Genomic DNA, 138,562 nt, shown 5'->3' on the forward strand with positions numbered 1-138,562 from the left:
AAATGCTTAACGAAATCTAAAGTGTTTGTAGTAAGGCCTAAAAGCAAAGATTTAAACATGTGACTGTATAGATGCTGAAGATACTGAATTTCTGTTCTTTAAATGGAGTAATATTATCTTATAATCAAAACACAGCCAGAACAGAATGATGAATTTATGCAACTCAGTTCATCCAAGGGTTTCAAAACACTGTGAAGACTCATGAAGCTCCACAAAACCCTGGGAGGTAAAATTAACCCCATTTCATAGATGGGAAAACTGAAGCACAGAGAGGTTAAGTGACATGCCTAGGTTCACACTAGGTTTGTGGAAGAACCAAGAGAACCTAGACTTCCTGACTGCAAGACCAATGCCCTAACCACCACATTACTAGGGGATTAGTAAAATTAGTACAGAATTCGGAATAAATCAGTAAAGGTCATCTGATGTACTTTAATTTTTACAAGCCCCATTTAGAATGACTTTAATTATTCATTCTTACATCACGACAGAAAAATGCTGGTTGTTCTTAAGGCCACATGTAGCTCTTCCGATTAAATTGGGTAGTAAACGTTGCATTTTTAATCCAGCGTCAACTTGCAAACAGTGATCTATCTATTTATTTATTTATCTTGGATGAAAGGTTGAGAAAATGTGTGATTTTGCAGAAGCCTGCATCTGAAACTGGAGCTTATATCTGCCAAAGCTGTATAAAACTTGTAAAATCTCCCCTTAAAACAAGAAAGATGATTCACAGGAACAGAATAAACTCTTGCCCCCTCCTTTTCCCAGCCACAAAGAAAGGTATCCTTTCATCTCCTGTGCCTGCTCTTTCTTACTCACCTACAGCTTGCTCCTGCCCCCAATTAAGTCAGTCACAAAACTCCCATTTAGCTAAGTCTGGGCCTGATCCTACTCACCCCAAATTCCATTGACTCCACTTGATAACTAACTGATCCTAGCCTCAGAAGGAATTTTGGTTGTGCGAAGAGTGCAGAGGCCTAAATGACAAAGTCTATATCCTGAAATTGAGTAATTATTTATCAAACATGATGCAGAATGTCACTTATTCTTGTACAGGAACATGGATGCATATTAGAAGACAGAACACAGAGGGTTGAATGGTTAATTGCAAGATTAGTCCGAGTAGGTCAATGGTTTCCCATGAAATGTGAGTAAGGTTGTATTGTTAACATTGACTTATTTATGACTATGCTACACACTGTAAGTGTGAAGCCATATGTTAGTTGCAAGTAGTATGACCTAGCCTCACCTCACATGCTTACAGAGCTTTTGGGCAAGCAAGCAGGGTCCATTGAAATAGGGTCTTTGCTATTCAGCTTGCATCAAAAGCATTTCTGGAAGAAAAGACCCAGTTATCCAAGCCCCATTTAAGTCATTTAAGGCTACGGAGGCAAAACAGAGCATTCCTCTTTAAGGTTTCAATTCAGCAAAGCACTTAAGCACGTGCTTAACTTTAAGCACATGCTTAATACTCTGCTGAATAGAGTTGGACTGCTGAATCAAGACCCAAGTTAGTTTAGTTGAGCTTCAGGTTAAACTGGCTTTTCTTAGATACCAAAACCAACATTTAAATTCTCTATTTGCATTTCCATGTCAGTAACAAAACCAATTTTTGTGTTTTCATAGCACTTAAAGAGGATCTTGGCACACTTTGCAGCTATTAATGAATTGAGCCCATAAGGGAGATAAGGATTACAGAAGGGAAACTGAGGCATACCTCAAAGAGCTGGAAGAAGACAGTGGTTTGGCTAAAGCACAGAGCTGGAAACCAGAGAATTACTGTTTTTTTTCCCCAGTACTACCACAGACTTCTCATGTAACCCTGAGCAAGTGATTTAGGCTAAAACTTTCAAATTGGGGTACTCACATTTAAACACTTAAATCCATATTTAGACACCTAAAATTGTTATGATTTTCAGAGTTGTTGAACCCTCCCAGCTCCCACTGACGTCAGGGTTCTCTATGTGTCTGAAAAAGCAGACCACAATTTTAGGTACCTACAAACATGCCTAATTTAGGGAGCCACCCAGGTTTGAAAAGCATAGCTTGACTACAGGAAATCTGCACCACAGCCAAAAAAATAACTCTTGCCCTACTGCCTCCCAGTTCTGTGCCTTAACCACAGACAGTACCCTCTCCTTCTAGTTCCTTAACTCAAAGTTGTATTCCATGCACTCATATATGCCTTTTACTAGGGAAAGAAAAATCTGTTGAATTGGCAAAGTGACCTAATAGGTTTTCTTTGCCATCTGTAGTTCTACAAAAATTCATATCCTTTTAGCACTACACTGTTAGGAACCACAATCTAGCTTCTTAAGGCTCATTTGCTATCTGTGATGCAAGACTTCTTCCCCCTGTTCATATTGGACTAGTTATTGTTGGAGATACCTACTGTCAGACGGCAAAGTGTAAAGCCTACCCAATCTTTCAATAACATGTCCTTTTCCATCAGGCATTTTCCTGAGGGGTAGATGGAACCATAGCCGTCTCCGAGGAGTATAAAGGATTATTTAAAATCACATTGTAAATAATCGTGAAAAAAATCCTATTTTCTGTGTGTGAAAATAAAAGTTCAAACTTGCCAGTAAGTAAATCATGCTTGACTCCAAGACATTCTCCCTCCATCCTCCATGATTTCTACGGCTTTGCAAGAGATTTTGGTTTTTAATGTGGTATTCATAGTTTGTATGCTTTTTCTTTAGCACAATATTCATGATAGCATGTTTAGGGAGCATAGGCTCAAATGAAGACCCTTTAACTACTTCCAAGCAGTAAATCATAGTTATCAAGAATTATGGGAAAATATGCCTTCTTGGAAGATAATTGAAGCTGACTTTCTCTCTCAGTAACAGGATTTACCCTCCCCCAAAAGGAGTACTTGTGGCACCTTAGAGACTAACAAATTTATTTGAGTATTATGGGACCTTGTTCGCACCACTATAGTAAAGCATGTATCAGCATTTTCATTATAAACCCCAATTTTCCCAGGTCTATTTCTCAACTGAAAAAAATCACTCCTGATTAAAACTTGGCACACAAACTCTCATTGTGGGGATGATTCCTCCCTCTCTGCTTATATCTGTCTAAAAATTAAACTGGGCTGGACATTTTTAAATTAAATGACAACAGAAATGTATCTCTTTGGACTATTTGTTGAGGTTTGCACCTATAAGGCAAATGCTGGTTCAGCTGACAAGTGATCCAAACGATCAAGCCATACAATGTCTAATTGCTTTTGGTGCCTTTACCAAAAAAAAAAAAAAAAAAGTGACATGGAATTTCTGAAGTCATTAAAACTCCTGTTCATAAGGATTACCAGCGGCACCATCATGCTTTGGCAAGCCCCAAAGTGACCTTACATTAAGCCCAATCTTGTAACTACTCCACATACACACAAAGTTTGTACTGAAATTTTCCTGCAGAAAGACCACAGATTTATATTTCAGGATTTATAACTTCAGAGCCTGAATCAATGGCTAAACTCCCACTGACTTCAATGACAGCAGAATCAGGTACTCTCTGTTTTCCTCAAAGCTTTTATTTTCCACACCTCCACATTCCCTTCCCTGGAAAGCTCCCCCAACTTTTCACTTAGGATCTGTCTACATAACCAAATTTGCAAGGCCACAGGGATGTTGCTATACTATAATGCCCTATTTTGTTTCTGAGTAACAGCCGTGTTAGTCTGTTTCTGCTGAAGGGACCTAGCCATATTACAGAACCATGATAAAGCCCTGTATATCCTGTATAGTCCAAGGCCAAAATTTTCAAAAGAGGGCACTGATTTTGCATGCTTCAAGTGGTTAGAAATTATTCAGGGCAGTGGTTCTCAACCAGGGGTCCAGGGCCCACTGGGGGGCCACAAGAAGGTTTCAGGAGGGCCACCAAGCAGGGCCAGTGTTAGACTTGCTGGAGCCCAGGGTAGAAAGCCGAAGCCCAGGGCCCTAAGTCCTGCCCCCTAAGGCTAAAGGAGAAGCCTGAGCAACTTAGTGTCACAAAGCTCCCATGGCATGCAGCCCCACACAACTGCCTTGCTTGCTACCCCCTAATGCCAGCCCTGGCTTTTACATGCAGAAAAATAGTTGTTGTGGCACAGATGGGCCATGGAGTTTTTATAGCATGTTGGGGGGGGGGGGAGAAAGAAAAAGGCTCAGAACCCCTAATTCAGGGAATGTTAAAAATCAGAATTACCATAAGGGTGATCTCTGGAATGTGCACTTTAATGTACATTACAGATTTTCTAAACACATCTGTACATAACAGTGGGTCACAACAGCATTAACCAAGAATACAATATTTCTGGGGCCTCATTTGCAGAAGTGCTGAGAAGCGTAACTTCTGCTGAAGTCAAGGGGAGCTGTGGTGCTCTGAAAAGCAGGCCACTGACTTGCACAGCAAACCTGCATGGGGTGGACTTCCTTACAAAGAAAGGAAAACCTTCTAATAACACCCTGAACTGCAACGTTCCTGTATGATCATGAAATTTATGTAAATAATTTTTTATTTTTATTTTTAAAACATATGTGGTGGGAACTGTTCCAGTGATTTTATTTTTCAGAATAGTTTCACAGTAATCAAAGGAAAGGTATAATAATTGGGAAGTACATTTTGCACACGGCAGTCCTTCGCAACAGCCTGATTCTTATAACAATCCCCTTCGCTATAAATCGTGCTGCCCTCTACCCCAGTATAAGGAGGGTAAGGATGGTCTCCTAGGGAACTGACCTGGCGCTGGGAGCCAACACGCCTGATTTCCATTACACCACTGTGGAGCTGGACTAGCCCCAGTGGAGCTCCTCTGGATTTACACTGGCATCGTTTAGGTCAGAATTTGGCCCCAGGGGTCGATGCCCGACCGTCACCGACTTGCTGCGTGAGTCTGGGGCAGCAGTCTCGCTTTTTTTTTTTTTTTTTTAATAATCTGCGCTAGACCCCACAGGATGGGGGGTGGCGGGAAGGAGGGGGGGTGACGTGTCACCACCCCTCGCTGTCCCCTGGCCTGCAGCCCCAGGCCCGGCAGCAGTTGCCTCCTCGGGGGTCCGGTGTGGGTGTCCCCGTGTGCAGGTGGCTAGCTCCCCCCCCTTTCAATTCGGGTGCATCGGAGGGCAGGGGGCTCCCCGCAGCCCCACTACCAGGGACGGTCCATTATTACCCACGTCGCCGGGAACGACCTGCACCGCCACCGGAGAGCCCGCTGCACGGCCGGGGCTCGCTCCTAAGCCCGCCGGGGCCAGCAGGAGCCTTGGGGCTTTGGACCGGGCCCGCTCAGCGGCGCCGGCCGGGCACGGCAGCGTCCCACCGGGGAACAACGCGACGCCCCGGCGAGCCGCCCCGACCGACCTCGCCGCGCGCTCCCCCCACACTGCGCCGGTCCCGACAGCTGCGGCGGGAGGGGCCGGGGCGCTCCTCCCTCCCGCGGTGGGCGGGGCGTCGGAGCTGGGATTGGCTCGCGGAGCCGTCACTCGCCTGCCCCCTTCTCTCTCTCCCTCTCTCCTCGGTCCCCATCCCGCGTCTATTTCCTCCCCGCCCGGCGGGGCGATGGCGAGGGCAGTCCTAGTCTAGCGCTGACGTCACCCTGTCTGCCTGCCTCAGACGCCCCTTTCCATAGGAAACTTGAATCTCCTTGGACTTGAATGAGGAGGAGCGAAGGGGAGGGGGGGGGGGGGGAAGCCGCTCGGAGCCTGCCTGGGCAGGAGCGAGAGCGAAACAAAGTCGCGAGTCTGTTTCACTCAGCCCTGAGCAAACTTCCCGGGCCGGCGGGGGGAGGGGAGGGAAGGGACGCGAGCTGAGCCGAGCCCGGCTCGGGTCTCCTTCTCTTTCCGTCGGGGGGCTGCCGCCGTAGTCGTTCGCCGTGCCCTCTCCCTCCCCCCTCCCTCCCTCCCTCCCTTCCTCCCCAGCCCCCAGGAGGAGCCCGGCTTGATGTGGTGCTGCCCGGCGAGCTCGGCTGCCTTCCCGTTCTTCGCTCGCCCCTTTTTTTAAATGTATCACTTGATGGGTGTGAACAGCACAGCCGCAGCCACACAGCCCAATGTCTCCTGCACATGCAACTGCAAGCGGTCTTTGTTCCAGACTATGGAGATCAGTAAGTACTTGCTCCTTCTCGCTCACCGCTGTCTCCCCGCCCGCTCAACTTTCACAGATGTGTGTGTATATATGTATTTGTCCGTCCCGTCCCGTCCCCCCACCCCACCCCTCCACTCCCAGCCCGGACGGATCGCTTTGTATGGTTAGAAATACAAAAATGTTAAGCGTGTTTGCTGCTCCCCGGTCCTGGCTGGCAGGCTCTGAGCTCCGGAGTCTTTCCCCCGCTGCCTCTCGGAGAGGGGAAAAGTTGTTGGGGTTTTTTTTTTAATGTCTTTTAAAAATAAACACATTGTTTAATTCTCTCTTTCCCCGCCCCGCCCGGTACACCTTGTCTCGTAACGCACCGCAAAGGAGCGAGTCGCGGTGATGACCTCTTGGCTCTGCGTGTGTGACTTGTGTGTTTTAATCCGATTTCAGCCCTCTCCTGCCTTTCTCCCCCAATTCTCTTACTTCCTTCTCCTCCACCCTCAAAAGTTGCTGTTGTATATACAGGATGATCAGATGTCCCGATTTTATAGGGACAGTCCCGACTTTGGGGGCTTTTTCTTATATAGGCACCTATTACCTCCCCTCCCCACACACACACACACGCCCTGTCCCGATTTTTTTACACTTGCTGTCTGGTCACCTTGTGTATATGTGGGAATCAGTTACATTTGGAAAGATCTGCATGTCTGTAAGGAACGAACTCGCTCCTCTCCCCAGGGCACTTTATGGGGGCCTTTCAGTTGTACGTGGAGTCGCTGTATGGGAGACCGAGCAGACTTCTGTGCATTCTGTGCGTGGTACTAACAGGGAGGGTTTGCTGCCAGGTCAGTGTTCCTGGGGTGGCAGCGGGAGAGGAAAGGTCTGTATCTGGGAAAGGGTGAGTTCTAGTCCGTTTCAGCTGGCTGCTTCTCTTAGCTTTGTCTCTGCCTGCGCCCCCAAGGCAGACGGGGAAACAGACTGCGAGGGCTATTTAAAGCCCAGGCAGAGTCCCAGCGTTAGGCTGGCGGATCCGGCAGCTCCAGGCGTCCTTTCCTCCGCCAGACCATCCCTCTTGTTTTATTACAACGCTTCACCCCTGTAATTCCCCTGACACCCCAGGTATCCCTCACTGTGATTCTCTCTTTTCCTGCGCTTTCCCCCACCCCCTGGAGCTATTGTATTCTCAATAGTCTCCCCCCTCCATTCCCCATTTAGATTTTGCAAAGAGCAGGATTTGGGGGAGTGCAGTATTAGCTCCATTCTTGGTTGTTCCGTTGTCTGTTCCCAAAGGGTGCATTTGAGATCATGTGGCTGTGATAGGGAGATTGTGCGGGTCCCACTAACCTTCTGTACTAATTCCAGCTTTGAAGTGTACAGTCAGCTGTTATTATATGTCTTGATTTTAGGATGATGAATCAGTGAAGTTGCAGAAAGATGTCTGTGTTTTTCTCCTTTCTTTTCTCTCCCTCTACCCAAGACGGTAACAATGGTGTAGTAGTAGCATTAAGTGGTCTCATCAATTTGTGTGTGTGTGTGTGTGTGCTGGGGGTGGGGGAGATACACATGTACATCCAGCGATCTAGAATTTGTGACTATAAATAGTAATCGCTAGGTCTGAGAAGTAGATTAAGACAGTGTCTAGCCTGCAGGGTGGTTAAATAAGTCAAAGTTTTCCTGCCTGTCTGAAGGGGAAGAGGGCCTGGCTAATAAGCTGTATTGTTAGACAGACTGTGAAACCAAATACAAAAAAGCTTGGATCTGTTCACAAAGGTCTGAATACCCAAGGGGTAACTGCAGGGGCTAAACAACTTGTAGAGATATTACTGAAGGGACAGAGTGAAGTAAAAACCATCAGGCGATAGAATTCAACCCTTTTCTTGGTCTTTCTGCTCCAATTTTTTTTTTGATCTGCAGACATTTCTAAATATGTGTCACATCCTAAATAAACTATTTAACATGAATGCGTTGATGTGTAGGCACCCATGTATGATCATGATCACACTTGACTCATTAGCCAGTTTAACATATGCTGTTGCCACACATTGGGCTGAGTGCTTTCTCCAGGAAGACTCTGCCTGGTATTTAAACATCACAAGTACTATACAAAAGGTAAAAATAACAAAAGACCATGGCCTTCTCCATTCTGGGTGCTGTCAAGCAGTCTTGGTGTCTTGGCTTTGGTGAGCAGAATACAAACCTCCTAGACACAGCACTCCTCTCCTCTCCCCCCCCACCCCCATGATGTAAAGTTTTTGCTGGGAGAGCAATGTCAGGTTCTGCCTGTCAAAACCTTTCCTAATTAAAGATAAGTAAGTCCATTGAAATGATAGAATAGCTCCTTCATTTAAAAATAATTGTTGATATTTTAATGGCTTTTCCATGCTAGCCCTGATCTTTCATCTGTTGCTGTTTAGGATTTAGAATATTTATGAGACACAGCATCCTCACATTAATAAAACCTAGCCATATTAATGCGGTTTTGTTATAAAGCTATGCAAAGAATTTACTTGATTAGGAGGACAAAACTGCATTTAATGCTACCTCCATATATAATTTTGAGTAGTTTGTACAATGGACAATTATGATCATCCATCTTCCCCCACTCAGCATATATATATGAAATAAATCCTTTTCAAATTCATCATTTTTTATTTAGGTCCTTCCCCTCAGCTGAGAATATAAACATAAATGTAATGATATTTTGGCTGACACTGAGGCAGTTTGGATAATTTAGTTGTCTGCTCTTCCAAATAGACAACATTTCTCTCCCTTCTGATGAAGTGATGCTCAGGAGATTTTGACCCATAAGGTTAGTGTTGTCAACACTTTAACAGATAAATCTTGCTTTTAGGTGTCTTAATTAGCCACTACATTAAAATTATATGTATGCATGTAGTTATTTGGAGGTTAGAGGGCTACACACAGAAATGGAGCAAATATTTGGAAAACTAGTTTTTTGTTTTTAAATCCATAAAAATGGAGTAGCAGTGAGAGTTTTGTCGGACCAAATATCTCCAGTTTTGTGTTTGCCAATCTGCCTTTTGAAAATAGAGCATATGGAGCTGAGATAGAAAGCGAGCTATGTTTTGGTGTGAGGGGTTTTAGTTTCGGGGACGGGGGTGTTTTCTGTAGTTTTTTGTTGTTTGAGAAGTTGATTGGCTTTTCTAGCTATTATTTTTAAATGTATTGTCTGGAAACTGAATCTTGTCACAGTATCTCAGCCTGTGTGGTTTTTCTACATCTAGAAGGCCAGATTCTGATCTGATTTACACCCTGTGCAACGCTATTCGAGTTAGGGCAGAATCTGAACCTGGGTGTGTTGCTGCATTGAGTGAAAAATAGAAATTTGGGGCACAGACTTGCCCTCACTTACGCTCAGGCAACCCTATTGGGCCAAATTAGTTCCTGGTGTAAGGAGGTGAAAGTAAATTGAGCTGTGCCCATCGATGCCAGCAGGGAATTTTGCCCATTGTTTTCATTGGGGTTGTGGTACTGTCCATTTTCAGATTTTTCTCCAGTTTCTGAAAGACTGAGCATCAGATAGGACAGCATTGGGCCCTTAGGCTTTTGGATGGTCAGATTCCTGCATTCCCTGCACATCTTGGGCTGACTCGGGTTGTTTGAATTTTGAAAAAATCTATTGGCATTCATATGCTGGGCACTAAAACGTGTTCATCTTGAATTTTAAAATAAACCATGCCCTTTGTACGGTATGCACCTTTAATCTTGATTTAATCTCATTCGTGTTCAGACAAAACTAAGCTGGATTTGCCTGATTTTATTAACACTACCAGTACTGAATAGACCATTATTCTTTTTTTACTTTAACAGACCATGTTAGGTATGCATACCAATGATACTATATAAATACATAATAAAGATATGGCTCTCTTTTATGCCAACCAGTGAATGAATGTAAATTATTTCTCTATCCCACAGCATAATGAATCTGAGGAACTTTTTATTTTTTTTTAAAACTAGGTCAGGTCAAGGCAGTGATGATGTAAAAAGTAGCATATTAAAAGAAATAGCATCTGCACGGTTTGTCTTTTGAAGAAAAAGTCTTTCCTACAGTCTAACTCATGGCATGAGTTTCTTTTTGGAACCGTTTGGGCTGTTTTTGAACCTTATTCCTTGATTATTATTTTTTTAGAGATACTGTCCATTTTCAGATTTTTTTCCAGGTTCTGAAAGACTCAGCAACATGACAGATGCCAGTCACTGATGTTACTACTGCCTGTGTGCAACCCCAGGAAGAATTAAGAAAATGTAACTGTTTTTTGCACAATCGCTTTCATTAAGATGGAACCAGTTTTGCTAGAAGCTTGTATGTCAGACTGTTCCACTGCTTAGCTCCTTTACCAAACAGTGTCTTTCTAACACTGCACCCTTTTCCTGTGCTGTCAGTCAATCAGCACTGTGATCCTGACCCACTGAAGTGGATGGAAGCCTTTTCACCGACTTCACTGGGCTTTGGATCAGACCCATAAAAGTTTATTTTGCAGTAGGTTACTTTAAATTACTGGCAAATAGCTAATTTCTGTGAGGCCAGAGTTGTTACCTTGCCGTGTAAAACGGAACTAGCCACACGAACGCTGCTCCTGGTCTGGATTTAATGGAAAAGCCAGAGTTGTGCCTCCACTGGACTGATTATTAGCAAAGTTTTTCACTGGCTATTTGACTTATCTTTTTAAAATAACTATTTTAACTGGCCCTAAAAGCAGTCAACTTTGTAGCTGTAAATATAGCGTAGGAATGCAGCAGGAAAGTAGCATAACTGCAAACTCTTTTTAATTTAACCCTCTCCCTATAAGTAGGTAAGCTGTGAAATTGACTCAACAATGTTTCGGTGCAGTCTTTAGTCCATATGACAAGCATGAGTATTTAGACAGATTAAAGCAGGTGGCATCTGTGGGTGGCACTCTGGGATTAGGATTGCAAAGGGGGTTTTTTGGTTTTCTTTTGCTTTTTTTTTTTTTTTTTATGCCAAGTTCAAAGTCTTGACTACTGTAGTGACTAAAGAGAGTCCTCCGAGGGTATGTCTACACAACCCAGTTACAGCGCAGCTGCGGCAGTGCTGTGACATGGGCAGTGTAGACACGCTTTATCGCCAGGGGAGAGCTCTCCTGGCGATTAAAAAAAAAAAAAATCCCACCCTGAACAAGTGGTGGTAGCTTTATTGATGGAAGCCATGTCTATAGTGCCGCTTTTCAGCGCTAAAACGCTTGTCGCTCAGGGCTGTGCTTTTTTCATACCCCTGAAGGACAGACGTTTTAGCGCTGAAAGTTGCAGTGTAGACACAACCTGACTTGCTGTAGTGCCAGTCCTCTGTGCCACGTTAAACCAGACAGACGTCTTCTCTGTGGCCCTGATCAATCAGGCTGGGTGAAGGAGGTCAGGGGTGATTTAAGTGTTGGCTGAGTCTGTAAATAACTAATTATTCAGCTGACTAAACAAATCAGTGCTGCGCCCTTCATTGAATAGCTTGCTTTCCTGCTTGCTAAAAACAGCAAAACTGTTTTTATTCAGTTCAGTGTTCTCCATGGACGAGTCTTGTGACTGCCCAGTTTGTCCAGCACTAGAGTCATTTGCACTGGTAATGGGTTCCTTGTGGATGCCATGCTGAATTCTGCAGGATTATTTTAGACCAAAAAGGCGGCCTGAGGAAGTTAGGCGGCCATGACCAAAGAATGTTTCTGCGCTTTCCTAGAACTTCAACATGTTAGCGTGATGCAGGTGAAAAACACTAATGACTTCAGTGGGAATGCTTAAGGGGTAAGGTTCTATTATTATTCAGAGTGAGTAAGGAGCTGGTCAGTTGTCTTTTACTGATGTTAACCAAAATATTCTGGAGATTTATTATTATTATTATTTATTAAAGTAGTTAAAATATTTTTTAAGGAAATGAGAACATTCTCCTGACATCCTTACAGCTGGAAAGTAGACATTATACACAAATTTAAAAGCAGCTTAGATTGCTGGTTTTAAACCATTCTGAGTTGACCATCTGAGTGGATTTCTTTCTGAAGGTAGAACTTTTAAATCTTTGCATTCTTGAGTTCAATAACCAAATACAGATGGCTCACCCTAGTATCATGTCTCCTTTCCGCCCCCCAACTATTTCTTTTCAAGTGTGTGTCATCATTGACATCCCATGTCAATGGCAGCACTTGACCCGTTGCCCTCTGTTGACTGAAAGAATCTGAGTTACTAAAATATTGACTTTTTCTGTCACACAATATAGTTTTTGACTAAAGTTTTCATAAACAAGACCAGTACATGTCAGCGAATGACCCATAAACAGCACAGGTCCGCTACCAGCTTTTTAAAAAGCTGTTGTCTCTTTACACAAAGCCTACTTTGTCGCTGAAATCTCAATTTGATATGTACAAACCCAAGTCAGGAGAGTTCTGCCTCTCTTTGGTTGTGTCTTCATTAGGGAGAGGGGGGAAGGGTGTTTTTACAAAGATAGCCATCTCCTGTAAAATCCAAGAGCCAGCAAGGAACAGGTTGTAGCTACTTTAAGGAAAGAACTACCAGTGCTTTGTCTCCACTGGGATTTTACATAGGTGTTTCGAGCTAGCTCTGTGTTAAAACTTCTTTTTTTTTCAGTGAAGATATAAATATAATTTACTTTTCTCTCCCTACTGTGCCTAGATATCACAGGGGTCTTAAAATGATGATTTATTATGTGCCCCAGGACAATGACTTCAATCTTTGTGCTTTATTCCCTTCATTCAGTGTTGATTATAAAAGAAATGGAGGAAGAACAAGTATCAAGTACATTTAAAAGAAAGAGAGTCAGACTTTTTTCTTCTGTGCTGTACTCCATGTCCTGATACCACAAGGTGGGTCAAAGTCAGGTGGCATGCATTGAAAGGGGGGCATCTGAATTCATGTATAATGCAAAGCACTGACATGATACAGCTAACTCTTCTTTTTGGTCGATATCGTGGTAGACTTAGGAGAATATTTGACATGATAAGTTTTGTTACTCTGTGTCATGGAGGTGTGTGTTACTCACCGAATAAGACTTTTTAAAATTGTTTTTAGGTGTACTGAAATTATATCAGGTTCTCGAATACGAATAATTGGGGTGCCTGATGGATGTTGTAGACATGCATTTGATAAATAGCTAGATTAAGTAGGGACTGAGGTTTTCTCCACATTTTTCAATATTGTAAAAAAGAATTTAGCCTGACTCTCCTGATTTCTTTGAAAATGTAAGGAGTAGGTGTCTTAAAGAAGAAAGTTCTCCTTTTAAATTATTATTGTTTTTCTTTTGCTGTTGCTCTCCAAACATGCTAAAATTCAAAAATCTCTTGGTCAGAGAGCTGGCAGGCTCAATGGAATCCCTGAATGAATTTGAAAACCCAAATTATAAATGGATAGAAAAGGCCTTTCCCAGGGAACCACGTAAATATATAGTGACTCTCACAGTAACTGTGATGATCTAGATTTTTTCCCGTGCGGTAAACAGTTGTACAGTCGCAGGTGTTGGTCTTGTTTCAGTTTAATATTACCAGTTATAATTTAGTAACTCTAATCAGCTAATGGGCTATTTACTTGTAATGGTCTTTAAATAAAAACCATCTTTCAATGAAGAACATTTGCTTTTTATAAAGAAATGGCATGTGTGGCCATTTCTAATCCAGTACTTTAAGTTCTTTGGTTTAGATGGTTACAATATGTCTGTTATCAGCAGTATTTATTTTGCCTTGTTACTAGCAACTCCTGGCATGGAAGGCATACAAGTAGAGAGATACAAGGGGCCCTCTGATGCATTATGTATATTCTCTGTTCACATGGGTATATTCCTAAACAAACATGCAGGACAGGGGCCATTAATGTTAATGGGAGTTGTTTGCAAGCACTAAGACCAAGATCCAGAGAGGGAATGTGCCAGTTTGTCCATTAGAGTCAGGGGTTAGGGGGAATGGCTCTGTGACTAAATTGCTGGGTGATCTTGGTCGAGTCATTTGGGGCAGATCCTCCTCTGGTGTAAATGGTGATAGCTCCACTGAGATGAATGGAGCTATGATCGTTTACACCAGCCGAGGATCTGTTCCTTAGAATCAAATCCCTGTCTCATTGATGTCAATGAAAGGTGAAATCCTGGCCCAGCTGAAGTCAATGGGAGTCTTGCCACTGATTTGAGTGGAGCCAGGATTTCATCTCAAGACTCCATTGAACTTCAGTGAGACCAGGATTTGATCCTTCATCTCACTGTGCCTACGTTTCCATCTGTAGCTTCTTCCCTACTTCACTGTCGCAACAGTTAGTGGTCTTTGATTGAATTCCTTGAAGAGTGGTCAAGGTATAAGTGCAGAATATTACATTGTACGGTGTTGTATGTGTGTTTGGACAAATATTGTTAGTATTTGAAAGGCTAGCATACTCATTTACAGGGTGGGACAGAGATAATTTGTATACCTGTTATTTCTTATTTCAGAGGAACAGCCGTGTTAGTCTGTATTTGCAAAAAGAAAAGGAGTACTTGTGGCACCTTAGAGACTAACCAATTTATTTGAGCATGAGCTTTCGTGAGTGTTTTCTTAAGTGTTTTCAACAATTCCCAAGGACTACGGATTGATTTTATTTTTATTTTTTTAGTAAAGGGTAATTTGCTTAACACTGCCAAAAATGACTTAAAATAAACTCAATGGACTTTCTGAAGGCTATTGGATAATTTGAGGAGGCAGTATCTCTTTTCAGATAAATTTCAGCTGTATCAGTTTGTCATCTGTATTCAGAGGATTTGGGTAACTATTCCAGATAAACAGGGGTTTGATGGTTTGCCAAGGAATATAGCTTGGAAGGCAGCACTTTGATCTGCATTTTAAATGTTTCTTTGTAATGAAAATTTTTCATAATTTTCTTTCTAAGTCTGTAATGCTGAGGTTTGTTTTTTATTAAAAGGAATAGCAAAAACATATTACCAGACATTTATTATTAGTTCGTTATCTGTAAAATACAGGATTTCGAGATCTCCTGATGAAAAGTGCTATATAAGTGCTAGGAATTATTATTTATTATCTACCTTGGAGCCAGCTAAAAATTCTAGCTCATCACATGTAGTGGTATACCTCCTAACGGCATGATTACGGCAAACAGGAAATTAGTAGAGCTGTTAATCTATTATCAAAGCTTTGAGTTTCTTTTGAATACACTAACTTTCTCCAGTGAGAAACCTAAACTGGCACTAGCATTTTGAACACTGTATATTATACAGGACTTATCTTGACTGTCTCCCTTCTACCTAATGCTGGGGGTCTCTGATTTAGATTTTTCTCCCTAAATAGGACACTTAAATCTGTTTAGTCTTGTATCTTACATATTAGAAGATAGTGACTTAAATGAACATGTACGGCACTTTGTACAAATAATTTGCTTGGTTTTCTCTAGCTGTTCAGAATTTTTTCTACATCCTCCACCTCATCTTCCTGACCAAATTAACAATTGGTCCCCAGAAAAAGTCTAGGGTGCTTGTTACACACATAATCTCTCACACATGAGAAATGGTGGCTGTTGTGTTTGATGGATGTAATGTGGATCTAGGTCCATCTAGAAGAAAGATGGATAGAAACACAGAAGACATTTAAAAAAGTTTAATTTAATTTACTTCTTGAAGCTGATCTGTGCAAGATTTATTTTTTGGTTGGGAAGCTGATGTCCTTAAGGATGAGGGCCTAGAAAGCAGGCTTTTGCAAATAGCTTCACCAGTGCCTTCTAGTACTGACTGGTTGCTTTTCTACTGCGCCAGTCACAGGACTTTCTAGGGCAGAGATGTACTACTGCCCCAGACTGGTAGCTTTCTGCTTGTGGGCACTGGTCAGGTCATTTTCGGAAGAGACCGGCTCCATTCCATTTGTAATCTAAACTAGCACGTGAACCCAGGTCACCAGAACCATGTAATACTTAGTCCCATATGAATGCCTTAGGACAAACAAGGTCTTGTGTCTATTTAACTTGTATCTTTCTGCACCCTTCTCTAGAACTAAAATGTCTTCCTTCAATTTGACTTTATTATGTTGTGCATGTACTTGAGACTGGACACTGATATTGGACTTATGGTCGCACATGGCCATGTATCTTGTAAAACCTGCAAGCATGATAGCTGAATTTACAAGTGATGCGTGCTCACATGCCTGATATTAGCACTGAGTCCTCCTAAACCTTATTTCTGTTTTATGACCTGATAGTAATTTTGCAGTATGTGTAGAAAAATTTTTGAGAGAGTCATGTATAATTTAAACAGTAGAACAGTACCCTGGAACTTTAGAATTTGTATCTGATAAGGGGGTGCATTTATGCTGTATTTAGAAGAGTTAGTTTTCTTTTTTGAGATGAATTGTAATGACAGTTGGACTATAGATTTTAACACTGAGATCTAGCACAGAATTTTTAACTTCTCAAGATGCTTGTTGAAGTTATTCTGTGTGTATTGGTGTATTTCTGTAATGCCTTCAAATTGTGTGTGTGTGCATGCATGCACAATATACGTACAATACTACACAAATCACTTAACAAAATTGACCATGATTCTCAATTATATATGGGTAATTTAGCACTTAAAATACATGCACAAAAGCATTTACATGTGCAAACATATTTGCTGATGCCAGGCTATTAGTACTGTTTGTTTGCATCTGCAGCTTGAAAATTTGGGCATGTAATATGGAATTGCCCTTCAGCAGGTGCAACTTAATTGCCCACATTTGCAAACTCGACTCATGCAATCCAACAAGTAGAATTTAGCTTGATGATTAAATACGCACATGCAAGCTGTTTATTAACCAACAGTTTTAAAGTTACTAAAAGTGAAAATATTTAATTACAAAAATTTATATAAATTTGTAAGGATATATGCAGGAATTGTTTGTTTTGGGGGGTTTTTTTGGTCTTGTATCACTTTTATTCACATTCTGTCCAAAATGTCAAGTAGACAGTTTGTTATTGTAAGCTCCTACAAACATTGTCAGTAATAATTCTGTAAAACTATTAATCAGCTTTGCATGACACTGTGCAAACAGACTGAGTAATTTCTTTGTTCTTTTCTTTTTACTTTGTAATTGGTGTCTGTAAAAGCCCAAAGGTTTGGTCTTGTGGAAAGCATGATTCATTTATTGGTGTCTATGCTGACTAGTTATCTTTCAGTAATTCCAGAGTAGTGCTAGAAGCCAAGAGTGATTCATACATGGCTAAGTGCACAAACAAATGGGGTCATGGCCATCTGCAGAAACTTTTCTAATCTATTTATGGTATCGGAGAAAGAAGTGGGTGTATTAAGGATGATGGAATAGGTGTCAATTACACTGGTGAATGTAACCAGTTAAACAACACTAACCATTACTTAAAAACCACTTTCTGCTTGTTGCTAGGGCTAATTACAATAGATTGCATTTAAATGCTATCATTTCCACTTAGTGTATCTGACCTAAGTGCACTGAGATCGTGATTTTTTTTTTTAAACAAACATAACTATAGTGATAATTCCCTTCAACCTACCTCAAAATCTAGAGGCTGACGTTAATTGTCTTTGTAGATAATGGCTTAACCCTTGTTTTCTGTTATCCAGGGTTCCACTGGTATATGCCATTATTCCATTGTACTCAGAATTTGGGCCAATACTTGCCTGTTCATGAGCAGGGATAGCATTCCATTTTTACATATCTAGCAAAACTTCCATGGAACAGCTTAGAAAAGTAAACACATTGGGCAAGTGGGTTGGTTCTCCTCTCAGATGCAGCTCCATTGGCTTCCTTGGTGTTCTCCTGTTTGAGTGGAGAGCTGGTTCTAGTCAGGACATCTATTCTGGAGTGACTTTTTCTCCTTTGCATTTGACTAGTGGTGAGAATTGATTTCACTCTGCGCTCGAATGAATGCATCAGTGCTAAGTGCACCAAATATTCAAACTGTGCTGTGCTCAGATAGAAACTCCTTCATTCTGTCTTCTGTTTGGGGGATTCAGAGTTGCCTCAGCATTGCTTAGACGTGTAGTAAAGCCAGACATAGGCACTGCCATGGCACTTGTTGTCTGTGCTGCCAGAAGGAAGAAGGGGGTTTGCGGCGAGTGGGAGAGACGGGAAAGTCCTAATAAGAGTATCAAGGGACAGATGCTGTAGTAATAATAATACCTAGCTCTTATAGTGCTTCCCTTCAGTAGATCTCAAAGTGCTTTTCACAAGCTTAAATGTATTTACTCTCACAAGAGCCCTGTGAGGTTCTAGTATCATTACCACTTTTACTGATTGGGAAACTGAGGCACAGAGAGGCTAAGTGACTTGCCCAGGTCACGCAGAGTGGAGCAGGGAATTGAGCCCAGATCTTCTAAATCCTAAACTAGTGCCCTAGCCACTGGACCATCCTTCCTCTTGCTGTCTATCGACTACGACCAGCTTCGCAATGTAGAAAGGACTAAGAGGCAGGTTTTGGGCCACAGAATCCTCTTTAATCTTCATGCACCCATGAAGCCAATGAGTTCTGCTGCAGGTGTAGGGTCGTATATAGCTCTTTTGTCTTAAACTGAAATGCTTCATGCATGAAGTAAGTGTACTGTTATACAAGACGTCACACTTGCAGTGTACAGATCTCAAAGTGCTTTATAAATACCTCTCACAGGGACATGGATAAGCATTACATTGGAGATGGGCTTGATTGGCAACATTGAATGTAGTTCATGAAATTTGCAACATGCCCAAGTTCAAGGGTACCCCTTTCCAGGAGGGGTTGGTTTGGTCACATCTGTGGTGCACCTAGCTTACAGAAGAGTACATTGAAGCCCAGAGATCAGTGGCTTGATTACCCAGTAAGTTGAACATGTGCGCTAGGGCTGGCAGAGAAGTGGGAATAATGTGGCACAAATTTCATCAATTTTTGAAATTGAAAATTTTAAACACTTTGACTAGCAGGACATAAGAACAGTCTTACTGGGTCAGGCCAATGGTCCATCTAGCCCAGTAGCCTGTCTTCCAGCAGTGGCCAGTGCCAGATGCTTCAGAGGGAATGAACAGAACAGGGCAATTATCGAGTGATGCATCCCCTCTCATCCAGTCCCAGCTTCTGGCAGTCAGAGGTTTAGGGCCACGCAGAGCATAGGGTTGTGTCCCTGACCATCTTGGCTCTTTTGTATACTTGCTGTGTGTGCACCCACAAAGGGCCCAAACAGGAAATATACTCCAGGAGGAGAACTGACCTGGACTTTTGCTCAAACATTGGTGAATCTCTTCTGATGTCTGAATTGCATTCTTCTCCCACTTTATTTAAACTAACAGACTGGGTAAGTCACATGCTAGATTTACCTGCAGGGTGTGGGGAGGGAGGGAGGGAACAGTGCCATTTGGATCAAGTCCCATGAGACTTCTAGCCATTGAACATTGGGGCCAAATTTTCAAACCTGAATACCTAAATTAAGGCTTCTAAATCCATAATTAGGATCCTAAGTAAGTGTAGCCCGATTCTCGGATGTGCTGAACACCTGTGGCTTCCACTGACTTGAGTGGGAGCTGCGGGTTCTTGGAAGCTCTGAAAATACTTGACTGTTCTCAATCCCAGGGCTAGGGATAATGTTCTTAAAGTGAGATATTTTTTCTAAATGCTCAGCTTTGGCCTAACTGTGTGTTGAGAAAGTTTGAAAATCCAACCTTTAATGTATTGGGCTGGGGTTTTTTTTGTTTGGTTTTAAACCTTCAAATGGAAAACATAGTGAAGTCATGTCCCAAACCTCTCCTGCTCTCCACACACCTCACCTGTTCTGCATTCCACATGCTGCTGTTGCTGATCCTAGACACACACTAATGTCTAGTGGAGTTACTCACACAGACTTGGCTAATCTGAACATTCCTTTGGTGTGTGTGGCCAAGGGTGGGGTCCCCTGAATGGAGTTAGTGGTTTAAAATACAAAGGCCCTTGCTGCCATCACATGTGTGCAGAAGCACCCACAATACAGCAGCTGTGCTCTCTGTTAATCACATGCACAAAGGGGGTGGCTGGGTGGGAAGGGGTTTGATCAAGGGCTTTGTGGAGCTGAGATGAATTCAGCGAGGTCTTGGCCCTCCAGTTTCCACATTGTGGGAGGAAGGATTTCTGAGCAGGAGAATGTTTTCTAGTTCTCGGTAAAGCACTTGGAGTGAAATCCTGGCCCTCTTAAGTAACTGGGAGTTTTGCCATTGGCTTCAGTAGGTCCAAGTTTTCTGATGTATCTGTGCTTGCTCTGGTCTGTTGGCGCATGGTAGGCTTGATGCCACTTTACACCTGCTCGTGCTTTGAGAAGGCAGTGATGTGAAACATGCGCATTATAGGCCCAATTTTCAGAGGTACCAACAACCTGCAACTCCAGGGAAGTCAGTGGGAGCTGCACGGGCTCGGCCCCTCTGAAAACCAAATCCTAAATCTTTTGTACAGGTGTAGGAAGTGCTGCGATTCCCCCTTGCCTCCTCCCCACATCTGAGAGGAAGTGAACAGCCTCCCTCCACCGCTACTTAGTGTCTCAATTGGCCTGTGTGCTCCACTGGCTCCAATAACAGACCCCAGCATGTATAACATTGGTCCCTTCAAAACTGAGCTCAGCATTGTCCAGTAAAGTTATACTGTATAATACTTAACCATAAGTCACATTGTTCTGTTTTACTCATACCTGAATGAAAATTAGCTTAGGTTTTAATTGTTTCTAATTTAGGATACAGTATCTCCTTTGTTCTTGTCTTAGGCCTATAGTGGAGACTTTTTAAGGGAAAATACCTTTCCTATGTGGTACTATATACCTTGTTGGTACATAGTAACTTCAAAGACTAAAATATTCTTGTTTTGTCTCCCCCTCGTGCCCCACCCTCACAAGTAGTTTAATATTTTTAATGATTTTAGTTGGTTGTATGAAGTGGTGAAGACTCATTCTCCAACCCTGGAATGACTGATCCTTTGCAGTGTATACAGATTGCTCTTGCCGCAGCTTTTGCCATCATATCTTGCCCAGGACTTTAATCATGCAGAATTCTAGGGCAGTGTCACTGAAAATACGGTTCTCATTGGACGTGTCGGTCATTGCCACAGGACTGAGTTGTGAGGAAAAATGAACATAATGGACAAAATGAGTTGGATAAATTCACTATGTCCTTTTATTAGTATTTTTTAATAGAAGCTGCATTCATTGATATGTAAGTTTTGAAAGAAGGTATTTCAAATTTGAAGGAAACCTGCTTGAATGGGTCTAATTTATTCAGTTATGGAGCGAGAGGGGAATGGGCCCCGAAGTAGGAGTAATGAGTAAAGAACTAGCTGCTCTTGAATAAGAGTAGCAGTTGTACCCGAACATTAAGGAACTTCTTTATTCACTTGACCATCGAGCTTTGTTGCACTCCAGATGACAAGTGCACTTCAGTCTCAAAGAGCCTATGGCTTTGAAGAAATCTTGCGTCATCCTATATTCTTTTTTTTTTTTTCACTTGGCATAGGTAGGATCAGAATGTGCTCTGTGTGTGAGTCTTCCCTGACTTCATGTCAAGGAATTTTTTTACTGCAGCTTTGTTTTAATTTTACATTAAACCAAGCCACAGTCTCTTCCAAAAAAAGATCTCAGGTGCAAGGCACAGGCCCACTTAAATTAAAAAAAAAAAAAAAAAAAAACCAACAACAAATCTAAGCAAAATTTGAAATTAGCTGTTACAAAAATAGATAAGTAGGTCTGTTGCACAATGGTTTTTATGGCTTCTAATGTTAATGGCATAATATCCTGTATCCTGATCACTCTAGTTGAACTGAAAATATGAGGAGCATCATAAGGGGGCAGGGGGGACAAAAAACCTAAGATAATAGGAATAAAGTTCTCGGAAAAACATTTCCTGTTGTTTTCCAAACTAAACACATCTGTTATATTTTGTTTAGCTTTTTTGTTTTTCAAGAAGGCTGGGAGATGACATTACTCTTCGCTGTATTTGCAAGCCAGACTATATCTGTAATGTTCATTCTCTCAGTATTTGGCAGTAGGCGGAGTGTAAAGACTTTTTTTGTTAATTGTTGTAACTACTGGAAGGTGAAAAATGCAAACTCTCTTGCAGCTGTACTCTCTAATTGTACCGATGCCAAGAGCTGAAGCTCAGTTTTCTAGCTTGATCAATGTTGTTAGTTTAAGTAGTTGGATAATTTAGTAGCTGTAGGCACTCTTGTCTGACTAGTGTGAGCCTGGATTGCTTTGTTTGCCCATCTTGGGAAGGAGAGGAGGGGACTTCCCTTTGAATACAAGGTTTCCCCTGCCTCAAACAACTGTCAGTTGACACTTTCTGTGACCGGTACCCAACCCTTTTGGAATTGAGGGACAAAGGAAACTGTGGATATGATGCTTTGACCTTGCAGCCTCACATTCAGCTAGACACTCTTTCCTGTTGCCATATAAAGCCTTCATGCAAAGTATCCTCTTTTTTTCTTTTCATTTTCTTTAACTGGGCTTGCTTACCAGGTGTTGCCCATGAAACTAGGCACTAGGCCTTCAGGGCAAAACCTACATCTGCACAGCTGTTAAATAGTGGGATGAGCACTCCTTCCCTTTATTCAACCCATTGTTTAACAGTTTTTCTCTGTCCTGGGAGTCTGTTTGGCCTGTCTTCAACTTTGGCTAAGGAGTAGCTGGGTGAGACAATGACCGATCATCTTCCTCAGATGCACAGGCCTCTGAAGGGGGAAAACCATGTTTCTTTTCTGAGCAGCATCTTAACCAATACAAGAAATGCAGCAATAGTGACTTCTAGGAAGGGGAAAAAAGGAAGTTGAGGTATAAGAGGAGACTTGATCACTATTCAGCACTTGTCCATTTAATCTCTCAAACAGGGTTTCAAAGTGTTCTCCCACTCCCAACAGGAGAGGAATATATATGTATATATATTCTTCAATCACTTATACTTACTTATGAAGGAAGGATATGATTATTTAGGAGAGGAAGGATGGGTTCATCATATTACTGGAGAAAACCCTCCACCTAACATTCAGTTGCTTCAGTGGAATATGCTGCAAAAGGTATGGCTGGCGTTGCTTTAGTACATGAAGATTCATTTAAAAATAAATTAAAAGTTCCAACTGCAAATGAATGAGCACACTTGGGGTGTTGGTTTGTACAATTTAGAAGCTGCCCTTGCATTTCCAGTGATATTATAAGTCATTTGCTGACCCAGCTTCTGTTGGCTATCATGAGGAGATACGGCAAGGCAGGGAATCTATTGCAGTAGATCAGTGCATATTGGCTTTGCCTGCCAAAGGCTGTGCTGGTTACAAACACTGATGAAAGCTAAAGACTGATGCTCGTATGAGCAATCCATAGATAGCATAGTCTCCCCCCAACCTTGTCACTGAAATCTCTGGATTTTAGCTTATTTCTGAAAAGCGCTCTTCTTGAAATCTAAAACAGTTTTTAGGATGGCCATCCACCTTGAAGACAGCATGAAGCCCTGGTTCCCAGCTTGGACGATGACCTGCTATGTGCTTATTGGCAATTCTTTTCTCATCTAATCATTATCCATCTTAGGGCATGTCTATGCATGGAGTTATTCTGGAATAGCTATCCTGCATTAAATCTACACTCTACCTTATGAGAAAGAGAGATTTCTGAAAGGCTCTTAATCTTGAGATGTGAGAATACTCATTGCTGTTAAACCAACGAGCTTCTCTGTAAGGAACTTCTCTACATCAATAGGTGACTGTGCCTTTACAAAGCAGGGAAGAAGTGAGCCAGCCCTCTAGAAGGAAGAAGGCTGCTGCTTCTAGGGCATAAGAACCAGGTGGTGATTGACCCGGAGTTCCTCGCTAGCCACAGGGATATGAGATTGTGCTGCTTAGAGCCTTCTGGTAGCCCTTGCAGGGAGAATGGGGAAGGGCTGTTCCAAACTAAATCTGAGTCGAGGTTTATTCACTGCATTTCCCTGCCCTCTATAAGAAACTATTGGGAAACTGCTTTCAACGGTGCCAGTTCCTGGAGTTGGGCTCCAGTGGAAGTGTAAGAGGAGAGACCCCTCCCCACCACAGTCTCACTGCTGAGGTTGTCACTTCATAGCCCTTTGAATATCAAGGGTTTGCTTGTTTTGAACTCTCCTTATTGACTAAAACAAAAGAGCTTATCCAGGCAGAGGTTAAACGGATGTATCTTGTGCCAAATGTATTTTGGACCTTGAAACATGGCTGCCCCCTACATAGACTTATTTTTTTTTTAGATCCACCTAAGATGTGCACACCTCTGTTTTGTTGGCAGTCCGCTTAGTTGTACAAACCGTATAAGATGAAATCACTAGCAGCAGCAGGTGTTGGCCAAGCCAGTAGAACTACCTGTTCTTTGTTCCTGCTTATAGATGGAGTTTGTGGGCCACCATTTAGGACAGTGGTTCTCAACCTAATTACCATTGTGGGCTGCATATGCAGCTGTCTGTGTGTTATGTGGGTTGCAGCCATCCAATATACATACTACCTGTATGGCCCTGAGGATGTCACATGGGCTGGGTACTGATTGGGCCACTGGTTTAGAGGGTCGTTCAGTAGTAGTGCAGCCACAGAAGTGATTGGGCACTGGTCCATGGTGACAATTCACTGAATGTTCTGCAGTGCTCAGGTCTTTCCTCTAACAATGAGGAGTAGTCTAGAAGGGATGAAAGGAGAGGAAAGGGGTGGTGGCTTAAGTCGTTTGCAAGAATTCACTTTGAACATTGTTGCTTGATAGCCCCACTTATATTTAACACTATGTAAAATGGGTTATACAAATTAATGGACAAATATGAACATAGTATAGCCAGACAAGGCCAGGGAGAAAGGCAGGACGTAACTTCCTAAAACCCCGCATGATGACACAAACTCCAGACTAACATCTCCCACACAACCACGGCCAGTCCCAAAACATCGTGGATAAGTCATATGGGCAGATAATGTGTGCGTACACTGTGTGGCATATGAGTGATGGCCTCCCTCTTGGCTGACACATCAGCGATTGAACCAGGAACCTCAAGAGCTAAAAACATGAGCTGCTACAGCTTGAGCTAAAGAACCAGCCTCTGTAGCTACCAGTTGTAACAAGTCATCCTCTGTGGATTGGCATGGAGCGGGTAGGGGACTGGTAACACACTCAGCAGTGGGCTACATATGCACCTGTAGCTGAATTTGAAGTGGTGTGGGAGGGAAGTGACCAGTGACTGCTTTCTGACCCCATATCACCTATCCCAAGTGGGACTCATCCTATATGTAGCTATTTTTGTAGATTTTAGAAATTGAAAGCAGTTGGGTATCTTCACTTTACCAAAAAGGCTGAGAAAGATCAAGGAGGCAGATAGAACTTGTCACCACAAGTGGGTGTTGAGCTTGGTAGATTTCTTTTCTTTTTCTCTCCGTTCATGATAAATTTATGAGATGCTGCTTCCAATCAAAACTTTATTGCATACACATGTGCCACTATTGCACACTGCCCAGTGAAGTCCCATCTGCCCAAAGGAAATGGAGGGTACAGTTTACATTTTACAAGATAACTTCCTAATTCCTTCTGTGAACAAGGAATTGATTTGCAGTGTATCTGAACTTGCTCCTGTAAAACAGAGCGACTTAAAAGCAGTGAGTAGACTCTGAAGCTAGAAATCCCAAGTTGTTTAGCTACTGTGGTAATTTACACTGACACTCTGACCCTTAATCTCTTTCTAGGGTGAAAAAGTTGCCTATCTCTGTCCTCTCAGGAACATTGGAAGTAATTTTAAAGGTCTCTTTCGGAGAAAGGCTGTGTTAACATAACCTTTTAAATTGCTTCCTAGACTGCTTTCCTGCAGTTCTCACTTGCCATCTTGCAATGGGAAGGCTGGGAGGAGAGAGAGGTGCAATGCAGCCTTTGATTTGCTAGTTTTGGTGTTGACTCTCCTTGCCTTAGTGTGTTTGATATCTATGGCACATGTTGCCCTCCTGTTTATGCGTCAAATTTTGACTAATACAGAAAATCTCCTACTATGCAAGGCTGGTAGTCTTTATCTGTAGATGCCAAATAAAACTCACTAGCGGGACATTACTACTCTTTTCTTTCCCCTCTCTGTGAATTGTGGCTACGTGAGTGAAAGAGCTCAATGTATATCACAATGGTGCCTAAATTGTTTACCTTTGCTACTAATTGGAAGCAGATGCTCAAACTGGTTATGGTTACATTAATTAAGAGTTGAGACTAAATAATACTGCATTAAAATATATAAAGAAAATAAGCAATTCAAAGCCTTTTATCTATAATCTAGCAGGTTTGTATTGATCACTATTAAACACCTTTCTAGGGAAACCTCCATTTGAGTCATTGGTGAGTGCTATACAAAACTTTTATTTTTATACAAAAACTTGTATTTCGTTTCAAAAAGCTTGTATACAAAAAACTTGTATTTTGTATTTATTGGTGTTCTAAGATTTCTTCCTGCTTGGTGTGAGGCAGGGTTTAACAAAGTGCTAATTTCTAATGGAAGTCCAAGTAGTGTTCTAGGCTGTGTCAAACACAGATTTACGAATCTGCAGCATCGTATATAGGAGAACTCCACAACTCTGTCTCACCTAATATGCTACATTATATTTAAGAGGACATTATATAGCAGCTCCCTACCCATTATATCCAAGTGCTGTATCATGGCCTTGATCAAAGTAAGCCTGCGTCCAAGGATGATCATCTAAATGATGCACCTCACCTGAGCTCTAGATCAGGTATCTGAGACCATTTAGCTGTTTAATCAATTGGTCAGCCTAGAAATAGATATTTGTAGCATTACCTTCAGTTGAATTCATGACAGGATTGCGTGACCTGCTGAAGTTTTGGTCTTTGATCTAGTGCCTAGATTATTCTTGGCCCAGCTGAAGGTCACGTGTTTTCAGTTACAACATTCAGTTATTGTTATTACAAATCATTAGTGCAAATTTTTATGTTCCGCCCAACGCTAAAGTCTTCTTCAGATCGTTGTAAGTATCCACCACTATTTGAGTATCTTAGGAGGCCTTTGCCTTTTCTGAAATGCTAGCTGTCTCAAAATCTAGTATGTGAAGATTCCTGGGGTTTCTCCCAGGGTTAGAACAGGTGCAGTGTAGGCCTTTGTACAGAAGACATGATACTCCAAGATAGGCAGACAGCCCATGAGAGTCTCCCACCTGAGGCCACCAATGTTGTATGACACAATGTAAAAGGTAAAAGAGGGTTGCTGTTCCTGGAGATGACAGGGAAGGCTCTGATAGGCTGGGAGCGAAGAAGAAGGGTGACTGTGACCGCCAAGGTGTTAGATAAGGCCCGAAAAGTTGGTATATTTTTATCTAGGCCTTCCAAGGTTAAGTCCTGACTTGGTGTTGGATGTAAGTGCTACTGGGTAAGCAGTTGTACTGGTATAACAGTGAATTAAAAGGGGAATTCATTCATTATAACTTCAGCTCATTTGGAAAGAGGGTTTTTTCAGTACTTTTTTTTTAACAGGAATGGAACAAACTAACTTGTAAAAAAAAATTAGTATCACTGAAGTTTGCAGGGGTAATGGCACTAAGGGTCAGAGATATTTCAAGTTCTCAAATGTCCTGAGGTCTTTTGAAAATCAAGCCTCAAAACGTAGCAAATAGCTACTTGTATGGGAGTTACAAAGGTGAGGCTGCTAAGGTGGTAGGAGTACAGATACGTTATTATAAGGTGGGTGCACAACTGGTTAAAAGACCAGACTTCTAGAGTAGTTATCAGTGGTTCACTGTCATACTGGGAGGGCATATCTAGTGGTGTTCCACAGGGGTCCATCCTGAATCTGGTACTAATCAATATTTCATTCCTGAATAATGGAGTGGTGAGTATGTAAAATTTGCAGATGGCACTAGTGTTTTTGCAAGTGCTTTGGAGGACAGGATTAGAATTCACAACAACCTTGACAAATTGGAGAATTGGTCTGAAATCGGCAAGATTAAAGTGCAAAAGCACAACTACAAAATGGTGAGTAAATGGGGTAGGTGGTAGAACTGCTTAAAATGATCTGGACATTATTGTGGATCATAAATTGAATGAGTCAACAGTATGGTGTAGTTGCAAAAAAGGCTAATATTCTGGGGTGTATTTACAGGTGTATTTTATTTATTTATATATATACATATACATTTATATATATACATGGGAGGCAATTGTCTTGCTCTACTCAGCACTGCTGTGGACTCAACTGGAGTATTGTGTCCAGTTTTGGGTGCCGCACTTTAGGAAATTTGTGAGTCCACAGGAGAGCAACAAAAATGATATAAGGTTTAGAAAACCTGACCTTTCAGGAAATGTTAAAAAAGCTGGGCATGTTTAATCTTGCGAGAAGATGGCTGAAGTGTGCCCTAGTAATGGTCTTTAAATATGTTGACACCTTGTATGCAGAGTCCACTAAAGGTGGGATAAGAAGAAATGGGCTTGATCTGCAGCAAGGGAAATTTAGTTTAGATGTTAGGAAAAGCTCTCTAACTATAAGGGTTGTTAAGCTCTGAACTAGGCTTCAAAGGGAGGTTGTGGAAGATGGAGATATTTAAAAACAGGTTGGATAAACACTTGTCAGGGATGGTCTCGGTCAGGGGTAGGCAACCTATGGTACGCAAGCCAAAGGCGGCACACGAGCAGATTTTCAGTGGCACTCACACTGCCCGGGTCCTGGCCACTGGTCCGGAGGGCTCTGAGTTTTAATTTAATTTTAAATGAAGCTTCTTAAACATTTTAAAAACCTTATTTACTTTACATACAACAATAGTTTAGTTGTATATTATAGACTTATAGAAAGAGACCTTTTAAAAACGTTAAAATGTATTACTGGCATGTGAAACCTTAAATTAGAGTGAATAAATGAAGACTCGGCACACCACTTCTGAAAGGTTGCTGACCCCCGGTCTACGTTTATTTGGTCCTGCCTCAGTGCAGGGGGATGGACCTGATGACTTCTCAAGGTCCATCCAGCCCTACGTTTCTATGGTGCTTTGTGTTCTGTTTTTCTTTCAAATGTATCCTGGCACCAAATCCTGGTCTCACCTTTCCAGGTAAACTGGGCAAGTTAAATATTTCAAGAGCGACAAGATCTAATTATGAAGCTTATCTGTATGTTGCTGGATTACAAACAGCTTTCATAGTTCACTCAATGGAAATGGGGTGTAAATCCCATTGTCATGCTATTAATGAAATAGTATGTGTATGACAGTAGATATTTGACATATTGGGTGTGGCAGGAGGGCTGCAATATTATGAGGAACCATCTGTACCAGCTGATCTATTTAATTCTACAAATCTGCATAGTTTGGGGTTTTTTTCCTTCCATTGTTTGACAGACGTAGGAGCTGTCATGTGTAACCTGCAACTTCCACTGTTGTCTAGTATGGAAACAGCTGTTAAAGTGCTAATTTTCCTGTTCTCCTTAAAGTCTTGATCACTCTTCTATTTGTTGCTCCTGTTCTAAACTTAGACTTTGGTTAATGAGGAAACACTTCTGTGCATTCTGTGAAGGCAGACGTGTGTGCACTTCAGTGACCTGATTTTTCATAAGTACTGGGAAGCCACAACTCTAGTTGAAGTTGGTAGGAGCTGTAAGTATTTATTTAGCACCCATGAAAATTTGGTCCCAAATACCTAGTAGACCAGACTTTCTGATACGATCTGAAGCTGCTTGCAAAATGCTCTTTGCTTTCTTAAGAATATGTTGTAATTACATTTATGGGGTTCACGGACTAAATTTGGGCATTGGTTTTACCTTAATTCACCCTAAATATAAAACATCTTTTTTTCTTTGATTAAAACATAACTTGCAGAAATCCGTATATTTAAAAGTTAATCCTTTCTATTGAGGTTCCATTTATAAAGAGTTTACAGAGTGTTAGGAAATTTATTTATTAAAACATCTATGAATCAATTGGTGTAGAGCCTGACAAGTCAGTAGGTTGTTTATAACCTTGGCTTATTATCAAACGTCTATAACACTCTCTACTCATGTTTGTAACATGCTTTTAAACCCTATAAATCTCTTGTTAGCCCTTTATAAACCATTTAAAATGAATCCTCAATCAAAAGCTGTGACCAAAAAGCTTTATGCATGATTCTATTTAAAAGAAGTCCAGATTCTACAAGGTTCAGGGCAAAGTAATCACTTGCACCAGTGCCAAGTGGCTGTGAAATGCCACCATTCTTAATAAGGCTTTGCACTCACTTTGCGTTGGTGGAAATAATGACTCAAGGAGCAGGGCTACAGAGAATGGAGCCCCAGGTTGGGAATAGCTGGTGTGTGGAGCAGTGTCAAGAACAGATGTAGCCAATGTGTCAGGTGAGGAAAAGACTTACTAAAATCTGATAGGGATTTGTTTTGTTTAAAAAAATTTTTTTTTAATGTAGCACCAAATACTTCCAAATTGTCTGCTGTTTAGAAGCTTTCTGTAAATATGTTGGACCAGCCCAGAAAGCCCAACTGTTCAACTGTGGTTTTAATTTTGTCAAACTTGCACCAGTTATCTTGCTCCTGTAGCATGTGAGCAAAGCCTTGTTCTAGTTCAAGTTGTTTTTTTGTGGTTTTTTAATTTTCATTATTGGCATCACTCCCCCCCCCCCCCAACTCCCCGTTTTTTGTTTGTTCGTTTGTTTGAGAAAAGATTCTGCTGAGAATTTGTCTTTCTGTAGTGGGGTAGAAGAGGATTAAATGTGAGTCTTTCTAATGAAAATTAATTATTGTCTGGATTCACTACGTCTTGGCTCCTTTGCCTAACATTTCCTTGAGTTATCCAAAAAAAGGTTGTTTGGAATACAACATAAGGCATTCTAATAATCTTACCATGAACCTAATTTCACTCAAATTCAAACCAATGGCTGACCAGAGTTTTTGTTTCATTTTTTTAAACCCCATCCAAGAACCTTTTACTTAAATGTTACACAAAAAGGGGAGACTGCAGAACACAGGAAAAAAACAAGAGAAGACTTGTAAGGCACTTAAAAGCTCCAGTCTGCAACACAAAATCCCTCTGTCAGATGGTTATTCTCAGAGGCTTTGTCTGGGACCCTGACTGCAGCTACAGATTGTGCCTATATTGCAAAAACCTGCAAATCCAAAAAATGATTTATTCTGTAGCTTGCACAGAAAAACCTCCCCTGAGAATCCACACAGAGATGCAAGCCTCTTTTGGCATTCTTGGGCATCTGGAGCTGCATTTTTAGGGAATGACAAGCTTTCACTTCTAAGGGAGGATGCACTAAAAACTACACTTGACTGAGCGGGGGTAAGAGGGAGAAGCGTCTCTCTCTTCTATGCAAGCCCCGTGTTGCACTCAAATAAAGGGGAATTTTTTTTAATGGAACCTTCTTTGCATTTAATGACTTGCCCTTTAGCTGTGACAACCTGGCATTAAAACACTTGTTAGTTTGCACAACCACAATAGCATCAGTGGCAGCATTAGCCAAGATCTGTGCTGGCTTCGCTGGATAATCCCTAACTACATCTCTCTTTGGATGTTGAGATAAATCTCTTAAAACTCTTCATGCAAGGGGTCAAAACACAAGCACCAGGCAGGGAATACTATTTCAAGTAAGACTGATCTGAGAGATTTTATAGTTAACTGCTTTTTTTTCCCCCTTCCCACTTTTGCCTGCAGACTCCTGAATATCTAGTACAATCTTCTAGTTTGGTTGCAGGGCTCTTTCTCAAAAATTCAGTTGATGTTTGAATCTCTGACTTTTTATCCTTTTAAAGGATGTGGGACAATGGATATAGAGCTAAAGAACTTCTGCTTCCAAAAGAGAACCAGGAAGCTGAATGCTAAACTGAGGCACTTGGGAATTCCTTCCATCAAAATATATGGCAACGAAAAACTAAGCAGCTCTTACTGTCTTCACAGTGGCCTCCCACAAAATGTTTATTTTATAACATGAGAACTTCAGATGATTCCTTCCCCAAAGAGCTATTTTGGTTGAGGTACAGTCAGTATACACAATAAAATGGAAGGGAAAGGAGTGGGGTGAGGGGACAAACCTTACAGCAGTAAGATTGCTTGGTTACTCAGTTTAGGCATTTGCATATTTCACCTGCAATTTCCTGGTAATATTTCAAGAGTGGTCTGGCTGGCATTAATGGATGTGTCAGACATGGGTTATGATTCTGGTGGCTCCATAAGGTGCATAGAGTTGGTGATTACTGGACTTAGTAAACATTACAACAAAACTACCCACCAGACGAGTATCTTAATTGGAAGCTTTGTCCAAGTGGACAATGGAACTGCATTGCTCATTCTGACAAAGTGGTTCATTCTGCTCCACAGTCAAGTCCATATCCCGTTCATCAAATGAGACAGAATTACAGTTTTCCTCCTCCTAGTCTCTACCATCTCTCGTAAAAGCTAGAAACCACATTGGTGTTTGCACAATGCTAAATATAAATCTAGGCAAAAATGCGCTTTCCATTGACTTCTTTGGGCTTTGGATCAAAATGCTTGAAATCCAAGCCTCATTTGTCACTGTTCTCAAAAGACTGGAATTGAATCCTGTAATGCCTCAGTCAGTTGGTAAATGGCCTATGTCCATATTTCTTTATTTCACTCTGTTCTTTCAATATTTGGTTATATTAGTCTACACTTTTTCCTCTCCATAGCTACACACTATTGCTAAAACCTCTTTGTAGGATCTATGGATTTGTCTGTGCTGAAGTACAGAAAAATGTACATGCAATTACCCCAAAATTTCTTTTCTTCACATAGTAGGACTTATAGATAAAGGTTGACCATTTGGTAGCTAAGTGAATAACAAAGCTCTTATGCTCTGCACTAAGCATATGCATAGTCAGTAATTAATGTTTTATTTATCCGAATATATTCGGTTACAAGGGCTCTATTTCTGTTGCAGCTGTGGAAGCTGGCTTATTTGTCTTTGTTAGGCATATCTGTGAGTTTAGTGACTGGGCTGCAAGTGGGCTCCGAAGACCCGTTATAAATTCTGTGGATTTCACTGTGCTGAAAGAAAGGAAACTTCTGGATAAGTTGGTGTAAATCCTCTTCTTCTTTCACTGCCATGCTGACTGACTTTTGTGATCCAGAAAATACCACTTACATTTGGATACAGCAGTAATTTCCCCAGGTGATATCACAGAAAACAGCACTGGCTCCCCAAGCATAAATTGTTTTTATTTATTTATTTATTTATTTATTTGAGGCAATTGGGAATCTTCCATCGGAATGATTTTCAGACGGAAAATGCAGTTTTCACAAAGTATTAATTTTTCATCAGGAAAATCTAAATAAAATATTTTTGTTTCATGCTGGTTTGGGCTGAATCAGACTATTTCATTTCGTTGAACTGACCCAGAAAGTTTTACTGGACTGATTTGAAATGAAACATTAATCTGCATTTCCCTATGGCACATTGCCTTAGAGGAGTTGACGTTTCGGCCTCCATTCTCTCCTATGGGACGAACTTCTATAATGCTGTGCAGATTTCTTTCTGAAAAAGCTTTTTGTGGTGCATCATGGGAGGCACATGACCCAAAGTATGTCATGGGAAATGTAGTCTGACCAGGAAGCCTGGCCCATAGGGGAGAATAGGGACATCAGGCTTCCATACTATAGTTCCCAAGAGGCAACATATCCCAGATGGAAAATGCAGTTTTAATGTTAAACTGATTTGAAACAGGTTTCAGAGTAACAGCCGTGTTAGTCTGTATTCGCAAAAAGAAAAGGAGTACTTATGCTCAAATAAATTGGTTAGTCTCTAAGGTGCCACAAGTACTCCTTTTTGATTTGAAACAAAGCATTTCAGGTTCTTTCAAGAAACTGAAATAAAACATTTCAGTTTGGGAATGTCAAAACGTTTTGTATTCATCAAAAGTGGTGAAATGAAATGGTTTGGTTTGACATATCTGAATCAAAATGTTTTGGAATGTCCATTCCATGAAAAATTTTGAAATTTCAACCTATCATCCCTATTCAGGTCAAAAAACTGTTGAAATGTCAGAACTTCCCACAAGATGGAAATTCCAAATGTTGCTCATCTGTAATATTTTCAAATACTTTTAAAAAGTATACTAAAATACACTCTAGGTATTTAGTAACAACCCAATTTCCTTAAGACTGAGGGAAGAACTTTTGGGGGTGTTTGGTGGGTCTCTGTTTCTACTTGTACAGTACTTGTACATTTCCCATTATTGTAGTATCTGAGTGTTTCACAACACCCCTGTGAGGTAGAAAAGTACTGTTATCTTTGTTTACAGATGGGGAATGGAGGCACAGACTTAGTGACTTATGCAAGGTTACACAAGAAATCTAGGGTAGAGCTTGGACTTGAACACAGGTGTCCTGACTCCTAAGCCAGCATCCTAATCACAGGATCAGAATGGATTTCCCCAAATTGTTTTATTTTAGACTAACAGCAAGACAAAAGTAGAGACTCAGTGAAAGAGATCATGGTGTATGCTCTCGCTCCTGTAACAGTCTGCACTGAATTGAACATGAATTCGTTGCATTAGTGGAGCTGTCAGAGATCTGCAGAATACAAAGATGCTAAGGGGACTCCAAGCCCATTTAAACTGAACATATTAAGTCAGATAAGCAAATTCCAGCCCCCAGGGGTTTAGCAGACTTGATACGATGCTGTTTGCCTAGACTCCCTAGAGAGTAGCAACACTGACCAGAGGGACCCTGTGTTGTGGAAGCCTATCCCAAAGCATCGATTGGCTAAAAAGGGACAAATGTAGTTTGGCTCTTTCACTGTGGTGGGATGTAGTTCTGGGTTTTATTTACCAAATATTAGGGCTGGAGCTTCCATTACTTTTGGCTTTCTCCTTCCCTTCCTGTCTAGTCCGGCTCCTTCAATGTCTATAGCAGCCTCTGTTCTCTAAGGCAAAGCCTGTATCTCCGCAATACAATACTTGCCTTCTCTCACATTCAGACTGAAGGTCTAGACGCTTTCTCTACCTTTTGTTAGTGGGGGTCAGAGGTTAGGGAGTGTTCCCAGCCAGTCTTCTCTCGACTGATCAGGGAATGCATCCCAGAATACGGAGCTATGCTTGGGAAAGGAAACGGGGACTCCGCCAGTGGGAGTAACCCCGCTATTTAAACATGCTCAGATTTATAATTATCAAGGCAGCTCCCAGAGAGAAATGTGCTTTTGAAATACAGTCAAGATTACTCCCACTCCAGTTCTTACATGCACAGATGCTCAGCTGACACCGTCTAAATAAAAACCTTTTAGCCTATGCCAATAAGTCTAGAGCAAACTGCCAAAAAGCATCTAGGACCAAGATACAAAACAAAGTCAGGTCTCGGCAGAGGACTTTATATATAAAGGATGCAGCTGACCTGCCTCTGTCTCTTGAAGACCGCATACAAGATGGTTCAGTCTTTAGGGCTTTATTGAATGTGATAGTGGAATTGCAAAGGTTTTCAGCAGATACAAAGCAAATAAACTCCCAGCAACAAAGTCGTTGGTTCTTTTATGCAGATTTGTGATGAAATATTTGTTAATTTTTATTTCTTTAAATCACAGATGGTTTTTGTTTGAAGGAGAATTGTTAATCTGCAATTTTAGCTTTATTCAGTGCATGTCTTTCCTGTGTCTCTCCTCCCCTGCCCCCTACCGTCCAGCTTCCCCTAAACTTAGATCATCCCTAGCTTTACCTTTCATTGGACAGTTTGGGTCCAGTTGTGCGCCTGCTACTAAAGTCTGTGTTTGGCCCATTTGCCTGATAACTGAAATTGTTAGATAAATATGTTGGAAGCACATTTATCACAGTCCCGTGGAAAGAGGACAAAAAAACCTGGCAGGTTCGTACTTCTTTTCATTTAATTAAAAACCATTTAATAGTAACAGTGGGCTTTCAAATCCTGAAGTGCTTATTCAGGCAAAACTCTCCGTGAAGTAAAATGATTCAAGATTTGCCCCACTTTTGTGTTTATATGTGTGTGTGCATATCAGATGTGTAGAGTGCGCATATGTAGGATAATATATACAAGAAACTTCTTCAGGATTCTGGGGACAATGAAATTATGAGCATTTTGGGTGGGAGGGTTGGGGTTTTTTTTCCCTCTCATGGAGTTTGTCATGTCAAATATGGTGGTTTTAAAAAGAATACAACCGATAGCTATTTCTCCAGATATCTAAGGCTATTATCTCCGTCTTTTGCCGAAATGAGTCTAGGAAGAATTCTATATAAACTCCATGGTTGATTTGACAGCTGCAGAATTGTGGCAGGTTTGAAGCCTGATTGTTAAGCAGAAGAGATGTAATTTTTACAGAGCACATCTGTCTGGTAATTTACATCTTGGGAGAGGTTAGAGGGGGAACAAAATCCAATAAACCTACTCCCCACCCTAGCCCTAAAACCCAGGTACTTTAACTAGGCTGGAATTAGAAGCCTCGGTTCTGCAAAGCTGGTTTTGGAATTGGGGAGAGCCATTTTAAAAAAACAGAGGTATTGGGGGGTTCCCTTCAAACATTTGTATTTTCAATTTCTTGCCAAAGAGTGACTTTCTGAATTTCTCCATTCCAGTTTGGCAACTGTTTGAGCCCATGTGCCACCAATTACCCACAAAGACACAAACACACATAATCATTCAAAATGGAGCTTTTGCCAGAGGAAGTCTTTTATGATTAGGTCAGATATCTTGAGCCAGTGGTAGGGTTGCCAGGCATCCAGTTTTTGACCAGAACACCTGGTCGAAAAGGGAACCTGACAGGTCTGGTCAGCACTGCTGACTGTGGCATTAAAAGTCCGGTCGGCGGTGCAGCGGGGCTAAAGCAGGCTCCCTGCGGCTCCCAGAAGTGGCTGGCATGTCCCTGCGGCCCTTAGGTGCAAGGGCAATTAGGGAAGCTCCGCACACTGCTCCTGCCCTGAGCACCGGCTCCACAGCTCCTGTTGGCCGGGAACTGTGGCCAGTGGGAGCTGCGAAGCCGGTGCCTGCAGGCACAGTGCCACCTGGCTGCCCCTGCACCTAAGAGCTGGACATGCCGGCCTCTTCTGGGAGCCTTGCGGAGCCAGGGCAGGCAGGGAGCCTGCCTTAGCCCCGCTGTGCTGCCAACCGAGAGCCGCCTGAGATAAGCTCCAACTGGCTGGACCCTGCACCCTGAACCCCAGCACCCCAAACCCCCTCCTGCACCTCAACCCCCGGCCCCAGGTTGGAACCCCCTCCCGCACCCTAACTCCCTCCCAGAGCCGACATCCCAATCCCCTGCCTCAGCCCTGAGCCCCCTTCTGGAGCCCGCACCCCCCTCCCACATCCTAACCCCCAGCCCTGAGCTCCCTCCCACAACCGAGCTCCCTCCCACAACCAAACTCCATCCTGGAGCCCACGCACACACCCCCTCCTGAACCCAAACTTCCTTCTGAAACCTGCACCCCGCTGACCCTCCCGCACCCCAACCCGCTGCCCCAGCCCTGAGCCCACTCCTGCACTCCAAACCCCTCATCTCCAGCCTGGAGCCCCCTCACGCACCCTGAACCCCTCATTTCTGGCCCCACCCCAGAACCCACACCCCGAGCCAGAGCCCTCACCCCCTCCCACACCCCAACCCCCTCACCCAGTCCAGTGAAAGTGAGTGAGGGTGGGGGAGGGGAAGAAGGGATGGAGTGAGTGAGGAACTGGGCCTCGGAGAAGGGTCAGGGCCTTGAGGAAGAGGCAGAGCAGGGCAAGGGTGTTTGGTTTTGTGCCATTAGAAAGTTAGCAACCCCAGCCAGTGATTGCATTAGCTTAAAGAAAAGGAGTACTTGTGGCACCTTAGAGACTAACCAATTTATTTGAGCATGAGCTTTCGTGAGCTACAGCTCACTTCATCAGATGCATACCGTGGAAACTGTAGCAGACTTTATATATACACAGAGAATATGAAACAATACCTCCTCCCACCCCACTGTCCTGCTGGTAATAGCTTATCTAAAGTGATCATCAGGTGGGCCATTTCCAGCACAAATCCAGGTTTTCTCACCCTCCAAGTCTCTAAGAAGTCTCTAAGGTGCCACAAGTACTCCTTTTCTTTTTGCGAATACAGACTAACACAGCTGTTACTCTGAAACCTGCATTAGCTTAGTGAAGCGACTTGCAATCCTTCCCAAAAGCTGTACCCCATAACCCCAGTCTGGCTCACCTTGCACTAAAAATTAACCTATTGACTTTGGAATGCAAGCAGGATTTGGCATCTTGATACTCTCTACAGTTCCTGCTGGCTAGAGCACACATGTCATGCATACATACACTGGGCCCAGTCCCATTAACGTCAATGGAAAGAGGTAACTGAGTGTAATGTGAGTCTGATTGGGCCCCCTGCAAATATATATTGGCTCATCATCAGAGCGGCACCAAAAATCTTTGTGACTTTTCACTTTAAAAGAGTAGCTCCGCTGAAGATAGAGGTGATTTCTAAGCACACACACCAAATTTAAAACTGCTTCAAGTTAAAAATGGCACTTTAACCCTTGTAGAAATCATCTCATTTTGAGTAAAATAAAACACCCTTTTGGCCGTGGGTTCAATTCCAACCAGCGAAAGCTTAGCACAGATATAGATGGATAATTTTTGAGATGCATGTTGACCAGTGCTAAAACATCCTTATAAATGGCTTCTAAGGTGCATACGCTACAATAAATGCGATACTTTTGTCTGGTAAGGATTCTGTAACACCTGACCAAATAGGGCACAGGAAGCAATTACGGGCTAATTGCATCTTTGGACAGCAAAACCTGCAATGCATTTAACACTGCTATTCTTATAGGGGAAAATATTAAACTTTTCATAAGGGAAGAAAAGCATCCAGCTCCATTCTTTACTGCTCAGTTTAGTAATTTCTTCCAGATAACCAACACATCTGTGTCAGTGCAATTAAAACAGAAATTCTGTCTAATGAACAGTTGTAGCCCTTGGGCTATTGCAGAATAAGCTGTGAAGTTGGGAACAGTCTTATTAAAATAATAATTAAGCAATGAGTGGTGGGGGGGACACAAATGGGGGTAGAGGGGAATGTTATGGTGCAATAAACAGATAATCCGATTTTGAACTTAAAAGACAACCCCCGCCCCCTTCAATCCTACACTCCACTCATAACTGCCATATGAAGCAGCTAGAATAGAAACTGTGTGTGCATAACTGCCTCCTCTTCAAAACATGCTTTTGATGCCCTTTGTAATGTCTGGCCAGTTTTACCCTATCTTATAATAAAATCAGATCTTTAAAAGTCATAGCCTTACACTTGGGTTTTGCTGAAATTGTTGCCCAGTAGCATTATCTGTCAAGAACATTCATTAATCTCTACTGCATCACAGGCGTTGTAAATCTAATTCAGTTAAGCCAGATCAGATATTTTGCATATTCTTTATAAATATTTCGGCTCTCAAACAGATGATAAAACTGGGGAGGAAGGGGGAGATGGTTCTTGTATTGGCTGAGCTGTTAACTTTCTGTGCTTCTCCCAGAAAATTGTCCTTTGTCAGTAAAAATGGTTTAGACACCCATTCGATTTGCATTAAGTTGCCTTTTGCCCCTAAGAGGAGAGGATGATGTCCATTCAGGTTGCATCTCAGGGAAGGTAGACCAGTTGCTATTACATGAAGTGTAATTTATGTATTTTTAAGCCTGCAGCTTTCAAGGCAACGTTCAGGTTTTCTTTTTTATTTATATATGTTGATGCATTTCGTAGTTAACCCTTTATATAGAAAGACTTCCCATTCTAAATCACTCTTTCATGTTCTTGTGGATCACCTAACACTTGGAGCTGGGCTTTAAGTACATTAACATCCGTATTAAAGATTCTTTTGCCAAACAAAGATGTATACATCTCTAGTTAATAAAAACAAATGCCAGCCAAATTCCATTGGAAAGATCTATTGGAATGGTTTTGATGGGCTATAGATCGAAGAGCTGTAGGTGGGTTTTTTTTGTTTGTTTGGGGTTTTTTTGCTTTTTAAATGTTGGTTATGAACTCAAGTGATTACTAACTATTTTCATTTTAATTCCATCTGATAAATGGTTTCAGATGCAGAAAGCAATACTGCATCTTTAAATGGCTACTCTGTCTGTGCATCTCACAGGACTTTAAATGCCCTTTGTTGTCACAGTCTAGACAGGATGCAGGCAGAATATTTGATATGTTATAACTTATAAGGCAAAGATTTGACAAGGTTGAACTAATTTACCAGCTTATTTAAAACTGAATTTCAAAATATTTCCCCCTGCAAACAGTCGTCTTTTTTTCGTTTTATTTATTTTTTTTTTGAGAAGTTAGTGCAGTACGTTAAACTGCTTAGACTCAGAGAGGAGACGTTAGCTTACTGCAGCATGCAGTACTTTAATTGCCCTTTTTATGACTGTCTAGACATCATGCAGATGCATGTTTGTGGTGAGAAGACATTTCCCCCTCTGGTTATATGATAGTCTGAAACCTTTACATTCGCTATCTTTTTACTCCCCAATCCTGGAATGTATGGTTTTCCCACAAATTATTTTACTTTCTTTTTTTCTTTTTTAAGGGGCACTTCACTCTCCTTTTTGTTTTCTGCCTTTATTATATGTTTTCTTGCAAGTGCTAACATTTTTCTGGGAGAATACAGGTAGGTAGGACGAGTATCTCTCGGAGTTGCATAGGCAGATCACATTACAAAAGCCATGATTATATTTGATATATATTATTTGTGTGCATTCACATTGCGGTAAGAAGAATACAGCTCGGTAGGCCAGGTTTAAGAATGAAAATATCAGCACAGTTTGAATGGGTTTGTGGTTTTTAGTTATGCAAATTAGGTGCATTAATTAACCCGTTGCTATAGCTACTACTTTATTGTTAAACAGTGGAAAAGGGACAAGCTGTGTCCATGGATAATCCTCCCCTCTGCCCACCCCCATCAAACTCTTACCCCCCCACCAGAGCCAAACTGCAATGTAAACTGCTATTCCCTGCACTCCCCTGAAATTCTCAGGGTCACTGTGTTTACCTATACCACAGGCATGCCCACGGTGGAAGGGGAGGGAGCAGAGCTAGCCATCCACTGCTGCAACCAGACTTAAAAAACCACGAGAGCCAAAAGCACATCAGGATATTTAGGTCCCTACAAAGCTGATTAGAAGCCAAGCTAAAATCACATCTGGGAAGAGTGGGAAGGGGGGTGGGGGGATAGGCAAGAGCAGAGAATGAAAGAGGGTCTCTTTCCCCATCCCCTTGTCCTTGTGAAAACCTATTGTTGGTGTTGACCTCACTGAATAGCTGTAAATTTTCCACTGCAACCCCGTCGTCCATCTACCTTCTGGTTCCTACGTGCAGGGTGGGAGAGGTCTCCGCTGGAAGGGGGCGGGGAGCAGATGTCTCATGAGGATTCCAAACTAATCCCGCTTCTGCTGTAGTGACCAAAGCATATACTAAATAGAAATAGATTTCTGATTGTTTCAGATCATCTTTGTGGCTGGAAAAGGAACAGGGGAATGGTCTTTGGATTAGTGAAAAACAGATTTCTTCTTTTTAAAAAAAATACATAAACACCAGCGCTTGCTCCAGAAGTTAGTTAGCCCTCAGGCAGTGGCCATAATTGTAATGGAAATAAGTTTATTACCCTCTCCTCCCTAATTTTACCAGGCCCATGATATTCCTCCTCGTCTACTCCCCCGCCTCAGACACTCAAGCCAATTTGAGACTAGAACTATAATACTGAAATGGCGAAATTCAGATCAATTTCAGATTTTTGTGTGTGTTTGGGATTTTTTTTCTAGTAAATTTTATGGCTTCAGTTGACATTTGCCTTACTTGACAGAAGCAACTGCCTTGTGATGTGTCTCTGGCTTATAAACAAAAGTGACCAAACCAGGCAAGGGGCACAAAAGTAGAGGAAATAAGAAAGTGTAAAGATGTTCTTTTGGTTACTGCATTGGACTAGGAGGAGATCTGGCTTCAAATCCAACCACATCCCTATGCGTGACTTTGGGCAAGTCACTTTGTCTCTCTGTGCCTTGCTTCCCCATGTGTAAAATGGAATAATAGCATTTCCTCTCTCTCATGCTTTGACTTGCCTACATAGTCCCCTGTCCTGCAAATACTTTGCTTCCCAAGGAGTCCCATTAGAGTCCATAGAACCTAATGAACTATTAGAGTCAGTAAGATGACCAGCCTGAGTAAGGTTTCAGTGGTAGCACAAAAAAAAAGGAGGAATCCTTTTGGCACCTTAGAGACTAACAAATTAACATGTGTAAAAAAAGGTTACACATGTGCCTAAGTGTTTGCAGGACTGGGACGTTCACATGTAATATCTTCAAGGCAGGGACTGTATTTTTGGTGTGTTTGCGATACCTAGCATAATTGGGACTCAGATTTCAGTCAGGGCTTCTGTAATACAATAATAATATAACCCTGGGCTGTAATGGGACTGTTGTCTAAATAATGAAAATGGGATAGGGAAAGGCATGATCAGCAGACTGTGGCATGAAGAACCTCTTCCTTGGTCACAGCAGATACAATGTTGCAAAACTGGCTTTGTAGTGCATCCCGTGCCAAGTTCTGAGCTGTCAGGTAATGAAGCAAAGCACCAGTGAGAGTGAGATGTTATCAAATATTATTGTCTTAGGCTAGCAGTGTAACTGTGTGTATATGTGCAGGAATCATTATTTATTTGTATCACAGAGCCCAGCTGAGACTAGGGTCCCATTGTGCTTAGTGGTGTACCTGCACATAGTGAGAGATCATCCCTGCCCCAAAGAGTTTGTAACCTAACACTATGTCTACCCTACAAAGATAAATCGACCTATGTTAGGTTGATGTACAGCCACTGCATTAAGTACTGGGGTGGCTGATGTCCACACTACCCTCTTTCTGTCGGTGATACGTGTCCTCACAAGGAGTACTTTCACTGACTGAGGAGGGCAGTGTGGGGGACTGAGAGCCAGGGCTCACAGCTCCACTCAGCTGCCCCCTGGGGCTTCTCGCTTCCCTGCTCCCAGCTGGGAGCAGAGAGGGCAGTCACCTGGGGCTTCTCGCCTCCGACAGGGAGATCCGCATCCAGAGTACAGTTGGTTGCCATGCTCCCAGTGGCCTCCCCGGGAGGCAGCAGAGGGAGCCCAAGATGGGAGCCTGGGTGGCAGCCCTACTTGGAGCAGAGAACGGGCAGCAGCCTGGCTCTGGAAGGGGGAGCCAGCTTTCTTGTCAATTTCACGGCTCCAGCCAAGCTGTGAAATTGACAAGAATGACAGCCAACAATGGATGTAAGGAATGCAATGTCTATGCAGACACTGTGTTGCCTTAACTACACTGACATAAGCCCTCCACCTCTCATTGAGGTGGTTTTATTATGTCGGCATAGCAGGGAGGTTACATCGGCGAAGGAGCATTTCAGTGTGTACACCTCTACTGTTTTATTGACAAAAGCTGACTTTTGTCGAAAACACCTGTGTAGTGTAGACAAGGCCTTAGACAGATTGTGACTCTCCTATGCATATTGGTGAAGTTACTCATGCAAGTAGTCTCACTGTGCCCCATGTACAGTAACTACTGACTAGTACAGGTAAGATCCTGAATAGTCCACAAATCCTAAGTAGACAAGTCAAACAAAGTGCTGGGGGAGAGGCAATATTATGGAGAAGCTGAGGCAAAAAAGGATTAATTGATTTGTCAGGGGTCACACAGAAAGCCAGAAACTGAATCCAGTTCTTCGGATGCCCAGGTCACAGCCTGACCCACAAGACACTCATTCCTTGGGGTAGGGGGGTGTATGTAGGTATATAGAATACACATGTAATTTTCCCTTTATTTCATTATTCCTTCTCCATATTCAAAACTTCAGAACATACATAACTTAACCTGCTTTGGTGTGATATTTCTGACAATGGCTCAAATGTATATTCTGCAGTAGCTTTTCAATAGCAGCAGGAAACAGAGCCAGTTACTATCCTACAGAAAACAATCTATAGTGCCCCTACCAGAGGGGATGTAGACTTTCACAAGTAAGTGTGGAACTGCATGCGAAAAGTCCTGTGAACACCAGCCAGCTCTCCAGTACGGTGACAGACAGAGCTTAAAAGAAGATGGGAGTGGAAACCTATTCCATCTAATTGCTGTTAGTTTTCTGGGGAGGTGGCAAAGCTCTCTCTGGAAGAGGTTCACTCTCCTCAGAGAGTCCCTAGCTGACAATTTGGTGAAACAGATGTGGGCAGCAACAAACATCTATTTCTATAACTAGAAACAAATTTGGTAATTGCCTCTTTCAACAGGACTTGCTCAAGCAGGAAATGAAATTCCTAAACGGCAGTTAGCAAAAATATTTATAGCTAAGTTCGTAAATGAGATGTGCTCTTTTGTCATGAGTTTCTGATGGCTGGGGGGAAAAACCTGTCCAGCAACAAACCACATATTGATCCAGAGTGTTTCCAGTGTACATGGAACTATTCTGTCTTGTTTTAATAGAAGTTTAAAGCACTCCTGGCTAACCAAAGCATCTTTTTTGTCTTTCAGAGTGTATATATACAGGGCTTGATTTCTGATGTTTACACCAATGTAAAGCCATTGGTTTGTGTGGAGTTGCTCCTGATTGATGCCAGTGTGATTGGCACAGTCTCTCTGACTTTCTTGACCCTCTGTACAGGGCCTCATGCAAAACTGGAAACCTGGGGGTTATTGTTGTCTTTTGGTCAAGGGTGGAGTTGGGGTCTGACTTTTCTCTCTTTGGACAGGAGAGGTGGGTGGGTGCTGAGAGATCATGCCATAAAGCTTCAGCTGTTAATTATTGCTGTTGCTAAGGAGAATAAAAGGGGGAATTCAGCAACTCAGTGGGCTTTGTTTCTGGTACTTGAGCAGCCATCTAGCTGTGGTAGCTTGTAGAGTTGACAAGGGATGGTTTTTGCTTACTCTTTGGCCGGTAATGGCTAGAGGAGGGGGTTGAAAGTTTGGATAAAGTGTAGTCGGTCTATAAGTATAAAATCAGATTCTGAATTTGTAAAGTAAAATGACCATCCCTGCTCTTGGAAATAGCTTCCAAAATGTGGTACACAAACTCTGGTTCTTCCATAAACTCCAATGGGCTTTGGAGGAGTCTCTCTGTGCATAAAATATGTTGGTTCAAAAGACTTCATGGGGGGAAACTGGGCAAAAAAGGGAGTTAATCTTTAAAAGTGTCTCACTGTCCTAAGGGATTGCCATTTAGTTCATATACTCTCTCCACAACTCCTATAACACTGGTTAGTCTCTTCCCTGTCCCCATTGCTTCCTCCTTCCCCCCGCCCCCCCCCCCCCCAACCCCATGTAATGAACCTCTCCCAACACAGTGCTGGAATTACTTGTTGCCAACTTTCTGTCTTTCTTTCTTTCTTTTTTTACAATTACTTTAAAACAAAAGGTGACCCAACTGAAAAATTTGCTGTTTTTTTAACATTAATGATCATAAAGCTTCAAGTAAGTGGTAAGGATTGTCAAATCGATCCTTCTCAGTTCCTGGGAGCTTTGGCTTTGAACTTGACGGACTCTTATTCCTTAAGGCTGTGTCTGTGCTAGCTTGGGTAAACTCCCATCTTCGCACTATAACTAGCAGAAGTGCGACACAGTTGTGTTTTAGGGCAATAGTCAGAGCAGGTCTAGATGATGCTGTGGCAAAAATGCCTAAGGCCCATCTACACTGATGTTGCCACTGTTGCTGTCACTGGCAATCGTGAAATGAGGGTGATTTTCTCCAAAAAGGCTAGGTCCTAAGAACTCACGGCCATACTTTGTCTGTGACTCAGGTAACCGATGACGCTTGCTTATCCAGTCTGATAAATGAAAAACTGAGCTGTATTAAAGTGCAGTTATGGTCTGAGAATTGACGCGGAGGGTGACATCTTGGTGTTTCATCTTTCTCGAGCAACGATTTCTGTTGCAAGCTAGCTCCCTTTCTGAGTCAGTGTGATTTGTTACTCCTTACCCCCAGTGCTACAGTTCTCAAGCTGGAATCAGTATGTCGTGCGGCGTTATTTCCGCTTTGTACAACACAGTTGACCATGTTGACCTGGGAAATATAATGTAGCTATTAAGTGTGCTGGGGATGCATGAAGCAGAACTGAATCAAACTCACTCTTCCATAGTTATGTACCTAGTTCTACAGTGCTGGCTATTATGGGCCTGATTTCAGTCTCATTTATGTCCATGTTTTTTGCCAGTATAACTCTGTTGACTTCGAGATAGTAACTCCTGCAATGTATGTGAGAGCAGGATGGGGTCCTATATTCTTTTTTTCACTATTTTCTATCATGCATTGTTGACAGATGTACTGAGCTGATGTTATTTGGAAGGTAAACAGACAAATCTGTGCAGTAACAACCAGATGCCATGTTTGACGGTCCATATTTTCTCACAATGACCATCCTCCTGATGTGCAAGTGATAAACTAGAGAAATGTACCATCTTATGTACCTTGTACCTTTCTTCCCATCCTCTCCAGCATTACGCCAGATACTCATGTATCTGTGGCCCTGCAGCTTGTCTCAGCTCTTCTTACTCAAGCAGATTGTCTGTTTGAGTCTTGCCTTCAAAGAGGTGCTGCTTGTTCCTAAATCTCCCAGAAGCTCTAGCCTTTCCATGATTTAGGCACTGCTGCCTCAAACAGCAATAGGGCATCGTCTGATGTTGCCAACAAGACTTTGGCCAACATAAACCTTACTGTTCACTCACCGCGTGTGTGTCTGGCTTTAGAGCATGAGGTACAGGGAGGGCAGGCTTTATTTTGTTTGATTGTTTTCTACTGAAGTGATTAAGTCTCTATTTGGGCAGATCCTGATTTTTCAGGGCATGCCAAGTGCTGGGAGGCTGTAAGCTCTTCGTGGCAAGAACTGAACTCCTGTTTATCTTTGTACAACACCTAGCAAAACGGTGCTGTGGTCCAAACTGGGGCCTCTGGGCACTACTACTTCAGTACAAATAACAGGCATGCTTTGAAACTCAGTGACAGAGGAAGGAAGTTGTCTGACTGTATCTGGCCATGCGCGTCAACAGCTGACAGACAGACATGACGGGGTATCTTCTTTCTCCCCTTCCCGTTCTCCTTTTCAATAACCAGCACTTGATTTTCATGGCTTCTGAGCACCCATATCTCCTTCTGGCTCCCACTGAAGTTTGGGTGCTGAGCCCTGCTGAAGATCAGGTCCGTAAGTTCTGGTGAAAGGCAGCATCTCTGGCTGCCCTGCAGCGATAGATTGTGGGCCTGAGGCTTCAATGCCAAACCTTTAATTGGCTTGTTCTTTGGGAAATTGCACATGCAGCAGTGTCTCCCTTCAAGTGCAGGAGATGGGTGGGTCCTCCAGGCAGCTGGCCCAAAAGTAGGCTGCGTTACAGAAAGCTACAATATTATTAAAGCAATCCAAAGGCTTGAATAGTGAAAAGCATTTCCTACTGAAACCGGGATACACATGGCTCGTGCTCTTCCCTCTTTTCCAAGAGCTGCTTTTCATTTTCTCTCGCAGGTTCTGTGGGGCATCTTGTTCAAAAGTCCTGCAAGTCACCACACAGGCTTGAGTTGACTCTCCTGTTATTGATGGCGGCCCAGTGTTCTGTATGTCCAGCATCCTACTGTGTCTCCTTCCCTTTCCCCATCAAGCCTATCAGGTACAGAATTATGGAAGCTAGAAATGGGGGAGGAGTGCATGGAGACCTATTGGCGCAAAATCCAAAATGGGGGTGCAGAACGCTATATGGTGAACACCATCTAATGTAGGCATCTTCTCTCTCTCCTTCCCACTACTTTTCTTATATCGTTAACACCCGAACCTGTCGTAAAGTCAAAACCTTGCATTGTCTTTGTATTTCCTTTACAGCTGGTTCTACAAACTGGCACTGCCATCAGGGACTACAAGGAATCTGTTCAAGCAAAAGATGCCCCGGGCGGGAGGAAGCATGAAAGGATTAGAAAACCAGGATGAAAATAGAAATTAGGATTGTGCACATAACCGTTACATTTTCTTTGTGAGTCACATTGTTAGGGCAGCCGTTTGGCTGTTGGAGGTGTTAATGGAAAATCGGAAAACAACACATGATCAAAAGTACCCACCATGGATTGCTGAACCTCTTTTTATTAATTCCTCCAGCTACTTCTGTCTTGCTTGGAAAGTGTGTGTGTGTGTGTGTGTGTGTGTGCACACACTCCCTGTTCCGAGACCAAGAAAATATTTTTAAAACTCCATTTGGGAGAGTGGGACTTTTAAACCCATATAAGTTGACGTTTAGTTTCCAGAGATTGTAGAGGAAGTTGAAGTGTGTGGCCAAATGTATCACAGTGCCGCCACTTTTAGAAAATAATGGTAGATTGCAGCTTTATTGTAGTCAGCAATTCACTTCAGATTGTATAAGCTTCAGAACACACTCCTCAACCTCATTGTGTTTCCTCAAACCTATTTTAGATGTAGGAGAGGACAGTGTATTTTTGTTGAATTGAAAAGATATTACACAATCAGAGTATTATTGTTTTAAGTGAATTCTCCTCCTGATGTGAGATGGCATTTCACACCAACTTGCCTAAATTCTGCTAGAAGTCCTACCCTATTCTCTTACTTCACTGAGCTAAGTCACATTCATAAAGTGAGACTTCACAAATAGTTGCAAATGGTTTATGAAGGAGTAACACAGGACACCTAGATTCTATTCCCAGATCTGCTACTGTCTCATTATGTGACCGTGGGCAAGTCCCTTAACTTCTCTGTGCCTCATTTTCCCAGTTCTGCCAAAAAGTATCTACAAAGTTGGATCGGTATTTAAAGTGCAACAAGACCCTTGTATGCAATGCACTATGCAAGGGAAAAATGTTGCATAAAGGTCTTCAGTGCACAGAAGTAAAACTTCTCCATTCAGTATTTCTGCGGTATGCTTGCATCTTTGAGCAGGATTCTGTTTTTTTGAGCCACTGGGTGAGATTTTTAAGAGGGCTCCAAAGGCTTCTCACCTCAATCACAGGGAGTCATTCCAGTGTGGCTGACAGCGGTGTCTCCCATGACAGGTTACACTCTAGCTGCTAACCTAGTTTAGAGTCAATTAAGTCCCTACAAGATTGTTAGCTCCTCTCTCCCCTCCCACTGTCAACCATGTCTGTTTCATGAATTCACATAACCCTTCTTATATCTCTTAGACCAGTGGTGGGCAACTTGTGGCCCACAGTCCGCACGAGGCCCGCCAGGGTAATCCGCTGGCGGGACAGGCCGCGAGGCAGTTTGTTTACAATGACCGTCTGCAGTCACAGCCGTCCGCCTGCATTATCTCCAGCAGTGCTGTGGCTAAGGGAAAAGGATGTTGAAACTGACTGGAATTAAATTCTATCAACATCTTTAAATATGAACATCCTCAAACTACCCACTGTGAAAAAAAGTCCTCAGTCCCCTGTCTTCTGAAAACTATTCTGATGCTCAGGAGGATGTTACTCAAGTTGCCCCTTAGTTCATTTTCAAGAGGCACATTTTAAATCTGTTAATCTTCCTATAGCATTTACTGAGCACTGGTAGTCAGGCAACAGGAATCTTTTTGCACAAAAGATATCCTGTTCAGTATCCCAGTGTAGCTTCAGTATCCCAGTGTAGCTAGCTACAACAGTTATTTGAAATACCTTAGACAAATTCAGAATCCAAGGCAAATAAATGTACAATGCCGGAAATAGTTCTTTAGCCATTCCACTAATTTCTTGGGGCCCATTTCTCTGAACATTTTGTCCCATTTCTTGAACTTCTTAATTAAAAATAATACCCTATTTTCAGAGGAAACTGGCCTCTTTGAGAGGTGAAAGCTTTCATGTGTTGATTTGCAAACAGCCATTTTATCAATCTTACTGGAAAAGAAACCGGTCCAGGAACACCTACCAATTTATCCCTGCTGTAACTCTAAGTCGAGTTCCATGTCTGTACACTCTTTCTTCCCCTTAGTACTCAACAGGAGAGTCCCTTATCACTTATGTAGAACATGACCAAATCAAGATAAAACCAAATTCCCCCTTAAGCAAAACCAAGCTAAGTGAAAGAAAACCTACTCAGTACTTCTCCTGAGCAGTGCTGATAATGACATTGGCATGCAAGAGGGTGGCTGTGATTCAGAGAAAAACGTTGTTTCCACTGGACTCTAAAACTTGTAATATAATAAAATCTGTGTTCCTTTCAGTCTATTTTCTTCTTTACAGTTTCAGAAATTCTTACTCACTTCCTGTTTCTTTTTTTCTACTAATTTAATTAGCCTTGCGATATAGATTAGCAGTAGATGCTAGTGAATGAAAGCTGCGACTGAGTTTCCATTATAAACGCAGCTTTGGCCACGTCTCTATAACCTGGTGTTAATAACACTGGGGAATTTTTAGAACTTTCCCTGGTATAGACAGGGCTTTTCTTGTTATACCTTCTTCCTGTATTCTCCTCATCACCCAGGACTTTCGACCCCCTTTGCATATTACTCAACAACCACTTTTTATGTTGGTCGCCTGGACGTGTCTGAGGGTCAGAGAGGGCGGGAACTTGACTGAGGGCGCAGTGAAAGAAAGATGTTGAAAAGAGTTGACTTTGTATAGAAACAAGCCAGCCTTTTAGTGGTCGGGTTGTGCCCCCCTCTCTGTACCTAGAGGGACTCACTGTATGTGGATCACCCCATTTCCACCTGGACAAGGGGTACAGTTCCCTCTAGGGCTCTCTTTCTTCCCCCCCTCCACCCCCGCCCCCCCGATGGTGCCCCCTTTTCTGAGATCTGTGCTAGAGGAAAGTAAGGAGTGGAGAGCCTGGGGAGAATGTGGGGAGGGATTCATACTATACTAGCCTGATAGAACCTACCTGCGGAAAATAGAATGACCCTCTTCTGCATAGCCCCCTCCTTGGACCTTCCACAGGCCAGGAGGTTCAACAGTTAGGACAGCACCACTGGAGCCGTGCTACCAGGGGACCGTGGAGGTGCTGGGGAAGGGGGTGCAGCTGTAATGGGGTCCACCCGGATTCCTGAGAGGGGGATTGGGAGTAGGCTGAAACATATTTGACACTCCTTCCACTCCGACCCCTCCCAAACTCTATGGAAAACCTTCCCAATGGGATGATATGGGTTGAGCCTAATGGAGATTTACTTCCCCAAAGCAGCATCTTGGACCTTCCTACATTAAATCTGGTGCACAGGTAGGTAGGGAATGGATTACACACAGATACACACCCTAATCTTCTCTTAGTCCTGGTTCAGCACTTATCATGTATGGACAGTGACTTGCTAAAATAATTCAGAACGCCACTGCTTTGATGCTTCCTTTCACAGAGGTCTCTAGTGTCCAGCCAAACTCGCAGTGCATGGGCACAGAGGATGTGAGGCAGCTGCTATTATTTTGGCATTTGTTAGGGTTCAAAGAAAAAGAAGTGCAGACCTGTGGAGTATGTGGGCAAATACTGCCTGAAACGATTATTATAAATGGAAACCTGTTCCGTCACCCGTGACCGGATCCAAGAGAGAGAATTAGCCACGTGGTTTTAGCAGGAAATAGGACGGACATTTTCTTTCTTTCAGTAACAAAACTCATCAAACCGTTACTCCCTTTTTTTCTTTAATTTATTAACACAAGGAATTAACTTCTCTGAAGAGTAACATCTCTATATAATCTTTACTGCTGCTCTAATGTGTAAATATTTGTCTTGAAAATGACAGTGATAAGTCAGAGCAAAGGACAGAAGAATCTTCTTTCTGACTCACTGCATGGTCTTGTCCAAGCCCTTGAACCTCTCTGCACCTCCGCTTTCCCTGTCTGTAAAGTGGGGATAAGAATACTAACCCGCCTTAGAAGGAAAATAAGGCCTATGTATTAAAGTTTTAAATCTCTCTGCTGTCCTTGGAAGGAGCTATTTTAAATGTTTATGAGGGTGAAAGTATGGCCTTATTTAAGTCAATAACAAAATTCTCATTGACTTCAGTGCGGTCAGGATTTCACCCAGAGCTTTTGCATACATGTGAATTTTGTATGTATAGAATGACACACATAGTTGTTTACGTAAAAGTGGTCTTGCACAATCGGAGGCTGACCTGAGCCTGGTTGAAAGCTTGGCCCTAAATCAATGTATCCTGTTCATAAGGGCTTGCCTGCCTCTGATGCCAGCTGCCTCATTATCTCGCTGCTTCCGGAGCAATCATAAAATATCGTTTCAGATGCTCTCTTCAAAGAGTGTTTCATTAAAACCAGAGGTGATGAGCGATCCTCCACTGGTTTTGATGCCAGTCTAGGTAACATCCAAAAGTTCAGGTGCACATCCCAAACCTTCTGGGTTGGAAAATGAGCTGTGAACCTTTAAAAAGTGAGGTTTTCTTACAAGGTGCCTTGTATTTCTGGATTGGATCTGGTGCTTGGACCACCTTTCTTCTGATACTGTGATTGAGCCACCTCCAATCCTGGCAAATACCTAAGAGTGCATGAAATTTATGAAGAAAAGTTTTTAAAACTCAGCAAGAACACACATTTGGGATATGGTTCAGAATCTAGATTGTGGTCTAGATCAGTTCTTTGTATCATCTGAACTGCCCCAGAAACTGATTTAAACAAGGAATTCAAATGACAATATCAAGAGAATTTGGATGAAATGGTAGTCAAAATAAAAGAAACAAAGCATTAGAGGAATCCATTTCACCAAGACTTCCTTTGACTCTGAATTAATATGCTTAACTTTAAGTCTCACTAAAAACGTTTTTCGTTTCAGCCCAGTTTACCATAGCATGTATGGTCTGTGTATTCTTTACCAATTTGTAAAACAAGAAAGTGTAGTTGGATTACCATCTTCTAAATAATTTAGCCCTCCCACCCTCACTCCCTTTTATTGTATGGTATGTAATACACATAATGACTAAAGCTTATGGATAGTAATAGAATTGTTCTGACTTGCAGATTGTATCCAACTGAAAGCAAAGGTCTTACTGGAAAATACTCTTCTGAAAACCACCCTGTACCTTTGTACCTTATAGATTTGGGTTTTTTTTTAATTAGTTCAGCAAAATAGAGGTATATTTTCCATACTTACCTTGTTTCCCTACAGCGGTGGAGTATTGGCGATCATAAATAAATGGTATAGCAGAAAAGAACAATTATTGGTATCTATTCTGTATATGGGAACAATAATTGTAAAATAAGGAAATGCATTTTAAATCGTCACATTTCAAATGTATCGCAAATATCATGTGGCAAAGCTGGTTCTGCTTAAAAGCTGAATACTTGCACCACCTGATACTTGGAAAGAGTAATGATCATTGGTAACGGTATGAATATTAACCCAAATCACTGTCTTCTTTTTAAACAAAATGTAAACCTTTTGTGGATGAAATGCTCAATGGACATAGTATTTGAAATGCTCCTAGCAGCTTTCAGAAAGTTTGTTTCTTTCAATGTCTGGTTCAATTTGATTTTAAATTCTAAAGAACCAGGTCTTCATTCAAATGAGGACTAAATCTTGGCTCTGGTGCTCCTGGAGCCTAGATAAATGAAACCGCTTGCCAGTTGAAAGTCACTCAAATGGGGAGCTGCTGGTCAGAATGACAATGAGTTATCTATCTTCTGCCTTGTCACATAGGGAACAGTTACTAACCAGATTAGATTTTCATACATTTCAGACACTTTCACTTCCTAACACCTTCGTGGGCAGACAGAATTGCAGGCATGACCAAATTTGCATGTGGTTGTTTTTAACCAGGAAGGGAGTAGTTGTTCCTCTTAGCAAGTAGGCAATTTCTTTACAATAGTGGCACCCACACTTGGCAATGCTAAGGGTCCCATTCGCTCTTGGCACACTGTCAAAGTATTACACCAAATTTGTTCACAAATTTAGACAAAAAGTCAAAATAGCTGTGTGTGAAGCTATAACTCTGTGCACTTCTGTCATCTGGGGTACACTGTATAGGCTGTGTTTTTTTGTAGTCCACAAGCTTTGGGAGGCACTTTGGGCTCCTATGTTTGATTTAATGTAATACTATGATCCATTATGAAACTGTTGTTCAAGGAGAGAACTGGTTTAAGAGGGCAGACTAGTGATAGAAACTTGAATGCACTACTTGATAAGTGATTTCACTTGACCCTAAAATCCATTTCCAGAAATTTGTTAATCTGTAAATATATATCTATATCTATATAGTTGCAGAGTGATCACACACTGATCCCAAAACCGGCAATGTCTGTCTAGACAGAAAATATAGAGAAACAGGTTGTCACTTAAATGTGGTGTCTGAACCTGTTAGTTTGAAATGTATTCAGGAGTGAAAATTATGCTAAATTAAATTAAAGTGACCTTACTTTCTATTTGGAAGCCAAATTTGTCCATCTCATAAAGCCTGGTGCATTCATAACACCTCCCTGGGGGGAAATTACAGACAGAAATGGAATGAGGTCTCTTCTAATTGAAAAATGACAATGATTAGGAAGCCAAATACAAAACGAGTGGGGGTTTTTTCTTGTTTTTTTTTTTTTTTAGGACACCAGCAGAATTATAAATGATATTCTTTGCAGTCCTGTCACCCCCCCCCCCCACCCCATCCCTTTTTATTTGCACAGTGGCTGAATTGCATGGTTATTAGATACTTTAGGGTTTATTAATTAGTTTGACTCTAGCTATTTGAATGAAATTTTACTATATAGATCCCGCTTTCCAGGGAGTTTTCACTAGTTTTGAAAATGAAGCACATGAATACAAGTTAAAACAGAAAAAGGGGTTGGTATAAACTTCGATGCTTCAAGTAGATCTGGCCCTTTTGATGCTTGAAAAGAGCAAATTGTGTGGGATATTTTTGTTTTGTTTTGTTTTTCAAAAGGGCGCATGAATGTTCTTCCTATTGTGATACAGCACATCTCAAAATATCTGACTTAGCCACAGGCTCAGATGCTGTGCTGCTCACTGCAGGCTAGAGTTTGGGGGCAGAATGAGACTTGCAGGCATCTCACTGATGCAATCCCCATAGGTAGCAGCTGTGATGGGCGCAATAATGTCCAGACACTTGTGGCTGGTGGTGTCTCTATCACCCTGTCATCTAGACCTGCGCTGAAAGTTGCTGATGCATTGCCCGCATGAGAGGCACATTGATGGCAATGCAACGGTGAGAAATCTTTATTTATAAAACTTAGCAGATCCCTCATAGATAGCACCTGGCTGAGATGCACAAAAGTCTCTAAATTCAGATTCTGATTGCTAGTCCAGTAAAAATCTAGAGTAACTCTTAGTGATTTTTAGGTGCTTAGGAGCCATTTGCTCCCCCATGCAGGCGAAGAGAAATGATCAAGGACATGGGCATAGACATAGGCGCAGGACAGCTGATCCACAGCAGGCGGGAGGTGCTGGGGAGGAGGGGGAGGCTGAGCACCCACTGTTTGTTTTGGGCTTTTTTTGTTTCTTTGTGTTTTCCCGTGGGTGCTCCAGCCCCGGGACACCCACAGAGTGAGCACCGATGGGATATGAAGAAACAATAGCTGAAATGAGAGGAGTGGACCTATGATACTGCAGAAAATCTGCTTGTAGGATGTTGAGATTACAAAAGTAATTTCCCTCCCAATTAAGAAATTTAAAGTTCTAATTTTTTTTCTAATGTTAGCTTTCCCACACAGCACATATTGTTAAACTAAATTATAAATTTAAACAGCCTAATTCATAATCAAAAGTAGTGAGTGCTATGCGATACACTGTAGAACCAATCCATTTCATCATGTCACCTGCACTCTGCCCACTAATCTACCTCATTTGAGTATTCACTTCTAATATTCCGAACAGCTGCCTTTAAAAGAAAAAACCTTCCCAGAAAGAAATATTTCCTCTTATCTAATAATCATACCATGTTCGAATAATAGCTTTTGGCACCTACGTTGTAATCAGCCAATTAAATTAGTGGCAGACTAGGCAACGTTTGGTACTGGACCAGGGATAGAGTAACAACCTATGTTCCTGACCCTTACACCAACCTTCCCCACGGGGAAAACATCCTTTGTTCAATTCCAGACTCTCCAGTCACAATACTTTTGTGTATGCAAATGCTATTTTATGCAGCTTTTAGAGGACTATAAAACTTGAGGTTGGACTCATGGTAACTAAGAGTTTTACAGGTGGGAGGGATATGAAAAACACTCCCAGATGGCTTTAGCTTTACTTATACCAACAAAATTCCTTAAGCAGTTTAGCAAGACTTGGCTAATTGATGAGTCTCACACCCATCGTGTGAGAACTTTTTCTTTATAACCAGCTAGTCTTGTTTTTCTTTAGACAGTCTTCAGAATCTTTTGGAGTAGAACCATGTCCCTTTCTTAGGTTTTATGAGCCATTTGGTCACTGATATCATTCCTTTCTCTTTCTTTCTAGTCACCAAAACATGTGTCACACTTCATCACTGGCAAAGTTGACTTGCCTCTTTAAAATCCAGCTTTGTGTAAATTATGCGGCAAGCAAAGCATTCCATAATGTGGGACGGTGGTTTATCGAGCTGATATTCTCTGTTACAAATATGTAGGAGAAAAAAGAGGGCTCATCATTATAAAGGTGTGCTGTTGTCTGTGCCCTTCTGCTTTAAAGAGCTGTCATACATCTGCTGAAATGGAGTCACTGAGTAACTTGGGCATTTTGACAAGGGCAGGGTCATTAGAAATGGAATGTTCTTCAGAAGTGCACTGTCTAGACTTTGTGCCAAGCCTTAGTTACAGAAAACACACAGGACTTTTGCTGGGATAGCTCAGAGAGAGCATAAAGAGTTCAGATTGGAGAGGCAGACCAGAACTGCAGCCTGAGTAGCAGACAGTCTTTGTGTCTACTGCAGTTTTAGTTGCTATCTGTACTTTGGCAGATTTTTTTGAAATGAGTGTATGGCAAACTCTTGTGAATCCAAGTGCATGTATAATCCCTAGCATGGTACAGGTGCATTCTGAATACCATATTGCTACAGTACCCAGTCATCTTATGTGATCTCCATTTTTCGTCCTGAATAATTGAATGAGGTTCCTTCTCCAGATTTCACATGATTGGTGTCATCTTATAGGGAAAGTAGGGGGGGTGATGAGGATATTTGCTGGAAAGTATATTATACGGTAGCTGGATGTGGAGAGTTTCTAATTAGAACTGATGGAATATGGGAGTTTAGAAAGGCACCTGAGTTTGAAAGGGGTTGTTGCAATATGCTGCCATCTCTTGTAGTCTGGCCACCCAAAGGAAAGTGAACTGGGACACCTCCCCAGTTAGGTCTGTCTCTCCGAACAGCAGCCATTTACAACTGGCCTTTGGATCTGAATAAACATCTCCAGGGAACCTCTTTTTTTAAAGGGCATTTGGTGTTTCCCAGTGGGCAGAGGACCACAATAGCCCCATTAGGAAACAGAATCTCTCCTCCCAGTTCAGTCTGGCCTTCTGCAATTCTGGTACTCTCGTCTCTCTAAAGAAACACAGACTAGCCCAAAAATGCAGGTCTCCTGCTGCCCGGAAGACATAGATGGCAACTATGGGAACCCCCTCTATCCTGCAGACAGGCAGCCATAAATCTGGTTAGTAAAACAAAACAAAAAAAAACCCTTGCTCCTATATGAACCTCCTCCTTGTCAGGCGAGGCTGAGGCCTGTGCAGTGCGTGATAGGACTGTCAAATGCAGTCTGCCCTAACTCCACCCTCAAGGCAGCCTGCCTGTCTGCCAAGTGCTTAGAGCTGTCTAGGAAGCAACCAAGCATGCCCAGGGCGATAGCAGTTAACACAAGGACAAGGGGATTGTCTCCCTGTCAGGGTTCCTGTTACCTTTAACCTCTCATGGTTGGAAGGAAACAAAAGGACTCCGGGTATTGGTTTAAAGCCTCTCATCCTTTTGGTCATGCAGGGAGACTTTCTACAAAGGGCCCTTGAATGTTAATGGCAGATATTTAAATGAGGCGGAGGGCCTGTGTGACTGTTTCCCTTCATGGCATTGTGTGGCTTTTTGACATGTATCTCATTGAGGTAGAAAGTGCAGAGCTGCCTTTTCTCTGGAGTGGATTTAAAGACCTCTGTTTATTACGGGCCCCAAAAGAAGCCCCAGCGACAGGCTGCAGCTGTGAACGTGGGTGTTGGGGGACAATATGTGCACTGTATGTTATCCATTCAGTGGAGAGCATTACATCTAGATTCTTGAGACTTTGAAAGGCTCTGGAGGGCAGAGAGAACTCTTTGCTGTCGCTGGGTAAATTTCTCCCGCCATCTCCTTTCCAGCCCTTTTCCATATCCAAGAAGCTCATGCTTGGAAGTTATAGCTTTGTAAAAGTTTGAGAAGGGAGTGTTGGGGGTGGGGGGAATCTAGCAATATAATGCACACATTTTTCTCCAGGGAAGCCTTACCTGAAGTTTTCCCTATGCAGTTGCATTACAAAAAATAAGAAGATTTATAAGAGTTCTTAATAGTTTTTTTGGGGCGGGAAATCTATTAGAATTAATCATGTGGGGGTTGTGCCTGGAAGAGATGATTAACTCGCTTTAAACATCCTTCTCTCTCTAGAACCACACATCTCAATCCCAGCGGGGTCAAATAGCCCTTCATTCTCCCACAGAGTATGCTGCCTGTGTGGTTTTCAGATTAAACCTTAAAAGAGAGCGGCTCTAGGTAGTTGGCATGCTGTGCCCCTCACGGTGACATGTGGGCACCTGGTCTGCTTTACTGTTGAAGATCCCATGGCTCCCTTTTTAAGAGAGTGGGGTTTGTCCCTGGGCCTTAGCTAAAACTCCCATTCATCACTGTTTGTGCAGGGTACTGTGAACTGATTGTTCCACTCAGTTGCCTCCTTCCACCCCAGAGGCAGTTGTACTTTCAGTGGTGCTGTAGGTAGCTGGGCTCCAATCCTGAAAAGACCTGCTCTCACGCTTAAATTTAAGCACCCAAGTATTCCCAATGACCACAAGACATACCAAAGTCTTTGAAGGTTGTAAGCACAGTCAGTAGTGTTTTGGGGTGCTTTGGGATGAAAGGTGCTATGGGAAATGTAATATTAAGACTGGTTTGGTGGCAGATACACCTGCTGCTGCTAAGCAGAGTTAATTCCAAGGTAACTGGCCAGAATTGCCACCTGGACTGTTTTGCTTGACATTTTATTTGCTTTTACTTCACTGCTGCCAGAAGGAAAATGCTCCATTAAAAATATCTGCCTGAGTCAGCAGAAGCCATCCCATCAGATACAGATGTTACTGTGATGCTGTTCTGTTTAGGCGCTCTTACATTTTAATGCAAATTACAGTATCTGTGATAGCGGAGGGCACAGCTTTTGAAAAAGTGGTTTCTTTGGCTTTTCTTGTGGAGGAACAGGTTCTATCTAAGTTGTCTGCACTGTTGGCTTTGCTTTTCCTCCCTTCTTTCCCTTGAAATGGCCCCAGTCTTTACAAATATTGCTGGGGGGAAAACAACTTTCCTGAGATTCCTTCTGCTAATGTATCCCAGATAGAAAAGCACCAGAGAACAGGTGAGCATCTGTGTTCAGCTGACAGTTAGAGTAACTTCTTGGCCAGCTGTCAGGGAGCTGAGTTGCTCAGGGTGGCTTCCAGGCTCTCCCTGGATGCTGAATACATCTTCTCGGAACTAGGATTGCATAGACATATCGGTCAAACTGTTACATGCTATCTCCGATATCTTCTAGTTCCAGCCAATGCATGCTACAGTCCAAGTGAGGAACAATTTCCTTTGACTTTAGGAGTCATTCCACACCAGTTGCTGTCTAGTGTCCGTCTCTTGGAGACACACTGAAGTTAACTGGTAACCTGTTGAGGCTCTTTGTGCCAGTTCACACCATTCAAGCCCCCACTGTCAGCTGGCTGTGCTGAGCACTGAACTGAATGACATCTGGAGATCTGGTATATTGATGTGGTGGGGAGGGGTGCAGTCAGTGTAGATTCAATGTCTGTCCTCTCATGAAAAGCACAAAGTCTGATCCACTGTGTGTGTTTTTTTGGCAGATTAACTGGACCTAGAGAGAGAGACTTGTAGTGTGGATGGGACTGGGAATCGATTCCAAAGTGTTGCAGGCTTGCTGTGATCCCTTGAGCAGGTCTCTATTTATAAACGTGTAAAACAGGGATAATACTCACCCAACTCACAAGGCTGTTAAGGCCTAAATTTAATACAGATCCTCATCTGAATAAGGCCATGTAAATGTTAAGTGTACTGCAAAACCAAACATTTTTTAAAATTGTTTAATTAAGACCGGAAGTATTTGAGGCGTGCCTTCATTAAATAGGGTGACGAGGCATTCAGCACAGAAGTAAAACTTGGACAGCCTGGTTAGTGGAGGCATCTAGCAAACATTTCTGGTAGAGATGGGCCTGAACCCAAACCCCTGGGAGATTTTGAGAAACTTGGTCTCTGGACTCTAGCCTCGCAACTCAAGCCGATAAAGCCAACATCTAGGTATGATTTAGAATAATTTTGTCTTTGCAGATCACGTTTAAAGACAGACCCTCATCTATTATGTATGAGGGCTGTTATTCCTTGGTGCTAGTCATTTCCCTTTTCTATGTTGCTTGAGTGGAAGCTTGCAGAGAACTTTTGTGTCTGAGAGCTTGAAACATCCATGGAAGCAATTCAGCTGTGCAACTCCTCTAGCTGTGTGGTGGAACTCAGTCTAGGATTTCTTGTGCTGTATTTCATGCTGCTTTCTAAGGTGGCTCAAAGTGCATGTCTGTGTCTCTTGCAGCGGAGTTGGAGTTTGTACAGATAATCATAATCGTGGTGGTGATGATGGTGATGGTGGTCGTTATCACATGTCTGCTGAACCACTACAAACTCTCTGCACGATCCTTCATCAACCGGCACAGTCAAGGAAGACGGAGAGATGAGAACCTATCTTCAGTAAGTAACTCCCCCATCTCTGTGTGCATTGCTGTCCAGATGATCAGAAGCTTGTGAAATGTTAAAGGTGAAAGGAGTCCAGTTTGATTGCCTTTGCCCATATAGTAAAGTGCTTGTGCCATTTAGAACCCTACGAACAGGCACCTTCCAAGCAGCTGAATCTTTCAGGTGGTTGGGGTCGTGCAGGATTTTGAGTAGAAACTTCAAGTTAGCGTTCTGTGCCTTGAGAACAAAACCACCACATGTCTACAGTGGGACACTTTGCATGAGGGCAAGGACAGCAGCCTTTTTATGCTCTGCAACCTCCAGACCTGCAGCTGTGAATGCATATGCCAATGCCAACTAACTGGCCTGAAGTTAACTCAAAGGGGGTACCACAGCATGGCATGAGGGGGCTATTCCTGTATCCCCCTGAATCTGAAAACACCAGTTATAAACACCTGGATGGGATTCACATTATTGACTCACATAACCCCAAAATACAGCAGTCCTATGGGTATTGCATTGGCCAGGGAGTCCCTAAACTATACTCTTGATTAGAGATGAGGGTGCAAATATCATACAGAATTTACTAGGGTGTTCTGTAGAAGTGGTCCAAAAGCTGCATTATTACCACTAGAAGAGCAATGTTGTCGAGGTTTTCTTGTCCCATTATTGTAGGGCAGAACACAGAAAACATGGTCAGTCTAACAAAGTGAATTCTTCCTGAAATAATAATGCCTGAAAAGTTCATGGTGCAATTTAAGCTTACTGCTTCTTCCGAACAAAGAGGAAATAAGATTATTTTAATTGTAGTGTTGACACAAATTCAGTCAAAATCCATTCCAATATCATGACAGATATTAGTCACGTTGCTTAATGCACAACTGGAAGATGTTCAAACACTATGGTGATGAGCACATTATAAAAACCTACATAGAAAAGAAATAGAATCTTTATTTTTCTTGGTGGCTGCACATGTGATTTTCCACTACTCTTTGTTTGATCTACCATTTAGTACAGCAATAACTTGCATTCATATATTGCATTGCATCCCGAAGGATACCAAAGCTCTTTAACAATAAGAATCTTTCAAACTACCACTGGTGTAGAAGGCAGTACATAGCAGCCCTGCTCAGCAGTTTGGGACAGGAAGTGAGGAAGAATACTTCATCCGTTTGAAACTATTCAGGAATTTCCATAGGCAGAAAGTAAAAATGAATGTCCCCAAATCCATGCAAAATGAAAGTTACTTTTTCCCAATTCACAGGTTTCCACTATAAATCTAAAGCACCAACAGATGTTTAGTTTGTCATGTATGGTGCACCATTCCCATGTATCCAATGTTTCCTACAATCTAGAATCAAATGAAGCTATCCCTTTGAAAACAGGAAACTTGACATTCAAAAGAGTGAGTTCTAGTAAGTCCTCCTTGTGACACCTATTGAAGTGCCCAAAGCATGTAGTAACATGGAACCTGCCTACACTTTCCAGTATTTGTTTAATGTCCCAAAGAACACAAACCATCCTCATCCCACAGATGCCCTCTCACTTTCGCATGAAATAATCCAAGGTAGCGGAGGCCCCTGGACAAGGGCTTCTTGCCAAAGTGAGAGACAGCCTCAACTGTGAAATCATTCAATTCAGTTAAAGGACCCTTCATTTAGTCTGATGTGGAATATGTCTCTAAGGAGTGAGGGAATGAACAAGTTGTTTAAACCAGGCAAGAGGAGTGAACTGCAAGGGGTGAGGGGGTGTAGATGAACTCTCTTTAACTACGGTGACTTGCAGATGAGGCATTTTACAAAAGCATCTGCCCTGTTTGGAGTGAATAAGCCAGGGGATCAGAGCTGAAATTCTAACCTGAATCCAGATCCCAGTGGGTAGTGTCAAAAACCTTTGGTGCCGTTCTTCCTAAATTCTCATGCACCTGGTTTCTGCCAGTAACAAAATATCAGAAGAGAGGCTGTTTTTGTCATGCTTCCAATCCAGCCAAGAGTCGACAGGAGCTGAAAGTTCAGGAGACAATCTGTTCTTGCAAGATTCCTAGCCCACAGCAAGCTACATAGAGATTTCATTAATAAATCAGACCATCGTTCCATCTGGTCTGGTATCATGGCTCTCTGACAATGGCTCACCCCAAATGCTTCAGGTGTGCAAGACACCCCATCATGGACACTTGGGGAATAACCTTGGCATGAGGAAAGCATCTTTCTGCTCCCAGTGAGGGGTTGGTTGATGTTCACATGTCAGGAATTAAGAGATCTATGCAAAAAAAGCTCACCTGCAATGCACTTTATTATAAACTAGACCTCCATAGGTGTGGCGAGCCCTCAGATTTGGTCTCTGATCTAAGGTGCCTGCTCTTGATGGACCAGCCTGCATTTAGAGGCTTATGTGCTGATATGTGCAAGGTTCTGATTCATTCTTGTGTTATGCTTAAAGCAAGCTGCTAAAACCTCCCACAGGACAGAAAGTTGGTGCAGTTCTCTATGGTCTTTGAGAGCTCTTTGGAAGTGGAACCTCATGGGCTTGGGGAAGGAGGGAAGCAGTGCAAAACCAAGATAATCTCCTGGCAGGTTTACATTATGCCAGTTCAATGCCGCTTGCATTGTGTACAATACTTTCAGAGCCTGTTTGAATTTACCACCGAAGGAATACTTTTGTAATACAGATTAGCTCCATAGATCAAAAGCCACATTATCTTTCATTTTTAGTTATGAATCATGTCTTAGTTTCCTTCCTCCCCACCTCCAGCCCCCCGAGGAGAGCTTCATCCCCACCCCATCCAGTGTAATTAACTCACAGCCACACATTACTTTCGTTACTGGCATGCTGCGAGCACTCCTGGAAGGACAGAAAAGCCCCCTAGTGTGCTAAACAGGAAGCTCATTACACAAGGATCAATCATAATAAAGATTTTAAAAGTGGCCTATTTAAAATTCAGCCCAGTATGATTTTTTTTTCCCCTCTAGAAAACAATGTTCCAACATCAATTGCTGCCTGTCATCCCTGCGCATTCTCTATATTGAACTAGATAGTGGTTTGCCAATCCACAGAGCACACTGAGAAGTTCTTTTTTTAAAGGCAAACTTTTTCATGCCCAGAGAAGCCCACTGGAGCCATGCACTTTCCATCTACTGAAGTACTCATGTGGCCTATTGCTTGGGTTACATTTTTTCTTTTATTTTAGATCTGCATTAGAGCCCACATGGTTTTGCTTCTGAACATTTGCAATTAAAAGAAGAGAGCCTTACAATTCCCCCCAAATGTTTTTAATGTGACCACTGTTGGCACCATATTTCTCTGTTGCCTTCTCTGCCTGTCACAGATACCTTCATTTCTCCAGAGTCTGACTGTCTCTAGGAAACACTGCAAAACCTTCCTTTCGACACAGTCTTTTCCACCCTGAGAATGATACTCAAAACACTGACACCCCCTTCTACTACTAAAGCCCTACTGATTCCCTGGAAAAGGAAATCAAAATCAGAAACCCTTCTCCAAGCACAGTGTTACCTCCCAAAAAGCTTCACTGTTGCTATTACCATTTGATTTTACATGGAAGGTACTCATATACTACTACAGTGATGGGCAGCCATGTAAATAGATCGTTAGAATTCTTAAATAAATAAATTTCAGATTGTTATAATCTCACACAATTGTATGGAGAGTCTTGCAGTTTTTTTCTTTAAGCCCTAGACCATGGAGTCATGTACAAACACTGCCATCTCAGCTTTTTAAGAAATAAAAAGTAGGTTTCTAGCCATCATACATGCAGAGGTAAGCTTGAAAACTCATGACCCTGAGTGCTCAAAAGTTAGAAAACCAAATAATAACTCCCAATGTAATACTTTGAAAATCTGGTTATCTCATGGTTGGTGTGGTTTTGGTTTTGATTTTGGTGGGAGGGTGGAGGGATGGCCTTCCTCGTGATTTTGGAATGTTTAGGATTGGCATTATAGTGCTCCCATGGCCAGGAGATGGATGTCTTTTTTTTTTAAAAAAAAAGAAAAGAAAATCATGATTAATATTTCAGCCTACAAACTTTGCACACCTCTGACTGCTGCTTTTCTGGCCTGTTTTTTATTTTCCTTTCTATATTTAGAGATAAGACATAAGTTGTTCTCAGGCACCATAATGATGGGTACTGTAAAAGGCCCCAGTCCTGCAACACTGTAGCACACCCTTAATTTAATTGGGGTAACTCAGTTGTTTGCAGGATCAGGCCCCAAAAAAGCCTAAATAGAAAATCCCAGATCAAACCACTTCAGACTTTGGATCTAGATCTGAACTTCACAGCCTCCCGCTCATTCACTGCTTAAGTTTCTGGTTGTTCCATTTCAATGCTGTTCTAGTTCCTCTTGGGCACCATCCACTTGTGATTTATTATTTTTTGTATCTTGGTAGCACCTGGGAGCCCTGGTCATGGACCCCATTGTATGGTGACTACTACAGAACATCAAACAAAAAGATAGTCCCTGCCCCAAAGAGCTCACTGCTGGAAACTGCAGGCGGGTTGGGAGGTGAGGATTCCAGGGGGAGGGGAGCTTTGAAAGTAACTTAATTCACTTAACAATATTTCACCTCCCCTTTTGAGAGCTGCCTTATACAGTGCAAAACCCAAAATCATATATAGTGGCATGGCATTATTCCCTTTGCCTTGGGGAAAGCACTGTCCTTCCTGCTGCATAGCAGCTGCCCGTGTGGAAACAGGTTGACATCACTGCAGGGGAAATGGAAAAGCAGATGGGATATTGTAATGGCACTGCCCACTGCTAAGTTAAATATAAAACATCTAGCAGAAGGCAGTGAGGCACTAGCTGCTCAGGAAGTTTGCCATGAGGACATTGCAAAGTAAACACTTAAATGTTTCAAAGTGATTCCCTCTGCTGCCCTTTGGTTCAGATTCCTTTTAATTGAGGTAACAAACAGTAATCAAATATACCTCCAAGCCAGCAAAGTTTTAATCCGTGCGTACAGCCACAGTGAATATCTTAAAGCCATATGTTGGCTCTGTATTCACTTCTGAGTGCATCATCAGCCATCTTCATATTCGTAGTATCTCTTCTGTTGCATTCCTTGCCTAGCCATACAACATAATCCCATGCCTCCTTTAGAGAGATATGCATTTGGTTACAAAGAGCCAGATTCTTAACTGATGTAAATTGGCATAGCTCCCTCGATTTCATTGATTCCATTGATTTACACTAGATGTTTCCAGTGATTCAAAAGTTCTTTGGTATTAATTGTTTTGAGTCCCTTTTGCGGGGGGATGGGGGAATTGTGTTTTGTTTTGTTTCCAGACAGGATTTCAGTCTGTGATGGGTGCAAGTGCTCTTTGTGACTTTGGATGTTGAGGGAATTTTACCATAGAATAGCTTTACAGAACATCACTTCCTGTAGGCAAAGGAAGCCATATGCAATTAAATAGACTAAACAATCAGTGCCCGTGTCGACAGTTGCAATATTAAAGTCTCAAAACTCCCTATAAAAATGGCTTTGTTCACAACTATCAGACATTTCAGCTGCATGGATATGTGGTATGAAACTAAAATTATAGATCCATTTTCTTTAACTCCAAAGTATGTGGTTGTCCTAATACTTAACCTTTAGCATTTCAAGGAGAGACTCCCTAAACTGGGTGTTTTGGGGCTTGGCTCCTGATTTTTGAATGCCTACGGTTGGTGACAGTGGGATCTAATTGCAGGACTGGGGCCAATGCTTGAACGCAGACAAGGTTTCTCGTGCCTGAGCACCAAAAAGTGAAACTGACCAAAAAAACCAACTCTAATGAAAGAGAGAAAACACTGGTGGTGTTTTCACCGTCCAATTCAAGCTGTAAGTGAAATAAAAAAATAGAAAGCATAAATGTTGAAAATTAGATTTTGAGAATTCTTTCAGTGTTGTTAATCTAACGCTCTTAATAATGCAGGTAAGAATATTGACTGTTTTTAAGACCTAAGACTATATACTTCGCTGTTCTAAATTATGTGGCTCCGCTGACTGGAGCTACATTGATTTACACCAGCTGATGTTCTGGTCCAGAATGTAACTTGGTAGAATTCCTTAGAAAATATTTGGCAGTTTAGACTCTGGCCGGACAGGAATGATTCTCAATTTTCCTCCTATTCTTTCCAATGTAGGAAGGAAGTCTGTGGCCTTCAGAAAGCACAGTGTCAGGAAATGGAGTAACAGAGGTAAGGACAAGGCTGGTATTGCATAATAACCTCATCTGTTTGCATGCAGGCTATGATACAGGCTGAAATGTTCCAAAACTCACTCTCTCTCCTTTGTCTTCAGCAGCAAATCTACACTCCAAGACCCACAGACAGACTATCAGTTCCATCCTTTTTGCAGAGGGACCGTTTTAATAGATTCCAGCCAACGTACCCCTACATGCAACACGAGATTGATCTCCCACCCACCATCTCCCTATCAGATGGAGAGGAGCCACCCCCTTACCAGGGACCCTGCACACTACAACTCCGAGATCCAGAGCAGCAAATGGAACTAAACAGAGAATCGGTCCGGGCCCCTCCCAATAGAACCATCTTCGACAGTGACTTGATAGATAATTCAGTGTTTGGAGGGCCTTGCCCACCCAGCAGTAACTCTGGCATCAGCGCGACCTGCTATGGAAGCAATGGTAGAATGGAAGGACCGCCGCCGACCTACAGTGAGGTGATAGGTCACTATCCGGGATCTACGTTTTTCCAGCACCAGCAGAACAACAATGGCATGCCCTCGATACTGGAGGGCAATAGACTCCACCATTCACAAATCAATGGCCTCGAGAGCACAACCGCATGGAACAAAGATAAAGAGAAGCAAAAAGGGCACCCCTTTTAAAATAAAATAAAATCCAACACGAAAGTAAGAACACTCTGCACTTCTCATTAAAAGAAAAAAGAGAGAGTTGGGGAAGACGAGCAAAAAATAAGAAGCCCTCCCCTGCCACTCTGTGTATAATATTTACTTGTTATGTCTGGTCTGAATGCACAAGCCAAGAAAGCTTGCAAAACCATTTCTTTATTGAGCTGCATCTAGAAGTTTAAAAAGGAAAAAAAAAAAAAAAAGAATCAACCGTAGTCCTTCATTTTTTGTTGTTGTTGTTGGTTGGTGGTGTTTCTAGTTGAGCTGTGTGTGTGGATGCTTTTTTTTATTTCACTTAACTTTAAAAAAAATATTTGCACAAAAACATTTTGTTTAAAGATCTGCAATATATATATAAATATATATTAAAAAATAAGAGAAACTGTATGTGTGAGGAGCAGGAGTATTTTTGTATTAGAAGAGGCCTAGTTAAAAAAAAATGTTTTGTTGTTTTCTGAACTAGGAGGAAAAAAATGGCAATTTTTTGAGTGCCAACTCAAAAAGTATGTATTACATTGTAAAAAAACAAAACAAAACAAAAAAAAACAAAACAAAAAAAGCAGAAAAAAACCAGAAAAAATCAAAAGCAGGGGTTTAGAGTTATTTATATAAATGTTGAAATTTTGCACTATTTTTTAATATAAATATGTCAGTGCTTGTGTTGGTCAAAGCCTCTATCATGTCTACCACAAAACTGTTAAGGGATACATTTCAAAGTGAAGAACAAACTAGCTGGAAGGGGGTGGAAAATCCTAAAGTTGAAGTGGCAACCCTGGAAGTACCATTGCAAGAGAGACGGCATCTTATGCAAATCTTCAATTTCCATAGTCACCCGAGTGTTACCCATACAGGACAGTCTGCTACTGGGTTGTTTAATGATAGTCACTGCTTTATACATTCCCTATAGAACAAGAGGAGTTTGTTTGTTTGCATGTATGTTGCCAGTTAGGATTATTGGAGTTAAACAAAAAAAGCTCTCAACACTTCTGTGAATTAAAAACAACAGAAGCAAAAAAAAATTACTTTTGAGGTGGGGGGGACAACTTCTATTTTTTTTTTTGAGGGGCGGGGTGGGGGGAGGGAATAAGCTTCGGTCTGAAGGAAAACAATGAATTTTTTTTTTTTTTTTTTTTTTTTTTGCTTTTCTTTAAATATTAAACTGAAGGGCCCTGGTTTGAGAGAAAGCGGTGGTTACTGAGGTGACTGTGAGTAAACGGGAACGTAACGGAAGTCTGGCTTTTTGGATAGGTTTTTAAATGGGACATGGAAACAAGCTGAACAGTCTGCAGTTTGTTCATGTCATTTTCATACGATGTCAAACTGCAAAACTTTTATTCGGAATAAAACAGTGCAATTGTCTTGCATAAATGTCTGCAATCCTTGTACGCCGCCTCTGGCTTTTAACTGTTTTTTTTATTACTTTAGAGAAAGAGGCATAAAAAACAATAGATGGAAATGAATCTGCTCCTGTGATGTATTAAATAAAGGCTAACGAAACCATGCTTAATGCTTTAGAAGCAAAACCCTTTACCTCTTCTGAATATTTCTTCATTCGAAACAAGCACCATCCCTTATCCCTCAATGTCAAGGTTCCACCTCCCCCCCTCCAAGCACCTCCTCAAAATCATTGGATGTGTTTTTAATTTATCTTTGTTTCATAAGCATTTTGTCTTACTATGCTATTGTTTACATTTTTTCTATTGTGTGGATATCGGATAGACGTTTTACCCTTGTGATGAATTTGTATGTGACAGTGTGAAATATGAGAGAGAGAGAGAGAGAACACACATAAGGGAATAATTGTTCTCGCTACCTTGTGTGCAGATGTTATTAGCTGAGCTACACCTCTCCATTTGCTGGGAGAGGATATCTACAAATGTGAGGAAGGGTCAGATGGGGGAACCACAAAGAGTGAAGATTTTACAAGGAGGTGTAACTTCTTTTTCTGCAGGATGCTAACTAGTAGAGTAACATAAATGAAAGATATAAAGGCAATAACTATAAACTATTGTTGTTAAGCAACTTTTCCTATTACTTGAAAACAAACAAACCATGAGAACAGTTTTGAAGTTTTGACCATTTGAACAATATTTATATATATTTTAAAGGAGATAATGAATAGATTAACTTGAAGTTTGATCATTACTTTGTTTTTGCTTGTGGGCTTTTTGTTTTGTTTGGGTTTTTTTTGTTTTGGTTTTTTGTTTGTTTGTTTTTGCCTGGTAGTAGTCCAGTACCTTCACAGTATCACTGCCTGCTTTTCCACAGCTTCTTGAAATCTTCATAAACTGTACAAGTCATGTCACCTAAATTTTGTTGGCCTTCAAAACAAGAAAACAAAAAAACAAAACAAAAAAAAGTCATGCAAAGGAATAAATCTAGTTTGTCATGAAAGGTACAAAACTGATGAATTTATACAAGTTTTTAAAATTTATCTTTCCTTTATGTAACATGTCTAATTAGTGCCTTATTAAAGAAACAGTAACCCTCCCCTTAAAGAGGGAGAAACAAATCTTTGCTAGTGTTGTGAGTTACCAGGGTCTGGTCTCCTGACCTTTAGATCCTTGCATTAAATTTTCCCATTATGTATTTAAAAGGGGTACTGCTTCTTTAAATGCTCCCTTTCACCCACTAGACCCAGTTTGATGTGCCTAGCCATGTAAGGTGCTCCCTTTCTGCCATTTGTTTTCATGGACTGTTTGTAAGGTAACTTGAATACATTTATGCACATATCCTACTTTAGGGGTAGGAAACTGTGGTGGATATTGTAAATGAGATACCAACCAAAAGACAAACTGAAACATAATATCTACTGCCCTCTTGAGCCAAAATGCGTGAATAGTATTGTTGGGTTTTCTTTTTTGTTTGTTTGTTTGTTCTGTAGTCTAACTAGTTTGTTTGCTACAAAAATGGTTACCTCAGCAGGTTTTGGGTGGAGTGTGCATCACATCTAAAACTGTATAGTAAATATGGAAGCGTTATCCGGACTGGAGGTTGTTAAGTAACTGAACTGTCTTGTCATTGGGAGGGGGAAAGAGGGGATTAACACGCCCCAAAAACCTGTAAAATCAATCAGAAAGATATCTGGCTCTCCTGAAAGCACTGTCTAATGGGGGTTGGCAGGAGAGGATTCTAAAAAGAATAGTGAAAATAGAGCTGGTCAACATACAGAGTCTAATTTTCACTTTTTTCCCCCTCCCCCATCCCAACTATTTCCCAGGAAGAGTATTTTCATTTGTTTTTCTTGTATGCAGAAGATATGTCTGTATAAGCAGGAAGGCTCAAAACATTGAATTTTCAATGAAAAGGAATTCCTCTTTCAACTCATCTATTGCACAAAGACAAAAAGGATCTATCCTTTCTTCCAACAAGGTGTCCTTAACGTCCATCAATAGGGATTTAGATATGGGCATATATGGAAAGGGAAACCATAGATCCCAACCAATCTAGTTTTCCAACAGCACTTAACCCTTTCAGGTGAATTCTGAGCTCTTCCGAAGTCAATGACAAAATTTTGGGTGACTTCACTGGAGCCAGGATTTACCCCCAGTCATTTTTTCCCCCTAAATCCTCTTTCTGCTTTGTGTAATCCATGTATTTGTTACCCAAATACTCAAGATGGGGGCCCAAACCAACCCCAAGATCCTAACAGGGTTTTAGGAATCATGGTCTAACTTTTTTTGGCTCAGGGTCCATTTCTACTGAACACTGATATCCCATATTACCACCAAGTTACTGAAAACCAGCTGTGCCGCACAACAGCTGATGTATCTTTGCCCTTGGTTTCTCCCTGCCTTTCTGCAGATGAGAGAACTGTACTTGAACTTGATTGACTCCTGTAGTGTAGGACCATAATGGGAGATTTGCTGTTGGTGTTACGGGGGATGGGAGGGGGAAGAGTTTGAAGCCCTTTAAGGAGCACCCTTTCACTTGTTTTTTAATTTAACAAAAGCAGAAGAAACAAGACATTGCTTATGCTTCGCAACCTCTTGTCCCAATCTGCCTGTTTGCTAGAAGTTTGACATGTTAGCTTTAAAGTCATGTTACCTTTTTTTCTTTGTATCTTCTAGTAGGGCAAACAGCATTCTTCAATAAAGTGCCACCAAAACTTAGTGAACTGCAATGTGAACAAGGATTTTTAAATAAGGATGGCAAGGAAGAATGGGTTTTATTTGGTTCTAACACTGGTAAAACTAAGTTCCCTTCACAACCCTTGATTTCAACAGTTGGAATATCAGCTTTACTAATCTAGTGCATTGTTTCCTTAAGTATTTTAAAATTCATTCTATCTTAAGTGGGGGAGTAAGGAGAACTGATTGCTTTCTTGGGAAATGACCCCTTTTGTATGCATATGAATCAATAAAATTGCACTAACTGCTATACTGAAAAAAAATAAAAGCCCAACGTTTTTATTAAGGGTTGAAAAACGACTGAATCCAGATGTGTGGCATAAACAATGTTAGTCAAGAACAGAATGAATTTTTATTCTCTTCTGTCCGCTCCGATTTTCTATGTACAACACAAAGCTACAAAAAAAAAAAAGAGAGTTTTCCAGAAACTGTGCTTCAAATTTTTGCTGTACTATAGAAGCTCATGAAGGACGACATTAAAGTCCTAATTTGCCTGCCTTATAGTCACATTTCATTGTATTGATATTTTCTTAAACTTCCAGTTGCATTGCTTTGGCTTTGAAGTTTGTTATAGGCAGTCCTGTATCCTGAATTCTGTTCAAGTTTAAACTTATGTAAACTATTGACAGCACATGCAATGCAGTACTTATCTATATTTTGCTGGTTTAGTATGAATATGTACTCTGATGCCAAGTTACAAGAATCTGTTGTAAACGCTTATTGTGTAACAGTAACCGATAGTGGCAATTATATGTCATTCTAAAAGCTGCAATACTTATACAATAAATTTTACAATACTTTGGAATGTTTGTTTTCTCCTTTTGCTTTCTTAGCCAAATTCAGAGTTTGCCAACACAACGTATTTTTAAATGCACTTCCCTAATTTTTGAAAACACTGGAAAAACTATATCCTCAGTTCTGCGTTTGCGTGTAGGGGAGTTAATCACTAACATTCTTAATGGGCTAAAATGACAAGCCAGCGTATGTGTAGACACTGTGGTTTTCAAATGAAGCTGTAGTTTGCTCCTAGTGTATTTGCATGCTAAATATTTTTGTTTAGTGTGTTTGCGTGTGCATGTGTGTGTCTGTGTGCACCTTTATTGCAGAAGAAGCATTCCAGTGTTGCATCATGACACCAATATATACCACCCTTGTGATCCTCCCTTTGCAACAAGAGCATGGTTGATGGTGAGAAGTTCTTAACTTGAGTAACCATCAATCAGCAGAGAACTGTCTAGATTAGCTTAAGTCTTAAGCGCAGATAACTCGTGTGACTCGTTTCCTTGGAGGCTGTGGTCAGCTTGCAGCAATCACAGATTAAAAACCTAACTGTTTGCAGGGTTTCCACTTTCACTTTCTTAAGGGTGTTCTAACAGCTGGGTTCAGCTTTGCAGGAGGTACCTGCGTTGTGCAGGAGATCAGACTAGACGATCATAATGCTCCCTTCTGACCTGAAAGTCTACTAGTCTTAAAGTCTGAGTCTGTTTTTCCTCTTAAAAGTGTGAAGCCTTTAGTAACACTGCACTTCCATAGCACCACTCCTCTGAGTGCCTCAAGGGCTTTACAAATATTTAATTAAGCCTCCCACCAGCCCTGCTCTGTTGGTGGTGATATTGACATGGTGTTCTAGATGGCTAAGCTGCACCACAGATGGTAAGAGCAGCATTTCAAAAGTGGCCACTGGTCACAAGCACCTCAGGTTTTTGGGTGCCCAACTTGGGGCAACGTGACTCTACTCTTCAGAGGTGCTGAGAACTTGCAGCTCCCGTTGACTTCAACGGAAGTTCTGGTTGTTGCACGCTTCAAATCAAATTGTCGAAGGTGGGCACACAAAATCACTGACCGCTTTTGAAGACATTAGCTTAGATGGCTTGAAACAGATTCATGGCAGGACTGGGAAGAGAACCCAAGATTCCCAACTCCAACCCCCTCAACTACATTGTTTATCATCCGCTTAGTGTTTTTATCATTCAGTAGTCTTTCCTGCTGGGGAATATAAACATGGAGGGAAGCTGCTATGCTAGTAAACCTCCTGCCACGCCACCCCTTCCAAGGATCTAATAGTAGGATCTGGTGGATTGAGGTATTACACTGCTATCCCTCTGAGCTATTTGAACCTCCTAGAGACCTCCATTCAAAATACCTCAATACCAGATGCCATAAATTGGCCTAACTCTAGAATAAAACTACATTTCAGCAAATGCATCCAGCCCATCTTAAAGTGTCTGAAAATGTGTGTTTGAAAGTTGAGACCTGACCAGTCATTTCCACCTGATGCATTCTTATTCATAGATATTAAGGTCAGAAGGGACCATCATGATCATCTAGTCCGACCTCTTGCACAACGCAGACCACAGAATCTCACCCACCCACTCCTGCGATAAACCTCTCACCTATGTCTGAGCTATTGAAGTCCTCAAATCATGGTTTAAAGACTTCAAGGTGCAGAGAATCCTCCAGCAAGTGACCCATGCCCCACGCTGCACAGGAAGGTGAAAATCCCCCAGGGCCTCTTCCAATCTGCCCTGGAGGAAAATTCCTTCCCGGCCCCAAATATGGCGATCAGCTGAACCCTGAGCATGTGGGCAAGACTCACCAGCCAGACACCCAGGAAAGAATTCTCTGTAGTAACTCAGACCCATCCCATCTTACATCCCATCACAGGCAGATCAGGTAAAGGGTTGATGTTTTGAAGAGTTAAATACCTGTGGGAGCCAGAGCTGTTGTGTAGACAGCACTTGTAAGTACTGTGTCTATTAAATTGTTTTCCTTTCAGTTTTTGGGTGTACAAAACACTACCCTGGGGAGTGTGAGCTCAGAGCTGGGTGTGTATGTGCAAAGTTTTGAAAGCCTGGTCCTCAAGAATGTGAAATCCTTTCTTTATTCAAACAATACTAAACCCCTGAGGATCATGGAACATTGGTGTGTGAATGTGCCCAATATTTTACTCAGCCATCAAACAAGCACAAAGTCTTTGTGTCTATCACGTATTTAGAGCAGCTGTTGGTCAGGCACTCCTTGCAGAACTTGATTTAGCAGACTTTAACACTTTTTTTTAAATCAGATTGGTGGCTTCTTACTGGAACAAAGTAATTACTTTCAGAAACTGGGCAGTCTTGGGTTTTTTCCCCTCTTTGCTTATGCCAAGTAGTCTAGCTAACCCATTTTACTAGTAGGCAAATTGTGGAAACAGGAAATTTTAAGTGTATGTTGGGGGATAATCTTAGGAAGCACATTTAAAACACCAGTGGGTCTGAGATTTATGCATTTGCAAACAGGAAATGAAAACATCACCACATCACCTTCTGTGAAATTAACCAACCCCGTTCATATCTCCGCTATTGTGCGCTCACAGACAATGTCAGCTGGATTAAACACTGTGTAAAGTTAAGCCTGTGAGTAAATTTCTGCAGGATCAGGGCCCTAGTTTAAAAAAAACAAACAAAAAACCAACAAGGCTGAAAAAGCACTGATTGAATTAGTTGCTCAGCTATAATGGTGCAAGAATGGAGTATGGTAGCTTTTGCAGAACGCCCGAGTATTGATCATTAACTCAGGTACTAACCAATGCTGAAATAAGGTTATCAGAAGCTTCAGCAAAAGCCAGAATCCAGTAATGTACCTAAGCAGTGCTACAAATGGGGGTCACTATTCCTGAGCTGCTACTAATGTTTACAGTGCTGTGTGGAGGAATTTCTTGTTTGTGTGTTCGTACAGTACCTAATGTAATGGGGTCCTGGTTCATGCACTACAATAATATGAATATACGGATATCAACTGTGCACTTACTATGGCATATGTCTCTTGTTGCACATCCCCTTTGCAATGTTTCTTCTTAGCCACAACTGTGGAGTTGTGTATGCTTATCAAAGAATTGTTTACAAATTATTTCTCAGATCAAAACCAATAATTTTATTTACACATCATCCACTGCCAAGGAGTCCAGGTAAAAAAACAGAGTATGGAGGGCACATGGTAAAGTACTGCCTGCCTAGAGTACAGGCAGATAACGAATGGGCGAGGACAATTTTAATATAAGCAACTGGAAAGGAAGGTGTTAGCAACCTGGTAATAGCCAGGTACTAGGCACCTTTGAGGAGGAGGTTGGAAAAGAAGCTTCACTTAGCATCTAGGATCAACTTTAACATAAACAATAATATTTTAAAAGGGTGAGGGAATAAAGTAGAGGTTTCAGGAGTGAATGAGTTCCACAGCTAAAATGCAATTGCCTGGTGCCTTCAGGTGTAATGATGGGAATCCTAAAGGGGTAGGATGTAAGACCAGATCCAAAGCCACAATGTTATCGGGTCAAAGCAAGGATAACCAGAGTTCCCTCCCAGCCAAATGCCCCTTGGGCATGACAGGGTAGAACATGCGCTAGGAGTTGGTGCTATTATCTGCTTCCTTACTCTGACAGGTGCTCCATTGCCAGGCAGCATCTTCCCCTCCCACGTTTACATGATTACAGTGCTTTATTTCCCTTTGGTGTGTTACTGCAAGACCATGGATTGCAGCTCCAAAGCCATTGTGATACGTGTAACTCTTGACCTCCTTTTAGAAGAGCCACCCAACCTGCAAGTTAAAAAACCACACACTCTGTCAGAGAAATGACAAATCTCTTGGCTCTTGCAAGCAATTAACCTGCCCAGTTAAGTTTGAGAACTGTCAGACTGCAATACCTTTCAAAGAGTCTAAACTGACCCAGCACTGCCAACCGGCCCATGCAAAACAGCTGTAGCGAAATGTGAAAACAGCTGAAATGTAGCCCTTTTCAAATCCCGAGCACTGCTATGAAACCAAAGGGTGTGGGGGATATTTTCATCATGAGAGCTTCCTCTAGCCTTACCCCCACCAAGTTGGGTCACATTTTTCCTCTGCTATCCCACCGCCATCAAAAAAAAATCTGAGTAGCTTTTCTGGGGTTGCCTTTTTGAGTGTTGAGTTGGTTGGTTGCGTTTAGTCAGATGGCTGAAGCCCCATGTTATTTCCTAATGATCCCTGATTGTCTGCGCATATTTAACATGTTCAAGGAGATCAGCTGATGCTAATTCGACTTGTTTTTAGATCTGTGTGGGAAGGGATAGGCTCCTTAATTTTGCCAGAGAAGTGTGGACCTACCCCTACAAAAAAAGCTGGACAGGGCTAACGGGAGACCGATCTTCCTTAACCAAGAATGAACCACTAAGTAACTATGTGATGGGGGATATTTAGTTTGGCTCCAAACGGAAGTAGACATCTCATCATCAGTTTACTCTTTGTTCATTTTGTTGAAGGTGAGGTCTGTTGGGAAGAGGATGAAGGGGGTTATAAGGAATGGAGGACTGTGGGCCTTATGGGGACTTCTGTAGGATGGGATCAGCATTTAAAACTCTGGATGTTTGCCTGAACCTTTTATGATTTCTCCGGTGCTAGCTTCATATGCATTTCTCCAGTGCTGTGCCTAGCTTTCCTATACTGTTACATGCATTTTATTTTGAATGGCTGATTTATAGCATGTTTTATATGCAGTTTTGTAATGGAATGGCTTGTTTGTTTTAGGGTCTTTGTGCCGTATTGCGCTATATTTTAGGGATATTGCCCAATTCCTATCCGCTACATACTCCTTTAATGTAAAAGGACATTAAAATACACTGTAGTATGGAAGCAAACTGATATTTTAACAGAGGGAAGCAAGTTCTGCAGCTGAAGTCATTGACCTAAAGTTTTTAAAGGTCCACATCTTAGTATGTCAAGAGGAGCATCCAGCTGCTTATTAATGACAGTGCATGGAAATGGTTTCTTAAGTAGATAGTGCAGATCTGGTCCATGCATTTGTAATGCTCTATTCACCACCATATCAAAGTTTGTTACTCACTCATTTGCTGCGAAGCTATATGTAATTTTTTCATATACAAAATGTGTCCAGGAACAAGGCTGATACATCTACTTGGTAGAGCTGTTTGAGAAAGGAATTTTCCATATGTGGGAAACTGACCTTTCAAAATTGCTTTCCGTTCCCAATGAGAATGAAAAATTAAAATAACAAATTTGTGCAAAATTGAATATTCTGAAATGTTTCAAATGAGAAATGGCAAAATGAGAAGTCTACGTTTTCAATGGAAACTAAACAACATTGGGGTTTTTTTGTTTTGAATCAACATCCCAGAATGACCTTTTTCATTTCAGTTCTCCCAATCAAAGATTGAAAAATTCCAGCAAAGTAAAAATCCATCCACCTCTACTATTTGGTGTGGGGAAGGGTTGCCAACCCCCCAGGATTGCCCTGGAGTCTCCAGGAATTAAAGATTAATCTTTAATTAAAGATTATGTCCTGTGATGAAACCTCCAGGAATATGTCCACCAAAATTAGCAACCCTAGTGTGTGGGGGAGAGAATTATTGTAACTAAACGACTTCTCTTCTCAAACAGCAAGGGAAGCTACAGTATATTTGAAGGGGGAGAGATTATTTTAACTTGCAAAAAGAAAAGGAGTACTTGTGGCACCTTAGAGACTAAGACCTTAGAGTCTCTAAGGTGCCACAAGTACTCCTTTTCTTTTTGCAAATACAGACTAACACGGCTGTTCCTCTGAAACCTATTTTAACTTGGTTTCTCAGTGGCGGAAACCATTTTTAATTGTGACTCTTAAAAACCACAAATGGCAAGGGTCTTGGTTTTAAACGTAAAAAGACTTTAAAGAAAAAATTGATTCCGCCTTACCCAGCACTTCCAACACTGAGGCTATTTTTGTTAAATTTCTGAGTCTCCCCCTGGCGCTGCTTGCTGGAAAGTGTCTGTACCAATTTGAAAGCATCAACACTTCACAGCATCTCTCTTGCTTTTTTTTTTTTTTTTTAATTTCTTTTTTATCCTCAACATTTTATCTTTCCCATCATAACCCAGACTTTTCTCCACTGTTGTTTGTTACAGCTTCCAATCTGAGATCTTCTTCCTCGGGCATTGAGTTAATCCTTGTTCCCATTGCTGCTTGACAGATGATTCACTTCTCACGTAGCGTCGGCAGTTCTAGCCATGTTGCTGCCTATGACTGCATTTAATAATTTTTTCTTCCTGGAGGCAGCTCAATTTCAGGCAAAGGGGAAGTTTTTCCTACCCAGCTTTAGGAGCTATTCTGAGTCCTCTAGTAGCATAGCCTACATTATAGGTTCACGGCTACCAACATGCAAAGAGGTTGTGGGGTTTATTTATTTATTTGTTTTGGTAACACCTGGTGTGTGTTTGAAGAGATCTCATACACAGTGTGGCTTAACTTCTGCAAGTTCAGAGAGTTAGAGCACTCTGCTCTCCCCACAGCCCTGCCTTGCCCTCCATCCCACAAAACCCATAGAGCTCAACACCATGCAGTTAAAGAAGGAGTGGCTTCTATAGGATCTGGAGAAAAGTGAGATTGACATTGCTTGGGTGTCCCATGTACCCACATACTTCACATGCCTGTATAACCTGTAGATTAAATGTGTCACCCTACAGCAGCTGGCCTACAGAGGATAATAGCCTGCTGCTGCTACCAGCTAATAGAGGTATTTGTTCAGCCCAAGTGACTTTGTGTGTGGAAGGTCCTGGGTTCTGTCCAAATTGATGATCATTGGTGGAAGTTATTATACATTCCTCTGAGCAAAGGAGCCTGGGGATGGGATGATACAGCCTTAAGACTAGAAGGGAAAGAAGGGGAGAAACCTAGAGTTGATCCCTCCCTGGATTTCAGTCAGCATATCTGGCCACAACTCTCAACTGTGTGTGGGTTTTTTGGTTTTGTTTTGGTTTTGGTTTTTTAAAATCAGGGCAGCTGTGCTGCTTACTTGTCTGGCATTCTGCAGACTGTCACAGTTGTCTGCCCCTCGCTGTATCTGACTGAGAATTTACACGGGCTGCTGGCTGCTGCAGATACAGATCAGGGTCGTCACTCGAAACACTGAGCATCATCCTTCTTCCAATAGTATAAATGTGTTTTGTCACCCGCAGGGTTCTTCTGAAATGGGATCTCAGCTAACAATGTAACATGCATTAGAGGATTGTTTCTTTGAAGAGAATCCATAGGGACTCTTTGCTGAGAGCAGTGGGAAAGACTGCCCGTTTTATCCAAAGTTTCTTTACTTTTCTTTTTCTCAGTGTGTGTGGCACAGAGAGTGGAGGGAGTGTTTTGGATCCAAAGGAAAGTTCTTTTTAATCATGGCCAAACTAACAAAACCCTGGCAGGACATGAAAAGGTCCAAAGATAAGACTCTAGACACTTGGATGATAGCATTCGCTTGGCCTTGATTTTATCTGCTGTTTCTTATATTCTTAGATGCCACGAACAGTAGCTAGGACATTTGATATGGGGGCTGGGCCAGAAACCCAAAACACAAGTGCCACCTGGAATTAGCACCTTCGGCTGCAATTTTTCCAAAGGAAACTAAGGGAGTTAGGTGTCCAAATTAATTGGGAGCTTGAGCTGCTTTTGAAAACCCCAGCCTTGGCCAATAATACAAATCTGTTTTTGAAATGGGTACATGTACACTGTCCAAGAACAGTAAAATTATCATAAAAGAGGGCCTGATTCTCCTCTTGCTTACAGCAGTGCAACTATGTGGATTGCAGTGCAGTCACTCCTGATTTGCATGTGAATGGACAATATAGTCCTGGGGGGTTATTGCATGTGACATGCAAATTTATACTCAGAAACGAACTTTTCTTAAAGCAATGGTGTTTAACTGGAAAAAATGACACGCAGACAGATTCCCCAGCTGGGTGCAGCTCCCATTTATTCCAGCTGGCTCTTAGGAGTTCCTGGCTCTGATCTGCCCATTTAGATCGCTAGACTGAGTTCTACTCTCAGCCCTTGACTTCTCTCCCTTCGGGTAAGTCACTTAACCTCTCTGTCTCAGTTTTCCCATCTGTAAAATTGAAATAATACTGTTTGTTCTTGTCTCCCATGCATATCCTATCTTGTTAATCTAGTTCATCTAAAATTGCCTTGCAGCTGAAGAGCACTATGCAAACGATAAGTATCAATTGAAAAAAGGTATGTTTTTATTTATGTTTTCTAATTTAGCACAGATACATGTCTGTAGTTTAGTGCTTAGATTCAGAAGCCATATGGTAGCAAGATTTTGGAGTACAGGACAAAAAAATAAATCCCAGACTTGCAGCTCTTTTTAGTGTACTTTTGGTTGGGCCAGATCGCTCAGTTTGTCATCCCCTAAGAAATTACTCCAACTGATCCTAAACAAAAACTGACTCCAATCAAAGTGATTACTGTAGAGCAGTTTAGAATAAATAGGAGCTGTCAGTTCCATGTAGTGCCTCTTCCTATTAGGAAGTAGAATATCTGTTGTATTTAGGATATGAAAATACATAGCATATGATTTGCTGTCTAGTTTTGGTGGACAGATGCAATAGTTTTCAGAGGTCTCAAGTGAATTCCACAGGGATCTGTTCTGGGCCGGGTGTTGTTTAACATCTTTATTAATGACCTGGATGTCGGAATAGAGAGCATACTGGTCAAATTTGCAAATGACACAAAGTTAGGAGGGGTTTCAAACACTTTGGAAGATAGAACTAAAATTCAAAGGGATCTTGATAAACTGGAGAACTCCGCTATAGACAACAAAATTAAATTCAACAAATACAAATGTAAGGTGCTATACTTAGGGAAGAAAAACCAAATGCATAAATACAGAGTGGGTGGATAACTGGCTTGGCAGCAGCACTGCTGAGATGGACCTGGGAGTTGTGATGGATCACATCATCAGCAAGAGTCAACAATGCGATGCGGCTGCAAAAAAAGCAAATGCAATTTTGGGTTGAATTAACAGAAGTATAGGATGTAAGTCACGTGAGGTGATAGTACCACTCTACTTGGTACTGGTTAGGCCTCAGCTGGAGTACTGTGTCCAATTTTGGTCACCGCAGTATAGAAAGGACGTAGGGAAACTGGAAAGGCTGCAGAGATGAGTAACAAAGATGATCAAAGGGATGGAATGCAAGCCATATGAGCAAAGGCTGAAGGAACTGGGTACGTTTAGTTTGGAAAAGGTGTGTGTGGGGAGCATTATAGCTCTCTGTAAATACTTGAAAGGCTGCCATAAAGAGGAAGAAAAAATGTTCTCCCTTGGGCAGGACAAGAGGCAATGGGTTCAAACTGCAGCAAAGCAGATTTTGTTTAAATCTCAGGAAAAACTTCCTAACTGGAAGAACAGTTGGACAATGGAACAGGCTGCCTAGGGAAGTTGTGGAAGCTCCTTCACTAAGGTTTCAAAAAGAGGCTGAATTGCCGTCCGTCTTAGACAGTTTAGACACAACAAATCCTGCATCTTGGCAGGGAGTTAAACTAGATGATCTTTGCAGCCCCTTTGAAACCTATGGTTCGATGAATAACACACTCTCAGGCAGACACCCTTTCTGGTGACTATTGTGAATGTGATAGGAATTCAATGAATACATTTGCCACTAATTTTTTCCTCCTATAAGGGATACTGGTGGTCTCTTGGAGACTCTTAGTGCAAGACAGCTAGCAAATGTATGCTTACAATGATGGCTGCTTCCAGGGCTGGCTACCTGGAGGAGCGTTTGGAGAGCAACAAAGGGTTGCAGCTCAAAAAAGAAAAAGCTGCAGGTTAGATAGGAAATGTTTCCTAAGTGGCTCAGTAATTCGGCAATAGAGTAGTCCAACTGTGAAGGTCATAGAGCCACTGTGGCGGGCTGGGGATAAGGGTGTATAACACGCTGGCTCGTCTGCCCTCTACTGGATAGAATTGGAAATACTCCGATGGAGCTGCTAGAGCTGGCTGAAAAATGGTATTTGCAAAATTTCTAAAAAAAAAAACAAAAAAATATATTTCCCCCAAAACTTTTTATGGAAAATAAATTTTTTTAAAAAGATTGAGGCATATTTTCAGGTTTTTTCCTCAGAAATTTGCCTTTTTTAATCCTAAAAAGTAAAAAAAAAAAAATTCCATTTTCATAACCTGAAAACTGCTGAAAAATATTCTAATTTTCCACTGAAAAATAGCGATCTTAGACAGAGACAAGGGTGGGGGGGACGCGGCATTTTGCATCAAAAAAAATTTTTCAACTGAAAAATATCAGCCCTCCCTAATGCTAAATTCTACTTCTCCATGGGTATGGAGATCCATCTTCAGCCCAAACACCACAGTCTGGGCTTTGGCCGTGGATGGGGCCCATTTCAAATGTCACTGTGAAGATCTGACTGGCTGTGTGCTGCAGCACAGTGACTGCCATTGAACCGAGATGAAGGTCACTATTATTTGCATCACAGTGATGTGTAGAGGCTCCAATCAAGAAGTAGGTCTCCTCCAAGCTAGTTGAGATTCAAACTGGCCCTGTCCAGAGATCTGACAGTCTAGGAATATGACAAAATGAATAGATGGATGAAAACCAAACTGGGAGGGGGGGAGACAATTTTGTTTGTCAGAGTTTGTCAGAGTTGGACAAGAAGGCCCAGATTTTGAAGCTTTCTTTTTTCCAGCCTGATGATCTAGAACAGGGATCAGCAACATTTGGCCTACGGCCCCCCAGGGTAAGCCCCCTGGCGGGCCGGGCTGGTTTGTTTACCTGCCATGTCTGCAGGTTTGGCCGATCACGGCTCCCACTGGCCGTGGTTCACTGCTGCAGGCCAATGGGGGCTGCGGGAAGCGGCGCAGGCCAAGGGATGTGCTGGCAGCGGCTTCCTGCAGCCCTCATTGGCCTGGAGCAGTTAACCGTGGCAGTGGGAGCCGTGATCGGCCAAACCTGCAGACGCAGCAGGTAAACAAACAGGCCCGGTCCGCCAGGGGGCTTACTCTGGTGGGCCGCGTGCCAAACATTGCAGATCCCTGGTCTAGAATTAAGCTTTGATGGATATAACCATATGCTGGACAAACCTTACTGAATTAAGTTTAAGTAGTTTAGGAGGCCATTATACTAAAAATGAAAATGTTTAGGTACTATTGAGGGATTGTATGTATTTTCATGGGGGAGGGGGACCACAGACCCCCAGGAACTAGGGGCTGGGGGGGAGTGGTTAGACAAATTGACTCAGGTTGTACCACCTCCAGAGAGCTACTACCACATCTACTGGTTCAAAATGGATTTGTCAGGGACCAACAGACACAGAAAGGACTTTTGGATAAATAGCCAGAGTTAAAACTGACTCAGGGCTTTCTCTTTGATCCATCAAATGGATAGGGCCTCTGGTTCAAGAGGGGCCCCAATCAGTAGGAAAGGGCTGGCAGGACTTTGACCTACAGAGGCCTAATAAGACTCATAGATTCTAAAGCCAGAAGGGAACATGGTGATCTACTCTGACCTCTGGTATAACACAGGCCATAGAACTTCTCCAAAATTATTCCTAGAGAAGATCTTTTAGAAAAACCTTCCATCTTGATTTAAAAGTGGTCAGAGATGGAGAATCCAATTGTTCCAATAGTTAATTACCCTTGTTGCCAAAAATTTAAGCCTTATTTCCAGCCTGAATTTGCCTAGCTTCAACTTCCAGCCATTGGATCTTGGATCATGTTATACCTTTGTCTGCAAGATAAAAAGTCCGTTATTAAATATTTGTTCACTGTGTAGATACTTATAGATTGTAATCAAGTCACCCCTTAAGCTAAACAAATAGAGCTAATTGAGTCTATCATTCTAAGGCATGTTTTCTAATCCTTTAATCATTCTTGTGGCTTTTTCTGGAGCCCTTTCCAGTGTAACAATATCCTTCTTGTATTGTGGGCACCAGAACTGGAATCAGTAGTCCAGTAGTTGTTGTACCAGTGCCGAATCCAGGGGTCAGATACCTTTTCTGCTCCTACTCGAGATTCCTGTTTATGCATCCAAGCATTCATTGCCTTAGTTCTTTTCGCCACAGTGTCGCACTGGGAGCTGATGTTCAGCTAATTATCTATCACAACCCCCAAATCTCTTTCAGAATCACCGCTTCTCAGGATAGCATCCCTCATCCTGTAAGTATGGCCTACATCCTTTGTTCCTAGATGTGTACTTTTACATCCATATTGTATGCGTGCGCCCAGTTTACCAAGTGATCCAGATCACTCTCTATCAGTGACCTGTCCCCTTCACTACTTACTCTCCCCCAATTTTTGTATCACCTGCAAACTTTATCATTGATGATGTTATGTTTTCTTCCAGGTCATTGATAAAAGAACCAATCCCTGCAAGACCCCCACTAGAAACATAGCCACTTGAAATGTGTTCTTGCTGTCAGCAAAAAGATGATGGACTGGTAGCCACAGAAAACCCGTGCTTGGGGTTTGAAGTACTGTTCAACAGCCAGAGCCCTTGTGGAGTGAGGGCTGATTTCTGGTAAGCTTATTAGCGTGCATGTAGGTTCTTTTATTGTTGTTAATGTGTTTTCTCTGTAATGCTTTACTTTTCTTGCTGAGACAAAACTGTGTGGAAACCAAACTGCGGCAATTACACTATATATCGTCTCTGAGGAAAGAAGCAAAGCAATCCAAAGCAGGCCTGTTTTTTGCTGGGGATTTCACAGCATAATCTGTAAACTATGTAGCCTGGAAATACTCTGATCAGGAGGGAGAGAGATGCTGGTCTTCACCCAAGAGTGGTGACAGCTGCAGAGTCTGGATCCTAAAGTCGGCACCTTTGCTGGACCACCAAGTAGGATACAGGTGCACCTGCCCTAAACTGTGACATCAGTCATTTCTTTTGAAGAACTGGGAGGTTCGGTGCCTTATGAAGGAAATGCTTTGTGTAGGTTTCAGGGAGCACTGCCATTGTGCATTGCATTGTGTCCCCGTGGTTAGGGCTGGGGAAAAAACTGGCAAAAATTCTTAGAGGGTCAAGATGCCTTTGGTGGTTTCAAGATCTTTAATGACCCCACATGGTCAGAACTCAGTCAGTGCCCTGTAGCAACATGCTGGTGCTTTAGTTCAGAACTGGCTCAGAAAGAAGGGTGCGCCCCACTGAATAACCAGCACCACGTCCTGGCAGTGAGATGCTCCCTCCCATCCTAATTAGGGGGTGAGACCTCTTTGTGGGTCACCACAAAGGCTATGATCACTGCAGGCAGAGACTGCACAGTGCCTGACTCAGGGCTTCATCTGGCTCAGTCACGATGAAGAACAGGGAAAATGGACTGACAAGTTGCTAGGGTTTTTCCACATCTCAGCCTGTTGAAAGTATATTGTCAGAGAAGATTAAAAGATGCACTAATGACATTTACAACCCTAACTAAATAAACCAATGGCACCACAGTGTGGGAAGGCGAAGTAGCTTTAAACATTCAACCTGCTGTGGTCAGAGCGGATTCTGAAAAGCAGAAATCTGGTGGAGCATTAACTATCAGCCAGGATTAATTATTTGTCAGCTCTCAATGGCTATTCATATTTTTTTCCTCTGTAGTTCAAGCTCCTCGTTCGAATACACAAGTTGGCTTGAGATTGATTGCTAGCAGAAGCCATAAATCACAATCGCAGCATCTAACGATGGATTTTGAAGGCCAGTCAAAAAGTGCCTCCTCGGAGTATTTGTCCCTTGCAAATGCAGAGAACCTGGATGTTGAACAATTAGGTAAGCTTGGCTCTGATGAACTGGATTTGATTCAGAGTGCTGAAGGGCAGGGGTGGGCAGCTTTAGTGGTGGTGTGCATTGCTAATAAGCAGGAGGAGAACTACGTGTAAAGGTACCAAAACAAACCGCTCTAAAGAAATCAAATGTGTGGGTAGAACTGGCTTTGCACCCCTCTTATCCCTCTTCCTTTTTACCAGTGCAGGCTCACTGGAGTTACTGTATAGATGGCAAACGTAAATCACCTTTTGTACTGCTCTCCCTTAATTCCCTCCTACCTGGACTTGTGCTGTCCCCTCCATGATGGTATTTGTAATGTCTGAGAGTGAGCCCTGCCACTTAATGTGAGGGATGTGGCAAAATGAGTCTCCAGGGGGAATCCTGACATAGTTTCCTATTCCACGTGTCTTGTTCTCTTGGTGGAGGGTGCGATATGGCCCAAAGCTCCAGGCGTGGTGCTGTTTTGGGGTCTATGGAACCAAGAGTATCAGACCTCTCTGAGGGAAGGAAAAGTGAGGTCAGCCGGGAGTTCGGCAGGAAAGACTGACTGACTGACCGAGGAGTCCCTTCCTGCTTTACATGGTGCCCGGAGTAAAGAAACGCTTCAGCTGACCAGTATTGCCAGTCCCAAGAGGTCAAACATCATGAGTTAGGCCCCACAAAAATCATGAAATTGACAGAAAAATAATGATTTTTTTATATAAATCATTTGGGCCTGCTTTTTATTTGCTTTTTGGTTTCTGAACCTTTACAGTGCACCTGCTTCATGTTCCCCAGCTTTTCTCTGCAACCACGAGGGCTGGAAATGTCCTGTCTTTTTTAAATGAAAGCTGAGATTCTCTTGACTTCAGCAGCTGAGGCTTTAAGAAAAACACCAAATATCATGAGAATTGCAAGCAAAGCCTGAGAGCTGACACCACTGATCAGCTAAAACACCTCTCACTAGTTTACTCGGAAACTGAGGTACCAACGTGTGGCTGAAAGGGTTCCCATCTCTCTCCCTCCATCTCTGGTCACTGCCTTTCCCCAGCATCCCTCTCTTTTTGGTCTGGGTTCCTTGGCACCTCACCTGCTGTCGGTCAGTTCAGGCACAGCATCCCCTGCCACTCTGTTGCTAGTACAGACCTGTCAATGTCGGAAGGCTATAAAGAGAGGTCTGAAGAGGAAAAGGAGGGCTCTTATAGCTCCATTGAAACTACAGCTGTTTCAGGCAGCTAGCATTCCTGAGACCCAAATATGGGAGGAATCCGGAAGCCAATGGCTCCAGATTAGGACCACAAGGGAAAAACGGGTGCAGGACACTTTAAATGATATGAATTAACCCTAAACTTCCAGGTCAAGTGCATGGTGCATTTCTTTGACCTGGACTTCTGTAATGTAAACATACAGGTGTGTGTGTGTGTGTGTGTAAACAAAAACATGTTAGTCACAATGCTAATGCACTGCCAGAAGGTGATCAAATACTTCAGCAATGAGCACATTATAAGGACCTATATAGAACATGGTGCTAATTATTTTAACATCAAGAGCAGCGAGTGGGAGTTTTCAAAGCTACCTAAGGGGTTTTGATGCTCGTTTCCCATTAAAACAAATAGGAATTAGGCATCAAAGTCTCTTTGGCAGCTTGGAAAATCTCATCCAACAGCTAGAGTCTGCTTCACGAGCTAACATCCCCTCGGCAGATGGTCTACAATGATAAAAGCTAGAACTTCAAAGCTGCATAGGGGAGAAGGGGAAAATTGGGGCTAAACTGGGGGTTGTCCCCTTTAAGGAGGGACAACTGAGAACAATGCCAATGTGTCCTTAATTGTATCCACTTGTGTGTTACACTCTGCAGGAGGCAACCCAGAGACATTGTGTTTCATTGGGAAACCTGTTGTAATATTTCAAAGCGATGGCATTTAATCAATGGATGTAGAGGTTCTAGTCTGCCACTGAAATCAAAGATGTTCTGCCAGTGTAACATTGGAGCGATGCAACAGTGAATCACCATCAGTCCTTGTGACTTACAGTCACCTTAGAAAGAAAAGGAGGACTTGTGGCACCTTAGAGACTAACAAGTTTATTTGAGCATAAGCTTTCGTGAGCTACAGCTCACTTCATCGGATGCATTCAGTGAATGCATCCGATGAAGTGAGAGAGATGCATCTGATGAAGTGAGCTGTAGCTCACAAAAGCTTATGCTCAAATAAATGTGTTAGTCTCTAAGGTGCCACAAGTCCTCCTTTTCTTTTTGCAAATACAGACTAACACGGATGCTACTCTGAAACCAGTCACCTTAGACAGATTTTCACCGTGTGCGTTTGTAACCCACGTGCCTCATGGGGAGATATATCTTTAAGAAATGGTGGATGGGTAGGGGAATCAGGGCCAGCTCTAGGGACCAGCTTCGGGGCAGCAAAAAACCTAGAGCCGGCCCTGGTAGGAATGAATTATGTCTGGGTCATTGTTACTAGGTAGATGCACAATTACCTCTCCACACACAGAAGTTTCTGGAATTGGGTGTGGTAGTTTTGGGTATGCTCAGTAGGTTCCCTGTTGCTGGACTCAGACTCCATGAGTGACCAAAGACTCTGAGACTCAGGTGAACTCAGCCTAACCTTTTGGGAGTTTCTTCTCACTGTGTTTCTGTAGGGACTGACCTGTTTAGATTCAATTTGTTTTCTTTATTTATGTTCATGTGTAACTGTAAAGATCATTTGTGTGGCTTACACAACAGTCATGTTATGTTATAAAAATGAAGTTATTATTACTATTTAATTTTCTTTCATAAGATTTTATAAAGTTGGCATTTAAGAATTAAGTTAATTCCTTTTATTCTTTTGGACTTGATTATGGGCAGGTTGACTCTGTGTAATTCTTGCTGAAAATCCTCAGTGCCATAACTCTGGGTCTCCAGGTGCTTTGCTATGGGTGTTGCGTTTTTTTAGGCACTGGAGAAAGGCAATGAAGTAAACACTAGCCCACCCAAAGATTACATGTTAACATGAAGCCATGATAAACATGGAGCAAAGAAAATGAATTGAATTAAAAATGTTTAAATACACAAAAATATTCAAAAATAAGGACATGCAGCTCCTTGTTTCCCTTGTCTGATTTTTCGTAGTTAAGACCTCCATGACAGCCAGTGTTTTTCGTTAGTTTTGTTTTCAGAGAAACATGTAAGTTTCGTTTTCCATTTACAGGTTTGCAGCATCTTTGAACCATGTTACTTACTCTTTGCTCCACCCACAACTGATCATCTCGCAGTGTGTGACAGGATGACTTAGCTCTAGGATTCACAGCGTAACCGAACCCAAACGTTCAAACATCAGGAGTCAGGCCCTGCAAAATCATGAGACTAGCTTAAAAAATATCAGGACGCTTTAAAAATAATCAGTGTGGAGTTATTTTTATTTGCCTTCCTGTCTTGGAGTCTTTTCAAGTTTTTCTTCTGTGACCATGAGGGTTAGAAACTTGCATCTTTTTTTTGTTGTTGTTGTAATGAAAGCTAAGATTTTCCTGTAATCGCTTGACTTTGGAAGCTGGTGCTTTAAGAAAAAAAACATGAAATATTGCAAGATTTCCCATTGCAAATGGAGAGTTGGCAACACTGAGTTCAGCAGAGCTTATTCCTTATTCGTAACTCTCCCAGGCCCAGAGTTTTGCATGCATTATTTGCAGTTGTAGTTACCACAGCTGCAGTAACTGTGCATGTGAAAGCCCCGTATCAACTATTTGCATAAATAACTAGTGAAACTGTGCACCCAGTTGCTGTTCTTGAATGCACACAGTGGCATGCATACAGCGTATAAATAGCTGGGCCTTGTTGTTCAGAATTTTGACATGACCAAGAACTTTCAGGTGGAAGAGAAACTTTTATTTAAAAAAGAATAATGATCTCTGCTAAAAGAAACACAAAGTGGCTCATACACAATGGATCCTAATGCAGCAGAGTACACAGCATGTTGTCCTTTATGAAAGTATGAGGATGTAGATCCATGTGACTCTGCTCCCTGAAGCTCAAAGAGATTTCAAAGAAGGATCTTCCAGATCAGCAAGTCTGAGATGTGCCTAAGTGGATGACACTGAGCGAAGGACACTTATGTAAGAGAAAGGAACACATAAAGGTAAGCTGTGGGGAGTGGAATACCTATTCATCCCTCCCGATTTTCTATTAATATCCTCACTGCTTCTATCAGGAAGTTCCCTACTCTTGCTTTATGATGTATATTATATCTGCTGCAAATTAAAATTGCCAGGAACTGTCTGAGTCAAGTGTAATACTTTATTCCCAAGACAAACATTTGTACAGTGGACTTTATCTTGTCAGCCTTCTCGGTTTCAGTTTATGAGATATGTAAGTTTCACTTTCCACTTCCAGCTTCACCACATAGTTATTAGCCCTTCGTCAGAAACCCAGCCCCAAGTTACGCTTTTCTTTTTGTTCTGACTGGATATTTGGTGCTTGCTGATACATGCTCATACACTGGAGTCAGTCGTTTTCTGGAAAGTTCTGTAACTGACTCTCAATCTGCTTTGGGACTCGGATAAATGGCAAATGCACCATCTAGTGCAGGTAAGATTTGCTTTTAAAGACATTCTGAGTTTTTAGTGAACAATTGCCTGACTTTTCTAGCTGCTCATTTATACTCCTTGCTCTTTCTATTACTGCTGATGTTGAGCACACAAGTGTAACCGGTGTGATACAAGTATTGTTAGGTGTCCCAGCAATGGGAAGGTAGGGAAAGGGGGCTTCAAAATCTAAATTATGGGTTGTGTCTTTGTCATCATTCGTCTGTCTTGGAAGAGTGATTGGAAACGTCCCTGTTTACTTGCGAATGCCATGAATAGAGCTGGCCAGAAAATGGAATGTCTTTCTGTGGAAAATTTTTAACAAAAACAAGATTATTTTCAGCAGAAAATTTTGAAAGTCAAAACCTTCTTGGTTTTCAGCAACTGAAAACTCTGTTTTCAGCCCAAAACTGTCCAATCCCACCCTGAACCCACCCACCTCCCCCAAAAAAAATGAAAGCAGAAAATGTCCTGTTTTACAGGCAAAAGTTTTTGTAAAAATTAATATTACCAATGATAGCAGAAACTTTCAGCCAACCCCCCGCTTTCCATAGGAAAACAAGCTTTGATGGGATATTATTGACTAGCCCTAGCCATGAGAACTGGGGGGGAAATGGGTTTTCCTACTGACCCCCACCAACCCCAAAGCTGGCAGGTGGGAGGAGCAAGCTATCAAGCAGTTATCACAGGGGTGGGCAAACTACAGCCTGCGGACCGAATCCGGCCCATCAAGGCTTTGTATCCAGCCCAGGGGATTGCCAGCCCCGTGGTGGAGCAGGGCTAAGGCAGGCTCCCTGGCCCCGAGCTGCTCCCAGAAGAGGCCAGCACCATGTCCCTGTGGCTCCTGGGGGAAGAGGCGGGCAGAGGGCTCTGTGCACTGCCCTCGCCTGCAGGCACCGCTCCCCGCAGCTCCCATTGGCTGGGAATGGGGAACCGTGACCAATGGGAGCTTTGGGGGAGGTACCCACAGACGAGGGCAGCGAGCGGAGTCCTCTGCCCTCCCTCCCACAGGAGCTGCAGGGACATGGTGCTGGCTGCTTCCGGGAGCGGCGCAGGGCCAGGGCAGGCAGGGAGCCAGCCATAGCCCCACTGCGCTCTGCTGCCACCCCAGAGCCGCTCCAGGTAAGCGGCACCAGACCGGAGCCTGCACCCCAAACCCCTCCTGCATCCCACACCCCAGGGCCCTGCCCTGAGCCCCTTCCTGCACAGTGCACCCCCTCCCACACCCCGCGCTCCCTCCCGCACCCCAACCCCCGGCCCCAACCCTACATTCATGGCCCTGCATATCATTTCCCTATCCATATGCGGCCCTTGGGCCAAAAAGTTTGCCTACTCCGAGTTATCATGAAGACGTCTGACAGGAAGGGACTGAAGGGTTAAAAAGGAGTCAGATCTGGCAGTTTCATCATCTGGGTCCATTAGCTGTTTTCAAGCTGGAAGACGTTGTGCCCATGAGAATCACACCCACTCGGTTAGTTGTGTGTAATCCACACCTGTGGCCCATGGTACTGCAGCGTGGCCTTAGGCAGAGGGTCTCCCGGTCTACGAGCCACCAGCTGTGCATGGCCTGAGGCTTTGGGTGTTAGGTTTTGCTGTTAGGTTTTAATTAGGTGAAAACTTGTTCAGCGAGCTAGCTTTGGAGGCCAAGCTACTAAATCTTTATGGACAACATAATAATTAAAGAAAACAATTAAATGGCCACAAAAAACGATTGGTTTGATGAGAGCCCCCACAGCTGGCAACAGCGAGAGCGCCAGCTTTCCCAGGCTGTTTTACTGCTCTGCATTTCACATTCATACATGGACTAGATCAACTTGTTGTGCCAGGCTGGACTTGCCCTGACCAGATAAGAGGTGAGAGAGGGAGCTTGCCTCTAATTATTAATGCGCTGTCAACGTAACAATAGCGAACCTTCTAAACGTGTGGCACTGTTCTATTCTGGGGCCCAGTCCTGGGTACACTGAGCTCCCACTTACCAGAATGGGAGTAGAGGAGCTCTCTAGGGCTCAGCACCTTTCAGAATCAGACGCCAGCTTTCTCCACTTCCAAACTGGACTTGAACCACATTACATGGTTATAAGACTGATGTAGATGGGGTCTTCTTTGCAGCAAGGTAAGGAAAATTCAGTCCTCTTTTTCCCCTTTCTTTCCATCTTAGCGGAAAGGTTGACCATCTTTCCAATCACAGAATGTGTGTTTACCCTCTTCTCTTCTCTTCTCTTCTCTTCTCTTCTCTTCTCTTCTCTTCTCTTCCCTCTCTAGATTCAGGCTGAATCCTGTAAACCCTTTGCTTGTGTGGGAATCCCCATTGACTTCCCAAGGACTGCATACCACATGAGCCTTTGCAGGAGTGGCCCCTCTATTACAGCCTCCTGTTGGTTGCAAGACCTTTTTGTGGCTTTCCTCACCCCCCTTTGGATTGTCCATTAGACTAGAATTTCCCATGGTAATGCTTATCAATCAAGCCAGTGACTGTGTCACGTTCTGATCTTGGTTACAGGGTAAACTGAGAAACTTCTTTGACTTTGTATACCTTTTTGGAGAAGGTGGCGGGGACGGGAGATAAAAGAGAAAATGTACGTGCTTTCATTTTCATTTTTTGTCTAAAACCTTAGCATGGAGAAGGGTTAGCATTTGCCTGCCATCTGTATAAGCTCCCAGTAGTTCACATCCTTCTGAAAGGTTTATTTGAGTTATCTGAACCTTTATTGCTTGAGAGTTGGGAATGACCTGAGAAGTAGCTTCCCTGTGACGTTTTCCCTGGTCCTTTTCCCAAATCCAAACATTTCTGAATCTCTGAAAAAGTTTCCATTAAAGCTTGGCTCTCAAGAGGGACAAAGGTTCGGGTTGGCAGTACTAATCTCATCCACGTCCCCCAGTCGTCCCTATTGGTTGTGGCAAAACCTCATAAAAGCAAACTATCTAGGAGTCATTTCCCATCATGCTTCAGCCTGAACTGTATCTTCTAAAGTCATTCATTTATTCTCCAGAATTGGCTGAGATACAATGTGGTGATACAGGAATTGAGTAGAATCAAAATTACATTTTAATTGTAAACATTTGTCCAGAAATTAATGTCTCTGAACTAATAGTTCTCTCCAACCAATGTGTTCAGAAACAAATGACGGTCTCTAATTGATTTTATGATATACAGGGACATGTACATGTAGAAAATCACCCAGGGATAATTGCAAATCCCCTTCTTTCAGCAGGTATCCACATAATCACTCAACCGATGCATTTGCTTGTTCTCACACAGTTGTCATTGAGTAGCTGCATGGGCATTTGCAGGAGCTGATTTTTGGCAGGGATGGATTTTTTAAAAGTGCTGTGGAGCTGAATTTGGATTTAAAACACCACTACAAGCAGCCTATGCTGTATAACAGTTTGCTCAGGGCTCTAAATAGATGTCCCCTTACTGAGATCTTTATTGATGACTTTCTCACAGAGTAGGTACTTATGATATCCTCAGATCTTTGAGATCACTCAGTAATTCCAGTGTCAATCCCAATATGTAAAGATGTTTTGAGCAACATCCAAGGACCCTTTTAACAGCTCATGGATGGTTCTTCCCTTTGCGAAAGCTAAACGAAACACAACTTGAAAAAGAAACTCCAACAAAGTTCTTGCTCTTTCTTTCTGAACTATTTTTTCTCGAGTTTTTTTGAGTTATTTAATTCATAAAGCACCATCGCTGCAAAGCAATCTGAGAGGTGGCAGCACATACAAACAAGAGTCAGAATTTGAAAAACACAAACTGGTTACCTACTCGTGAAGGGTGCTCTACAAATGAGTCCTTGCCCTGATTCAGAGCAGATCTCAGGATGTTCAGCTGATCTCAATTGCCTTGATAGGGTGAAAAAAAGCCCTGTAAGTACCTTAGGTCTCGATTATTCAGATTTCAACACCCATTGTAAACTTTCCTAATCATCTTTTGTCATTTTTAAGCACATTTATGTGGATTATTTATTACAAGTACAAAGTAGTCTTGTGCCACCGGTGTATTTTTCAGATATCTGAAGGTAAATTACCTTCGTTGTTGCGGTGTGCAAAAGCCCAGGAGTTCAACAGACCTAACTGTAGTTTATTGACCCAAAAAAAAGCTACAACTGGTCCACCTTGGGTAACAGAAGCCAGGACTGGAACACCAGTGCTGCTGAAACTCACACCCAACACACATGGGCAGGACTGTGTGGGCCGTATCTCCTGGCTGTAGTCACTCTTATCTATTCTTCATCTTTATTAGTACAAATTTTGTATTACACAATAAATGCATAAATGTGCCTAAACAAGCATACAGCACTGGCTCATACAGGGCTGACATCTATTGATTTCAATGGGCTTCAGATCAGGCCCAGGTAAAGAACATCTTTCCTGAAAGGTCTGGCTCGTCAAAGGATTTGGGAGAAGTCCAAACCAAATGGCACTTGGCAATGCAACTTAGGAAGCAGTGCTTCTCATATCTAAGGAGGCAATTCTCACCAACGTTAGCTGAATTTAACTTTACATACAGTGAAAACTTTACAATATGGCTGAGAAAATTCACAAAATGTGCTGTGAATGGCACTGAAATTCAGAAAATAAAAGCAGCTGGAGATGTGAAATCCAGTGGAAAGGGTATCATTCCTCGGTCTAGACATTTTGCTGTGTCACATCTTTCACTTGAGGGTCAAATTTTGCCTTCAGATATCCATGTGAGTTTCATGTGTGAATATCAGAACATAGGATTTGGCCTGCATTAGGAAGACAGTTTGGGACAACTTGTTCAGGGTAGTTTCTCTGTGGTTGAAAGCCCATTCTCTAGGGTCCAATCTTAAGTGGTGCTGAAATCAATGGGAGATGAGGTCCTTTCCAGGCCATAACTTCAGGTCTTGAATCATCCTCTACTGAAGTCAATACACGTATTTCCATAGACTTTTATGGGAGTGGGATCAGACCCTCAAAGAGCAGGAGTCAGAAAAGCTTTACTCATTTGCTAGCCCATCGATACTATATGGTATATTTACAAAAATACCAGGCAGGCAGTGTCTGGTGTACCCAGCTCAGGTTTTTTCATTCATAACTATTTAATTTCAGTGCTGGAACTCTGCTGTCATATATGCATGTCAACAGCCCATTGTCAGTTTAGTGGTAAAGTATTAGTCAGAGCTGACTATTTGCAGCTTCCTAAACACATTCATGAATATATAGCAATGGCACAGGACTGCTTCACTCAGCCTTTGAATTTTTTACAATGATGCTGTCACTTTTGAGCAGTGTCTGCAGCCTCTCTTACTATCAGCTTCAATAAACAAATGTAATCAAAGTTGCATTCAAAAGTAGCTTCTTGGAGTTTCTCTGGAGGAGCAAATAATCTGTGTTTATTTTATTTTTTTAAAGTCTGCATAGCAAATGATTTCCTTGTTTTAATGATATTGATTGTAATGTGCTTACAATAATTAACGCTGCTGCTAATGGATTATTGGAATTTCTCTTTAATAATATCATTAGGATACATTTCATGCATTTAATGGTTTTTGTAAAATGACAGTTAAGCTCTCTTGCCTTGGATTTCCTATTTCCTGATTGAATTAGTTTGTTTGCAAGGGCAAACCATGTTTCACAGCTGTAGCATTTTGGGGGAAATAAAAGTGGTTTTTGTTAGATGTGCCAATGTATTTCCAGTCAGAGATGCTTTTTCTGCTCTTTGTCAGTTTCAGTGCTCCTCTCTGCTCTACTCCCCTTCTTTCCTGGTCTTCACGAAAAGAAATAAAAAATCTCTCATGACATAGAATCTCTTCTATGGAGATAGAAGGCCATGAGTAAAACATGCAGCATTTGGACGCAACCAGGATCCTTGGGATTGAGATCCTTATATTGGACCTCACACTGCACCCAGAAGAGGCCCTGAGCCAAAGGCCACTGAAAGCAGTGACAAAACCCCCCTGACTTCAGTGGTGCAAGATCAGTCTCTTAGCAAGCAGGAGACCTTGCACCACCCTGCTGACTGCTTTTTGTCTGAGTGCTGGCAGCAGTGAATGTGTAGCATCCCTCGTGGTAGGGAAATGACAAGACACAGTGGTGATGAATACAAGAGGGTAATTTCTGTTTCTCTAGCTCACAGGCTAATTTAGTCCTTGCAACCTAACATCTCTTCAGTTCTTACTCTGCATGAAGCAGTCATAGAAGGGACTGCTGACTCTTACAAGAATACCCAGAGATGCAGAGAGGTACCTTGCCTCTTTCGAGATGGGGTACTAACTTACCACTCATTAAACCACATGACCTGAAGGAAGGGGTAGCTACTGGGAATTTTAGTTATGCCTCAGAGACAGGAGGCTCTTTTTGTGTTTGTGAGGAGGGGAAGCTAATGCTTAGACAGATGCAGGACCAGTGCCTCTGACTTCACCCTGGATATGGCCGCATTTTTCCAAATGGCATCTCTTTTAAATTGTCAATTTGTGGCCTCCAGAAGCTAGACCCTCACATCCCTTCCAGACATAATCGGTGGTGCTAGGCTTGTGAAGTGGCATCTAAAGAGGACAAATCAGTCCAGTATGGGAAAATAATGTGGGTATCACTTTTTAAAATAAGTCCTTAAGCCAATGACCGTGACTGCTCTGAGGTTGTCATTTTGGGTGAGTAAATACGTATTCATTAAAGCCTAAATATGTAACTGCACCTATTTATATGACGGACAACTGCAGTGCAAAGCCACGCCAGCCCGTCATTTCAATTCATTCCATGCCTCCACTGCTTGTGTCTGGTCACAGCTCCCCATTTGGCTTCTGTGATCATTATTGTGTGACTATTATATCCACAGTTAACAAACAAAAAATTCAGACTGAAGATCAGAGGCAAGTGAGTAAAGTCTGGTTGCCAAAAGAAAAAAGGGAGGGGGGGGGGAGTTATTGTCTGAATTGCTTAGAATTGTCTGTAGATGGCTTTTATTGTTTACATTTAGCTTCACAAATGGAACAACTCATCTGGGACCACTTAAGGACAGCTGCCACTCCAAAGAAGGCCTCTGAGATTGCCTGCGCATGTTCGCTTAAAAAACAGGAAGCCAACAAAGTGCTGTACAAGCTGCGTAAGGAGGGAAAGGTTGAGAAGCAGAGTGTCGATAACAAATGGGTTGTCTGGACAGATGACACAGAGGTGGGATGTCATCAGAAAACCGCCCAGTTGAAAAGCGGTAAATGTTTTGAAAAACCTTTTAAAACTCTGTCCGCAACCTCCGATGCTGAGGGCATTTGGGAGCTGAGTTTGTTCTCAAGTCTGTAACTACACTGCAGCCTAACTGCATCAGAGACTCTCAAGGCTTTGACCCCAATTACTCTGAGTCCATTTTTATTTAGTACAGTGAGTTGCAAGTCAATCGACTCTGTTTTTTTTTTCTTTTGTAGAGAACTGAAACTTGACTAAAGCAGAAGGTGCATTCATTCCTAGGCAGTTTTTGCACTGAACCTTGTCCAGGGTGGTAGATTAACCCCATGTAGTGTTCTCTGAGGGTACCCTGCCCTAGGACATTTCTTTTGTAATACCTGCAATCTTGGTGCATCCCAAAAGCAGACAAAGGTTGGCTCTTCAGAAATATCTTGGAAATATCTTTTGCCAGAAGCTGGGAATGAGTGACGGGATGAATCACTTGGTGATTACCTGTTCTGTTCATTCCCTCTGGGTCACCTGGACTGGCCACTGTCGGAAGACAGGATACAGGGCAAGGTGGACCTTTGGTCTGACCCAGTAGGGCCATTCTTTTGAGTGTCAGGCTCCTCTCTTTGCTCAGACATGGGGGGTCTGCACCCAGGGAAGGGGGGTAGTTTAATCCTCTACAGAATACTCCACCCATCCTGTAAAAGCCTCTCCGTGGCTCCAGCTTCATAAAGCTGTGATGAGGAACCAGGTTCCCAGGCAGGGGAATCTGGCACTGCCATACCCTTTGCACTGGAGACCTTCATCCCTCCAGGAGGCATCTGGAAGGCATAGGCCCTGTAAGTACAGCGTCTGCAGAAGAATGATCCTGTGGATCTCATGGGATCCCCAACTTCTTCCACAGGAGTGTCAATCGTTCCCTGAACCTCACAATGAAAAGCTCTGCATGAACCCCCTATGGGCTTCGATCCAGTGTCCTTTCCCCTTCATGGGGACCATGGGGCCCTTCATTAGCCAGGGATCTTTGGCTGGGATAGTTTTAAGATAACTAGAGAGAGGACAAACTCCACATAAAGGCAGAGAAGTGCCCTTCCCCCTCCCTGATCAACTCAAGCCATGCAGCAGACCAACCGTCTGCCAATATCCTAGCTCTACTAAAGCCCCACATTTTCTGGAGGTGGGCGAAGATCAGAACCGAGGGTATGCAGCAAAGATGCCTGCTCCCCTGGGAGCCTGCTTTAGGGGATGGGGACAAGAAAGGAAAATGGGGAATCAGTCTCTCTTCCTAGCTAAATAGCAGAACTTTTCACAAACCCCCCGCCCCCCAAATTACAGTGCCTAACAATGTTCTTTGTTGTAGATGACACTGCCCTAGTCCCATTGCACCAGGCTGTGAACACTGTGACTCCTGTGAAAGATGACCGCAGACTGTCAGAAAATCGTAAGATATTTGCCACGTGCCTAAGACTGAATAGACTAACTTTAGAAATCTACATTTAATGATTTTTGGCAGCCACAATAGAATGCTATTAATGCTAGCATTGCACTATTGTATGTGTAGAAGTCTAGCATGGGTCTAGGAGTCATAAATCGTATTCCTGCTAGGAATACCTTGTGCTAGTAGCCCGCAGGCCATGATAAAGCCTCATCATCCCAGGTGCACCTCCAGAAACCCTCTGTCTCAGGGAGGTAGATCCCCACCCCAGGCACCTTAGCTCCCACAGGGGAGCACATGAACTGCTACACCCCTGTAAGTGGCACAGGATACTGCTCTATCTACTCTATGCAGCCCACCAGCTCTGGTAGTTGGTAGAACTATGGCTCCACCTACTCCCCATTCCCTTTGCAGCCGGTGTAATGGTGGGCCTGAGCTGGATAGCACAGAGCTCATTACTGGCAATCCCAGTGAAGTCATGTGGGCTGATAACTTGGTAAGATTCAAAGGGGAATTTGGTAGACCATGTGTGGCCTTGGGGCCACAAATTATCAGCCCAGTGGTCCCAGGGAGCAAGATACAAACTTCACTGCGTTATCCTCCATTTCTGGCAGTGAATCAATAAGCCCACCCTTTGTTTCCCAGAGAAAAAGATTTACCAGTTTCTGTCAGAAAATGGATCTTGCCGTGCATTAGCCATTGCCAAACATATGGGAAAGAAGACACAAAAGGAAGTCAATGCAGATTTATACGCGCTGCAGAAAAAACATGTCCTCAGCCAGGAGGAAGACACAAAGCTTTGGTCAGTTTACGGACAGGGCACAGGTATTGTACTGAGATGCACTTTTCAGAACACCGCATTCTGAGTAGTGTTACAAAAAGCAGCTTTGTTTTCTTTATGGCTGTAAACACTTTCAGTTAGACAACTAAATGGTCCTTCCCCGGGCCACGTCTCTTTGGCTTTGAGAATGCGGGCTTTACTTCGATGTGCCTATCAGCACCAATGCTCACAGTTTGATTGATCTTTAATCAGAAGTTCTGGTAAACGGCTCAGAGCATGGGGCTGGGAGACTTGGGTCTTGAGTCAGCCAGACAATGCCCAACTCACTGTGTGCCCTCCTAGGGCGATGGGAGTTCATTTAACTCCCTTGTGCTTCTATTTCCCCATCCGTAAAATGCGGAGAGCACTTGTCCACCTTGTAAAGGGCTCTGAGTTCCTGAAATGATTCGCACTGTGTAGCCACAAGTTATCGTTACGCCTATGCTGACATATATTAGGGAAAAAAAGAGATGTTGTCTATCGATCTCTTACTAAAATCATTTCATCTCACTACTTCTATGGCCTTGCTTGATCAGTCCCATTTCTATCATTCGTTTCAAATCCTGCCCTGGGATATACACTGTTGCCGTTGTTCATTGTACATCGTTTTTGGGTACTGCTGGCTGACTGAGATCAGCCCTCACCACTGGCACCATTAGACATACAGACACAGAAGTTATGTGTAACATCAGGCTCCCTTACTTCTGTAGCTCCTCCCAATGTCTTCCTGCCCACAACCCTCCATTCTGAGATAATGAGACAACAGAGAGATCTGCTACCAGTCAGGGTCACTAGGAAATCAGGATACCTAAACAGCCCTCACTCCCTCTAAATACACAGAATTAGCAACATAACGGGCTCCTTTAGGTGTGTCTACACTGCACACTAAGTCTGGGCTCTGACTCAGGTTTGAGCCCAAGCCCCACTTCAGTCCACACACAAATTAGTCTGTCTTGGGTCAGCAAGCACACAGGACCCGGGTCCTAGGATTCTGCTAGAGTTCGTCTACCCAGTGAGCCAGCAGCCCACCATGGAGTGTCTCAGAGCCGAGATTTACAGACTCAGGCTCGTGGGACTCGCATTACAAGGCTAACAATAGCTGTGCAGACTTTGTAGCTTGGGCTTTGAAGCCTAGAGAGGGGATCACTTTTGTCACAAGACAAGAATTGCTTTTCTCCCAGGAAAATTGTTTTGTCTTTTGTACTGGAGACTAATGTGTGTTTTGTTCTTTTCCAGGTTACAAAGCAACAAATCCTGGAGCAAATAAGGAAGCAGTGCCAGTTATTATTCAGCATAATCCAACAAACATTATCTATCAGGGAGGAGTGCAAAACACCATCTCTATAGCTGATTCCAGAGCTACTCAAATTGGAAACTACAACTCACTGAATCTAGTGGATAAAAAAGATGGTAATCATCTCTCTGCACAGGTTTATGGGTGCTATACTGGTTATCCTCTCTGAGAACAGACATGAACAACAGCCATCATAATTAATAACATAAAAAAGATTTTGTATTTTACCAGAGCTGGTTGGAAAATGGATTTTCTGTCCTGTGGGATATGCCAACATTTTGAAATTTGCTTTTGTGCCAGACCGAATTAAAAGTTAAGTTACTGCAGAATGGAAATTCTGAAAAATTTCTGTTAGGAGACACCAAATCGTTTCATGTCAATAACTGAAACTATAGCATAAATGTATTAAATATATAATATATAAATTATAATATATAAAATATATAATATATAAAATTACTATTGCAATATACACCTAATATAGACCTTATCAAAATGAGATTGTCAAAACGAATCATTTTGGCACTCTCCCATACAAAATTTCACTATTATTATTATTTTATTTTATTAATATAGTTATTATTCCTTCCCTTTACACTTATACTTTAGATTCTAGACCAACTGTTCCAAGTCTTAGGGCTGCATCAGAGAATGCTGATATGTTGCCCTGTGAAGTAGAAGCTAAAACAACCACCCAGGGTGGTCAGGAAATTGATGTCACCGAGTCCACACTCAAGAATACTGTCATTGGTAATGATAATCAAATGAATATCATTATGAAGAACTTCGTTGACAGTCGAGAGGAGCATCTAGACCAATATGGCACTCCAGAAAAGAGTAGGTACAGTGTGTTGGCTTGTGTTGAAGATACTCCAGTGCTCTGTAGGGCACTGGTTATACGAGAACTCCCTCAAGCACAGCCCTGTCTGCATGAGCGCTGACTTGTGAATCATTACAAAGTATGTCAGTGCTGAAACAAACCTTTATGACCCTAGAAATTGGGCTTGATGCTCAGAATCTGTGATGTGTGAGTAGCAGTGGTTATTGCACTCCAGCCCTGTTCATGTCTATCTGTCCCCTTTCAAAAACTTTCCTCTGACATCCTACTAGCGCATATTTGTGACCCACTCCTATAACAAAAACCTCTTGCAAGCCTTCCATTTGGCTCCACTATTTATGGTAGGACACCCTCCCATAAAGCCTGCGTCTCAGCTAGGCAGGACCAACTTCATGACAGAGTGCAGCCCAGAAAATGGATCCTAATTATTGACTCTGCACTTGTCATCTGCCTCTGATTCCCACCGACTTCAAAGGGATGTAGGACGAGGCAACTAGATAAAGGGAAAGTATTCCCAAGTGGTTAGAGTGCAGGACTGTGAGTCAGGAGAGCTGGGTATTCTTGACTATGCCACTGACTCGCAGAGTGGCCTGTGGCAAACTGCTTAATGTCATCTGTAAAATGAAGATGCCAATATTTTGTACTTTGCTTTGAGCTCCTTCAACTACCTGAAAGGGGGTTCCAAAGAGGATGGCTCTAGACTGTTCTCAATGGTAGCAGATGACAGAACGAGGAGTAATGGTCTCAAGTTGCAGTGGGGGAGGTTTAGATTGGATATTAGGAAAAACTTTTTCACTAAGAGGGTGGTGAAACACTGGAATGGGTTACCTAGGGAGGTGGTAGAATCTCCTTCCTTAGAGGTTTTTAAGGTCAGGCTTGACAAAGCCCTGGCTGGGATGATTTAACTGGGAATTGGTCCTGCTTCGAGCAGGGGGTTGGACTAGATGACCTTCTGGGGTCCCTTCCAACCCTGATATTCTATGATTCTATGATTCTATGCTGCACAAGTGCCTAGAACTTTTTAGAGTTATACTAGGTACCCTCCTATCTGTATCCATTCATTTCTGTGCAACAAACTAACGTGCTGAAATGCTGAGATTTCTGCTACTATAATGCAAATCTTAGTCCCACCCGAGCCCTGGGAAATTAGTATGTCACCTTTTCGACATTCACTGATTCCGTCTTTCTGATTTCTTATGCTCTCCTTTTTATGACAAATGCCCCCCCCCCTTTTTTTTTTAACTCTAGATCCATTTGGTGACATTCTTTCTGCCAGCTCTGGACTGTCACTGAAAATTAGCACCTCCTGCCCCGGGGAAAGGAGAGCTCCATTTCAAAGAGTCAGCATCAACAAGTCTCAGATGGAGAACGTCATGATCGGAAACAGCAACCAAATGAGTGTTCATGAGCAGTGTGGTTCTGCCAGCCTCGCAGATGAGGAGACAAATGAGGAAGAAGATGTTTCAGGTCAAGATGGCAAACGGCGTATTGACGCTTGTAGGCTTCTTTTGCATGTAAACTGTGCCTGATGTGTATGAGCTGGCTCCATGGTGTGTGCCAGACATTTGAAGACTACTGACATCTAGGTCATACTTGCCAAATTTGGACAGGTGGCCAGTTCTGAACATTGTGCACTATGGGCCTGATCCAAAGCCTCTTTAGGTCAATCGAAATCTTTCCATTGGCTTCAATGGGCTTTGGATCAGATTCTAGAAGCATCACTATCAGTGGGTCCTTCCCCCCCAATTTGGGCCAGATCCTCGCATCCTTCCTAATGCTGGGGTAAATTGGTACTATGCACAGGAGGAGCCCTAATTTACATCACTTTGAGGCACCCCCACAATATTCAGAGGAAACATTAAGAACAGTCCCACTTCATCACATCTCTCCCCCCTTTGAGACCGAACTGAACGGGGTCACTTTAGCCGGTGACCTGGGGAAGTTCGAAGCTACCAACGTTCCCATGGATGCCCCAGCATCTCTTCCATTCGTTGGTGGGAGTTACACCAGGCCCTTCCAGTTTCATGCCCTCCCTTAGGTCGGGGGTGGTCAACAGCACTCGCATGTGGGAAGGTTTATGCGGCCCGTGCCCTTTTGCCACCCCAAAACCCCCGGGGGTCAAACTGGGATCAGGTCTTCTCCCAGTGCTCTAGTCTGGAGGGCTGCAATTCGGGCTCTCTTGGTTAAGAGTCCCCATCTTGACCTGGGCCACATACTGTTCACTTAAAGAACTAGCATGAAGACATTCCTTTCTCAACAACCTTGTCTCCCCAACAAGCTGGCCAAACACAGCCACTTGGTTATAGGACTGTTTAACTTTCTTAACAGCTTTCACTTCACTACCTGAAGGGTTTCTTCAGGTATGTTGGCAACAAGAAGAAAGCCAAGGAAAGTATGGGCCCCTTAATGAATGAGGGAGGCAACCTAGTGACAGAGGATGTGGAAAAAGCTAATGTACTCAATGCTTTTTTTGCCTCTGTCTTCACTAAAATGGTCAGCTCCCAGACTACTGCGCTGGGCATCACAACATGGGGAATAGATGGCCAGCCCTCTGTGGAGAAAGAGGTGGTTAGGGATTATTTAGAAAAGCTGGACGTGCACAAGTCCATGGGGCCGGACGAGTTGCATCCGAGAGTGCTAAAGGAATTGGCAGCTGTGATTGCAGAGCCATTGGCCATTATCTTTGAAAACTCGTGGCGAACGGGGGAAGTCCCGGATGACTGGAAAAAGGCTAATGTAGTGCCAATCTTTAAAAAAGGGAAGAAGGAGGATCCTGGGAACTACAGGCCAGTCAGCCTCACCTCAGTCCCCGGAAAAATCATGGAGCAGGTCCTCAAAGAATCAATCCTGAAGCACTTACATGAGAGGAAAGTGATCAGGAACAATCAGCATGGATTCACCAAGGGAAGGTCATGCCTAACTAATCTAATCGCCTTCTATGGTGAGATTACTGGTTCTGTGGATGAAGGGAAAGCAGTGGATGTATTGTTTCTTGACTTTAGCAAAGCTTTTGACACGGTCTCCCACAGTATTCTTGTCAGCAAGTTAAGGAAGTATGGGCTGGATGAATGCACTATAAGGTGGGTAGAAAGCTGGCTAGATTGTCGGGCTCAACGGGTAGTGATCAATGGCTCCATGTCTAGTTGGCAGCCGGTGTCAAGTGGAGTGCCCCAGGGGTCGGTCCTGGGACCGGTTTTGTTCAATATCTTCATAAATGATCTGGAGGATGGTGTGGATTGCACTCTCAGCAAATTTGCGGATGATACTAAACTGGGAGGAGTGGTAGATACACTGGAGGGCAGGGATAGGATACAGAGGGACCTAGACAAATTGGAGTATTAGGCCAAAAGAAATCTGATGAGGTTCAATAAGGATAAGTGCAGGGTCCTGCACTTAGGATGGAAGAACCCAATGCACAGCTACAGACTAGGGACCGAATGGCTAGGCAGCAGTTCTGCGGAAAAGGACCTAGGGATGACAGTGGACGAGAAGCTGGATATGAGTCAGCAGTGTGCCCTTGTTGCCAAGAAGGCCAATGGCATTTTGGGATGTATAAGTAGGGGCATAGCGAGCAGATCAAGGGACGTGATCGTCCCCCTCTATTCGACATTGGTGAGGCCTTATCTGGAGTACTGTGTCCAGTTTTGGGCCCCACACTACAAGAAGGATGTGGATAAATTGGAGAGAGTCCAGCGAAGGGCAACAAAAATGATTAGGGGTCTGGAACACATGACTTATGAGGAGAGGCTGAGGGAACTGGGATTGTTTAGTCTGCAGAAGAGAAGAATGAGGGGGGATTTGATAGCTGCTTTCAACTACCTGAGAGGTGGTTCCAGAGAGGATGGTTCTAGACTATTCTCAGTGGTAGAAGAGGACAGGACAAGGAGTAATGGTCTCAAGTTGCAGTGGGGGAGGTTTAGGTTGGATATTAGGAAAAACTTTTTCACTAGGAGGGTGGTGAAACACTGGAATGCGTTACGTAGGGAGGTGGTAGAATCTCCTTCCTTAGAAGTTTTTAAGGTCAGGCTTGACAAAGCCCTGGCTGGGATGATTTAATTGGGGATGGGTCCTGCTTTGAGCAGGGGGTTGGACTAGATGACCTCCTCAGGTCCCTTCCAACCCTGATATTCTATGATTCTATGATTCATCTGAGACCTTCTCAAAGCTATCCACACTGGATCTTTCAACAGGAAAGTCAGTGGCTTCATTCACAACAGAAAAGTTCTGGCTGTTAGGAACTGAAACTTTCTTGATTAAATCGCTTTCACACCCTTCAGTTGCAGTAAACTGCTTGCAAAGACTACCATGAGGATTCCTTTCCCCAGGGACTTTTCTATGCAACAATTCACCCCTCACAGAAATTCTGCCCTTACCCTCTTTACCTAGGGCTTGCTCAAGAGAAACACTTTCCTGATCTTACACCAGTGGCGAATAAGGAGTAACAAAGCTCTTTGCTACCTGTGACACGTCCCCTCCAGGGAGCCAGCAAGGGGGTGGGAGTGGCTGTGATTTCCACCATGCAGTGCATAGTGGCCTTAGCGGACTGGAGAATTCAACCCAAGGGTTGATTTTATTTATTATGGTACTTCCCCCATCATGCTAAACTGTAATTACTTTGCAAGCACCTTGATTCCTCTTTTGCAGCATGCTGTACTTTTTCACACCCGTATTTCTTATTTTTGTAACTTAATCGTTTATCATGTGTGTTCTTTAAATTGTAAATGAAATATACAGAGATAGAAGCAAACGGTAGCTACCAGTGTCAGTAACCACAATGTTAATTAATTAATTAATTAATTTTAACATAAGGATTGCACAATTCAGTTGCATTTATAGCATGCAGGGCAGCTGGCGCACAGCTCTGCTCTGCTCCAGTCACTTAAATGCTCTCTCACTTTTCCTCTTGCTTAATAATTCCACTAGATTCCAACTTGATTTCGGAGCAAAGCAAATGGACATCCTGTGATGATAACAGCATGGATCAGTCAAGTGACATTTCCATCCTTTGTGAAAAGCTGCAAGATGTAATCATTGGGAACAACAACTACCTGAATGTAGAAGAAACTGCAGATACTGAGAGGGGTGAAGGAGATGAAGACATATAATTGATATGTGGGGAAAGCAAAGATCTTGCTTATGAGGCCCTTGCAGAAATTCACAAATGTGAGCAGGAAGAGGTAAAGAAACTTGCTAATTCTAACTATTTTTGCCATGGAGAAGGAAGATATTTTCTGTGATTTACAGACAATAAATGGAACAGGACACACTGTTCTCTGCCTACTCAAAATGTTGAAAAGCAAACAGGATCCCTATATCTTTCCTTAGGGAGTTCTTCTGCCAGAGAAAGAAAAGTAACGGAGTGAATCAATTTTATGCTCCCTGTGAACTTTCAGAGCCCTAGCACCACCGTAAACCTTGAATCCATCCAGGACTTGGAAATCTTGTGCTGTGGCAAGTGACAAATTTCAAATGCAGCTGCTATAAAACTCAGTTGCTTACAACTAGTTTGCACCATCCTTCTGCTGGTAGGCTCCAAGGCAAGCTGCTAACTGGACGTGATAGCCCAGCATGAGCTATCACTCAATTTGGTGGAGAGAGCTTTCAAATTCTGCCTCTTTGGAGAAGGAGATGAGCTAATGAGTGAGGTGCAGGGGTGAGAAGGAAGAATGCAAAGCATATTGTTCTTGTCAGTTTAAGATTCTGAACCTCTTCTAGGATCCAGCCCAAAGTGGGAACCAAGGTTGTGGAGCCAAAGCTGAGCCACTCCAAAGAGACTACTCCACCCTAGTAGACAATTGTACTTGGGACAGTGGATACTGGGATTCCTACCTCAGAGCTGGGAAAGGGGAGGCCTGTTCAAACCAGCTATACAGACACATTTAGGGGGTCTTGTGTGTACTGCAAGAACAGCTGAGCTAAGCCTGGTTACCAAAAGTTAACAGGTGTCTGTTACTAACAGAATTCAGTGTTTCCAGCTCTCATTAAGTTGTCATAAGTCTCGCAATGTTCACTGACTTTCTTAAAGCCCCAGCTCCTACAACTCAGAACCTCTCTTCTTGTTTTTAAAAGGAAAAAAAAGGCTGAAAATGTGAACAAAGCATGATCGCCAGGCTCAGAAACCAAAAAGTCGAATAAAAAGAACCCCAAAAGGTGCAGATTTTTAAAATCTCATGATTTTTAAACTGCTCTCATGATTTTGGGGCTTAATTCATAATATTTGAATGCTTGGGGTTGCTAATACTAATCACGTGGTTCTTGGACATTACCATGCCCGTAGCTGGTTACAAACTGTTCTAAACATTGTAGTATGGACAGGGTATTATACAGCTGGGCTCCAGAAGTAAGGAATCGTTAGAGGAGAATGAGGGACTCTGGAATTTTCTTTCCTTTCAGCTCAACGGTTCCACACTATGTTGACTTCCCAGGTACTTCCTAGGCCTGTGTCTTCATGCAGGTCTTTCCCAGAGGGATTATTTTGGTTTCTCTCTCTCTCTCTCAACATTATGCTAATTTAGATAATTATTGTCAGTGTTTTTGTCAATGTTTAGATTGTTTATGTGACAAGAAAGCAAGTGATGGGCACATTGTATAAATATGACAAATTAAATTAATGCTGCAGCTGGGTTTTTAAAAGGGATGAATGATTTTATTTGTAGTCACAGAGACAAATTGAAGGTAAATGGATTCCCTGCTGCAGAGTGTAAGCTGATCACTCTACATGTCAGGAAGGTATTGACCCATCCACCGCACAGTAGCCCTTGATAGCTACGCTATGGGTTGATGTACTTGCTCAGCTCTGGAGCTCAAAGACCAGAAACCAAAAACAAAGTTCACGCAAATCCCTACAAATCAACACACCAGGTGAGCTAAAGTAGCTGGTTTGAATCCTGGAACGGGGATCATGTCTATTTACAAATATGGGGCCCAATTGTCCAATCTGCCTGAGCTCCCCAGAAGCTGAGGGAGAAAGTGGAGAGGGAGATAAATGGGTTTCCTTCCCCTGTATTCCGGACCCAGCTCCAATGTATGGTACAACATCAGGAGTGCTCTTACATTTGGGCTACCTAGAGCCCCCTCAGGGGCCATTCCAGCAGTGGCATTCTGCCTTCTCTTGGCCATGTCTCCAACACACCCTCTCCACCAAGTGCTGTGAAAGGAGATGGTGTCATTCCCCTCTGCCAAATCCACCAGCCTTCGTGCTGCCAGGGTGACGTGAAGGGTCCCGTTGGAGCATTGAGCCAGTGGGATTTCTTGACCACCTTTTAATGTCACTGCTGCATTTCCTGTTCAGTCAGACATTGATCAATCTGCACCTTGTTTTCAAGGCAAGGCAGGACTAGTCAGTGAAAAATGTATGACCCCAGAGTTAATTTACCTCCATAACTAAGTAGTAAACTAAATCAAAACCACTTCAGTAGAGCATGAAAAATTTAACGAATGAATAAAAATATTGATAGGTACTCTCTGCAAATCAATGGAGTCACAGTGTTGAATATGTCCTTTTAACTCCATGTCTGAAAAGACCTAGATGTATAGCACTCCACCTAATAATTACTATTTCAAGTTGCTTAACTCAGGGGTGAATGGAACCAGCAACATCAATTTGCATGTGCAATTGTAATATCCATTCAGCCAAAGTGACTCAAGATGGCATCAGAACTACCTCTGTGTTCCTTTCAAAATATAACAACAAACTCAAGAGGATTGGTGTCAGGATTTGTGCGTGTAAAGCCAAGAGCATACTGTATTTGTAGTCAGTGGATGACAAGCAACTGACAGATCCCACCTCCACCCCCAGTCAAAGCAGCTGAGATGCATGTCAAGCTTACTTTGACTGCAATGTGATCGTTCTGTTTTCCTGTGTGGAGGTAGCTCTAAAATTAGGGACACTGGAAAAAACAGACCGAAAAAAGAAAGAGAGAGAAAGCTCTCTGATCATAGCTAAATAGCAAATCAATGCCAAATGTCAGAAGTGATCTAAGTGTCGGCATATGCCTCACTATACCAAAGTCAGATCGTTGTCCCGTGATGTCTGGTATTCCACTTCAGGAGTGGTTGTAGAGATTAGAGACCTGGGACATCATGTTCAGGGTTATCTCCTGTTACACAGACCCTTATCTCCTCACTATGTGCCCCCCAATGGCCACCCTGAATAGTAGCACTACACGTTTATACCTAACTCCACAGGGGTCAATTCCAATGATTAAAGGCTTAAATTATTCCTTCTATGGCTTAAGGAATTGCCATGTGAGTAAAGGGCAGGAGATCCTTCAGAAAACCCAATAATTGACCTATTTAAGTCAATGAGAATTTTTTGGCCATTGGGACAAATATCAAGCTTAATACGGGCCTGAGTTTGAAACCCTTACTGATGCTGTGTGGCACTCATTCAATGGGGGATTAGTCATGTAAATAAGTCCTATCTGATGTGAGTAATGGAGGCAGATTTTGGCCCTAAATCATCACATGAATTGATCTTAGGCTCAGGAGAAACTGCATGACTGAGTTCTAGCTTTAAATAATAAATCTCAAGCCATAAAGTACCATTTGGCTTTTGTCAAAGTTGATCCAAAAGGGCTGTGCTGAATAATAAAAAATATCATGGGTTTTGGTGTTAAGTTGCATCTTCAAGCATAAAATCCAGCCTTGATGATGAAGTGGAGCCCAGCCTGTTTCACCCAGGCCAAACATACTCAACAAGACCCTTATGCTACTTTTCATTTAGAGGAAATGTCTTTACATGGAAAGAAAAGAAAAATCCTTGACAGATAAGTAATTAGGAAACATCTGGCAAAACTGAAAGCAAAAGAATTCATTCCAGGCAAAGGTGGTTAGTTGAACGCTTTTCATCGTGACTCCAATTTAGCATTTAACGAAAAAAATAACACTCACTGATGAAGTGTTTAAAATGGCAGATGGCAAAAATTATGTACACGTCTAGCACAAGATGCTAAATAGATTAAGGGAAAAACATATTGGATAGTCTAAATGTGGAGATGTGTGCCCAGAGGCAGGGCAAGTATTTTGAAACTGTCATGATATTTTTTGATAGATTTCCTAGAAGCAGTGTGGTTCCAGGAATGACAGGTGATTGGAAAGGCTGAGTACTGGACACTGCAGTGTTTGCCTTGGAAGTACAGGGTACCTGTTTCCAGTGATGGTAGCTCCTGGAATGGCAACACAGCAGGAACGCTCCATATTCTATATTCTGCAGTGCCCTGCACCTCGTGCCATCATTTACACCGCACAAATTGGGTATAAAACGCCACCAAATCCGAATGATAGCATACCCGCTTTACAGGGGTGTCAGTGATGATACTGGGTGTTTGGCAGTGAAGAATCAGACTTACGGTGTCTGTACTGTACTGTAATTTATTGCTGTACTAGTCTATCCCAGGTTACACACTGCTTTATGAGCTTACAACTGGGACCAATAGATCATTCAGTGAGAAAGTGTGAACTCTGCCAACCCCCTCCCCCGCAAAACAAACAAAAAACCACCCTCTGGAAAGCAAAGACAGGAAGCATACACTATATCCCCCTCCCAAATTACTTGCTACTATTTTGATTAAAACACATTATCATATAAATATTTGATTTAAAATGTGATTAAATCTTTCTTGCTTATGAACTGTGACAACTTTAAAGCCTAACCTTTTATGGCTTAGCGCTACATAATTATTTTGCTCATTAGCTACGTTTAATAGTTCGATCTCTTAATATGCTTTGCCATTTGGAACCTGCCGTCAGTGCCAAGTTCAAATCAATGCTGTTTGTTATTTGTGCCATTGCAGATAATTAAACAAAAATTAAAAGCGATTTAACCTTGCAGATATTCACAGTGTGGTATTAATCTGGCTTGGGATAGACTGGTATTCAAAGACTGGGAGTGACTCAATTAGCCCAGTGCTATGGGCCTAATTCTGACTTTCTTTATACAGGGACAGGTAGGGCCTTGTGTTCCCAGACCAGTAGGTGGCTGCATGGAATAGGTAAGGGCATTCTGGAATTTGCATGGGCAATTACATCTCTGTAAATAAGTTTTAGAGCAACCTCAGAGCTTGATTCTGTGCTTGTAATTTGTGCAGTCATTCACACCTGTGCAAAGATAAAATGCTACCCTATGAGAATGGGATTCTTTCACTCTTGCTTTCACTGATATAAGTGAATGCACAAGGGTGTTAGAGGCTAGGAATCTTACAAGAACCTACTGTCACTTCTGTTTTTGTTCCTGGTTGAGAATATCCTGAGAAGAACCTTTTCTCATGCTATTGCTGAAGTTCCCACCTTACCTGCAAGTTACCAGAAGCTTAAAGGCAGCAGCAAATGTAAAGAAAGTACCACAAAAATCATAATTCAGAAGCTTTACTAAAAGGTCGGGATCTTTTGGAGAGCAGGTGAAGTTTGGGGAGAAGAAAGTTTTCTTATTTTTTCACCCCACTGGTTCTGCCACCATCAAAGCCTCCCAAAGCATATTTCTATGGACACCTTGAAAGGCTAAAAAAAAGAGGGTGGTCCTTATCATAATACCACTCGAGTTTAAGGCCCAGAAAGTTGCACTGGAAAGAAAGACATTTGGGTCTGATTCTGTTCAGTTATGCACATGAACCTAGTGTGACAACAGTGGGATTGCACATGTAAGCTAAGAGCACAGTTTGCCCCTTAGCTTACAAGATCCAAGGAACTATTTTACCTTCCAGAGGACTTGCTCCTGCAAGGCTTAGCTTTCACCCGAGAGGAGGGATGGTCTTCTGGCTAAGCTTGGGGACTGCAACTCAGAAATGGGCAGACTGAAAGACAATAATGCCACTGCATGAAATATACTGAGTTTTTGAAATTAGTGTTCATTCTGAGGTGGAAGGAAAATGAGACCTTTCAACATTTTTCATGAAAACGTGACACTCAATGCCAGGCTAGTCAGCAAGCTGGGTGGTTAGGGCACTCACCGGGGATTTGGGAAACCCAGGTTCCAGTTCCTGCTCCTAATCAATCAAAGTGGAAATTTAATCCAGAGTCTCCCACATCCCAGCGATGTGCCTTAACCCCTCCTCCCTGGGTAATGGGCCATAAGGGGGTTGGCAGAGGGTGTCTCTGAGAAACCTTCCTGATGAATCCAACCAGCTCCCCGCAGAAGATCTAGGTTCAATTCCAGTCTCTGCCACAGACTTCTTGTGTGATATCAGACTTCATCCCTTAATCCTTCCAGTGCTGATTGGCGTGAGAATGCTCCCTTCCTCCCAACCTTCTTCTGTCTTGTCTATTTACACTGTAAGGGCTTTGGGACAGGGTCTATCTCCTGCTATGTGTTTGATCCACGTCTAGGACAATGTGGTTTAGCTCTTGGTTAAAGCCTCTATGTGCCATTGTGAAATTGTTACAAATGAATGGGAATAAAGGGTCCTCAGCGGGCTCAGGCCTGCAATGACTGCAGAGCTTGAGACCAGAGCTGGAGGCGTTATTCTTCAGTGCCTGCTCATGCCAGCCTTAGCCCTATTTCCTGATTTAAACCACACACAAAAACTTGCCTTACATGGTCCTGGATGCTATATTTAGCTTGCCAATTAATCCAGCTGGATTAGAAATCACATAGCCCCTTAATTATAGGTGTATAAACTCCAGACTGGCAGCTGTTTTGACATTCTCAGCTGGGAAATTTGCCCTAAACAGTCAATGCCCCAAGCTGATGCAGGATCATGGTCTCATGACTGCCTATGCTCATGCCCATCTGTTGTGATGGCATCATGCCTGCTCACAACTTGCTTGGACTCATGCCCCGGGACACAGGTGCCCGGCAATAATAAACTGAGATGGGCAGCCTGCAAGAATCCTCTTTTTCTGCGGGAAAACCTTTTCTCTCTTCCATGGGCCTTTCTCCTCCCCTGATGACATCAGCTGAGAACAGGCAAGGAATGTGAAAAGCTTCATGGGAACGTCCTGCAGTGCACTGCTGAAGCCTGACTGTATGGCGGAGACAGACCGGTGGGATTAGGTGGAGGCAGTTCCAGGAAGCACAGTGCTCCACATGTACCAGGAAGGCGGCTGGCTGCTGCGACGGGAGTGAACCGAGCACAGCAGGGAGGGCACAGTCTGCCACGCATCCAGCAATGGTTCTAACAGAGCTCAAAATATATGGGATATCCATTGGCACTGCTCCCTCGAAGACAGATCTGTGCTGAGTTACGCCAGCTGAGAATCTGCTACGTAGCGTGATCTTTTGCAGAAGCTAAAAAGGCCAAACTGCAACCGACAACCAGGCCCCGGCCCTGCCCCTTCACAGGAGGCAAAAGAAAGGAGGGCATTTTAAACCTCTTTTCCCCCTCTCCTGCCTAAGAAATATCCCATCCAGCTGTGAGTAGCCTGAACGATGGGCAGAGCAGAGAAAATAGGGCATACGATGTGCCTAGACACGCTTGGTCTGGAGAGAATAGCAGCGCATCAGTGCAGCAGATATTTCAACCCCTGCTTGTTGATTGCTTTACTGAATACACAATCACTTCCCCATAAGCTATTCGAGTCTCTCTAACTCGCTTTCCTTTCTTGAGTCATGTTGCACATCTCATAAGAGTGCATAATATGCTACACTCTTCTAACACTTATCCACATCCAATGAACGAAACCTATACAGTCTGTTTATGGTCTGTCACCAGCAAATCAGTGGCAGAACCCAGAACTGCTGAACCCCATTGCTGTATGTAACCACTAGACATTGCACCCTCTGAATTTGACAGCCAGCGTTCAGATCGGAGGTGGGAAAACTATGGCCCGCGGGCCGCATCCGGCCCGTGGGACCGTCCTGCCCAGCCCTTGAGCTCCCGGCCAGGGAGGCTAGCCCCTGGACCCTCCTCTGCTATCCCCCTCCCCTGCAGCCTCAGTTCGCCGCGCCACCAGCCTCTGGGTGGCGGGGCTGTGAGCTCCTGCTGGCAGCGAGGCAGCCAGAGCCACTGGTGTAGTGTATTAAATTGTTCCCCGTAGGAATGTGCTAATTACAGTGTACTACTTATGGCTGCCAGTCCTGGTGCTCTGAGTGGCATGGTAAGAGGGCAGGGAGTGGGGGAGGGGGGGTTGGATAAGGGGCAGAGGGTCCCAGGGGGCAGTCGGGGACAAGAGGCAGGGGGTGGTTGGATAGGCGTGGGAGTCCTGGGGGGCCTATCCGGGGGCGGGGGTGTGGATAGGGGTCAAGGCAGTCAGGGGAAAGGAAGCAGGGGGGGTTGGATAGGTGGTGGGATCCTGGGGGGGGCAGTTAGGGGAGAGGGGGTCCCAGGAGGGGGCGGTCAGGGGACAAGGAGCAGGGGAGGTTGGATGAGTAGGGGGGCTCTGAGGGGGACAGTCGGGGGCGAGAAGTGGGAGGGGGAGAGGGAAGGGGAGGGGGCGGGGGCCCAGGCTGTTTGGGGAGGCACAGCCTTCCCTACCTGGCCCTCCATACAGTTTCGGAACCCCGATGTGGCCCTCAGGCCAAAAAGTTTGCCCACCCTGGTTTAGATACAGCCCGCACATTAACTTTGAGTGCTATGTCCCAGGGCCATGGGAACTTGGAATTACAGTGCGTCGGCATTAAGGGTGCTCAAAATTTCCCCAATTACACGTTTTTGTGTCTCAAAAGAAAATTGAATGAAAAACTGCTGATTTTTTTTTTCAAATTTGTGTTTTGTTTTTGTGACATTTGTAATCAAAACTTTTATTGACACCATAATTTTAAATGTTCATTTATTGAAAGCCTGGTATGCAGCAAACAGAACATTTTGATAATAATTTAGATTACAATAATAATAAGCAGGACATTTTTTGAAAAAGTAAAGCCTGCAAAATGAAAACAACTTTGCAAATATTTACAATTAAAAAAAAATCACCCTGTTCTATTCAGTATCAGTGAAACTATCTAGCCCCATAAAGATCTACTTAGGTTTTTATACTGTGCCCATTACCATAGTATCTGTTTGCTTTGGATCCCATCTGGCTCGCTGTCTATCTTGAAGTAATTAGTCACATTCAAAAGTCCTGCCCCAACATGCACTGTTTCTTGTGCAGAACTCTGGATGTTTTTCAGGACAGTATTAATTTCTCAGACGTTTCAAAGTCCATATCAGTAAGCTGGAATGGGTCTTTTAAAACCAATACAGTTGCTTCTCCCAACTGCTTGCCTGGGAAACTTGGCAATGGAATCCGGGATGGGGCATATAGGGAAGTCCCAAACAAAGTTGAGTTCTGGTCTGGAACAGATACTTCTATAGTTCCCTTGTGCCACAAATTCCACATGAGAGAAGTTCTCTGTCTCACCTCAACAAGACGTGAACCACACAGACATTTGCTTGCTGCTGCATTGCCGTTTATTATAATTCTTGCAGCTCCTTGGCTGCTGAGGGAAAACGTGTGAATCTATGATACCTGACCAGTGAGTTAATTCAATTACCGGCAGTTGATAAGAGTAATTCGCTAAGTGACTCTTGCATCTTCAATTTGAGGAACCCTGCCAAAATCTGCAGCATGGTTAGGTCTCCTGAAGGGTTTGCTGCCATTTACAAGTGGTGTTTTGTTGTTGTTTTTCTTTTTTTTTTTTCAGCAACAGATGCTTTGAATGGTCATCTCTGTAAAATGGGGATAAGACTATTTCCTCTCACACCCTTTTCAGTCTTGTCTGTTTAAACTGTAAACTCTTCAGGGCAGGGCCCTTACTGTGTGTTTGTGCAGCTTCTAGTACAACATTGCTCCAAACTCAGATGTAGTCTCTAAACACTGTTGGAACAGAAATAATCATTGTGTGATGGGCCAGTGGTACCTGATAGGTACTGGCCCACGAAGCTGGTAGTGCAGAGCTGCTCTAGGAAGGACCTGGTGTGGGCACTACTCAACCTTATTCTGTCTGTTCAGCCAACTTAGGGCAGGTCTACACTAGAAATGCTACATCGGCGCAGCTGCACATAGTACCGGTGTGGTCACTGTAACTTTTGTCACTTGGGGCAGGGGGAAGGGGTGTCTTTTTCACACCCGAGTAATTTAAGTTAGATCGACATAAGCGGTAGGGTAGACTTGCCCTTAGTGGTCTTCTAGTGGATTCACTGCTACTTATAAGTTTCAGAGTAGTGTGATTTGTTTTGCAGCGACAGGTCCTTTGAAAATAGATGGTTAAAATGCTACTTGATGAAAAGCTACTTGAACTTTTTTTGCAGTGTGGTTTAAAATTCATGTGTGTCTGTAAAAATAATGAAAAACGTGCCCTGCTAAAGCTAACAAAAGTTCAGCTCTCCTGGATATTCTTCTCCCGTTTTATTGTCTCTCTTCCTCTAGCTTTAGCACATAACCGAATCCCAAAGTCCTTTTCCTGTCAGGCTTGCTACAGTGCGTTGATCCTTCCCGCAGTTCTATGCTTTCCAGAACAGTTCCCTGGGCTACCCAGTGATTGGAAAAAATTACAGTTGAAAACAATGGTTCATTATTTTAGATAAATCAAAGAGGTACATTAATTGGATGTGGCAAACTTTAAATTGCCAACAAATGCATCAACTTGCATTTAATTTATCCCTTGCATTCAGAATGAGGCCTATGGTTAAAACAGCTGGTCAAATCACCAAGCTGCTGTAGTCTGGATTTGGGCTGCATTATTTATAAATAATTAGGAGGTTGGTAAAGTGAGCATGGACATGATCTGAAGGAGGCGAGGTACACAGTGGGGTAGCAGAGCCATATCTGTGCCGTCTAACACTCAACCCTCGGGAGACCTGGGTTGAACTTTTCAAAGCTGTGCAAGAGATTTAGCCAACACCAAAGTGAATGGAAGGTCTATGGCTAGTTCCCTTGCACTGCTGTGAAGATCCAGGAGCTGCTTCTTCTACAGGACATTTTTTGTCCCTCAGACAACAGTATTGTGGGACAGCGTTCCACCTTACTGCCAATAAAGGAGTGAAGAGCTATTCATCTTCTCCCCATGCCCCTCCATGAAAACATACCCCACATCTTGAACTGCCTGGAGAGGAGGGGAGAGGCTTTCTGGCAAAATCTGTCCAGGCTCAGACAAAAGTGGTCTGGGGAGCAGAATATAAACAGGCTGAGGCCTCATTGACATACACAAAGACGCTAGTTGACGACAAATGGCTTGTGTATCCACTTTCTAAGGACAAATTAAATCCTGTTTGCAACCCAGGTGAGGCCTCTTTGTTTACACTAGCGTCTGGTATGCTACAGTTCATGGGACAGCTCACCTAGCAGACATAGATATCTTAAGTAGTTTTCCATTGAAACTACAAACCATATACATGTCATGTTTTCCATTGCCCATTTGAACAAAGATTGGTGTTACAACTACAGGTATCACCCGCAGACTGGATTGAGAGAGAGATTTAATGCTCAAGAACTACCCAGCAGAGGTTAGCTGACTTACCTTAAAGTTAAGTCTTTTTACAATGCATGTGTCCTATGTATACCCATGCACGGATCTGTTGATTGCAGAGTCTTTGGACTAATACCTAGCTTATATATAACACTTTTCCTTAGTAAGTCAATGGCAAAGCTCCTGTTGACTTCAGAGTGTGTCCTTAGTGCACAGGTGATGTTGTACAAGGTGCTGAGTGTCTGCAGCTATGTCATGATGACAAAGGACCCAGCAGCCTTCAGTCAACAAGAGTGCTGGGCTGGCTGAACAATTTAATGCTCATAGTTATGTGCAGTGGGACAGAACGCCTACTGCCAATGCGTTAGAAGCACAGTGGCTTCCAGACGGCAGAGATGCTGGAAGAGCAGGTGAGAATAGCGATGGGGAGCCTCGGACAGATTTGGGAGGGCAGTTTGCGTTAGCAACCAAAGCAGGTGACACTCTATGGTCTGTGTACTGGGAGGTCAGACTAGGTGATCTGATGGCCTCTTGTGAAGCTTAAAAGCTGTGAATCTTTAGAGCAGGATGTTCAAAAGTGCTCAGTGTTTGCCTAACTCCGCTTCCTTTGAGGTCACTGGGAATTTTCCTATTGACTTCAAGGGAAGGAGAATTAGGCCGACACTGAGCACCTGGGAAAATCCCACCTTTTAAATGTTTATTCTTGGGCCTGCAAAAATGGGTTGGAAAACTCTGAATGGAAATTATTGAGAATTTTCTGGTCTTTTCTCACTTCTTGTCAGAGCAGCAGTATTATAACATCAGCCCCTCCAGCAGTGTGTCAGGTCCAGCTGGGACCCAGAAAGGCAGAGGGATGTAAAATAATTAGGTGTGTTGGCGGGGAGGGAAGGGAAAACAGGAGTTACTTGTGGGTTTTATGAACCTCAAAAGGGATTTTGATGCAAGTGCTAGGCAAAGTTTTTGGGCCTGTCCTTATCTGATCCAAGCATTTGTGCGTTGTTAGCTTGGGGCGGGGGGTAGGCCGTACGGGGCTGGGAAATGAGTTCTGCTCCTGGGCCTGTCACAGATTTGCTCTGGTTGCTATTTTTGATTGATATATTTTACTGGCATTTGATGTTCAAAAGAGCAGATGTAAGGGTAGCTACTGGAGTCTGAGGAGTCTGAGGCCTGTCATGTGACAGGCGTGTAACTTTTTGTAACCCCAATCCATGTCGTGTGAGTTAGGCCAGGAAATAAAAGACCAGTCTCTTGCCAGCATCCCCATGAGTCACACCTTTATCACAAGTGCCACCCTTTACTGGGTGAAGAAGCAAGCCAAAAGTAGGACTGTAAAGTTATATGTTTTAAAATACTTATTGAGAAGGCTGACTCAGAGGACAGCAATTCTGTCCATGCTCACCGCAGCTGTTAAGGAAGCAAAGAAATACCAACGGGTGAGTTCCAGAAGCTTTATCCATCACCAGGAATGCCAACCTTAATGGGACCTACACCCAAGGATAATGCAGAAATCATTGTCCAGACATTTTGCGTATGATATCACTGGCATCAGATCAGAGCACACCCAACAGTCATCTAGTTACCCTCAGCATTCAGTATCAGATACTTCACTTCTAAATCAGTCTGGGCCAGCACATAAGAAGAGAGGTCTTTGAACCACAGCATGTTGTTAGCAAAGCAGATGACAAATTCCAAGCACTGTTTGGGGGAAGATCACAATTCACCTCCGCTTCTATTTTTATCAAGAATGCCGGCAGCTTGTTTGATTTCGATGGTGAAATTCATAAATCCCCAAATATAATGCCTGCACCTCAAAGAGCTCATCTTCTGCTGAGGCTGGGTTCTGAGAAGCTTTGAAGGACGCTTACTGGAGAACTTGCTTTGTTGGATTATTGACTGGAATCTGTAACGGAGGAGGAGCTCAGCTGGTGCTTTTTCTAACCACTCCCTTCCTTGGTGTTATATTTCTCCAGACACAGACCTGCTTTTCGATTTAAAAGCAAAGCAAAACCAAGAAGAAAAAGCTGAAGTAGCATCTCCAGGAGAAAGTGCAGTGGGCACGGCTCCTCGGTAACAGGTTGTAGGAACTCTCAAAGAAGCGGTCGGTCTGTCTGCACACAGGCAGAGCTTACAGACATGTCCAAAACAAAGGCATCTTATTAGGATTTATTTGTGCCAGGACCCAGGACCCGTTATGGGCCAGGACCCCGTTGTGCTAGGCTCTGTACCAACACAGAACAAAAAGATGGTACCTGCCTTGAAGTGCAAGGTCCCTGCCCCCTACAATCTAACGGTATGTCTACACTGCAATCGAAAGTGTGATTTCAGCATGCATAGACACAGGCGCCCGACCTTCCAATGTGCCAGAGGGGTGCTCAACCCCCCGGCTCTGTCCCAGGCCCTGCCCCCACTCCACCCCTTCTCCCAAGCCCCCGCCCACATTCCGCCCCCACCTCTTCCCGCTGCATTCCGCCCCTCCCCCAAGCGTGCGGCACCCTTGCTCCTCCCTCTTTTCCCTCTGGAGCCTCCTGCAGGCTGCGAAATAGCTGATCATGTTGGGCGGGAGGCATGGGGAGAGAGGGGGAAGCGCTGATCAGCGGGTCTGCAAGGAAGAGGGGAGCTGAGGGGGGTTGTTGGTGGTGCTCATTACCCACCACTTTTTCCCCGTGGGTGCTCCAGCCTCGGAGCGCCCACAGAGTTGGCGCCTATGTGTGTAGACACACCTGCACTGGTGATACATTAGCTGGCATCGCTAAAAATATCAGTGCAGCTGCTACGGCCTGGGCTGGACAAGGCTGCCTGGAACTCAGGGTGCATATTTGCAAAACTAGCCCATGCTGAAGCCCATGCCGTGGCGGCTTCACTTCTATTTTTAGCTGTGCTACCTAGATTAAATCTACGTGGGTATGTCTGCCTAGTCGCACCTTTGATTACAGTGTAGTCACACCCTGAGTGCAAAATAAAAGACAGCAGGCATACACAGACAGATGGGGGAGCACAGGCAAACGACGAGAGCGTATTGGTCAGCATGGTAGGCAATGGAGTCCGTTGCCCCGGAAGCCTCCCCAGTGTCAAGAGAGGGTTCTGAGGAGGCGTTTGGAGCACAATGAGTTAGCCTTACAAATGCTTATGGGGAGCTCCTCTCAAGCACCTGGAGCAGTGTAGGAGAAGGAATGAGGGTGCTTGTTTCAAAATTTAACAAGGGGAGGGTAAAGGCAGAATCATTAGGCCATTGGAGGTGGGAGCTGACATGTTTCATAACTGCAAGGCTATAACAGGGTTCAAAAAAGAACTAGATAAGTTCATGGAGGATAGGTCCAGGACTGGCTATTAACCAGGAGGGGTAATGGTGCTGTCCCAAGCCTCTGTTTGCCAGAGGCTGGGAATGGGTGACAGAAGGTGGGTCACTCGAGGATCACACACCTATTCTGTCATTCCCTCTGAAGCACCTGGCACTGCCCACTGTCGGAAGACTGGATACTGGGCTTGACGGATCTTTGGTCTGACCCAGTAGGGCCATTCTTATGTTCATAAATGGCTGTTGTTGGCCAGGATGCTGGGAAGGCTAATGCTGCCATAGACGCAGCATGATTTTGGAAAGAGCTAGGGAGGGTTATGTTGATGTTGAAATGCCATTTGTTAGTGTCCTATTTTGGCATCCTTCTCAATGCGATCGGTGTGTTTGTGGAGAATGAGTGGGACGGGTATGTGAATGGCGGATAATGTGAGAATAAATGCAAGGCCCTGGCTAGGTCTGCGCTCTCTGACTTGCCTCAAGCTGCGCTGTGCTGGTTAGAGCATATCATCTGTGGAGCAGGCTTGGAGGCTGGTTCCAGCACTGATTATGAGCTCACTGAACCAGAGTTGCCAACTGCCCATACAATTACAGCAAGTCTGTAAAATAGAGAGGGGGAGGGGGAACGGACATTTTGGATTTTTGGTCAAATACATAAACCCTCACTTCTCTGTCTGTAACTTTTCTGCCAATCAGTGACCCTGTTGTGAAGGCTTTGTATGCAGTGTTGTTGTAGCCGTGTTGATCCCAGGATATTAGAGAAACAAGGCGGGTGAGGTAACAGCTTCTCCAGCGCTGTGTGAGCTCGAAAGCTTCTCTCTCACCAAGAGAAGTTGGTCCAATAAAAGATATTACCTCTCCCACGTTGCCTCCTGCAGGCTTTGGGCAACCCTGCACTGGCACCGTGAGGGACCGCCGTGAAGACTGACTGCTGAGGAAAGGCTTTGAAAATCCATTTCTAATAGGAGAACAGATAGTAGTAGTACTATTCCTCTCATTTCTGCCATGGCGGCACCTGGGAGCCCCGGTCGTGGCCCATGGCTCCTGTGTGCTTAGGTGCTGCACAAACACAGAACTAAAATACCTTGCCCCAGAGAACTTAATATCGAAGAGTAAAGTACGTTCCCAGGTAGAAGGAAAAGAGAGACGCATCGTGTTCTAATTCTACGGGCTGCTGGTGAAGGAGGAGGCTGAGGTCTGGGAGCTTGAGAATCTGGTTCCTTCTCTCTCTAGCCTCCAGCCTGTCAGCAAGAATAAAGAGAGTTGTGCCCACACCGCAGGTAGCAGGGGATGCAGGTGATGGGTTAGAGATTGCAAGTGTCGTGGTGAATTGATTATTTCTGCACGGCTGGGGAAATCAGCTGATAAGAGACCTGAGACTGAGAAATTCTCCATCTGCATCTTCCTGTAAAAGATTCTCACGAAGCAGGGCTGCTGCTGACTGCAGCCACTTTATTGCATGATACAGCAGCAGGTGGAGTTTGGGGTTTTTTGTGCATCCAGTGCAGATGGACGAGGCCTGACTGGTAGCTCTGGAGACAGGTACGGTACAGCAGTGCAAGCTTCTCCTTCCTGCGTCTCAGCCCTAGGAAGGGGTTCAATCTTCATGGGCCATTCCGTCCTTGGTCTCCCTTCTATGACTGCCAGTAAAGGGGCCTGTAGTGTCACTCATAAAAGCAGTTATGCTGTGGATACTAGTCCACGAGAAACTGGATTGAGAGCAAGCTCATTTCATGGAGCCACCAGATGGGAAGGATTCTAGTGCTACTTTCTGGAGCGGATTAGAATCAGTGATCTGGAAATTACCCGATTCTCCTTTCCCTTACACCTGTGTACATGAGGAATAAGTCTACTGAGATCAGTGGCATTACACTGACAATATCAGGCATCTTGGACTGAGAAGCATATCGGGCCCAGCCTGTTAAACCAGAGGAAAGTTTTTTGCCCTCTACCCATGTTTCCATCTGTGCCACTTGGAATGGCCAGGTGGGAAAATACCTAGTTTGGCTCATGCTGCTTCAGCACTTCTTTAAGCATATTGTTTAATTACTTCAGCTCTTGTGGATCCTGCTGCTGAACTGTAGGATATTTAGGAAAGATGGAAATACAGAGATGAGCTGCAAACTTCAGATTGGAATAGGACCATATTTGGAACACTCCCAAGTTTAGGATTGTTTAGACTGAGGTTTCTAGTTTGACTCTTCACAGAGAGGGTGATCTGGGATTGGGTCCAGATTTCCAGTACCCCCAAAAGTTTGGGGATCTTTTAAATTCAGGGCCTATCTTTACAGAAATACCCAACCAGTATCCCCCCAAATTTGCTCTGCTTACTGCATGAGGTTCATCACACCCAGAAATACTCTTTGGGGCCAGTGGCAGAGGTACAGTGCATCCTGGGCACACAGTGCCCAAGATGAAGGCACACATTTGTTAGGAGGTTCAATAGGTTGGACTAGCACCTACAGGCTGTGCCAGAACTAGACAAGGGGTTACAATTCTGCAGATTCATTGCAACAGCTTCACTTGCTCCCTCCCTGTGCTCCTTGCCCCCCTGTTTTTCACCATTTCCTATTAAGGTTCCCAACATCTGTCAGGAACTGGATCCTGAGAAATAAGGGGCATAGTGTTGACAATTAGCCCATCCCCAGCAAACTTAAAACGATCAGAAAACTAAGCTGTGGGCCCCAGAGAAGCAGGAGGGAACTGAATGGAGTCAGCAGCAGGAAAAGATCAGCCTCCAAGACACACAGCAGAGAGCAGCTCCTCCTCTCACCCCACCAGTGTATTTGCCAGTAAACACCCACATGCAGTAAGTACACTTCAGAGTGAAGCTTTGGAGCCAGGGCCTCTGCTGTGGCTAAGAGGTTGGAGGTGCGCAGCTGCTGTTTGCACTCCCTTGCCCCTGCAGACCCTCAGTGTCAGGCCAGTCTCCCCAGTTTAGCACAACTGGGCTGTTCAGACGTGCACCATTGACTCAGGGGGACACAACACCTCCCAGAAATCACTGTAGTTCAGAAATCCCGTGGCTTGAATTTTTTCTTTCTGGCCCTGCTCCCTGTTTTGGTAGCTATGAGTGGGAGGTGGCATAGCAGTTTCTATGGTGCCACCCTAACATCTCTTCATGCAAGCTAGATCTTTTGGATCTGCCAGAATTACAACCTTTCTGTGCCAGGAGCCAAGACCAGGGACTTAGCATTCATGGATGTAAGACATGGACAGAATGACCTGAGAGATCCCTCCCATCTCTCCTCCAGTCCTTGGGATTGTTCCTTACTACAGACCCTGCAGTGCTGTATCCCGTACTGAACTGACAGCCCCGGAGAATATTCACAGAGCCATGTATACCACAGCCCAGCGTCACTAAACTGTGTGACTGATATGCCTCTGCCTGAGCCAGAGGGGAGTTCTGTCTCCAAGCTTCCAGCCTTGACCTCTCTCCCCTAAGATGGCCAATGAGAGAGGCAATTGTGGGGAGTGAATTTACATGGAGCAGACACCTGTTCTTAGGGCGATGGACTGAGACCCACCAAGCTCACCTCAGATGGATGACCGAACAGCCCACTTCTGGTTGCTGCTGAATGGGGCTAGACACAGGCAAGCTGCAAGTGAGGGGCTCTGTATCCCAGCACCAATGCCCTGAGCCATCCTGTCCCCCTCTTCCTTGTCTCTGACAAAGGAAAAATGGAAGAAACCAACAGTAAGATCACAGAGCCTGTTTCGATGCCTCCCAGTTCTTGCAATAGCTGGCGGGAACTGCAATTAAGGTCTGCTGCAATTTCTTCATTATCATAATGACAGTGCTCAGCAAAATATACGAGAGACATTGATGGCGATGCCCAGATGCTGGAACCATACGACGCCACATGGAAAATCATGGTGTGGTATAAAAACTAGGCTTTTATAATATACAGCTGGCTCTGCATAATGCCCTTGTAATTTATCAGTCTACAGCATCTGGTCCTTTGCTGTCATTCTTCGATTCTCAGACAACTATAATCTCAAGTGTCTTAATAATAACACAAACCTGCCAGACGGGGCGGGGGGAAAGAGACTGCTCCCTTTGTGATGCTCATCCCAAATGAGAGGGGGGTGGGGAAGAAAAGACAAGGGAGAATCTAGAGAGGGTTTGGAATATTCTACAAAGGGGAAGGTACAAAGGGAGGCTGGAGGGAGGTGAGTGACTGCACAGGAGTCCCAGCCAGGACTCTGCCCAAGGGGGCGGGCTGCAGAAAGTATTGCTTTGGTATCCAGTCCTGAAAGAGCTTCTGAGGCATCAGTTCTGGTCTAGCCTAATTTCCCTTTGTAGCTCTAATGAAAACCATTCGGCTACTCCTGCAGCTTCAGTGTGTGTGCGGCATTGGTAAGTCCGGGGGAGTCTGGCTTTCCCTCCTCAGCTGAAGCATATTAAACACGACCCCCAACCCATGCTATCCAGGAAAAGGGGGCCAGACAGTCGATCCAGATGAGCGCCCTGTGACTTCCCACAGAACTGCTCTCCAGCTGTCAGCAAGGAGCCGGGGTTCTGTGATCAGTCCCATCTCTCCAGGCAGGAGAGCCAAAATCTGATCCTCTCTTGGCAGAGCTGAATGAATAAGTCATAAGGGATGTTTCACTTTGACAGGCCTATGGCAGATTGTCCGGTACATCACTCCACCAGTGCAAAGCTGCCCTTAAACTAGTGTAACCAGCTGTTGGAGGATTCCTCCTGTGTAACGGGATCCATGGATGGCATACAGATGCAATACCAGCTTCTATGACACCAACCTCTTCTGCCCTATAGCTGGCACTGCGGATGTGGCCGAGGGCCCGCTATGCCTTGCATATTCATGGTCTTGGGACCATTGCAAGTTAAGACAGCCTTCAGACTGCTCTAACTTACACTGGGGGCTCAGCATAGTGCACAGAGGAGCACTAGATGGAGCATAGATGGCTTTTCAAGCCTTTGCACACCCCTCTGCATGGCTGGATTGAGAGTCCCTGAGCCACAGCTGAAGACCTGGCCCTATAACTTGTGGATGGGACGTTAATTTCTGCAGCATACCCCTGGAGGTTTGTATCCAGATGCTGTAACATGTGAGGCCTTCTTTTAGTTTGATTTTCAAGAACTCTTTCTGTCCCCAAGGCCAGTGGCTGCCTTCCCCTTTCAACACATTGAAGGAAATGTGCCTGCAGTCAGCTTAATTAGGTTTTAAAATTCTTTACAAGATTCCAGAGCATAAAATTTCTGCATGGCTAACACATCATCAGTCTAATCATATTAATCTCCCAGTTCTATCTCCCATTGAAGTCAGTGAAAAGCATGAAGTAGAATTGAGCCCTAAATGTAAATTCATCTGCAAAGGAAAAGTGCAGGCATTAAGCCAAATTCTTTCAATTACATTGGTGTAAATCTATTAACTTCACTGGAGTTAATATACACTTGGGTAACTAAGAAGGAAATTTGGCCCATTTTCTTCTAGGAAGCTTCAGTCCAACAATGCTCTGATGTAAATTGTAGACAAACACCACCCCATCACCCAGCCACAGGACTGGCTTTCTACTTCACCTGGCCTATGTTCACAAAAATAAGGCTAATTTCTTTCAGTTTAGGGTTCTGTGATCATCAGAATCGCCACCATAAATATGATCCTTGTGGAAGGAGAATTCCTGATTTTCTATTTTTTATTGTTATTTAAAGTAGAACAATTTTCATTTTAGTTCATTACACAAACTCTTGGGCCCATTTAGTTTTCATACATTAGAATGAAAATTAAAATTCGACTTAAAGCCTAGAGAACACTAAGTTCACCTTTTTAGGGTCTTTGTGTGTGGGAATCCAACAAAGTGCAAAGAGAAATCCCTATGATTCATCTGCTGAATCCCCCAAAATGTAAAGTATTTGAAACAATTCATTCAAAGACCACAAGATGGCAATCTAAGTAATCTCTTTACACACAAGTGAAATCCTTTGTGAAATCACACTGAACTTTCACATTGTGGTTCCATGGTTTTGTTTTGGGGTTTTTTTTTTTTTTAATAATAGGGAAGAACAAAGGAAGGGGAAAGGGAAAAAATATGGGACCAAAAGGGGTCAGACTAAAAAGAATCAGAACTCCCAACCCACTTTAGAATAAGAAAATGCTAGCGTTTTCTTAAAAGTAGAAAGAGATGGTCTGAGATGGATTTCAGCGTGACAGTCAGTGTAGACAGCACTTCCACCAATAGATGGAATAGATCTTTATCGTAGGGTTCAGTTGTTGTTGTCTTGTATGTTATGATGATGTATCTAAGCACAGTTCCATCAGAGCAAAACCACCATTGCCGGCTGACTTAAAAGACAATGATGGGATCGGTGAGTGTGGGCAAACACCCATCAGCCTGAGTCTTGAAGATGAGGGCTCTAACATAGTCAGGATCTACCCGGTTAAAAGCTTTGACAAATCAACAGGGTCGCTAACTGTAGTGGCACATGGTGACTTTCCATGAAAAGGGTGTGTTTGAAAGTGTTTAGACCCTTTGAGTCCAATTTGTACATGTGTTTAATGTGACCAAAGACTCTCATCTGGTGCATGCATGCAGTTACCTTAGTGAAAATTAGTTGGGCAACATGGGTGGGCCTGAGTTAATTGTATGCTTATATTATCTGAATATTAGGATTCTCATTTACTGCACAGAGTCTGGAGTAAGTACAGAACATATGTCACATTAGTGCCAATGAAAATGCCTGCTGTATAAAGATTTTGTGTGCCTTTGGAGAGACGTGGTTAATTGAAATACTTGCCACTTGCCTCTTCTGCCTGCATGTCCTACCGTAACTCCCTTTATCCCCCAATAAAATAGTGAAAGACAATGGCAAAAAACAATTGAGAGCATCAAGGGCCAAATTTTCAAACAAGTGAAGTTAATAAACGTATACAAATCAGGTAAGTGCATTCAGGTGTCTACTGGGGTATATTTGTGTGGGTATTTGGCCCAATTTCACTTCATTCTAGCTGAAGCAGTTCGGAGACCCACAGAATTTTTCATACTTGGCACACAGAGACCCGCATTTGTATTGCTGAAGTTGATACCACAGGCCAACTATCTCTTTGGTGTCAAATGGAGCTGTCTCAAGAAAATATTGTTACGGGAGCCATCACCAGGTGGTGATGTTATATATAGTCTTCCAAGTTGCTTTTTTTTTAGTGTGCGAACTAATGTTCAGTTTTGGGACGAGATGCAGTGTTGCTATTGGTTTTTATTATGCGAGGTTCTGTGTGGAAACAGTTTCTGGAAAAGGGGCAGTGCAATCAGCAGAAGCGTTTGCTCTCTGCCTTTGGGCTCTGATGAGATTCATGCCTTAAGGCAGAGTTAATCCCTGGGAACTGGGCATTAGTGTTTCACTGAGATTCCTAGGAGATGGGACTGCCCTGCATGCTGTTTGAGTCCCTCTGTTCCAGGACTGGCATATACATGTAAATAAAACAAGTTACGCTTAGATTGTACTCCACATCACTGATTTCTCCTTCACTGGCCAACCTGCCAGGTCCTGGACATCATTTGGCAATGGTGTCAAAATGGAACACTAGTTGTGGAAGAAGGGACAATGATATAATTGATCCTTTATGGCTTTCTGATGCTTCTACCATTCTGGATGGAAATTAAGTGCTATGGTGCAAACCTCTTTTCCGGAGCCTTTATCAGAAATGCAGTCTGCATAAATAATAAAATGCCCATGATTTAAAAATCATATATTTCCTCTGGCATTTACACTCAATGGGTCCAGATTCTGCCCCAAGTCATACCCAGGCAGTCCTATTGACTTGAGTGAGGGTACATAGATGGGATTCAAAGCAATGTTTGGCTCAACATCTGCTGGTCACTTTGGTATGAAACAAGGAGAAGATTGTGTTAAGCACCCTGACTGGCAGAACTGAATTCTGGTGTTAAAGCTAATACACAGTAAAGGCTCCTTACCTTTCAGAATTGTAGTCGTTACTTTACTACCCTATAGAAACAAAGGACAGAGGTTATGAGAGCCATTTTGTAATAGAAATTAGTTGTCTAATATACCAACTGCTGATGCCTGTCAACTAGTGCTACACTTTCAGATCAGCTGACATGAGTTGGTAGGCACAATATGCAGCACTCTAGAGTGTATAATTTTTAAAATTTCCTGAGGCATAATACTGACTAGTTGTTGGGCGAGACTATTTCTTTTTTATCCTGGTCAACCTCTTCATAACATGCTGCTAAGATATCTCTGTCAGACTGTCCTCAGCATGTTAGTGATCAGACGATACAAAATGCTTTGCGATGTTATGGCCATATACTCTGAGGGTGGGAAGAGAGATGTTGGCCTCTGTGTCTAAATGACTAACTGCACTCCTGCTTGTCACCCAGCATGACATTTGCTCTAGCTTACTCCAAACTCTTTCTCTAGTACCCAAGTGTTAAGTACCTGCCTGTTGTCTTTTAAAGTCATCTCAAGTCATTTAGGTTAAACATTAGTGGTGTCATAGTCATTATATTATTATAATGAAAATATAGTTAGATCATATTCACTCAGCAGGTGCCATTTTCTGAATTGTAAACTATTACGAGCCAAGGCTGATGCAGGAGGGAGGTTATGTGAAACAGATGCTTTAGGTCATCAGTGGGAGTCCACGCAGCAGCCAGAACATTGCACCATTTGATGGATGTTCAGTGGCGTATGTGAAAAGAGTTTGGACTTCAATCCAGTTCCCATTAGTCAGGGGTCCTTGTCAAATTTACACCCCCATTGGCCATCTTGGCAGAGAGAGTAGAGACTAAACAGGCCTTGGGGACTGAACTGCCTTATGTCATAGGGTTAGCTTGCCAAGCGGGCAGAGCAGTGCAGTACAAGGAATCTTCCAGGCCTGGTGGGGGATTTGAGGCCTGTCAATATGGGAACTTTTATTTCAGGGCATTTTTATAAATCCTAACCACTTATCCCAACTCAAGGCTCATAGAGCATTAGGGTGGGATTTTCAAAAGAGTTTATGTTGGGGACCATGGGTCTTGAACACTGGTCCACAAGGTACTTAGGAACTAGGCTGTGCCAACCTGCCAACCAGTCACTTGCTAACAGCTGCCACAATAGAAGCTGAACTCTGACAGAGGACTCCAGTCTTGGGCTCTGATTGGTGGAATGCTGGGGGTCCTGATTGGTTCCTGGCTCTTATTTAAACCAAACACAGGAACAGGTACTAGTCCGTGCAACTGGGTTCTTCCTGCTTAGGACTGCTTCCCTTATGCTACCTGCTCCATCTGCTTGACTCTGATCTCCTGGTACCCTGACCCTACCTGTCTCCTGACACCTGGCTCTTAGTTTGCCCGCTGGCCTATCTCAGATTCTGACCTCCTGGTATCTCACCCAGCCTGACTCCTGCTCTGAACACTAGGTCAGACCAGGGCTTCTCAACCTGGGTCTGTGGCCCCCTGGGGGGCTGCAAGCCGGTTTCAGGGGGTCTGCGAAGCAGGGCCATCATTAGACTGGCTGGGGCCGAAGCCTACAGCCCTGCAGGAAAGGAGCCTGGCATCCCGAACCCTGGGGTTCCAAACCCCCTCCCCCTCTCAACTGAATCCCTGAGCACCCCCAACCCCCCGCTGGACCCTAGCGTTTTTATAGGATGCTGGGGCGGGGGCTCAAAAAGAGAGTTGAAAACCCCTGGGTCAGACCACCCATGTCCTGGTTGTGACACTAAGAAAGTGAGGGACCCATTGAAGTTGGGCCCATGATTCCAGTCAGCCCCTTTGGAAATTCCAACCATCATTATTATTGTATTGTTTAATATTCATATTACTCTAGCACCTAGAGGTTCTCATAGGGGTAGATTAAGTATGAACACATAGGAAGATAGTACCTTTGCATAAAAAGACATATGAGGTGTGTGGGTGTGTGTAGGGGGGGAAATACTGTCATACATCTGCCAGTTTTACACACAAACCTACATTTGCCGTTTGTTTTGATTCTTATAAAGAGATATGATTCTGTAAGATCCTCTCAGGCCGACCCTTCTGAACCAGCTAATTAAATGAACAGCAGTAGCAAACTCTTCCTCATCCACCCAATCCACCTATGCCCTCCTCAGGGGTCTGGGAGAATAAATATACAAGTCTTTCCAAGTGCCCTGAGGTCAGCAGTCAGGAATTACCAGGGAAAGACTTAGGGACTGCAAGACCAAGGGCAGAAGCACATTGCCTTGTCAAGGGCCCCTTGCTGAGATGACCTGCCAGCAGCTCCCTCCCAAGAAAGCCAGGGGGGCTAGTTACTCGAGCACGCCAGCTGATTGCAACTGGAGAGATTCTCCCACTCAGTAATGGGTGCTCAGCCTATGTGAAGTCCAGACCTTGAGTTAGGCCCAGGTGGATGCTAGGCTGGAGCATCAAACTGTGCCATCAGAGGTTAGAACAAACCTCAGCAGAGACTTACTTTCTTACTGTCTGTGTTTCTCAGTTGACTTAGGTGTGTCTCTTGGCTTCTGCTTTTGTTAAATATAATCAGCTTTTAAAATGGGGCAATTTAGGATTTAGAGTGCAAGGGCTTGGATCTCCCACTCTGTAAACAAAAGCAATGCTAACAAGTTCCTGGTGCATGGCAACAGCTGGTTGGGAAAGGCACTGTGTACACCAAGTGAGTCAATGACTGGCCAGCACTTGTCCTTCCGCCTTCCCCAGGTGCTATATATCCAGTACATTTTATAGTCTTCACCAGTCTTGCTTTTGGGCCAGAGATGAGGCAGTTCTGCTCCACCTCTGTTGACAAACTAGATGCCAAAGCAGGGGCCTGAAGGGGAGTCAAAACCAAAGCTTTGTGGTAGCCACTCCTAAGATCTCCAGTGAGAAATATTTCTAGAAGGGGAGACATTCAGCTTTAGAGAAGCAAAAGCTCTGAAGAGGGGTCAACCCGTTAAAAATGCCCATGTTCTGTGTCTGTACAGCACCTGGCACAATGGGGGCCTGGTCTGTGAGCAGGCCTCCTCAACGCTATCACAAAATAAATAATTTTGTGGTCACTGAAAGCTGAGATCTTCAAGTGTTGAGCCTCAGATAACAAGGAATTGAATGGCATTGTCTGATTCCAGCTGGACAAGGATGATGCAGCAATATGTATTAAAGGCAGAGGCTGCAACTTTATTCAGGTATCTTATAACTTGACGCTGGGGAAAAGGCCCCATAACCGCTGCTTGGCAGTGGAGTCCCCGTGCAGATTCCAATAGCTGCCAATGCTACCGAACCAGAATGGTATAGGGCCGTACCCCGGGTAACTGCCATGTAAGGGGACTGGGTCAGGGTACCAGAGCCCATCCGCCCTGCTCACGTGAGGAAAGGTATTATGAAGAGGGAGCTTAAGCCAGTCATCCCCAATATGCCAAGCCAATGCTCAGGGCCAGTGCCTCATAGACCCTCAGCTAGGGTTAAGGAACCACAATTGGCCTGTGTTAACCTGAAATCCACTCTGGAAACTTGCATCAGTCTCAAGCACAATCTATAGCCCACAGCCAGATTTCCAGGATGCCAAGAGCACGGCGAAAAAACACACAAAGCGGTTTGTCAATTTTGCCATATGGGGCCCTTCCAGACCCGGCAGAAGGGGATCTGCTGAGCTTCCAGCAGACCAGGAGATCCAGTGCACCTAGCTAAGGGGACAAAGGGCGGGGCAGAAAGTTTGGGCACCAACAGAGGCTGCCCAGGCCTACAGGAAATAGACATATCCTACCAGGACGGGCAAGTAGCCAATCAGGTCTCTGCATCCCCTGAAATGCCCGACAGGGCTGGGGACCAGACTGGAGCCTGCAGCATGTACTATCTCCTCGCTCACATATATCTCCCTCCCCCATGAAGGAGTAACCCCACCCAGCCAGGGACAGGATGCAGGGGAAGATGAAGCAACCAGCTGTCCCAGTCCCCACACACCAACTCTCCTCTCCTCTGGCCCCATCAAAGTCTTCTCCTGGCTAGTAAGCAGGTCATCAGTCCTATGAAAAAGATACACTTTGCCATGAGGATTCACTGAATAGTGTGAATTTGCTGAAAAGGCTGAATACAAATAAAGTCAATACATTATATTAGCTTATTTAACAAAGCTATGTGTGTTCCTTGCTGAAAATAAAATATTTACTCTGGTTAATAGGAGGATAAGTTCATACATTCAGATGAAATGATCTCAGGGCAAAGTACAGCTGAGCAGCTAATACAGCCAATTGCAAACAGGAATCTGACAAGTAGGTGAACAAACATGTTACACCATCGAGAAGGAGCTGTAACTGCTTCCCTTGGTGTTTGTGCCAAGCTGAGATGTCCCCAAAAGAAACAGAGGAACCAGCAAGACAGTATGGGGAAATGAATGGGAGGCTGACTCCTAGCACTCCCATTTCAATAATTAATGATGCTTCTATAGGGCAGAGGAACAGAAGAATGGCCATACTGGATGAAGTTCAGTATCCTGTCTCTGGCAGTAACCAGTATCAGATGCGTTAGGGGAAGGTGCAAGAAATCCAGTTGTAGTATATTATTATGGAATAAGCTGCCTGTAGAGGAAGTTTCCTCCTGACCACTCAGAGCCTGATTAATGCTCTGAAGCATAAGGATTTCTATCCCTTCTAAAACATTTTTAAACATGTAATTTACCCACAGTTCCAAGTGCAGTGAATGTGCTCAACACCACTAAAAATCAAGCTCTTTGTCCTGTTTTTTCAGATGTCAAAGGTGGGGCAGTCTAAGCCCTCCACAATCTCCCTGGGCAGTCACTGCTTTGAAGGCTATACGAATTGCTGATGAGGTAGTTCCCTAATCTAAGCTGTTGTTTCATTGAAAAATAATATTTTGGCCCTACCAGGACTTGATTCTGATTTTGGCATATTTAATCCAAATCAGACAATTTGTTAAGATCCCAGAGGTTAAAAAAAGAGGGGAATTAATAGGAAGAAATTAATTAAATAAAAAAAGAAAACTAAGGAACTGGAGTAGAGCAATTTAATAAAATAAGGCCTTCACAGTTGTTCTTATTAAATTCTACAATTATTAATTAATCTTTGTCTAAAAGAGCTGAGGGAGATTCTCTTTCAGAAACTCTGCTTGCAGGGCCAGCTGATCAAGACTATTCCTGTGGATTGATGGGATTGTATTGACTTTATTTCTTTTGTCTTATTTTGTTTTGTTGTTGTTTTTCATTCTTGTGGATAATTATTTAAAATTACAAATGTTGAAACAAGGGAGTTCAATTCTTTCCGAGTTCATCTGAAGCCAGTCACAGTTAGAATATCCTTTACGCTTACTCAGATGTAAGCTCTTTGAAGTAGGCATCTTGTCAGCTCTGTGTTCTGTAGCACTAACAGAGTGCTCAGCATGGTACCAAACAAACCTAGTGGAAGGCATTATTGCCCAGTGGATAGTGCCAGGGCCGGCCTTAGGGAAAATGGCACCCTGGGTGAACTTGCATTTTGGATCCCCTGGCCCCCATGGACATGGTCCCTCCCCCCACTTTACCCCTGATCCCCCATGGGCTCCCCACCCTCCCTTCCCCCCAACCCTGCACTGTTCCACCTTCATCCCTAATCCCTGCACCTCCCTCCTGTGCCTCTAACCCCTGCACTGTGCATGTCCCCTTTACCCAAACCCCTGCACTCTCCTTCTGAGTCCCTAACCCCTACAGAGTGTGCATGCGAGACAGTGTGTGTTGTGTTGAGGGGGAATGTGTGTGTGCCTGAGTGTAGGAGTGTGCTGTCTCTTTAAGAAAGCACTCAGGGTCAGGAGCCTGAAGGCTGTTCAGACACAACCAGCCGCCAGCAGCTCCAGATCCAGAGAGGCAGCAGCACTCACAGATCCCCCTTGTCCCATCACCCCAGCTCAAAGGAAATCGGGTGCATGGGTGAGGGGGACACCCTGACATCAGCCCCCACCTTGACCCCCAGCAGACAAGAGGATGCTCCCAGTCCAGAGTGGCCAGGGCTGGCTCTGGGGAGGAGGGGGACAGGAATAGCAGCAGCTGCACAGGTGGAGCAGAGGGGAGGAGAGGAACCCCTGCTCCGGTGGGGGTCACCTGGCTTGGAGAGCTGGTCGTCCAACTGTCCCCTGCAGCTCGGGTCTCTCCCCCCACCCCCTCTCCAGTGCTGCTGCTCGGCTGCCTGCTTGCTGCCTCCATCAGCCCAGCTGGCCCTCAGCAGGTCAGGTGGGAATCCAAACCCTGCACACGGCACCCTCTGGCGGGTCACCCTGGGCAGAGGCCTGGACAGCCCACCCCAAAGGCCGGCCATGGATCATAGTGCACTGGACTGGGAGTCAAGAGACCTGTGTTCCAAGTCTAGCTGGGTCACCTCCATGCTCAGTGACCTTGGGCATGCCTCAATCTTCCGTCCCACCCTTTCTCTGTCTTATCTATTTAGACTATAAGGCCCAGATCCTCAAAGGTCAGATCCTTAGGAACCTAAATACCTTTAAATAACTGAGCCTAAGCTCTTTGGGGCAGGGGCTGTTTTTTATTAAGTGTTTGTACAATATCTAGCACAATGAAGCTTTGATCTTGGTTGGGGCCTGTTGGTGTTACTGTAATACACATAGTAATGAACAAATTAACAAATACATTTGCTGATGTAAACAGAGTCAGAATGAGCTCTAGCCTGACATCTGGTGGTGATCTGTGGAAAAGGACTTCAGGGGCTGATCTCGTTTGCTTGGGCACACCCACCCTGCTTAACATGATGGTCTGCCTGCCCAATGGTCACTTTGGCTGCTGTGGGATCCCCAGTCTCTCTGTTATTGGGGCAGGAGTAATAAAGGGTTGCTATCCTGGTTATGTGAATCAAGTAGAACTGTACTTGGCATTTTATGATGGAGGGACTCGCCCTCAACTAAGCAGCACTTGCTAGGCAAGGGACATGGGTTCCAAAACCCAGTGAATTGAGAGAGGTTGGGGACAGGTATTTGTACCTGGTGGTGTGGGCCTCAGACATCAATTTCACCCCCTTCTCTCCCCACTGTGTAATATCAGAGCTAATTTTGATTCTATTAGGAGTCTGGTTACAGGCTGCTGAACTGAATTCACTTGGGCAAATGGTGCCCCATCACTGAGGCTCCCCTACTATGAGCTGAAATCACTAAAGAACTAAAATTAATAAGAGCTTAAATCACTGAGTGCTGTTATGTAGAGTGTGGGTGTGTGGGGGGCCTGAAGACCAGTCAGTGAGTGGCTAGCAGCATGGGGAGCAGAGCGGAGTAGATAGCACGGTGGCTGGCGGAGAGGAGCGGCAAGCAGGATGGCTGGTGGAGAGGCATAGCTGGCGGTGAAGACTGCAGCAGAACCCATGGAGAGGCGTGGTACTCGGCCGTCGACATGAGCAGCGGAGCATGTAAGATGCCCCCCCTCCCCTCAGCATACTTCCCTCCACTTCCACCCACGCTGGGCAGTGAACTCTGCAGATGAATTCCTGAACTCTGGGGGCTGCACTGACCAAGGTCAGAAACTGTGGGTGGGGTGACTGTTGGGTTGCTGGACTTAGGACTCTAGGGGAAAGGGACACTGCCCAACTTACTTGGGGGTGAGTCTTTTGCTCATGGTTTGTGTTATGAATCCTGTTTGTGGTGTTTTCCCAACATAATGCAGCATTGTTTCCCTCCTTTATTAAAAGGCTTTTGCTACACTCAGACTCTGTTCTTGCGAGAGGGGAAGTATTGCCTCTTAGAGGCACCCAGGGGGGTGGTATGTAATTGTCCCAGGTCACTGGGTGGGGGCTCGAGCCGGTTTTGCACTGTGTTATTGAAACGGAACCCCTAGATACTGAATTCTGACCTTGTTGCTACCAACTCTGACGGGCAGAAGGGCTACGCTGTAACTGACCAACCTTTGGTAGTAGTATTTTGCACAACAAGCTAACAGAATTTCACTTACCATGTTATCAGCCTTATCTACTTGTTCTCAAGGACCAATATGGTTGGAAATATTTTCTGCTCGCTTACCTTTGGACTAGCCATTAGCCCTGGGATGGCATCATACTGTATATGTCTAAACAAATCACTTTCTTCATAGACATAGGAGTTATTTTAGGATCCTGTTTACTGCCCTGCTTATCAGACCTTAGAGGACATTGCATCCCTCGTTGCAAAGTTCAGAACGGAAAGATTGGAGTTGTTTGCAGCCAAGGTTTTGACTCGCAACAGAGGTCAATTGCTAGCCATGCAAAATGCCTTTCCTTGCACTAGACCCCTCCCCAGTTATACAGCACAAAGAAGAATAAATAAGAGGCCCCGCAAAAGCTATTTGAAATTAATGCTGAGCTAATCAATCTGATCGGAGGTTTAGGGTATGTCTACATTGCAGTGTAAGCCCAGCCTACAACTCAGGCTTGAGCCCCAACCTCCCCAAACTGTCTACACACAAATCTCTCAGACTTGGGGTTCTAGGATCCTGTAGGGGTGGAAGGTCCAAGAACAGGTCAAGCTATGACCCAAGGTTCAAGCCCTATTGCTTTGCAGTGTAGACGCAGTCCTACTTGACTCATGTCCTGGGAGTCTGCCAAGAGTATCCCACAATCCCATGGGCCAACTTCCTTTGTCCTCTCTATCCCAACAGTCTCCAATTGACTCAACTGAAAATGGAAGCTACCCCGCCGTCAGCATGCAGCAGAACCTCAGTGAGTTCGCATTAACCCTT

The 138,562-nt window shown here is 43.3% G+C and overlaps 2 protein-coding genes across 7 annotated transcripts; both read left to right on the plus strand.

The window, feature by feature from the left end:
• The first annotated feature begins 5,690 nt into the window (after positions 1–5,690).
• PMEPA1 (prostate transmembrane protein, androgen induced 1) lies at positions 5,691–72,529 on the plus strand. Of its 4 annotated transcripts, XM_048820090.2 has the most exons (5): positions 5,697–6,085; positions 12,796–12,902; positions 60,588–60,742; positions 66,865–66,918; positions 67,022–72,529. In XM_048820090.2, the coding sequence occupies exons 3-5, from the start codon at positions 60,629–60,631 to the stop codon at positions 67,568–67,570; spliced, it is 717 nt and encodes a 238-aa protein (XP_048676047.1). In that variant the 5' UTR covers positions 5,697–6,085; positions 12,796–12,902; positions 60,588–60,628; the 3' UTR covers positions 67,571–72,529. The 4 variants fall into 4 exon arrangements, with proteins under 4 accessions (XP_048676046.1, XP_048676045.1, XP_048676047.1 ...); XM_048820089.2 differs by lacking the exon at positions 12,796–12,902 and having other exon boundaries at positions 5,691–6,085; positions 67,025–72,529; XM_048820088.2 differs by lacking the exon at positions 12,796–12,902 and having other exon boundaries at positions 5,695–6,085.
• Positions 72,530–89,446: 16,917 nt separating this feature from the next.
• ZBP1 (Z-DNA binding protein 1) lies at positions 89,447–112,150 on the plus strand. Of its 3 annotated transcripts, none has more exons than XM_048820383.2 (8): positions 89,447–90,353; positions 97,742–97,972; positions 99,293–99,373; positions 100,013–100,192; positions 101,424–101,597; positions 102,091–102,318; positions 103,568–103,786; positions 107,243–112,150. In XM_048820383.2, exons 2-8 carry the CDS (start codon positions 97,750–97,752, stop codon positions 107,422–107,424), a joined length of 1,287 nt encoding a protein of 428 aa, XP_048676340.2. In that variant the 5' UTR covers positions 89,447–90,353; positions 97,742–97,749; the 3' UTR covers positions 107,425–112,150. The 3 variants fall into 3 exon arrangements, with proteins under 3 accessions (XP_048676340.2, XP_048676341.2, XP_048676339.2); XM_048820382.2 differs by lacking the exon at positions 89,447–90,353 and adding an exon at positions 90,670–90,802; XM_048820384.2 differs by lacking the exons at positions 89,447–90,353; positions 100,013–100,192 and adding an exon at positions 90,669–90,802.
• Positions 112,151–138,562: the final 26,412 nt, after the last annotated feature.

The sequence above is a fragment of the Caretta caretta genome, chromosome 13 (assembly GCF_965140235.1).
Source record: "Caretta caretta isolate rCarCar2 chromosome 13, rCarCar1.hap1, whole genome shotgun sequence".
Classification (NCBI taxonomy): Eukaryota; Metazoa; Chordata; order Testudines; family Cheloniidae; genus Caretta; species Caretta caretta.

Excerpts from the sequence above, each read along its gene's own strand:
- ZBP1 (XM_048820382.2), top strand. The coding sequence starts at position 90,778 with ATGGCAAATGCACCATCTAGTGCAG. Across the intron at positions 100,193-101,423 it reads AGTTTACGGACAGGGCACAG|GTTACAAAGCAACAAATCCT; the intron begins GTATTGTACTGA and ends GTTCTTTTCCAG. Across the intron at positions 102,319-103,567 it reads ATATGGCACTCCAGAAAAGA|ATCCATTTGGTGACATTCTT; the intron begins GTAGGTACAGTG and ends TTTTAACTCTAG.
- PMEPA1 (XM_048820088.2), top strand. The coding sequence starts at position 5,983 with ATGTATCACTTGATGGGTGTGAACAGCACAGCCGCAGCCACACAGCCC. Across the intron at positions 6,086-60,587 it reads GTTCCAGACTATGGAGATCA|CGGAGTTGGAGTTTGTACAG; the intron begins GTAAGTACTTGC and ends TGTCTCTTGCAG. Across the intron at positions 60,743-66,864 it reads GAGATGAGAACCTATCTTCA|GAAGGAAGTCTGTGGCCTTC; the intron begins GTAAGTAACTCC and ends TTTCCAATGTAG.